At 57.0% G+C, this 132,544-nt stretch overlaps 10 protein-coding genes across 24 annotated transcripts in view; 5 read left to right on the top strand and 5 right to left on the bottom strand.

Annotated features, from left to right (window-relative positions):
• LOC138731747 (mucosa-associated lymphoid tissue lymphoma translocation protein 1-like) overlaps positions 1-527 on the bottom strand; it is a 9,035-nt gene extending 8,508 nt beyond the window's left edge. For all 6 annotated transcript variants that reach the window (XR_011339192.1, XM_069877876.1, XM_069877877.1 and 3 more), the window contains exon 1: positions 345-527. The gene's annotated coding sequence lies outside the window, so the exon portion shown is untranslated. The remainder of the gene's footprint in view (positions 1-344) is intronic.
• A 16,100-nt stretch (positions 528-16,627) lies between these two features.
• On the bottom strand, positions 16,628-18,661 carry MRPL54 (mitochondrial ribosomal protein L54). The gene is made up of 3 exons (XM_069877889.1): positions 18,580-18,661; positions 18,053-18,209; positions 16,628-16,864 (listed from the first exon to the last, which is right to left on the bottom strand). The coding sequence occupies exons 1-3, from the start codon at positions 18,653-18,655 to the stop codon at positions 16,732-16,734; spliced, it is 366 nt and encodes a 121-aa protein (XP_069733990.1). The 5' UTR covers positions 18,656-18,661; the 3' UTR covers positions 16,628-16,731.
• Positions 18,662-18,959: 298 nt separating this feature from the next.
• Positions 18,960-24,940, top strand: APBA3 (amyloid beta precursor protein binding family A member 3). Its single transcript, XM_069877888.1, has 10 exons — positions 18,960-19,515; positions 19,921-19,960; positions 20,399-20,544; positions 20,702-20,788; positions 21,341-21,499; positions 21,659-21,838; positions 22,292-22,504; positions 22,776-22,895; positions 23,695-23,835; positions 23,969-24,940. Exons 1-10 carry the CDS (start codon positions 18,976-18,978, stop codon positions 24,038-24,040), a joined length of 1,698 nt encoding a protein of 565 aa, XP_069733989.1. The 5' UTR covers positions 18,960-18,975; the 3' UTR covers positions 24,041-24,940.
• Positions 24,941-25,165: 225 nt separating this feature from the next.
• TJP3 (tight junction protein 3) lies at positions 25,166-37,234 on the bottom strand. Its single transcript, XM_069877927.1, has 21 exons — positions 36,971-37,234; positions 36,489-36,591; positions 32,588-32,776; positions 32,379-32,503; positions 32,069-32,171; positions 31,444-31,897; positions 31,041-31,144; positions 29,926-30,088; positions 29,746-29,836; positions 29,484-29,548; positions 29,240-29,318; positions 28,945-29,101; positions 28,507-28,615; positions 27,852-28,071; positions 27,346-27,542; positions 27,047-27,142; positions 26,675-26,745; positions 26,250-26,561; positions 25,914-26,138; positions 25,639-25,682; positions 25,166-25,490 (listed from the first exon to the last, which is right to left on the bottom strand). Exons 1-21 carry the CDS (start codon positions 37,186-37,188, stop codon positions 25,391-25,393), a joined length of 3,225 nt encoding a protein of 1,074 aa, XP_069734028.1. The 5' UTR covers positions 37,189-37,234; the 3' UTR covers positions 25,166-25,390.
• Positions 37,235-38,906: 1,672 nt separating this feature from the next.
• Positions 38,907-92,502, top strand: PIP5K1C (phosphatidylinositol-4-phosphate 5-kinase type 1 gamma). Of its 9 annotated transcripts, none has more exons than XM_069877901.1 (20): positions 38,907-39,062; positions 64,228-64,259; positions 67,521-67,607; positions 67,956-68,086; positions 68,705-68,822; positions 71,155-71,307; positions 74,227-74,526; positions 75,022-75,227; positions 76,372-76,455; positions 77,519-77,567; positions 79,094-79,178; positions 79,482-79,643; positions 79,803-79,832; positions 80,607-80,745; positions 81,039-81,071; positions 83,442-83,546; positions 83,821-83,953; positions 85,671-85,745; positions 88,047-88,130; positions 88,538-92,502. In XM_069877901.1, exons 1-20 carry the CDS (start codon positions 38,963-38,965, stop codon positions 88,538-88,540), a joined length of 2,109 nt encoding a protein of 702 aa, XP_069734002.1. In that variant the 5' UTR covers positions 38,907-38,962; the 3' UTR covers positions 88,541-92,502. The 9 variants fall into 9 exon arrangements, 8 of the variants coding, with proteins under 8 accessions (XP_069734002.1, XP_069734003.1, XP_069734004.1 ...); XM_069877909.1 differs by lacking the exon at positions 38,907-39,062 and adding an exon at positions 57,246-57,354; XM_069877902.1 differs by lacking the exon at positions 79,803-79,832.
• A 509-nt stretch (positions 92,503-93,011) lies between these two features.
• Positions 93,012-98,150, top strand: CACTIN (cactin, spliceosome C complex subunit). 2 transcript variants are annotated; one of them, XM_069877897.1, is made up of 10 exons: positions 93,012-93,118; positions 93,577-94,063; positions 94,611-94,706; positions 95,158-95,303; positions 95,390-95,552; positions 95,672-95,789; positions 96,040-96,232; positions 96,534-96,656; positions 96,823-97,088; positions 97,471-98,150. In XM_069877897.1, the coding sequence occupies exons 1-10, from the start codon at positions 93,030-93,032 to the stop codon at positions 97,959-97,961; spliced, it is 2,172 nt and encodes a 723-aa protein (XP_069733998.1). In that variant the 5' UTR covers positions 93,012-93,029; the 3' UTR covers positions 97,962-98,150. The 2 variants fall into 2 exon arrangements, with proteins under 2 accessions (XP_069733998.1, XP_069733997.1); XM_069877896.1 differs by having other exon boundaries at positions 96,799-97,088.
• Positions 98,151-100,698: 2,548 nt separating this feature from the next.
• Positions 100,699-107,182, top strand: TBXA2R (thromboxane A2 receptor). The gene is made up of 4 exons (XM_069877846.1): positions 100,699-100,788; positions 102,917-103,094; positions 105,444-106,343; positions 106,673-107,182. Exons 3-4 carry the CDS (start codon positions 105,537-105,539, stop codon positions 106,940-106,942), a joined length of 1,077 nt encoding a protein of 358 aa, XP_069733947.1. The 5' UTR covers positions 100,699-100,788; positions 102,917-103,094; positions 105,444-105,536; the 3' UTR covers positions 106,943-107,182.
• Positions 107,183-107,323: 141 nt separating this feature from the next.
• On the bottom strand, positions 107,324-110,412 carry GIPC3 (GIPC PDZ domain containing family member 3). The gene is made up of 6 exons (XM_069877899.1): positions 109,971-110,412; positions 109,363-109,548; positions 108,896-109,076; positions 108,421-108,533; positions 108,120-108,201; positions 107,324-107,570 (listed from the first exon to the last, which is right to left on the bottom strand). The coding sequence occupies exons 1-6, from the start codon at positions 110,226-110,228 to the stop codon at positions 107,422-107,424; spliced, it is 969 nt and encodes a 322-aa protein (XP_069734000.1). The 5' UTR covers positions 110,229-110,412; the 3' UTR covers positions 107,324-107,421.
• A 153-nt stretch (positions 110,413-110,565) lies between these two features.
• On the bottom strand, positions 110,566-116,472 carry HMG20B (high mobility group 20B). Its single transcript, XM_069877900.1, has 9 exons — positions 116,281-116,472; positions 114,097-114,202; positions 113,652-113,855; positions 113,339-113,459; positions 113,173-113,225; positions 112,824-112,899; positions 112,332-112,547; positions 111,765-111,897; positions 110,566-111,571 (listed from the first exon to the last, which is right to left on the bottom strand). The coding sequence occupies exons 1-9, from the start codon at positions 116,316-116,318 to the stop codon at positions 111,559-111,561; spliced, it is 960 nt and encodes a 319-aa protein (XP_069734001.1). The 5' UTR covers positions 116,319-116,472; the 3' UTR covers positions 110,566-111,558.
• Positions 116,473-117,900: 1,428 nt separating this feature from the next.
• On the top strand, positions 117,901-128,410 carry MFSD12 (major facilitator superfamily domain containing 12). Its single transcript, XM_069877752.1, has 10 exons — positions 117,901-118,183; positions 122,821-123,031; positions 123,881-124,004; positions 124,726-124,920; positions 125,531-125,623; positions 125,727-125,819; positions 126,498-126,668; positions 126,936-127,030; positions 127,409-127,539; positions 128,220-128,410. The coding sequence occupies exons 1-10, from the start codon at positions 117,901-117,903 to the stop codon at positions 128,309-128,311; spliced, it is 1,488 nt and encodes a 495-aa protein (XP_069733853.1). The 3' UTR covers positions 128,312-128,410.
• Positions 128,411-132,544: the final 4,134 nt, after the last annotated feature.

Here is a 132,544-nt window from a genome sequence, read left to right as displayed (position 1 = left end):
CATAGAGAATGGGGCCCATCACAGAGGCTCTCCTTCCAGCAGAGCCCCTGTGGGGCTCCAGCCCCCTTGCTGTCACCAGGACCTGGGTGGTGGCTCTGGAGACAGCATGTGCCCTTGCCACACCACCACGAGGAGCCCACGGAGGGGCTAGGGGAGGGGACATGGGGGTCCTGGGGCTGGGACACACCTCAGCTTCCGTTTACACCAGCAAAGGCTTTGCCAGTGAGGGGCACGTGGCAGGAATCACCCTGGACAGAGGCAGCACCCAGGAACAGGTTCCCACCCACCCCAGGCTGACACTGGACCCCAGGACCAAGCCACACGCAGCCGCTGGGGACACTCACCTGAGCAGGGTGGCTCGCAGATGGAGGACAGGGACTCAGGCGCCCCCTCTGCTCAGCTGCAGCTGCTCTTGGAGGGGCTGGAGGTGCTGGGGGGCGAGGGGAGGAGAAGCTGCAGGAGGGACATGTGGGGACAGGTCACTCACCGCAGGATACGGCCCAGCCTGAGCCCCGTCAGCACGCTGAGCCCCGTGCAGAGGAAATGAGGGTTCAACCCAACACGTCCCCAGGCCCCCCCCGTGTCACGACATGGCACTTCTGCTTTCCTCCGCAGTTTCCTGTGCCGTGCAGCGCGGGCGCTGCAGATGCCAAGCTGGCCACCCCATAGCATCCTGGCATCCAACCCTGGGCCCTGCCATAGGCCATGGAGATCTGGGCACACTGGTGGCCTGGTAGTGGTCCTGTCACCCCTTCCCCGCTGCAGGAGGACCTTACAGGCAGCTATTTTGTCCTTGTAGCCCATCTCAAGGTCAGGAAGGAGCTGCAGGGCAGCAAATCCGGGACAGAGATAAACCTCGGGGGCGGGGGCACCTCTCAGTCAGGGGATCCCAAGGCAAGGGTGGGACTGAGGCCCAGGGGAAGCTGCTGGTCTCTCCCAGGCTGGAGCAGGACGACGATACGTGGACAAGGGGCAGCAACGACCCTTTGCTGTGCGGAAGACCCTGCCACCACCATACAGCCGGCCAGGCTGGGGCCCCTGTGCCCCGGCAGCCGATGCTCCCTGCTGCCAGAAGAGGAAGCGAGTGCAGCTCAGGGGTGGCACAGCAAGGGGCCACCGCGTTTCCCTCACAGCACCCACTGCCCTTGTGACCCCACCAGAGCCCATCTGCCTCCTCCCACCCCAGGGAGCTCAGGCTGCTCAGAAACAGCAGCCCCCAGGCACACAGAGGGGCCCTTGCAGTCACTGACCACCCGCACCAGCCATTTCCCCACAGCGAGAGCCAGGAACAGAACCCATTGCAGGGCACAGGCAAATGGGTGCTGATCTTCTGTTTCCACATAATCACAGAAAGATTTGGGTGGGAAGGGACCTTTCAAGGTCATCTCTTCTGACCCCCATGCATTGAGCAGGCACATCTGTAACTAAGTCATTCTGCTCAGAGCCCAATCCAATCTGGACTTGAACACCTCCAGTGGTGGGGCTTCCATCACCACACAGGGAAACCTGGGGAAGTGTTTAACAACACTCAGTAAACAGTTGCCTACTTATCTCTTGTCTGAATCTCCTCTCTTCCAGTACAAAACTGCTGCCGCTTTTCCTGTCACTCCAGGTCCTGACCAACAGTTTCAAGAGGGAAGAGGCAGCACCAGAGGTCTCGGCCAGGGGGAAAGCACAGGGCTCTGGCAGAGAGAGCTGGGACAGGAGGAGAGATTGAGGCTGGGGCAGGGATCCAGTGGACTGGGGGGCAATGGTTGACAAGGGAGTAGTTTTAGCTCCACCTCATGAGGCCACTCCAGCAGCCGGGCCAGCCGGCTGTCTCTAACAGGGTTACCAAGCTCTTCTGTCTCCAGGGCCCAGATCTGCAGCCAGTGCACAACTCCAAGAACACCAAAACCAAGCAGTTCCAGGTCTTTATTCTCCTCTTCCCCTCCCCAACAACTCTCTCCACTCTTACCTACACAAACATACCAACGGGCACTCTCTTGCGAATGGCCTCTTGGTTCCCAGCAGAGCAGCTCTGGAAGCGCCCCACGCTCCCTCCCAAACAGAGCAGTTTCTCCTGGGGGACGGCAGCGCACTCACACCCCAGCCTCGAGCGCCAGAGCCCTGCTCTGCGGCTCAGCACTGTGGGCCCTTGCCCAGCTGCATCCTCCAGCAGGGGATGACCATCTCAGGGTACTCAGTGTCCTCCGCTGCAGAGGAAGGACAGAGAGCAGCACAGCACGACCAACAGAAGGCAGCAGCTTCTCGGACTGGGCTGAGCAACTGGTGCTGCACCCAGCAAGAGCCTTGACACCCACCTGGGAGGGAGGAAGGGAAGGGGAGAGATCTGCTGCTCCAGGGCAGACCGAAACCCCAACCCCGGGGCTGACCAGCAGCAGAACCGCTGGGAAAAGCTGTTCCCAGAGGGGAAAGCTCTGGAGGCCAGAGCCGTGGGGCAGAGGAATTTCTCCCTCATGCACACAAGCACATGGGGTGTGAGAAACTCTCCCTTGAGGGAAGCGAGCCTGTGTGTCTCTTGACAAGGCATCAGATGCTCTCTGGATTCTTTCTCAAGGCTCAAGATGTCAGATCTGCTTTTTGCTTTGGAGAGGCCCCACACAGCAACAGAACCCACAGCTCCCAGGATGCTCAGGAGCGCTGGAGAGGAGAGCAAACAAGCAGAGATCCACTCAGTGTGTTGGCTCTGGACAACCAGGACCGGGTGCTGCCACTCACCAGCATTAGACATGTCTGAGACCTCTGGGAGGAAAGAGCAACAATTCCATCAGGCTCCCAGCCCACCTCGTGGACGGCGTTCAAAGCAGTCTCCAACCCCAACCTGGCCCAGTTCCCACTTCACCTCAAGAGCGCCAAGAGGCCTCTCTCGATTGATGCAAACCCTTATCAGTGCCCCCTGGCAGCCAAGAGGGAACCGTGCCCTGGGCTGCATCCAGCACGGCATCGCCCGCCGGCCGAGGGAGGGGATTGTCCTGCTCCCTCCACACTGGGGCAACCCCAACTTGAGTGCAGGGGGCAGGTTCGGGCACCACACGATAAAAATGTTTAAATCCACTGGAGAGCGTCCAGAGGAGGGCACGGAGGTGGGGAAGGGTTTAGAGGGGAAGAATGTGAGGAGTGGCTCAAGTCTCCTGGTCCAGTTGGCCTGGAGAAGAGCAGAGGGAGGGGAGACCTCATGGAGGTCTGCAACTTCCTCAGCTCAGCACTTTGAGCTAAGAGGATGATCTGGGACAGGCTGGTGACAGCTGACCTCTGCCATGTGGCCTTGACAGCACAAGCGCTTCTATCACCCTAGCTCAGCCCTGTCCTGCTGGGATTTGTAAAGCACCTTCCCGCTCCATTGGGCCCTGAACTCCTTCCATTGGTGCTAATGAAGAAGGAACAAGCACACGAGGGTTTGGGTTTCACTTAACCACACAATGATTTGAGTTGGAAGGGACCTTCAAAGATCATCCAGTCCAGCCTCCCTGCCATGGACAGGGACACCTCCCACTGGATCAAGATACTCAAAGCCCCGTCCGACCTGGCCTTGGACCCCTCCAGGGATGGGGCTTCTGCCACCACTCTGGGCAACCTGGGCCAGAGTCTCCCCACCCTCAGCAGAAAGGAATTCTTCCTCAGAGCTCATCTGAATCTCCCCTCCTTCAGCTGAAAAACGTCGCCCCTTTTCCTGTCACTACAGGCCCCGCTGTCTGTCACTGGGGAAGAGATTAAACCATACTGGTCCCAGTGGTCCCATACTGGGACACCACTCCATAGGGGTTTCCATGGTGCCCTGAGGGGGACTCTGAACTCTGGTGGGAACCGTTGCTCCCCGACCAGAGCTGTCGTTGGGTGCAGAACCCTGGGAGCCCCAACATTGGTCCTGGGCAAAGCTCAAACAGAAACGGCCAGTGCAGCAACTGCCAAAACAGTCGGGGCTCAGCGAAGCAGCAGAGCACAGCCGATCCCCGTCCTGCCAGCCCTGGGCACCCACGTTGTGGTCCCAGGGCTCTCCAAGACTGTCCAAAGCTTCTGGACCTGTTCCTGTACCCTTCAAAGTTCTCTGTGTGAGGCAAGGACTGACCCCAACCCCGCACCCAGGGACACCCTGGGGCAAATGCACAGCCCTTCCTCCCCTGCCCCTCTCCCTCCTCCTCCTCAGGTCCCTCTCCTGCTCTGCAAAGGGATCTGAACAGGCTGGACCGCTGGGCTGAGACCAATGGCATGAGGTTTAACAAGGCCAAATGCCGGGTCCTGCACTTGGGGCACAACAACCCTGTGCAGTGCTACAGACTAGAAGTCTGTCTAGAAAGCTGCCTGGAGGAGAGGGACTCCTGGGTGTGTTGGTTGACAACCGACTGAATATGAGCCAGCAGTGTGCCCAGGTGGCCAAGAAGGCCAATGGCATCTTGGCTTGGATCAGAAATGGCGTGACCAGCAGGTCCAGGGAGGTTCTTCTCCCTCTGTACTCGGCACTGCTGAGACCGCTCCTGGAATCCTGTGTTCAGTTCTGGGCCCCTCACCATAAGAAGGATGTTGAGGCTCTGGAACGAGTCCAGAGAAGGGCAACAAAGCTGGTGAAGGGGCTGGAGAACAGGCCTTATGAGGAGCGGCTGAGAGAGCTGGGGTTGTTTAGCCTGGAGAAGAGGAGGCTGAGGGGTGACCTCATTGCTCTCTACAACTACCTGAAAGGAGGTTGTAGAGAGGAGGGTGCTGGCCTCTTCTTCCAAGTGACAGGGGACAGGACAAGAGGGAATGGCCTCAAGCTCCGCCAGGGGAGGTTTAGGCTAGACGTGAGGAAAAAATTCTTTACAGAAAGGGTCATTGGGCACTGGCAGAGGCTGCCCAGGGAGGTGGTTGAGTCACCTTCCCTGGAGGTGTTTAAGGCACGGGTGGATGAGGTGCTGAGGGATATGGTTTAGTGTTTGATAGGAACGGTTGGACTCGATGATCCGGTGGGTCTCTTCCAACCTGGTTATTCTGTGATTCTGTGATTCTGTGAACCTACGGAGCCAGAGCAACGGGTGAGTCCAGCAAGGGCAGCGAGGAGCCGGGGGCAGGGACAAGGGGGTGCAGGAGAATGGGGGGCCAGGCACGGACCGGGGTGGGGTTACAGGGATGATGGGCGTGGATCAGGGCTCACAGAGGTGATGAGCACGGACCGGGGCGGGGGCTGCGGAGGGGCTGGCATGGACCAGGAGGTACAGGGGTGCCCGGCATGGATCGTGGAAGGACTACAGAGGGGACTTGGATGGACGTGGGGGCTATGGTGGGAGCGGGCATGGACTGGGGGGGCACTGTGGAGGGGCCAGGGACGGATCAGCCGGGCTATAGGCGGCCCGGGCGTGGATCGGGGACCGTGGGGGCGCTGGGCACGGACCGGGTGGCTATCGGAGTGCTGGACACGGACCGGGGGTGCTACTGAGGCCCTAGGAACGGACCGGGGGGACCACGGGGGTGCTGCACGGATCGGGGGACCGCAGAGGCGGATCGGAGGGGGCTACGAGGCTACCTGGCACGGACCGGGGGGGGCTACGGAGGGAGCGAGCACGGATGGGGGAGCTCTAAGAGGAGCGGGTGCTGACCGGGGGGCCTACGGGGAGGCCAGGCACGGGCCTGGGGAGGCTACGGAGGGGAGGACACGGCCCGAGGGGGGACTGTGGAGCTGCCGGGCCCGGATCGGGGGCGACGGGGCGAGCCCCGGGCCTGCACTCACGGGGCGCGAACCGCAGCCACCCCGGCCCCGGCCATGCTGCGGCGCGCGGTGATGACGTACGACGGGACCACGTGACGCGGCGCAGGACCACGTGCTAGGGGAGGCGGTGCCGTCACGTGACACGGGGACGGGCACCGCGGCGGGCTGGGGGGGGATCACGTGACGCTGCGCGAGACGGCGGGCGGTATAAAAGGCCGAGTGGCGGGGCGGGTCCCTCAGAGCGGCGGGCGGGCGGGCTGGGGTGTGTTGGTGTGTTCGGTTGTTTTGGAACAGAGACCTGGTTTAGGTCAGGAAAGAGCCTGAAGGAAGTCTCCAGACGTGGTTGGGTAACTCGAAAAAGCCCACAGCACAACATTCTTTGAGGATTTACAGGCTTCTTTGTTTAAAACTAGTAAATATACCCACTGCTGCTGCAAGGTGTTGCGCCTTTTGTAGAAGGGCATCCAGTTCAGTGCTGAATTGTAAAATAAAAATATTGTCTTTGCCTCAAAGACTTTGTCCTTCTCAGTGTTTTCCCAGTGAAAGATGTTTCTCACCTGACGCTGTCTTGTGTTAATGATCTGTGCTGAGCAGATGTGTCGTCTTGAATCATCTCTGATGGAATTATTCCTCCAAGCATCTAGTGCTGCTACAAAGGCTGCTTGCTTTCTGAAACTCCAAATGAGTCTTAGAGAGTTTATGTGTTGGTCTTTTTGGTATCGACCCAGGCCTTGCTCTTGGGCAGGAACAGGAAAGCCCCTCTGGGTTTTGGGTTTTGCCCTTTGTGCGGGGTTCGCTGGCTTTGGGGAGAGGGTCTGGCTCCTCTGCCTCTTCCTTGCTGCCTGCTGGAGAAGGGGCAGCTCCCTGCAGGGCACTTTGCGGCGTTTTGGTGTGTTTGAGGGCTTTGGAGCAGTAACTTTGGGCCTGGTTGCTGGGTGCTCGGCCCAAACTGAAGGGATGAGCCATCTCCTGCTGTAATTCTGCCTCGGAGCTGTTCTGTGAGCAGAATTCTGCATGTGCTCCGGCCACAGGATTTTCCATAATACCCTTGGGAAATGTTTTGAAGCTCATCCCAGGTGAGGCATGGGTTGGCTTTGTCTCCCCCTCAGTGAGTGCCCCTGAGAACTGGCCGATGCTCCTCATTACAGGCCATCGTGCCTCCCTCCTGCCATGGGCTGGGGACAGGATGGATGGAGGAGCCCAGAGACAAGGCTGCCTTGTCTGGGAGGATTCACTCTTGGCTGTGGCCACCGAGAGGGTGAGAAATAGCTGTGAAGCTCAAACGTGGAGACCTCTTCTTCATCGTCTTTGCTGTCCCCACTCTGTGCTGAATCCAAGGGCTTTACTAGGCCTCTTTATGAGGAAAACAAATTGCCTTTATTCACATAAGCACTGAAAAGCAGACTGGAGCGGTTTTAGACCTGCTTTGTAGCACAGATACCAAGAGGTGGTAGAAAGCAACTTGTGGGTTTTGCCCTTAGGGGTTACTAGAAGCTGAGAGAGCAAGAGTGCTTGTGCCATCAGGGAATTGCTGCAGTATGAGTTTGCTTATGGGCGTGCAAGAGGTGTGTGTGCGCATGGGGCGGAGGTAAGACTGCACACGGGGCTTTATTTTCATTTTTCTGCTGCTGTACTGCACTTCTCTCCAGATGCTCCATCAGAAGCATCTTTGGGAGGAGCTGGGAGCCCCGTTGGGTGCTTTTGCCATTGCCAAGGGTGGGCAGGTTGCAGGATGAAGCCAGACTGCTGTGAGAAGAGCTTTTGGGTGAATGGGTATTAATTAGTTTTAGAGACAAATAATGAGGAATGCAAAATACTATTCTAAGCTTCATCTTGGCTGAGGAAAGGAAGGAAATGAGGCCCTGGAGGCTAATGAAATGATTTCACTGATGTTGTTGTGGGGCAATAAGGCTGAAGTCAGAGTGCTTTTGACTCGTACTCAGCGGAGGTCACAGGCTTCCGCATCTAATCCCTTCTTGGGGCACTGGCTCGGAGGCTTTACGAGGCTGAGCCTCGGGCGAGCTTCCCACCAGCCCCTGGGAAAGGGTGTGAGAGCGGAGCACGAAGGCCCCGGGGGTTGCCAGCTCTCTGCCCTTGGCAGAGATGGCACCCGCTGAGCTCTGCCCGTCCTCGCTAACTGCCACGGCTTCCCCTTGAGTTTGGAACACTCGTTACAGCCTCAAAGGGTTTAGAGGGGAGGTGGTATAGGGAGTGACTGCAGTTACTTGGTCTCCTCAGCCTGGACACGAGGAGACTGAGGGGAGATTATCACACTCTGCAGGTGCTTCAGCTGGACAGGGCTGCTTCCCCAGGGAAAGGGGAGCCCTCTCCTGCCCCCGCCTGCTCTGCTGGGGCTGGGGCTTGGCTCTGGGAGGGCTCTGTTCCCTTTGGGGCTTGTGGGCTTGGATTTGGGGCTCCATGGGGTTTGGTTTTGCCCTTCTTGGGCACTGTTTTCATGTGCCCCCTGTGCCCCCTCCCTCTCCCACACAGACAGGGAGCAGTTGTGGAGAAACAAGTTTTAATGGGAAAAACAAAGAGAAACAGTCCTATCAAGGCTACTTGAACCTCCCCTCCCTCAAAACTCAACCTGCTGTCCTCCCCAACCCTACTCCCCTTCTCCATCTCACCCCTGCCCTTTCTCTAATCCCACCCTTCCACCCCTTCCCCCTCTCCCAGTGCTCTGCGCTTGCTGGGTGGTGATGGCGAGGGGCTCCTCTCTCTTTGCCCCCCGCCGCTCAAGCGCAGGATGCTGGGGTGGCAGAAAGACCATCTCGGCCTCCTGCCATGGGTCTTGGGGCCCCAAACTCCTGGCGAACTCCTCCAGGCCCAGGATGGCATCTGCAGTCTCTGGGATGCTGTAGTCTGGGGAGAGCAGCTCCTCAGGCAGTGCCAGGGAGGAGAAGGGGCACGGGGGGAAGGCGACAGCAGTGCCCCCAGGTTGTTCTTTGGTGGGGCTGCTGCTGGCCACGGTCTTGATCTCCCCCACCTCCTCCACAAAACAGTCGAAATACTTGAGGGCCTCTTCGAGGGGCACCTCCTCAGGCAGTTGAGAGGGGCTGGAGGTGACATCGCTGCCTGGGGAGATGCCATTCTCCAAAGAGGCCTCTGCGCTGGAGCTGGCTGCACTGCTGGTGTTGATGGCCTGGGGCTGCTCTTTGATGTTCTTCTGGCTACGGCTGGAGACTACAGATGCCACTGGTTGGGCCTGGGCCACCGTCATCATCATCGGTGGCTTCTCCTTGGCGCATGTCAGGAGTTTGGGGTCTTAGCAGGGGCTTGTCCCTGGGGCTGGGATGGTCAGGGTGGTCCTACTGCCCCAGGGAACCAACAGGACCATGTGCTGTGAAGCCATCCCGGGCCCTCCAAGAGATATTGTCACTGGAGGTGGGATGGTGATGGGCTGCTGGCTGCTCTGGAGATGGGCGTCCAAAGAGCAGCCATCTGGAGTGACCTGCAGCCCTGTGGGGGTGAGAGGGAGTCATGCTAGACTGGGGGAACCTCCAGAGGTACCCACCGTGCTCGTCCCCATCACCCACATCCTCCAGCTCTGCACCAGCCACATGGGGAGTTTGTGGTGGGGCCTTCCCTGCAGGGTGAGCTCCGTTGCTGGAGGCAGTGGGGTTGCAAATCGGGGAGGGGATTGGCTTCCAGGAGGTGACACGGGAGAGATGACCCCAAGGAACTGGGATTCTCTGGCCCTGGGATTTCCTGGGCACACGTCACGTGGGCGAGGGCAGGGATGCGGGTCATGGGCTGCCACCTCTGCTGTGGAAGCCAAGGAGTTGTGGAGCCCACATTGCAGCTGCCTGAGCTGGACAGTTTTCACGATCTGTCCCACTAGGACCTCCTTTCTGGGGCAGCCTTGGATGCAAGTGCTCTCCTCCCCTGCAGAAGCAAGTGCAGGACCAGTATGGAGAGAGACCCAGGCAGCTCCTGGTGGACACCAGCCTCCTCTTCCCTGTGCACCTGCCCTTCGCTGCCTCCCCCCTGCACCTGGATGAGCTGCGCATCCCCGATACCCTTGATCTGCCCTTCCTTGTCAGCCTCTGCTCAGCAAACAGGTGAGCACCTTGATGCTTCAGCAAAGAGCCTCCTCTCAGCCCTATCTGTAGGAATTTGCCTTGTGTTTCGGCAGGAAGGTGAAGCTGGTCGGTACAGGTCCCAGAAGCAGCTCACTGGTGGAAAGAAAGAAAAGAAGAAAGATAAACCAAAAGTCAAGGAGCGGTTTGTGCTCAGCACAACAGAGGCACTGGACCCAGTGGCTGCATAGCCCTGTGGCTCGGCTGCGATGCTGACTGCACTCAGATGAGTTCAAGAAGCCTTTACCCTCCTGAAGAGAGAAGGTTCCTGCACAAAACCATCTCAGGTGCTGAGCTTTAACCCTGACCCACAGCCCTCAAGAGCCTCCAGCTGTGGGTAGTGCCCTCCTTGCTGGGGGGTCACTGAGAATCGAAGGCAAAATGGGGCCCTAAGGTTGGTGAGCTGAACCCCAGCCTCCCTGCTGCCAAGGTCGTGCCTAAAGCCAACACCAGCCTTAGGGAAGTTCCTCCCCAGCTCTCCCTGTGCTTGTGCAAAGCCAAAACCCTGTTCAGGCCAAAAAGGACTCAGGTCAGAGCCTAAAATGCTCTCAGCCAGTTCTAGCGCCATCACATTTATCCCAGCTTCAGGCTTCAACTGTTTCTTAGCACGTTGGAACTCACACCGTATTTTCCGTGCAGGATCATTTTCTTTGCAGGCAAGGGGGATGCTGGTTCCATACAGCATCACTACACCTTTCCCTAAGCCATGTCAGAAAGAGAGAGAGGATCCCAGCAGGGCACAGAACTGCAAAGCAAGAGCCTGAATCTACAGCACAAAGAGCACTCTCAGAGATCTCTACTTCTGGCGGCATCTCCTTTCAACAGGCTTTAATCAATAAACCCAAACTGCTTTATGATCTTGTGTCTATCAATGTCTGTCTTGTGACACAGGGAAGACCACGGGTTACAAAGTTTTGTGCAGCCTAAAGTCAGCCTTGAAAAAGGGCATTTCAAAATGCTGATCCAAACTTGATGGCCTTGGATCACGATTTTAAGCAGTTGATGACAGTGCTAAGAAAAGGGCTGAGGATCAGCACGCCCAGAGCAGGCTCTAGCCACGCTCTCTCTTTGCTGCTCTCTCTTTTGAGGGGAAGACAGCAGCTGCCTGCTCCAGCTCGCATTTCAGCTGCCTTGGAGCTTGTGAAATCATTTCAAGGCGCTGCTTGAGGACTTGTAGGTGTGCGGAAGAACAGTTTCCTACACGTTGTTGCATCAACTCAGAAACTGGATCATGAAAACTGGGCTCAGCATCCGCATGGGGGTGGCAGGATGGGACTGGCGGGGCAGAGCACGGAGGGAGCCGATGCTGAAAGCCCAAGATATCCCAGCGTTGTGCTTTCCTCTCTCCTGGGATGAACAGCGTGTCAGGAAAGAGGGCAGCTAATTGTGGATTGGCAGCAGGTACCAGATCCCTTGCTGAAGCAGATCCAGGGATTGAGAGAGCTCTTGAGAGCAGCTTCAAGCTCACTTAAAACTTCAAAGGGAAGCACTGGTGAACCCTGGCTGGGTCCTTAGAAGCCCTTAAACTGATGGGAAAGAGCCATTGTTTGCCCTTCGGAGGATGCCTGCAAGGCACAGTGACTTTTGGGGCTCTGCAATGATTCTCCCTAGCTGTGCTGTGTGTGAGCCACCTGCTCTGTTACAGAGGCTGCACCTAGAGTTGGGGAGAAGGTCGGCTCTGAAATGGGGGCCCCTTTCATTAGGGACCATGTGCTCCTCGAGCCTCTTGGCTTGGATGAGGTGGCTGGGGAGCTAAAGTAGGCTCAGCAGCCTGGGGACCTTGGGATGTATCCATGGGGAGCAGCCTCTGTCATAGAATCCTGGACCAGTTTGGGTTGGAGGGGACCTCAAAGACCATCCAGTTCCACCCCTTCCAGGGCAGGGACACCTCCCACTGGATCAGCTTCCTCCAAGCCCCATCCAACCTGGCCTTGAACCCCTCCAGGGATGAGACAGCCCCCGCTGCTCTGGGCAACCTGGGCCAGGGCCTCCCCACCCTCATCCTGAAGAAATTCTTCCTATTGTCTGATCTAAATCTTTCATCTTCCAATTTAAAGCTGTTCCTCGTCAACCCTATCATCCAGGTCCTTATTAAAATCCCCTCCCCAGCCTTCCTGCAGCCCCTTTCAGTCCTAGAAGCTGCTCTAAGGTCTCCCTGGAGCCTTTTCCAGGCTGAACAACCCCAACTCCATAAGCCTGTCCTCGTACCAGAGGTGCTCCAGCCCTTGGATCAACTTTGTGGCCTCCTCTGCACTTGCTCCAGCAGTTCCATGTCCTTCTTCTGTTGCTTTGCAGCTTCACGGAGTCGGGCCAGTCCCTGGGCTGGACTGAACCAGCCATCTCGGAGGTGTCACCAGCCCCAGCTGGGACACAGCCAGGGAGCAGTGTAGTGGCTGTTTGAGGCACGCTGCGAGGTCTCTGGCTCCTTACGATGAGTTTTCTCTCTGCCTTAGTTGCTGCAATGCTGGAGAGTGAGCCCAGCCAGGGCTTGTCCTCCTCCTGCCCTCCTGGCCACCGCCGCTCCTCATCAACTCCTGCCCACCCCCTGCCTGAGGGGCCGCAGCAGCTGAGCTCCTTCCAGGCAGCGCTGGAGCGCTATGGGCTGTTCCCCAGCGGGGGCCACCAGGCTCTGCGCCAGCTCCTCTTCCTCATCAGCGGCACCACCCTCAACTACCTGCTGCTGAGGAAGGACACGTGCTCCTGGAGCCGTGGCATCCGGCTCAGGTGGGTCCCCGAGCAGGACAAGGGGAGCTGGGCTACGAGCTGTGCCCTCCCCCTGACCTGGTTCCCCTTGGCAGGGACAACATCAGCCGCTTGGAGCAGTGGCTGCGCGCAGGGTGGCTCTCTAGAACTGCCTGAAAGGAGGTTGTGGAGAGGAGGGAGCTGGGCTCTTCTCCCAAGTGACAGGGTACAGGACGAGAGGGAATGGCCTCAAGCTCCACCAGGGGAGGTTCAGGCTGGACATAAGGAAAACATTTTTCACAGAAAGGGTCATTGAGCAGTGGCAGAGGTTGCCCAGGGAGGGCATAGAGTCCCCTTCCCTGGAGGGGTTTAAAGACGGGTGGATGAGGTGCTCAGGGACATGGTTTAGTGATTGATGGGAATGGTTGGACTCAATGATCCAGTGAATCTTTACCAACCTAGTGTTTCTATGATTCTACTGTCCTCCCCTGCAGAAGCAAGTGCAGGACCAGTATGGAGAGAGACCCAGGCAGCTCCTGGTGGACACCAGCCTCCTCTTCCCTGTGCACCTGCCCTTCGCTGCCTCTCCCCTGCACCTGGATGAGCTGCGCATCCCCGATACCCTCGATCTGACCTTCCTTGTCGGCCTCTGAGCCAAAGTCCAGGCCTGGGCCACAGCCAGTGCTCGACGGAGGGATGTCTGAACCTTCTGAGGTGGGAGAAGGCCATGAAGGTGGGGATGCAGCGCTCGGTGTGTGCTGTACTGCTGAGAGGTTCGCTTGTGGAATGAACCCGAGATGCCTCGGCTGTGGCACAGCCGGGCCCGTGGCAGCCCTGAGCTGGGGCTTTGGCCACTTTTTAAGGATTTTGCAGTTAATAAAAGCCTTTGCAGATAACTTGAGAGTTGAGGGCTCTCTGGGGTGGATGTGCCGTGTGCAAGGTGGGTGAGGGAGCTCAAGGACCATCACTGGGATGTTCCTTGGGGCTATTGCTAGTCCGAGGCTGCTTCCCCGGGGACAGGGGAGCCCCCTCCTGCCCCTGCCTGCTCTGCTGGGGATGGGGCTCGGCTCTGGGATGGCTCCGTTCCCTTTGGACCTTGTGGGGTGGGATTTGGGGCTCCATGGGGTTTGGTTTTGCACCTCTTGGGCACTGTTTTCATGTGCTCCCTGTGCCCCCTCCCTCTCCCACACAGACACGGAGCAGTTGTGGAGAAACAACTTTTAATGGGAAAAACAATAGGAAACAGTCCTATCAAAGCTACTTGAACTTCACCCCCAACTCCCTCCCTCAAAGCTCACCCTTCCATCCTCCCTAACCCTACTCTCCTTCTCCATCCCACCCCTTCCCTCTCTCTAATCCCATTCTTCCACCTCTTCCCACTCTTCCACCTCTTCCCACTCTGCCACTTCTTCCCCTTCTCCCAGTGCCCTGCACTTGCTGGGTGGTGATGACGAGGGGCTCTTCCCTCTCTTTTGCCCCCGCCGCTCAAACACTGAGCACTGGGATGGATCAAGGTCCATCTCTGCCTCCTCCCACGGGTCTTGGGGCTCCAAACTCCTGACATATTCCATGAGGCTCCTAACAGGAGGTGAAAAGGGAGAGATGACCCCGAGGAACTGGGATTCTCTGGCCCTGGGATTTCCTGGGCACACGTCACGCGGGCGAGGGCAGGGACGCTTGGCCCAGCTCGCTGCCCCCTGTGCCATCGCTGCTTGGGGACAGGGCTGGTGGGGACGCTGCAGGTGTGGAAGGTGCTGGGGGCCAGGGCAGACAGGGGAGCTCTACCTGCTGGTGGGGCCTGCAGGTCCTGGGCTGCCACCTCTGCTGGGGGAGCCAAGGAGCTGTGGAGCTGGCATTACAGCTGCCTGAGCTGGACAGCTTTCAGGGTCTGTCCCACAAGGACCTGCTTTCTGGGGCAGCCTTGGATGGGAGTCCTGGGGTTGTTTAGCCTGGAGAAGAGGAGGCTGAGGGGAGACCTTATTGCTCTCTACAACTACCTGAGAGGAGGTTGTGGGGAGGAGAGAGCTGGTCTCTTCTCCCAAGTGACAGGGGACAGGACAACGGGGAATGTCCTCAAGCTCTGCCGGGGGGGGGTCAGGCTGGACTTCAGGAGAAAATATTTCACAGGAAGGGTCTTTAGGCACTTGAACAGGCAGCCCAGGGAGGTGGTTGAGTCACCTTCCCTGGAGGTGTTTAAAAGATGGGTGGATGAGGCGCTGAGGGACATGGTTTAGTGATTGATAGGAATGGTTGGACTTGATGATTCAGTCGGTCCTTTCTAACCTAGTGTTTTTGATTCAGTGATCACTGTCAGTGCCCATATCCCCATGAAAGACGATGCCCTCCCAGCCTGGGACATCTATCTGAGCATCACTGTCCCCACTGAAGAGGACACCCTGCCAGCCTGGGACACCTCCATCAGCACAATAGCCACATGGAAGAGGACGCCCCAAAAGCTGTTGACATCTCCGTCAGCCCCAGGACAACAGCCTCCCAGCCTTTCCCATCCATTTGCCAGGGACAGAGGCAGCCCCTCCCAACACGGCTGTGCCCATGGAGGTGACACAATCCCAGCCGGGGACATCTCAGTCACCATGGATGTCCCGATGGAAGAAGACCCCCTTGCAGCCCTGGACAACTCTGTGGACACTGATGTGCCCACAGAATAGGACACGCTCCCAGACATTAACGTCCCTCTGGGCACTGACGTCCCCGTGGATGAGGGCAGCCTCCCAGGCCATTAGATCCCCCGACTCAGGGATGTCACCCCCGGCCACTCTGCTGCCCTCCAGGTCCAATGCATCAGGGACCCCATGGGGACTCCAGCCAGGAAGACGGTGTCCTCTCAGCAGGGGCTGCTGGAGAAGGCTGGGAGGCGCTTGGCTCTCTCCATGGGGGCAGTGGGGATCCACCAGCACCGTCCTGGCAGCGTCCCCATGCCCAGGGCCCTGATGACACCGGGGCTCCCTCTCCAGCACCACAGCAGCTGACTCTGCCCTCCAAGAAGGTGCTAGTGGGGACTGCACTGTCCCCAACACCTCCACAGGCACCCTGAGCAGGGAGCACTCCAAGGCCACCAGGACGGATCCCCAGGCTCCCTGGCAGGATGCAGGGACAGCCCTGCCAGCCCCCAGGGCAGCGGGTCCCAGCGAGAGCCCGGCTGGGAAAGGGAGGGAAGAACCAGCGACAGGGGTCATGGCCAGAAGCCGGGGGCAAGCGCAGGGCTCTGGCAGGCAGGGCTGGGGCCAGGATCCAGAGGTTTGGGAGTGGTATTGTTTGTTTGTGGTGTGGGATGGGTGTTGGCAAAATGGAGCTCTCTGCAGCAAAACACCCTGCCTGGGGAAGTGCCTTTGCATTTTAAGCCAAGTGCTCATAAAATGCAGAATGGTTTCGGCTGCAAAGCAGTGATGGGGCTTTTAAAGGTCATCCAGCTCCAAAGCTGTGGTCACGGACACTTTCCACCTGACCAGGTTGCTCAGATACCCATCCAACCTTGCCTTGAACACCTCCAGAGATAGGGCAATCACAGGTTCTCTAGACAACCTATGCCACAGCCTCTGCACTCAGCAGAAAAGGATTCTTTGTTATAGCTTAGCTGAATCTTCCCTCTTTTCATGGAAAACCGCTGCCCCTTTTCCTGCCCCTTCAGGCCCTTCTTAGAAGTCCCTCTATGTCTTTTTTATCAGCCCCCTTGAAGTATGGAAAGGCTGCATTTAGGCCTGCCCAGAGCCTTTTCTTCTCCAGGCTGAACAACCCCAACTCTCTCAACCTTTCTCCAGAGCAGAGCTGTTCCACCCTCACAGCATTTCTGTGGCCATCTCTGGACCGGCTCCAGCAGCTCCAGCTCCTTCCTGAGCTGAAGGTTCCAGAGCTGGACACAGGGCTCCAGGTGGGCTCTCCCCAGAGCGGAGCAGAGGGGCAGGATCCCCTCCCTCGCCCTGCTGGCCTCGCTGCTGGGGACGCAGCCCAGGAGACGCTTTCTGCGCTGCCAGCGCACATTGCCGGCTCACGACCAGCTTCTCATCCTCCAGCACCCCAAGTCCTTTTCTTCATCCTTTCCTCCCCCAATTTGTTTTGGTAAATACATTGAGGATTTGTGGCCTTGTTGCTTCAGCCCCTGGCACAATGCAGGAACTGCACTGAGCTGGCCAATGGCCCAGGTTTGGCACAACCTCCGTAACAGATATTGGCTTCATCACAGTTTTATTGCCAGTCTACAGCAAGAAGAGACCAAAAGCAGGAGCTGGGCCTAGCATTTGGGCCACGCCGATGCCCTGAGCTCTGCAGCACCTAGAGCTTCTTGCCCTTCTTTAGCCTGTTGCGACGCCACGTGTCGTACTTCCGCAGGCGCCTCCAGTACTCAATTGAGTCGGGGTCAAGCTCTTCCAGCTTCTTGGGGGGGCCAAGGTGCATCTTGAAGAGCCTGGAGGTGAACACAGAGGAGGTTAGGCTGTAGCAAGGAGCGCAAGACGACAAGAACAGGTCACAGTGATGGAAGTGCGTGACTAGTGACTAGTGACTTGAAGCTGCTAAAGAGGACTACTGCTTTGCTGAGTCGTGGGGTGGAGGGGAGCGAGATGAAGGTAGCCACTCCACATCAGGGGCCACATCAAAGCCCATGTGTGCAGTAAGACATGAGGGAGAATAAGCTAGTGGTTATGCCACCAGTTTGCCTATCAGGATGACCAAACTGGCCCCTGGTCACACCCTCCCACACATCAAAGCAAGTATGCACATAAAGCAGAGTTACACCATAGCTGCAGAACAAAGAATCAGAGGTCATCCTGAAAGCAGAAGTATTAATAAGATTTATGAACAGAAACCAATATGTGTTGTACTTGGGTGACTCATGCATCTGGAAATAGCAGGTTTTGTGTGTTAGAAATGGCTTGATGTATGATCCTGGAGTTTTTTGTATCCCTACACATTGGTGGAGGTTGCACCAGCATGGGGGTCGAAGCAACCCACTGTGTCCCTTACCAGCGTGGCTGCTGACAAGAGGTAAAGAAGATAAGGAGCTGGACCGACTGATACCCCAGGTGCTATCACTCCAGAATGGACAGTAAGAGGATGAGAGGAGCCGGTCATAATTAGAGCTCCTTCTCAGCTGGTCTGAGATCCCCACTGACATCAGCATAACATCGTGGATCCAGTCCACAGAGCATCTGCAAAACTTCACCTGCAGCAACCTCGTGGAAACATCTAAAACAACTTTATCACTCATCTCCAGATAGGTCGTACAGTTCACCACAAACCCTTATATGTGTCAGTATTGGTCTAGACTTAAGCTTATACTCTGGACTTAGAATTGTAACATTATAGGTGATAAATAACTGTTTCAGTGCAGTTCTGTGTCCTACTCTATCTCCTTTGGGGTGTGACAACTGGGGGGTGCGGATCGCTCACCCACCACATCCAAGGAGCAACCTGCTCTCCTCCCGTGGCCCTAGGGGAAGGTGCCCGGGCTGCAGCGCGGCAGCGTGCCTCCTCCCACAACAGATCCCCGTCCCTCCGGCACTCGTCTGTGGCTCTGGGACAGCAGCTCTGCAGGGACAGGCACCCTGGGAGGGCCCTGCTTCCGTGCATGGCTGGGGAGCGAGGCAGAACCTACCAGTCAGGGTACTCGGAGTCCGGCTTCAGGGCCACCTCCGGGCCCTCCTTGAAGTAGTTAACCCCCATGGCGTGGGTGGCGAGCATGGTGGGGTCCGTGCACACCTCCGGTGCTGCCACGCCCTCCTTTGGCATGACCTTGCCCTTGGATTTCAGAGCTGCGGGAACAGGGACAGGGTCAGGGATGCGGTGGGGACAGCAGTGCGGGCAGGGACTCGGCCCCGGTATGGGATAGGGATGAGGAATGGGACAGGGGCACAGGGATGAGCGACAAGGGGTGGGACAGGGGAACAGGACAAGGACAGGGAACGAGTGCAGGGCAGCGAGATAGAAATGAGGGACAGGGATGACAGACAAGGACAGCGACAAGGGGCAGGGCAAGAGCACAGGGACGGGGGATGAGAGGGGCAGGATAAGGAGAGGGGCCGGGGCCAGGACAGTGGGACCGGGTGTAGGCTGGGGCCTGGAGACAGCGGGGAGGCCGGTGACGAGGAGGGGGCGGGAGAGCAGGGACTGCGCCGCACTCACCCGGTTTCTTGGCGTATCCGCGGGCCGGGCCGGGCAGCGCCGCCCTCGCCGCCCGCAGCAGCGCCCGCGCGGCCATGGCGGGCGGGACCGGAAGCGGGACTGGAGACGGGGCCGGAAGCGGGGCTGGGGCGGGACCGGAAGCGGCGGCTCCGCCCCGCCCCCGGGCCGGGCCGTACGTGGAGCGCGGGCTGGGGCCGCGGGGACCCGGCGGGCGGGGAGCGGGGGGCGGTGGCGCCCGCGCCGGCCGAGATGGACACCGGGACGGGGACGGCAGGGATGGAGCTGGGAGGGGGCGCGGGGCAGGAGGGGCCGAGGCAACGAGGGGGTACGGGGCCGGAGGAGCTGGGAGCGGCGGGGATGGAGCTGGGAGGGGGTACGGGGCCGGGGGCACCGGGGATGGAGCTGGAGGAGCCGGGGCCGGGTGAGCCCCGGGAGATGGACGTCCTGCTGTCGCGGCTCCGTTCCCTCGGCCCCGCGGGGCAGCCCCGGTGCCCGGCCGCCTGCCCGCCCTGCCCGCTGCATGTGGCCACGCGCCGAGGCCTGCGCAGCTCCCCCTGCTGCACCCGCCGCCCCGCCGGCTCCCGGCCCTGTCACGGGCTGCTCTTCGCCGACACCGACCGCGAGGCCCTGCTGAGCCTCCTGCGCGGCGAGGGCGCGATGTCCGAGCCTGGCACCGAGGCGCCCCTCGAGCCTGGCACCGAGATGCCCCTCGCCCGCTCCCTGGAGATGCCGCAGGCTCGGGAGGAACCGGCCGCTCCGGGAAGCCCGCGGAACTCGGAGGAAGGACCTGCTGGTGGCTGGGATGATGGAGAGGCGCTCTGCAAAGCCGACTCGGCCCACAAGGACAGCCAAGAAGGTTCCCCAGAGCCAGCCCGGCTGTCCGTGCTTCCCTCTCCAGCCCCAGATGCCAAGCAGCTGCCCCAAGGCAACAGGACTGTGAGTGCTCAGCAGCCAGGACGTGTCCCTTGTCTCCACACCCTCGTGGGCATGGGACTTTGGGTGGTTGTGAGGGGAGCCAGGGTGCCTGTTCTTGGGGACTTGTGCTGCCAGGGCGCCCAGATAAGACCCCTCAGTGGTGGCTTTGACTCCTGCTGCCCTGAGTGCTGGGGGATGTTTGCACGGCTGTTGGGTCCATGCGTGCCCTGGAGAAGAGACTGGGCCCCAGGGCCCTGCGCCCACCTCCCTCTTCATCCCCAGGGCCCTGGGCTCACCCTCCTCTTCATCCCCAGGGCCTGCACTGTCCCTGTCCTGGAAATCCAGTTGCGTCCTGGCTGCTGGGCCAGTAGACTGAATCCCTGGGATCGCAGCCAGGGCCTCACCTGCTCTCTCATTGCTTTGCAGAACAGGGAACCACCATCCTCCTGCGTGGCCTTCAAAGATGGTGAGTTGCTTCTGTGCTGAAAGAACAAAAACACTGAGGAATTCCGGCCAGCTGCCTCCAAGCCTAGATGCGGGGTGGTCAGGGGTCCCAGCCAGGGAGAGAGAGAGAGCGCCTTGCTCTGCACCCCGGCAGGTGGCAACGTGGCTGCAGACTCCATGTGGCTTATTTGATTCCAGCTTGCCTTTCACTGTTTCGTGGATTGGGGCCCCCTGATGCCCAGGCTTGGGAAGGGAGAAAGAGGGATGCCAGGGTGTGCCCAGGGGAAGAGAGAAGCAGTCCTGGGGTCAGAGTTGGTGCCCTGGTGATGGCAGGAGCCCATCTTCCAAGCTGAGCTGCTTTGCCATGTGTAGGAACGCAGCTAAGGGGCAGTAGGAGTCGGTTACTCCTGTTTTCAGAGGTGGGGGACCAGCCCCTGCTGAGCCCCTCCCCATGCCTCAGTTCCAGGCCCTTGTGACCCGGAGGATCTGCTGGATGGTGTGATTTTTGGGGCAAAGTACCTAGGCTCCACACAGCTGGTTTCGGAGAGGAACCCCCCAACTCGTGTCCGCATGGCGCAGGCGCAGGAGGCGGTGGACAGGATCAAGGTGCAGTGGGGTAGGGGGACATGACTGCTGCCAGCCTGGCCCCTCGTGGGTGTGGGGCAGCGCTCAGGACCTGGCTGGAGGTGTCCAGGTTGGGGGGCAGGGACCCAGAGCAGTCCTGGCAGCAGCAGTGACCTCTCTGGGGTGCTTCATTCTGCAGGCTCCGGAGGGGGAGTCCCAGCCCATGACAGAGGTGGATCTGTTTGTGTCCACACAGAGGATCAAGGTGCTCACGGCTGACACTCAGGTGAGCAGGGAACGGGAGCACCCATATGCCTCTGGGGCTGCTGAAACCTTCCTGTTTGGCCTTGGGATCGCTGCTTCACATCTGCCTGGTGGAGTCGTGCCGAGGGATGGTCCACGGGCGAGGACACATTCAGGAGGAGATGTCCCTCCGCAGCCATCTCACACAGACACGTTGTGTCCTGGGCTGTCACAGGAGGCTCCTCATGTGAACTGCGCCTTGCAGGAGCTGCTGGGTTCCCAAACCAAACTCCAGGGAAGCTGGGCTTGAAACTTCTCTAGTTCTTTGCCTCAGGAATACTTTCTACTTTATAGTAAGAGTGAAGAGCTGTCCCCTGGCTGCACCCAGAGACATGGATGAATCCTTGATTGAAGGTTTTTAGTGTAGCCATGATTTCTGCCTGGTGTGTGTCAGGCGTTTGAGCTGCACCCTGGCATGGTGGCATTTAAACCCAAACTTTTCTTGCTTGTGGCAGTGCTGGCTGCCTCACAGGCTGCTTGTGGGACCCATTGGGCTGGGAAGGGCTGAACAACTCTGCCCTATTGCCCTTGCCAGGAGGCCATGATGGATCATTCCCTCCAGACCATCTCCTACATCGCGGACATCGGCTCCCTCGTGGTGCTCATGGCGCGCCGGAAGCTGCCTCAGTGTTTGGAGGGGGTCGAAGAGAAGCGGCTCTACAAGATGATCTGCCACGTCTTCCACTCGACTGACGTGAGGCAACATGCGAGTCCCTCGGGAGGGATGCCCCAGAGCTCCAGGGCACAGCACCTGTGCTGGGCATCGCAGGGCACTGGCAGCTGTTGGTTCCAGCCTGGTCATGAGGCCACTGGCCCTGAGCCACGGGCACCAATAGCCCCTCTCTTCCCCCAGGCCCAGGTCATCGCTCAGGCTATCGGGCAGGCGTTTGGGGTGGCCTACCAGCGCTTCCTGGAGGCCAACAGCATTGACCCAAGCGAGCTGAGCCCTCGCCAGTACAGCCGTGCCCTTGAGGACCAGGAGCAGTACAATGCAGAGCTGACTCACTTCTCCCGGCAGGAGAACTGCAAGGATGTAAGAGCTGCTTTGGAGGGGTGGGAGGGCTGCTTTGGAGCTGCTCCCTGAGGAGCTGTAGCCCCATCCCAGCTGGCTGTGAGCCCAGGACTCCTGTGCTGGCTGGGACACATGGCCCATCTTTTCTTAGTAAAAATACAAGAGGATTGAGTGGCTGAGTAAATTTTTCAACAAAAATCTTTTGGGGACCTGACCCTTTCTGTTCAGCTTAAGAACAAAACTAAAGGGGACAAGGGAGTAAAACCAGTCACAGCTGATATGAATATTTCAGATGTAGATTACATAGATCTCCTATTCCAGGGGAGGTTTAGACTGGATATGGGAAATATTACTTCACTGAAAGGGTTGTGAAGCACTGGCAGAGGCTGCCCAGGATGGCGTCACCATCCCTGGAGGTGTTTAAAAGACACCCTGTGACTCTGGTGACTGTGACCTGTCTGTGCCCCCCACCAGGTCTGCATCCAGAAGCAGAAGGGAGAGATCCTGGGCATCGCCATCGTGGAGTCGGGCTGGGGCTCCATCCTGCCCACAGTGGTCATCGCCAATCTGATGCACGGGGGCCCAGCAGAGCGGTCGGGAGAGCTGAGCATCGGGGACCGCCTCATGTCCGTCAATGGGACGAGCCTGGTGGGGCTGCCCCTCACCACCTGCCAGAGCATCATCCGGGTGAGCCAGGGCTGTGCCTTTTCCATCTTCCACCTCCCAGGCACGAAGGAGTGGAAAGCAAGGACAGTGTAGTCTCAGGCACGGAGTGGGATGTCTTGGACTGAATGTACAAGTTCTTCTCCCTGAATTTGAGCATAGGCCGTATTCCTGTGTCCCACAGTTTCCCCACTGAAACAGGTTACTCGTCCTGTGAGCAACACAGCTGTGTTACCCCTTTCAGCCACCCTGAATAGCTCTGCAAAGTCTGACAAAGCCCCATCCCATCTTCCAGGAGCTGAAGCACCAGACAGAAGTGACGCTGAACATCGTGCACTGTCCCCCTGTCACTACGGCTGTCATACGGCGTCCCGACTCCAAGTACCAGCTGGGCTTCTGTGTTGAGAACGGTGTGGTGAGTGTCCAAGGGGATGGGCGCAGGGTGAGCTGAGGGGTTCAGCTGCCCATCTGGCAGAGGGACACATGGTTTGGGCCGTGCCCACATGGATGAGCCCACAGCTCCAGTGCTCCTTGTGCTTGCCAGGGCTGAGGCTCCACCAGGCTCCACTGTGCCACAGCAAAAGGCCCTTCAGAGCTCTCCTGCAGTGCGTCAGCAGTTGCTCTGTCACCCTGGTGCTCCTTAGCTGTTTGCTTTCAGAGTGGTGGTTTCTTCCTGGCTTTCTTGGCATGACCTTAGTGACATTTGTTGCTGCCCCAGTGCCCCAGCCACTCCCTGCTCTAGGCTCCACCGTGGCTGCGTTGGAAAGGCAGGGACATGCATTTCCAGGACCAGGGGGAGTTGATGGGGTGGGTGGGCAGTGGAGGGGGTGACATGGCTGTATTACATGTGACCCGATGCTCCCAACAGTACTGGGAATGCAGTTACCCCTGGCGCACAGGAGATGCTGTCCCAACTCAGCCCAGGCCTGATGGGAGCGCAATGGTTCCAGGGGCGGACACGGGGAGCTGAGCTCTCAATCAGCTGAGGGAACAAAACTCTGCGGGCTGCCCTTGCCCCACACATCGCTCCAGCAGCAGCAGTGGGAAGGGGACATCCCTGCCCTCACTGCACACCCGTGGGCTGGAGGAGGCAGCACCCCTGTCAGGAGCTCTTGCCAGGAGCCCACACAGCTGAGAGGCTTTGGGGTGGTGGTTCTGCATGGCACTGGGCTGTGGATGCAACTCGGATCTTACCAGCACTCCCTGCTCCCCAGATCTGCAGCCTGATGCGTGGGGGCATCGCAGAGAGAGGCGGTATCCGCGTGGGGCACCGCATCATCGAGATCAACGGGCAGAGTGTGGTGGCAACGCCGCACGATAAGATCATCCAGCTGCTCACACAGGCAGTCAGTGAGGTGAGCGGGCCTGGTCCTGCCTGTGCCGTGGGGCAGCTGCGCCGCACACAGAGCAGGCTGGGCTCAGTTTTGCGCCAGCACCCTCCAGCCTGTGGTCCGGCCTCTCTGGGCTGACCTGTGTGTCCCTGCCTAGGTTCACATCAAGACCATGCCGGCCTCAACGTACCGCCTGCTGACCGGGCAGGAGCAGCCCCTCTTCCTCTGAGCTGCTGGCCCAGCCCAACTGTTGCTGCACGTGCCCAGGGCCAGGCAGGAGCGAGCCCGAGGAGCCACAAGCTCTGCCTCCTGTCCCAGCGCCCTTGTCGGAACCCTCTGGTCTCCAGCGGGGCCTAATCCTGCGCCTCGATGGTTTTACTCAGGACACAGAGGGAGACTGTGGAGGCCCAATACCCAGCTTGAGCAGTGTCAGGGCCTATGGTGCTGCAGTTTGGGCACCTCCTGCCCCTCCATTCACCCCTCCGTGCCTGCACGCTGCCTGTCTCACTACTTCCCAGGGTTGCTCACCTGGGCCTGGTGGTGGCAGGAGGAGAGGGGACCCTGTGTGAAAGGTCACTCCATCCCCTCACTCACTACAGACAGTGCTTTTACACACAGTTACGGTGCCTTTCCCCACATGGGGATGGTGCTGGAAGCACAGCTCCAGCACAGCCCAGAGCAGTGCTGAGCCCACACAACCTGGATGCGTGCTGGCACTGCGAGGGAGACCCATCAGCTGCCAGACTCGGCTTTAAGGGCAGCAGCACTCCTGGCACATGCTCCTCTTCCCCAGCTTTGCTAGGGGCTTGTGGGAGTGCAAACAAGCCTCCCCGTCACCCCTGCTGCAGTGAGCTGGGAAACGACTGCTGCCTTTCCCTGGTGCTGCCTTAAACTGTTCTGCACCCACAGCCCCAGGTGCCGAGGCGTGGGGTTGCAAGCCCTCAGGCTGTCCCTGCAGTGAAAGGGAACGCATCCCGGGGAGCCTGGGGTCTGAGCCAAAGGGACCAGCCCTGCTGAGGTGCCTTTCTATGACTGGGGCTCTGGGCCCTGCGGCTGAGGCAGCGCTGACCTGAGTCTGCCTGTGTGCTTGGTTAATATAAAAATAAAAAGGTTTGGGAAATGTGAGAAACTGTTTTGAGGAGCCCTGACTGGGCTGTCCCAGGGGAGGCTCAGCCCTGACGGATGCACCCCGAGCCAGCTGTGGGGCCAGATGTTGGTACAACCCAAGCCTGATCCTACACTGATGCCTCTAGGGCAGGCAGGGTGCCCAGCTGCAAGGAGCCTGTGTCCTAGAAAGGCCTGGACCCTGCACGCTGCCACCCAGCATGCAGGGAAACAGCCCATCCTGATCAAAACATCCATTTTTATTCCAGCAGCAGAGGCTACAGCCAAAAGGGGGAAGGAAGCACTCAGTGGTGCTGGGTGGTGAGTGGTACAACATGATTAGGCCCACCCCAGCCTGGCCACAGGGCACTGTGGCACTGCTAGGCTTGTCACATGGACCCGGTGACATGGGCCTGTGGCAGCAGGGCTGGCCCCAGGGCCCAGATGCCCAGTGGGACAGAGGCCAGTGGTACCACTACACGTCTGTAGCTGGGCCCCACTCATAGCCTTCATCCTGGTCAGAGTCATCCCTGGCACGTGTGAACCTCTTCCTCACTGCGTCGTGCTCATACTCCCTAGGGGACAGAAGCCATGGTGATGCCTCTGTCACCTGGTAGGGACAAGCGGCAGAGCCAGGCTGGGCAGGGTCAGCACCCAGGACTTTCTAGCCCTTCCCCAGCTGCTCCTTCACGCCGCCCCACCCCGGCCCTGGTGCATGGGTACCTGATGCTGTTGTAGCGCTGACCCTGCTGCTGCTGCTCAGTCACCTGTGAAAGAGCAGAGAGGTAAGGGGGTCACAGGTGGAGGCAGGATTTGTGCCCCAGCCTGGTGCGCCCCACGGGGAACCTGCACTGGGCACAGATGCACAACTGGAGCCGGCAGCAGCCAGACGTGACTCCTGCCTGTGCTGCAGGTGATAGAAATTAGCCCCCCTGACTGGGCACTATGCCCTCCCAAGCCTGCCCCACCAGCCCCTCGTAGCAGTGAGGGTCACTCACCTGCTCGCTCAGGCCATGGTCTGGGGATATCTGCACTGGCTCGGAGGAGCGGGCCAGCCCGGGCTGGTCGTAGGCATCCTCCACCTCGCCGTCGGTGTAGGTGCCCGCCTCACCGTCCGTGTCGTCGTAGTCGCTGTTGGCGTGACTGTCACAGGTCAGGTAGCCAGAGGCTGCTGCACTTGGCGGGTTCAGCAGGTCCAGACTTTCCTCTTGTGCCACATCTGTCTGCGGGGTGGGGATGACAGAGCCCTGGAACCACGGGCGCGTGGCCCTGTCGCCTGGCCGGCTGCAGCCCCAGCAGACTGAACCCCACCACAGGGACCCCACGCACCATACCTGCTCCACCGCCGTCCAGATGGGCTGGCTCTGCTGTGTCCTGATGATGTCTTTGATTGCCTCGTACCAGGTGTTGCCACTGCCACTGAGGCTGATGGTGGCAGTGAAGAGGTGGCTGCAGTACTTCTTCATCTTGCTGGCCTGGTTGTAGAGGCGACGGGAGCTCTTCCTGGAGTCAGGCGCCAGCCACTGGCGCATTGCCTTGATGCCCTGCCGGCTCTCAGGCTCACAGAACACCACCACGGGGTAGTACTGCACGTAGTTGAGGCGCTCGACGGCTGAGGGCGTGATGTCTAACAAGGCGTGCTTGTTCTGGGGCAGGGCACGGCCATCAGCCTCATTGGGGACAAGGACGGAGGCCAGGGGTACCCCCCGGCCCTGCCCCCCTCCACCCCGACTCCAAGGACGTGCAAAGGGTATCTCACCTTTTCTGCGATCTGCCGCACTGAATCCAACTTGATGACCTTGGATGATGCTCCATCGCGGGGCACGCTCGCTGCAGGACACAGGGATGTAGCATTAGGGGGCCGGGGGAGATGCGGCATCTCCAGCAGCCCAGGCTGGGCCTGGCTGTGCCCAGCTCCACGGCTGTGTCCCACACAGCAGAGGCACATCTGGGGCCTGGCTGGTACCACAATGCATGAGCAGAGGGTGAATGAGTCCAAGAAGGGGTTGGGGAGCCACAGGAAGGGGGCAATGCAGCTGGGTCGGGACGGAGTTGCAGGGAAACCTCCCACAAGTTCTGGACACTGAGGGTCCAGTTCCCACCAATTTCCCACCAGCGTGGGGGCACTTACGGGCAATCTCAAATAGCTCAGGCAGCTCTGTGCTCAGCTTCTGCATGGCAATGTCTGCGATGGGGCCTAGGATCACCACCGGCCGCTTGAAGCTGGCTGTGAGGAAAAGACAGACTGCTCACGGAGGCCAGAGCTTGCAGCTCCCAGGTGCCCAGCCCTGCTCCTCAAGGTGCCCGTGGGCCTGGGACTCACCCCACTCCTGCCAGTAGAGCGGAGCCCACTTGCACCCACAGCGGAGCAGCCCCAGGGCCAACATCCCCTGGGTGGGGCTGTGCGATGGGGACAGCCCTGGTGCCCACCTTCCTTCAGGACCACCCGCTCATAGGGGGGGTAGCGGCCCTGCTTTGTGAGTGCAGACAGGTCCTCTCGACTCTTCCGCAGCATCTTCTTGGCTCCCCGCAGGCCTCGCAGCTTCCAAAACTCAGCCCGTGCCCCAGAGGCATTGGCACTGGACGTGGCTTTCAGCACCGACTCCAGGCTGGCGATCTGCTCAGCCCTGGGAGGAGAAAGGGCTCAGGACCTGAAGCCTCCGGATTTACCTCCAGCGTTGTCTCTCTCTTTGCCTCTTTGTCTCTCTCTCTACCGCAGATGAGGCTGTGGTAGCCTCTTCCTTCTGGCACCTTGGACAACCAGAGCACCAACTGCCCCATCACCCCATAGAATGGATTTCACCAGCTCTGCTTCCCACCACTTTCCACCAGCACTTGCCCTGCCTCTTACTGGGCCCGCCATCCCTATCCCTGTCTCACTAGAGAGCCATGCCCCAGCTCTGCTTATCTTGGGCCGTTCCTGGCCCCATCCCTACCTGCTCCGGTTGGGAATGACGCCCTTGTCCTGCTCCTGCAGGTCCCTGCCCATGCGCACGGCCAGCCAGTTCCCCAGCTTGCCCCGGTACATGGTGTCAAGCACGTGGAAGACATTCCCACGGACAAAGCTGAGTCCCGACGGTGTGTCCTTCTCGAAGTCAAAGTGTGTCCGGATGTAGAATGAGTCACCCACATTGGATGAGATCATCTTCCTGTAAACTGGAGCCCAAGGTGAGAGGGAACATCAGGGGAAGAAGTGGCTGAAGAAGAAGATGCTGGAGAGGAAGGTGCTGGAGGGACCTGGGGAGGAGCTGGGCTGGCTGGGAGCCTCCACAGTAGCCCTCGCTGCTAAGGAGGGTGTTGGGGACACCTTTTCCTCCATGATGCTTTCAGGCTTGCTGGGAAGAGCAGGACCTGACCCTGCAGCACACATTGGCTGCTCCAGGCTGAGCCACGGTGCCAGAAAGACCCTGTGCTCCAGGATGGTGAGGCACAAATAGGGACAGGATGGTCTGGTACCCTCCCATCACTTCTCTGGAGGAGGAGGGGGTTGCAGGGAAGAAGGACCACACTGAGGGGGCAGGAAGGGCCACAGCAAGTCCAATAGCTCTGACGGAAAGGCACAAGCCCAGCATGAGTCTAGTCATCACTCACTGTCCTGCTTGCTCTGGATCCACAGTGTGATGTCCTCGCCTGGCGGCAGGCTCATAAGATACTCCACGGCCTCCTCACGGGTCAGGTTCTGGAAACTGGTGTCATTCACCTTCCATGGAAAATCACTTGGACACGGCCCTGCTGCCAGGACAGCAGGCGCAGGTTCCCACAGAGGTCCCAAGATGGGCAGTGCCCCAGGCAGAGTGAGAGAGGCCACAGGTCCTTCTTGCCCACACGCCCATCCCAACCTCTAGGAGGCCCATTCAGGGTCTGGGCCAGCCGGGTGGTGCCTGGACCCCACTCAGAGTCAGCATGGTTCCAGAGACAGTGCTCGCAGAGCCAGCCCAATAGGTTCAGGCCATGGGCATCAGCACTGACCAAAACCAGTGCCCAGCAGGAGAAATCCAAGCCCCTGGGGCAACCCCCAGCTCTGAGTACCTGCAGGATCTGGTCCCCTTCCCGGACACCCTGGCTGTCAGCCGGGCTCCCCTCCTGCACGCTCGACACAAAGATGCCCACGTCATTCCCGCCGGCCAGCCGCAGCCCGATGTTCTTGCCCTTCACAAAGCTCACGATTCTGGAGTCAGCACTGTACCTGCCAGGGGGAAACCACAAACGGCCTGAGAGTGACGTGCTGGGGACAGCACAAGGGGTCACCAGCCTTGTGACACCAACCCTGTGCTGGAGCAGCTGCCCATCTCCTCCCCTTCCCCACCACCTCTCGCAGCCGTACCCATTGTTGTGGGCAGCGTGGGCACCAGCGCTAGCATGGGGGCTCTGGCAGCCGTCCTCCTCCATGGCTTCCAGAAGGGCTGCAGGGAAGCAGGGCTGGTCCAGGAGACGGCAGTGGCCGGGGCAGCCGAGGCACAGGGTGATGTGTCACGGCTTTGCCAGGGAGTTTGGACAGTGTAGACACACAGGAGCCTGGAGGCCACCCAGTGCCCACAGCTCCCCTGGCCTGATGTGAGCTCACTCACCAGGGCCCTGAGCATCGTCCACCATCGTGTCGGCTGCAGGGTCCCTATTCAATCGTCTCCTCTCCCTGGAACAAAGTTGGGGCAGGATTTAAGCAGGCACTGGATGGGCACGGACAGCAGGAACAGTGGCAAAAGCTGGGATTAAATGGCAGAACCACTTCCCTTTTGAAGTGGCCCCAGGATGGAGGAGAAGCAGACAAGCAGAGAACCCAGGGGAGTCTGAGGGCAGAAGAGGGGCTTGTGGGGACAGAGCAGGGCTTACAGTGGTGGATTCATCCTGGCAGCAGCTGGAGGCTGAGGGGTGGTCTCAGGGGAGGGTGGATGGGACAACTCGGAGTCAATATCGGAGATATCTGCAGGAACAGGAGAGAATATGCACTACTGACCATCCAGCCCCTGTGCTGTGTGTTTGGCTCCTGGCCCCATCACCACATCCCCTCACCTTCCATCCGGGAGCTGCTGCTCTGGCTGTCCTCTATGTCAGCAATGTTGACCAGGAACTGCCGGTGGTCCCGGAGGACAAGCAAGGTCAGGGTCCCCTCTGTCTTCTCGATGAGCTGCTGGGTGTCAGCCAGGGACATGTCCTCACTGGCCACCCCGTTGATCTGGAGGGGGCAGAGCGGGAGGCCTCAGGGTGCTTGCTCCTGGGAAAGCGGCCCCCAGGGAAGTTCCACTCAAACCAGACGCTCTGACTGCCACCTTCCCAGACCCCTCCCAGCCCCTCCAGCCTGGCCCCAGTTCCCACGGCTTTGCCTATCCTGGCCAAGTCCCTGTTCCTGGCTGCCTCCCCATGGGGCCTCCTCCTGCACAGAGGAAACAAATTAGAATGGCTAAATTAACTCCCAGCTTTGGCTGCTGGCATCCCTGATGAGGAGCTGTAAACGCTGCCCAAAGTTCAGTTTGATTTTTTGCTGTCATCCACACACTGGACAGGACTGGGCAGTCAGCCCACAAGCAGACCAAGGAGCTCTGATCTCCCTGAGGTGCAGCAGCTTTTCCCACCACATTGCTGGGATGAAATCCCTCCCATTTTCCCCAGAGTCGCTTTGGCCCCCATTCCCAGCAGCCATGGGGCTGCCTGGCCTATGTGTGCAAATGCAGCATCTCCCTTCCTCTCTTTTCTCCTCCCCACGTACTCCTAACATCGTTTCATCTGATGTATCCCAAACACCTGAGCTCCTTGGGCTGACTGCCCCCAGCCAGGGATACACACACACACACAGTAGGAGACCAAGCACTGCAGGGACAGTGGGGCAGACACGATCCCACTGCGGCAGCTGGACAAGCCACCGGCCATGGTTGAAGGCTGCGAGGCTGCCTCAACCAGCCAGCCCTGGCATCGTGGGGCGCCAGTACCCAAGAGCCCATGGGGGCCCTGGTGAGCCAGCGCAAGGTGCAGGCACCAGACGGAGCTGCCTCCAGCCAAGCTGCCATCCTCTGCAGGCAGCGAGAAGCACACTCTTTGTCCCCTGTGGTGACACCAGCCAGGGACAAGGTCCCCGAACAGGGGGAGATGAGATCCTGAGTAAACACTGTGCACCCCATGGGTCCCTGTACCTTCAGGATGAGGTCTCCTTCCTGCAAGGAGCTGCCCTTTGCCGCCAGCCCATTATCCACTATGTGCTTGATGAAGAGCTGACTTCCCAGCTTCAGGCCATACTCTGCATCAGAAAGAGCCCATGGCAGTGCTGGAGCCAGGCAAAGGACCCCTGTGAGGTCCCCTCTCACTGCCATCCCCACAAGCCCACCCTAGTTCCCCCTGGAGTACAGCCAAGACCCAAAGCTGAGCTCTGCAACCTAGGACCGAGGCCGGGTGGGTTTGGTGCACCCAGCATAGCACTCACTGCCCCCTCATCACATGCCAGACCCTGGCACCAACCCTGCCATCACCTCCTCCCCAGCGAGATGCACAGCCACAAGGTGACGAGACCCAGGGACAGTGGGAGCAGGAGGGCCTCACCTTCATTCTGCTTCTGCTTCACCAAGACTGACGTAATGGGCTTCATCGGCACATTCTGACGTGGCAACCGCTTAAAGCCTGACACCAGGGCCAGCCCGTTGGTGTCATATTCATGCCCAAAGCCACTGGTGGAGTGATGCTGGCTGTAGCCCTTCTGATCAGAGCTGCTGCCAGGGCTCTGCCTCCAGTGGCTGCTGTCCTGGCTTCGCCTCCGGCTCCGGCATACTGGCTTGTGGAGGCGGCGGTCATCACGGTGGTGGCCAGAGCTCCTCTCACTGGATGAGTCCCCATCGTAGCCCTGGCTGTGATCCAGGTCATCCCGGGAGCGGCGCAGGGCTGGATCTGCACCATGTGACCCATAGTCCTCATCCGAGTCATAGGGACGGGCTGCAACGGGGGACCCAGGGCTGCTCTTGCTCACAGGGAGGTGGACTGTCTTCTGTCTTTTCAGTGTCTGCAGGGAGAAAGAGAGAAGAGGAAGATGGTGGTGCAGCCACCTCTGCCAGGAGAAGTTTCTACAGCAATTCCCAAGCCCCAGGGTGTGTAGGGCAGGGAAGCCAGGATGGGGACAGGGCATAGTGCACTCCTGTGCGCTGGCCCCCATCCCGCCACAGGCTACACTCACAATGTTGGCAATCTTGCCACAGGTTTTAAGTGTTTGGATGGCGAAGGAGGATGAGACGTTCTCCATGGAAAGGCCGTTCACCATCACAATGTGATCCTTCCTCCTGGGAGGGAAAAAGCAGCCGTGGCTCTGCCCCAGGAGCAGCCCCCAGCCGGGGACCTGGCAGGGTGCTAGGGGCAGTGTTGCCCCAGGGGGACCCACCCCAGCTGGGCAAGGTGGCAGCGGTGGTGGCCCTGCCCCAGCAGGAGCAATTCACTGCGCTTCTAAACCCTGGTGGCAGCAAGCATGCCCCACATCTCCATGCACTCACTGGAGTTGGCCCACTGCTGGTCCCCCGGACACCACATCGGAAACGACCACTGCTGTGTTCCCGGTGACCTTGTTGGGACGGTCCCGGCCTCCAGAGATAGCGAAGCCAAAGCCCCACTGAGGGTCCTAGGGGAAACAGGCAGAGAGGGGTCAGGCAGAGCTGGCCCCACAGCACCGTCCTGTCCCACAGCCACCCTGGGCCACACTCACTTTGCTCAGCGTCACCGTGTGCTGCTCCCAGATCACCATCTCCTCCATGGTGGCCACACGCCAACGCAAGCGAGGGTGGGCGACTGCAGCAGCTGGCCTGGGTGGCAGCCCCTGCCCAGCGGCCAGGAGCGCAGGCCGGCTCTGACTCCTCTTTGCAGCCGCTGGCCCCTTCCTCAATCCCACTTCAGGCTGCAACGAAGAGCAGAAGCAAAGCTGAGCTGCAGGCATCAGGGACCACAAGGGTGCAGGGGATAGTGCCCAGCCAGGGGCACCAGGGTTTGAGGCTGCGTTGCACCCTGGCAAACGCTGTGAGGGAGCTGGCTCCAAAACCCAGAGCTGCCTCCCTGCAGCATGAGATTCCCCCCTCGGGAGGTCCATCTCCACACGCTTGGATGTGTGTCTGTGGAAGGGCAGTTTTTATGCAGGGCAAGCAGGTCAGGCCACATCTCCATGGCTGGAAGCACTGCCCACACTGTCCTCACAGTCCGGCTCCAATCCCTCCTCCCTTGAGCTGGCAGACCCCAGATGGGATGGTGCTGTGGTGGCCTCCAACCCCTCTGCTCTGGCACAACGGCAGAACAGGCAGCTCTAGTAGCCACTTTGGGAGAACTGGCAACTGAGTTTTCCTCAAATCCAAAGTTTTCCACCTAGGACAGACAAGTGTGACTGATGGAGAGATGTCCTGTCCGCACTGAAATACCTGGGATGCGCCCTCCACCAGCTCCTGTCTCCCTGGAGGAACTGTTGGCATGAACCCAGAGATAAGCAGGATTCCTACATGGGGTGGTAGATAGTGGGCCCAGAGCCTCCTGTGACTTCCCGTGGGGTGGGACAGGAAGGAGCCAGGTTCACCTATGCCATTGCATATGCCAAGGAAACGCCAATGAGGCTGGTGAAAACATCTGCCCTTATACTCAGCATTGGAGAGGCCACGCTTCAAATCCTGGGTTCAGTTTTGGGCCCCTCACTACAAGGACATTGATGGGCTGGAGTGTGTCCAGAGAAGGGAATGGAGCTGGGGAAGGGGCTGGAGAACAAGTCCTGTGAGGAGCAGCTGAGCGATTTGGGGTTGTTTAGGCTGGAGAAAAGGAGGTTGAGGGGACCCTTATCACTGCCTACAACTGCCTGAAAGGAGGTTGTGGTAAGGCAGGTTTTGGTCTCTTCTCCCAAGTAGCAGGTGATAGGACAACAGGAAATGGCCTCAAGCTTCACCAGGGCAAGTTCAGATTGAACATTAGGAAATACTTCTTCACCAAAAGGGTTTCCAAGCACTGGAACGGCTAGCTGCCCAAGGAGGTGGTTGAGTCACAATCCCTGGAGGGGTTTAAAAGATGGGCAGATGAGGTGCTCAGGGATCTGGTTTAGCAATGGACAGGTATGGTTGGGCTTGATGATCTCAAAGGTATTTTCAACCCAGTGATTCTATAATTCTATGATTCCAGGGCAATGGGGATGGGAAAGCCAACAGCCCAGTGTGACGACAATGCCACCACCACCACCAGGTCCTCACCCCTCTGAGTAGCGCAGGGACCAGGACAGACCCGCACGCATTGCCTGCACATGGCAGCTCTGAGCCCATGGCCAGAAGGAGGAGAAACACCCCATGCCCAGCCACTCTGTCCCCAGCCGGCATGTTCCACTCCTGCTCCTGGCACCCCCGGGCTGCCAGCACCATCCTGCTCCTACCCATGGCATGGCCATGGCACAGGGATGGCACAGCCTATCACAGGCTCAGTGGCCACGGCCGTGCTGGCACTGTCAGCTCTGGTGCCTTTGTGCCACCATCAAGGTGTGGCAACAGCTCAGCTGGCAGAGATCTCTCCAGTGCCAAATGGCCAACAGCAGAGACGTGGGCATCATCTCTTAGCACTGACTGGTCAACAGCTCTGCTGTGGCAGATCTCCTGGGGGTCTGGGTGGCCAACGGCTCTGCTGTGGCCACGCTGGTCCTGCTGCCTGAGTGGCCCCATGGTGCCTGATGCTCAAGGGCCGTGCCAGCTCCCCAGCACAGCTCAGCCACCCTCAAGCCCGGCTGCATGAGCACCACGGGAAGCTCAAAGTCTCCACAGCCCCTTAGGGAATCAGCCTTGCAGCAGCTTCATCAGAACCAGGGCAACCGGACCCAAGTGCTGATGGCCCGCGGACAGTGCTGAGCAGGGATCCTGTGGGGACTCTGGGGCCAGCAGTGGGCAGCTGGCCTGGGGCAAGTACAGCTCACCCCCCTCGTGGGACCTTTCCATGGAGCTCCAGCTGGAGCTGCACCAAAGCAGCCAGCAGGGGCCCCAAAACGGGACCAGGCTCACAGCAGCCCTGGGCAGGGCAGTGTAATCATTCACCTGGGGTTCTGATAGAGCTCTGTCCGCCAGGCTGCACACCAGTGAGCACACAGGGCAGAGTCCAGATTTTCACTCTGTATCACAAGCACTGAAACCAGCCCATGCACCTGCTCGCCACTCACGAGCTCTCACCTCCAGGTGTGGCTGGGGCTGAGCAGGGCCCTGCTGTGGTGGCACCTAAGGTCCTGTCCCGGTGCTCGTCCGACCTGCACCAAACAGGAGACCCAAGCACAGTGGTGGCAGCTTCCTGGCGGATCAGTGAGCTGAACTGGCAGGTCCTGTCTCACCCATGTCACCAGTGTCAGCCAGTCAGTGTTTGCAGCCCCTCTGGACACGTGTGGGTGACATGGTGTGGGTCTTAGGCCCATGGGACCCTCATCGCAGGGCAGCCAGGGCATCCCCCTCCCCAGAGGCACAGCTGATCCACTGTGCCAGAGCCGACCCTGCGGCCACTCAACACAGCCCCTCAACGGCCCCAGCCACTCCCGCTGCTGTCCCATCACCAGGGCACACAAATCAGCCACACACCCGTGTCCCCCCGCAGCTGTGGCTCTCCATGGGCAGTGACAGCCTGGGGTTGGGGGAACAGCATGGGTATGGCAGCAGCTCCTGTCTCACCAGCCAACACAGGCAGCACTCGAAGTGCCACCAAGCCCCAGTCCTGTCCCCTGTCTCCCTGGCGCAGGGCCTGGCCAAACCAAAGGCCGAGGCTGGCAGCCGGAGGAGCCGGCTCAGCCGGTTTCCGACAGAAACCAGCCCGCACCCGCAATGCCCCTGCTGGGAGAGGCAGTATCTGGGCTGAGCTGACCATGGCCCAGCACCGGCCACCAGCAGCACAGGGAGCTCACACAGCCCACTGTGCCCCATGGCTGGCATCTCCCATGGGGTTTTATGCCAAATGATGAAGCCCAGGCTGCACCGGGACAGCTCATCCCACTGCAAGGTCCCTGATTCTGGGCTGTGCCTGGCTCCAGGTGACACCACCGACAGTGGCCACCATGAGGACAGCAATAGATGAGGAGGTTATTTATCAGAAAGTGACGCACCCTGCCCACACCAGCCTTGCCCCACAGCCATCCCCACCATCCATAACCTGTTTCCCAACCCTGCCGCCAATGGGGTTCCTCAATCTGTGACCCCAAAGCCCTTCCAGGATCAGCGAGGTGCCCACTCTCAGCCAGTGCTGCAGAACTGCTCATCCCTTGCCTGCTCCTGGCTGTGCAGGACCAGAGTCCCAGCTTACCCCAAAAGTTCCTCGAACCCAACCCCACCCACATAACTATGGGCTGATCCTGACCCCCCACCTCTGGGAAAAGAAGCTCTAGAGGATCTGACCCAGCTGAGGTATCGGATGGAGGCACCACCTCCAGCCTTTGGGGTGCAGAGCTGAAACTGCAGGGTCCCAGGATCCCCAAACCCCCGTGTATCTCCCAGTCACCAGGGTAGGACTCCAGGAGGGTCACCAGGTCCTGGAGGCACCCAGAGAGGGACAGAGCATGGCTGGGTCCCTGTCTCCATCGGGGAAGTGGGGCTGGCAGATCCTGGGGGACAGGGTTAGGCACTCACCGAGCCTCCTCGGATCTGACCAGGAAGGAGCTGAGCTCCCGGGCTGGTGGCAGTGGTGTCACTCCAGGGTGTCTTGCGTAACCCTTTGTGTGCCAGATGCTGCCTGCAGGTGGGAAAGAGAAGGAAGGGCTTTCTGAGGCAGCTCCACAGAAAAACAGGAATGACGGAGGAGAGGCTGTCCCCGCTGTCCCCCACGGTGCTGGTGGCACGGCCATATCCCAGCCCTGGGAGGGGCAGCTCACGGGGTTCGCACGGGCAGTGACCGGGGATCAGGTCGCCCCAGCCCTCTCCAAGCCAGTGGGAGGGCTCTGCGTTGGACCCCAAACCCTCCCTGCTGAGTCCCTGCAGGGAGCAAAGGGCTTCACCCAGTGCCCCAGGAGGGGACAGGGCCGGTGCCCAGCCCGGGGCTCCCGGTCCGGGCGGGCTGTGGGAGAACAGGTGACCCTGCCGCCCCCGTCTCCTCTTCTCTCCTCTGCTCCCACCTGGGGCGCAGCCCCACGCCGCTCCTCCTCCCGCGGGATCGCTTTGCTGGAGCGACAGAAATCAGCTCCACGCCTCGGCTCTTCTTCCAGGATACTGCTTCCCACCGGGGCCGGTATCGACGCGGCAGGCGAAGACCCCAGCTCCGCGGGGCAGCGAGGGGGGACCAGCTCCTCCGGACCCCGCCGGCCAGCAGCCGCCACCCCGGAGCCGGAGCCATGGGGCCGCCGCTTTCCCCCCGGTCCTCCCGTCAGCATCAAGCGGCCCCGTCCCGCCGAAGCCCCCGTGAGCCCGAGGAGGAGAAGGGGCAGCCGTGCGGTCCCGGCCGCAGCCTCCCTGCCTCTGCGGGGACACCGGCTGCTCTCCGGCCCCGGCCGGGAGCCCCTCGGGCGAGGGGACGGACTCGCCGCCCAGCAGCCTCATCGCGGCCACCGGCACCGGCCCGGGCGGGGCGGCCACGCCGAGCCGGTTTCACGGCTGGGGCTGACTCTGCCCGCGACACGTTCGCCCCCCGGGGCCACGGGGCCGGCGCGGGGGAACCGGTGCGGCCGGCCCGGGCTGACCCGCAGCCCGAGGCGTCTCCAGCGCCACAGCCGGGAGGGGGGAACTCTCGAAGGGACCGGACTGGCGGCATTGGCTGCTGCCGGCAAAGAACCGGGGGCGGGGGGTGTGAATCGGTGCCCGGCACCGGGAGGGGCCGACAGAGGGCGGCGCCAGGGGCGGGCGGTGCTGGACTCCCAGGTTCCAGACTGCTGTCCCCGAGGTGCTGGAGACATGGGGTCTCGGGGCAGTCCGTGCCCGTTCCACGGTGCCTCCCCTCCCATCCACCGAAGAATCACAGAATCACTAGGTTAGAAAAGACCCACTGGATCATCGAGTCCAACCATTCCTATCAATCACTAAACCCTGCCCCTCAGCACCTCATCCACCCGTCCTTTAAACACCTCCAGGGAAGCCTGTTCCAGTGCCCAGTGACTCTTTCCGTGAAATTTTTTTTCCTGATATCCAGCCTAAACCTCCCCGGTGGAGCTTGAGGCCATTCCCTCTCGTCCTGTCCCCTGTCACTGGGGAGAAGAGCCCAGCACCCTCCTCTCCACAACCTCCTTTCAGGTAGTTGGAGAGAGCAATAAGGTCTTCCATCAGCCTCCTACTTTCAAGGCTAAACAAACCCAGCTCTCTCAGCCGTTCCTCATAAGACTTTTTGTCCAGCTCCTTCCCCAGCTTCGTTGCTCTTCTCTGGACTCGCTCCAGAGCCTCAACATCCTTCTTGTGGCTAGGGGCCAGAACTGAACACAGTATTCGAGGAGCGGTCTCACCAGTGCCGAGTCCAGAGGGAGAAGAACCTCCCTGGACCTGCTGGTCACGCCGTATTTGATCCAAGCCAAGATGCCATTGGCCTTCTTGGCCACTGCTGGCTCATGTTCAGTCACTGTCAACCAACACCTCCAGGTCCCTCTCCTCCAGGCAGCTTTCTAGACAGACTTCTCCTAGTCTGTAGGACTGCATAGGGTTGTTGTGCCCCAAGTGCAGGACCCGGCATTTGGCCTTGTCAAACCTCCTGCCATTGGACTCAGCTCACGGATCCAGCCTGTTCAGATCCCTTTGGAGCCTCCCTGCCCTCCAGCAGATCCACACTTCCACCCAGCTTAGTGTGATCCGCAAACTTGCTAAGGGTGCACTCAATGCCTTCATCCAGGTCATTGACAAAGACACTGATACAGACAAAGGCATTGATGAAGACATAGGCCCCATCCCTTCCCCACTCCCGCAGCCCTCCAGCCGCGACCGGTGCCCCCGGAAGCGGAGGGGACTTCCGGCGCCGACACGGCCACTTCCGCCCGGCGCGGGGCTTGCCCGGCCGCGGTCCCGCCCCTGCTGCTCCCAGGCTGCTCCGCGGCGCCGGGGCCGGGCGGAGCGCGGCGGCAGCGGGCTAGTCCTGCGCCGCCTGCTCTACGCCGCCTGCTCTGCCCGGCCTGCTCTGCCCGGCGGCCGCCATGGAGCTGGAGGTGCCCGAGGAGGCGGAGGGCTCTGCCGCGGCGGGCGCCGGTGCCATCACCCCCGAGGCTGGCGGGGGGGGACTGGACACGGCAGGAGGTAACGGCTCCGAGCACTGGGCGGCAGCCTGGGCCTCGGGCCCCCCCCCCGCGAGGCGCCGTCTCTGAGGCGCCGCTCCCGCCCCGGGGCCCCGCGCTGTGCCCGTGTCCTGTCTGCCCCCCGCGGGCCTGCAGTGACTTGGCCCAAGTGTGCCCCCCACCGAGGGATCGCAGTGGTCCCTCCCGCCCTGGCCCCTGCCTGCTGTCCCCGTGTCCCTGTCCTGTTCCCCCGCCAGCCCGTAGTGGTTTAGCCCAGGTGTCTCTCTCCCCGGAGTCTCAGTGGTCTCTCCCGCCCGGGCCCCCCGCCGTCCCTGGGGGGGTGCTCGGGATGGTTCAGTCCTGCCGCTCCCTCCCCGGGCCCCGCGTGGTCCCGTCCGTCCGCTCCTCCCCGCCCGGATGGTTCCGTCCCCCGGGGGTCCCCGGTCGGAGGTGGTGGGGGGTGTCCGGTCCCTCCCCGCCCGCCCCGCCGGTGCTCGTGGGGCCGCTCCCGCTGGGGTCCCTGAGGCCGCCCTGGCCTCTCCCCGGCACCGTGGGCTGCGGTGGCCGCCGTGCGCCCTGGCACCCCGGTACCGGATTCCCCCGGGGTGCGGGGGTCCCGGTCCCGCCGGGATCCTGGGGCGCAGGGTGGGGCGCGGGGACCGCTGCCTCCCCTCGGCTGCTCGGTGATTTCTAGTTCGTGAACGGCCTCGCAGTCGGTGGCGCTGCCCGTGCACTCGCGCTGGGTCGGGTCCCGCGGGGGTTCCGGGGCGCTCGGTGCCGGCGGGAGGCAGCGAGTGGTCGGCAGCATCGCCTCGGCCTCGGGCCGGGAGCAGCCAGACCCAGCGGTGCCAGCGGGAGCTGTGATCGCTGCCAAGGGGCCCTGTGCAGCTGGGGGCTGGATGTAACCTGGGGGTTTGGTAAATGCTGAGATTTAGGCAAGTGCCTGGCTGTCCTCTGTGTTGGTTGATGCCACCAGGGAAGTGGGGAGGCTGTCTGCGTGCAGCTCGCCTTTCCCAGGCTGTCCCCACACACAGGTGGCAGGTCCGCCTGCCACTTGGACCTCTTTCGTCAGGAGCGTTCTCCTGGCCCTGTGTTGTGGGTGGTGGGCTTCCAGCTTGAACCATCGAGAGGGTCTCCCTCTCGCTCCCTTGCCGATGATCGATTAAAATATTGTTTATCCTTCTGATAGGGGCATCCTGATCCAGTGGAAAGTGTCCCTGCCCATGGCAGGGGGGTTGGAACTGGATGGGCTTTGATGTCCCTTTCAACTCATTCCATGATTCCCTGTTCTCTCTCTGGTTTTGGGGAGGTAGTGGTTGCTGCTTAGGATGAGACAAGGTGCCTGCAGGGGCTGTTGCTCTGGAGGGGCTGAGACAAGAAGCATGTGGTTTGTTCCCCCTTTAAGTATGTCTGAATTCACAAACCTGTGGGCTGTCTTACCTTACGCTGAGAGTAAAAAAGATGAAACAGAGCCAGAAACCTCATCGATGCTTTGATTTTTCGAGTCATGTTGCTAACTCCTGTCTTGGATAGTGTCCAAGTTGTGTCACTCGGCCTCAACCGTGCTTGTAATGGGAGCTCCCAGGAGGGCTGGGACAATGAGCACGATGGCTAACGGGTGTTTTTGGGAAGAGAACAAAACCTCAGGGGTCTGGAGGTGCCCGAGGTGGCCTGGTCGAACCCATGCTTCGGGTGGGCTGTGCTGCATGTCATGGGTCAGGGCTGCCAGAGTGCATTCGTGTGCTCCACGCTGCAGCAGATGGACTTGCCACACACTGGAGCCACGTGCCCGAGAGCAGAGACACTTGTGCTGAATGCTGTCCCATCTCATTGCCTGTTTCAAAGCTGATGGTGACAAATCCAGTGCAGCGTGCACAGTGCTGATGCCTTCACCGCTGCTGGGAGCAGTGGTGAGGGGTGCAGTGCTTGTGACCCGCCAGTGCAGGTGCCTTGTGCTGCTCACCTTAATGCTCGTGCTGATGCTGAAGGGCTAACAGTGTAGCCAAAATTTGCCCCCCCTCCCCCCCCTGCTCTGCTGGAGAGTGCAGCCTTGTGCTGCACCTTTATTGGACAAATGTGGTGGGATTAATCCAGACCTGGGTCAGTCAGCATCAGCCTTCTCCGAGTGCTCAGGAAATATTGAGGGGGAGCTGGTGAGTCTGGTAACAGAGGTAAAACGAGATGGAGCAGAGGGGCTGAAAGGCAGAGAAACCACAAGGTGACTGAAAGCACGGAGAATTTAAAGGAGAGTTTGGAAGTCTCATAATATGCTTTGTGGGAGAAAACCTCATTTAGTGCCAGCATCTGGGCTCATACACAAACATGCCAGCCCAGCACATCCTTTTCCAAGAATCTGGCTGTGAGGCTTTAAAATGTTTTCTAACTGCCGTGGTTGAAAAGGGGAGTTTCAAAATCTGACGGATGTAAATGTCTGCTGTGTCTCTTCCCTGAATCTGTGCCCTCCTGCCCTGGGGAGGGGCTGCAGGGAGTGGAAGGTACTGCTTGCTGGTTTTGGTGCTGGTGGCAGAGCAGTCAGCAGGAGTGGAGGCATGGTGTGAGCACCAGGATTGTTCAGGTTGGGGTGCCCTGACCCCAGAAACAGCTGGATGGGTGAGAAAAGGCCACCCATCCTTCTGCCTGGGTGCAGCCTGAAGACAGCAGGTCTGGAAGCCTCCGCTTATCCAAGGGCGCTCAGGTGATTATAGAGCTGTTGGTACAGAGCCGGTCCTTGACATCTCTTTGCAAAGGTGGAAATGCTCTGCCTGATGGGGAAGCAGAGGCCAAGAAGATGATCCAAGGGCTGGAGCACCTCCCATACAAGGACAGGCTGGGAGAGTTAGTGTTATTCAGCCTGGAGAAAAGAAGGCCCCAGGGAGACTGTAGAGCAGCTTCCAGTACAGAAAGGGGCCCCAGGAAAGCTGGGGAGGAGCTCTTTATCAGGGAAGGCAGGGACAGGACGAAGGGGAATGGCTTGAAGCTGAAAGTGCTGAAATTGAGATGAGAACTTAGGAAGAAATGTTTTGCTTTGAGGGTGGGGAGGCCCTGGCCCAATTTGTCCAGAGCAGTGGTGGCTGCCCCATCCCTGGAGGTGTTCAAGGCCAGATTGGATGGGGCTTGGAGCAACCTGATCCAGTGGGAGGTGTCGCTTCCCATGGCAAGGGTTGAAACTGGATGGGCTTTGAGGTCCCTTCCAACCCAAACCATCCCATGATTTACACTTTTTTGCAGCTCCATTACATGGATTGCAGCCTACCCATCATTTATGGTTTAGAGTCTGGGCAGAAGCCTCTAATGTGTTTTCCAGGGTTGAACTCCTCTGCGTTTGGGAGCTGAAATGATTTCACAAGTACTTATGCTGTTGTTCAACACTTGTCTCCATGTACCTGGAGCTGGAAACAGCCCAGTGGTGGTCCCGGCCACGGGCAGCAGAGCTGAGTGTGCTGCATGCTGCAGCACCTTGCAGGCTGTCCACAAACAGCACTGGGAAAGCGTTGGTTGTCGCAGACAAGGTATCACAGTTCTTCCCTCTTTGCAGTGATAACTTTGAAGTGACTTTTGAAGGGTTGCTGGAAGCACTTTTTTTCAGTGAGCAGATTAGAGATAAGGGAAGAATTCCAGCCCGTGGGGCACGAGCAGTTCAATCCATACCAACGTGATGGAGAGGGAAAATGGAGAGAGCTTATCAGCTTGAGGAAAAATCAAATGTAAACATCATCCCCAGCATGATGATGGTTCACAGCTCAGTTGGATGTCACATGTCCCTTTCCCGTGAAAAGGTGCTAGCGAGGATGATGGCAGAGGGAGTCAGCTGGGCAAAACAGGACCAAAACAACCCGCGCCTTGAACTTTTGGGCCCTGCGGTTCCTTCACAGTCAATACGTCACAGCTTAGCTGCGGGGAAGGCAGAAGGCAATGAAAATAGAATTCAGGCTGCTCCGGCAAATTAATTGCTCCTTAAGATGTGAAACGGCTGGAAACAAATTGAGAAGCTAGAATTGCGGGGCCTGCGAGCTGCGGAGGGCAGGGAACCCTGGGCGCTACCCAAAGGGTGCTGAGTCCCCTGCATCGGTGTCAGGCCAGGCTGGAGAACGAAGCCCCCAGAACCCAGGGCGAAGAATGATTAAGCTAATTTTCATTAACTAGCATTTGGCTGTGACCTGTATGTAGCAGCTTGTTACGCCACTGCTGGATCTGCGGCTGGCAGAGCTGCTGCAGCTGAGTCCCACTTGGGCTCTCCAGAAACAGTCCTCAGGGAACAGCCTGAGTGAAGTCAATCTGAGCAGTGATAATTCGGGAACGATTATTAAAGTGATTTGCTTATGTGACCATTATGGTCTGTCACAGATACACAATGTTATTAAATATTGTTTTCCCATATAAGGTGGCAGCAGCCTGAAAAGCAGCAGCAGGAATTCCAGTGCTTCATGGACACATCTTTCACTCGCAGCCCGTCATGTCTGTCACAGTGGTACAGAACGCTGACAGAGGCTTGGGGAGCCCTTCTTGTGGTGTGCTGCTTAGAGCTTTGCCATGTTTAATTATTTCTGTGTATCTTTTCAGTCTGCCAAGTGCATTCCTTACAGTAGGATTAATCTGTAGAGGCCTGCCAGGTGCCTCGTTCCTGACACGGATGCAGCGCCCATGTGCTCAGCACAAGATCTCTTCCCATCTGTGCATTTGGGAACTGCAGGCGTTATGTGGGTAAATTAACTTGCGACTCACAAGTTGGAAAACGTTGCACGTTACCATGTTGGGGAATGTCAGAAGTGGAGCTGGGGTGGGAAGTTTTTGCTGGCTCTCATGCTGGGGTCTGGCTGTGTTTGGGTGGCAGTGACCTTCAGTCACGTGCTCCGCTCCCACAGCAGCACTGGGACAGAGCCGCAGATGTTCCCTCTCAGAGCCTGGCTGTAGGAAAGCAGGAGCCAAGGTGGGTCCTGGCCTCCCAGCTGGTCTGATCCCATGGCTGTGCCCACCCTGATCTGCCCTGGAGCCTGCGGTGCTGGGCGAGCCATTGGGAGCAGCCAGTATCGGGACAGGCTGCCGGCTTTGAGCCATGCTCTTGAGACCCCGGGAAGCTGAAAGCAGAGGACTTGACACCTCTTTTCTTGAAGATGCATGTGCAGGGAGAGGGGTGACTGCACGTGTGAACTCAGAAATAGCAGTGCAACTAGGTCTAGGTGACTTTTTTTGTTTCCCATTCTGTCTTTCCAGGCCTCTGACCAAAATTTCTGATAGTGCCCTTTAAATTTAGTTTGTTTAATAATCTGGCTGACAGTGTTGTGAACCTTCAGCTGTCTCCCAAGCTGTTGCCTTCCAGGCCTGCAAGCTGGGTCGCCTTGTGCCTAGGAACAGAATTTCCCAGTCACATCAGACTGGGTGCCTGTGACCGCATCCGTGGGGCTGGGCTGGAGCTGATTTTGAAGAGTTATGTATTTGTGTGGTGTGAGTCCCCACGGGGTGGCCACTATCAGGGCAGGACCTCTGTGCCATGTTTCGCCATTCCTGATCCTGTCAGTGCCTGGAGCAGGAATTCAAATTAGCAAAGCACTGACATTTTCTGTAAGTCTTTGGCAAATGCAGAATTTCTGGCATGAGCACCATCTCTGCATTTGCTGCCTACGGGTGCTGCACCACTCCATGTTCGCCCAACAGACAAGTGCAAGCACTTGTGTTTTCCTCCAGTGAGGAGGATACTGTAAGGAAAACGTGTGCTGTGCGCCTGCTTGCGCAGCACTGCCCAGCTGCTCCACCGCATGGATACATCCAAAGCAGTGGGGCCAGCAGGTCAAGGGAGGGGATTCTGGCCCTCTCCTCTGCTCTGGTGAGACCCCACCTGGAGAATCCACTTCCCTGCTGGTCCCACTTCTCTTCTCCTGATGCCGCCCAGGAGGCAGTTCATACTTTTTAAACAGAATTAGGGAAGCATGGTTGTTTTGCTGTATTCAAAGAAAGCTGGAAAAGAAGCAGAGGGGCCAACTCATAGGGTGAGAGACTCGCAGCCTCTGCCCAGAGCTACTGACGATGAAACAAGTCATGGTTAGCAGTGACCAGTGGCATCAGACATACCGTGAGCGCCGGGGCAACCAAACACATCGAAGACTCCCAGTTTCCTCTCCACTGCAGGCTGGACTGTGACTCAGCCGGGTTATTCACCACAAGCCAGTGCAGAAACCCACACTTAATCTGGGGAAGCCACAAGAACACGTGATGGGAGAAGACGACACTTAATTAGGGGTTGACAGCATCTTCTGCTTAAGTATGTGGGTGAGAAGAGACAAAGTGTCAGAAAAGCTGCTCTGATCACTTCTAGCTTTTTTAATTACAGAAAGCATTTCCCAGCAAGTCCTAAGGTTAACTCTGCTACCAGCAACACTGGAAAACAAACAGGTGCCAGGTTGTTTAGGGACAGAGTGTTTCTAGGAGCTACCCAAAGGAGGAAAATCACCAGCATTCCCATATTATCACTGGCTCTTGTGGGGCTGCTTGAAGGGTTGGAACTGATTGGGCTTTAAGGTCCCTTCTGACCCAAAACATTCTATGATTCTATGAAATACGTACAACTTGACAGTGTGTAATTTGAAAGGTTCTCTTAAATATTTACTGTAACAGAGAAACAGGCTGGAATACTTGATATTTGAAGAACAGCAGCATTATTTTGTAGCGTGGAGCTTGTGTGTTCTGTATAGTAGCACCTCTGGCAATGATGGTTGGAAGGGCAGTCCCTCTGCATAATTGCACGGCTTTGCACATTAGATCTAGAATTGCAGAAAATGAGCCTCACAATGTCTGGTCACTGTGGGTACGGTTTGCATTCAGCACAAGGAGCATAAAACACTTTGCAGACTCGTTGAGGGGCACAGTGCTCATAGCCTCTGTATTTAGAAGAATCTGCATGTTCTATTTGCAGAGATTGGTATTGGAGAGGGTGGGAAAGGCTTCCTGGGAGAAGAGAGAAGTTGGAGACCAGCACTTTGCTTCTCTGGCATCTATACCACTGCAGGATTGTCCATTGTGTTTAGAAAAGAAGGGTCTCCACTCTGGTAGCATGCCTGTACTGGCTTCTTCTGCTCAAGGTGCTTGTGGATCCAGCAGAAGAATCGGGGTCACAGCCAGGTTTTGTCACAAGACTGACCAGCCGATCTGCTCCCACTTCTGCAAAGGCCTGGAGCTTAGCTGAGCATGGGAACACTGCGTGCAACAGGCTCGCGTCTTTGTTCTGTGTGAAACTGCTCTATCTCCTGAACTGGGAGGAATTAGCGGATTATAAAACAAGGGCAGCTTTGCCTTGTTTGCAGTCATTAAACCATAGCAGCACTGCTGGGACGATGCCGTCACTGACGTGGGCTGGTGGGGAGCTTGGTACCAGCCAAACTCCAAGTAGCTCAAACACTGTTGTTGGTTTTACTGCATGACATCAAATCTCTTCCAGCCAGGGAATGGTGTTCAATGCAGCTTCCACCTTGCGCTTCAACTGTTGCTGTTAAGACTTCACTGCTCTGCGCTCTGGGTTTGCAGTGGTCGCACTGGTGCCTGCGGTGGCTGTTGCTGGGCAATGCTCTCACATGGGGTTTGTCGGCTCCTGCAGAGTTAGTTCTCTCTGCTCTGGGGAGCTGTGTAGCTAGAGTAGTTAATAACTCCACATTTAAACTTGGTGATGCTTTGATGAAGCTCTGTCAAGCTACTGGCTCTTCACATTCAGATTCTCCCTGCTCCTGTATCACGGTAGAGACCTCCTGATTTCTTCTCCAGAAGATCTCGGAGCACTTTGACCTCAGCTGGCACTGAGCTCCTGGAGGAAAGGCAGAGGAAGGGGAGCACTGGGCTGGGAGCCAGGCAGGTCCCTGCTATTTTACTGAACTCAGTAATCCAGAGTAATTCCTCATCTGTTCCATGTTTTTTTCCATAGGAGACAAAGTGATCTGCAGCTTTTGAGGTCAGGTGGCTGAGCTCACACAGTCATTTGGCAGGGCTGGAGTTGAAAGTCCCTAACATAGGACACATCACGATGCTGCCCTTCAAAGTGGGTGTCTCCAACATCTCAGACTGTGCTGGTGGCCATGTTACAATTCTGCAAGAGTAGAATTAGTCAAGGTTATTTTGTCCTTATATTTGTGGCCTGGCAAAATGTTGTTTAAACTACTGGTTGTACTTTTCTTTTATTCCCATTGGAGTTTGCCGTTCTCTGTTGCTGCTTCCTACTCTATCACCCCAAGCGAGTTAAGGTCCAGATCTCCAGTGGCTGAGATGGCCACTGAGACCAGGGAAGCACAGCCTGATGGTGCTGGGGACTGACGTGAAAACTTCCCATGATCTCTATTGAAAGAGCATCATTTGCAAAGTCAAATACAAAACTGTGAGGTTGAGTTTGATGCACGAACTTTCTTCCTGCCTCTCTGGTAAGTCTGGATGCTCTCCACCTGTGTGTGCCAGTGGTGTGGATGGTGTCTTGCTCAGCCCCATGTGGGGCAGGAAAGGCCTTATAGTGTACCTGAAGGGGCTACAGGAAAACTGGGGAGGGATTTTGTACAAGGGCATGGAGTTATAGGATGAGGGGGTATGACTTTAAATTGGAAAGGGGAAGATTTAGATTAGACATTAGGAAGAAATTCTTCATGAGGAGGGTGAAGAGGCCCTGGCCCAGGTTGCCCAGAGAAGTGGTGGCTGCCCCATCCCTGGAGATGTTTAAGGCCAGGTTGGATGGGGCTTTGAGGAACCGGATCCAATGGGAGGTGTCCCTGCCCTTGGCAGGAGGTGGAGCTGGATGGGCTTTGAGGTCCCTTCCAACCCAAACCATTCTCTGATTCTATGATTCTGTGATAAGGATGGGGAGGAGTGAGGTGGGTAAAAGGAAAGCGATGCTACCTTTTTTAAAGCAGGAGTAATGTAGGTCATCTTAATCTGCTCTCCCTCCTCCCCTTCCTGCAGGGTGGGAGAGTCCCAGCCATGTGTGCTGGAGGGTGACAGTGAGGTGGGCCAGCCTTCGTTTTGCTGCTTCTCTGCCTCTGGAGCATTTGGGAGTCTCTGCAGGCTTTTCCACTGGTTTATTATCTACCAGAACAAAAAACCCCAACTCTCTCTATCCAGCAGTCGAGCAGAGCAGTGTTGTTTCTGCGCATGAAATGAATGGCTGTAAGGTGTTCCAAGTTATTTTTTAGGGCGGAATTCCTGATTTGTGGGTGGAACTGATTCTATTCAACGGGTGAGTTAACAGCAGCCTCCTGAGCTCTTGGGTGTTTGCTTGAGTTTTCTCCCATTGGAATCGTCAGCAGTGCAGTTGCAGTGCTGCTTCAGTTATTGTGTGGCTACCTGCATAAAAACCTTTCTGATGGGAGTCCTTTCACCTCCAGTGATCAGAGTTCGGTTCAGAAGGGCTGCATATGGATTTTCATTTCTCATTCGTGTCATGATGGTCTCTTTGCACAAATCTGAGCAACCAGAGCGTTGGGAGCGATGTTGGTTGGCACAGCAATACAGCTCACAGGGAGTTTGGAGCACTGGAGAAATATTTTTATGTAATTGGCAAATTTTGAGAGATTTTGTGAACTCTTCCCAAAGCTCAAGATGGATTCCCAAAGCTCCTGGAAGCCCACGGCTGCTGTGCCACAAAACGGCTGATCCTTCCAACCTGCACATCAGTGATGGACGCACCAACAGCTGCTGGGATGGGACATGGCTGGGTTTCTGCACCTTCAGCTCAGATTTGTCACCACTTTGTCCAAGGTGGATCAGCTTCTGGCCACCAGCCAAGTGTCCTTGCTGATATATGTGGATTTTACTCAAGATCCTGAAAATTTGGGGGATTGAAGAAAAACCTCCAGGCTTGGCTTAAGGTCTAGAAGCACAAGTTTCCATTTTATAAAGGAAAATGAAGGTGATTCACTGGAGTTTCCCATTGCTACCAGATGGGCAGCCTGGTTTCTTTCTGCAGGATGCCTGCCTCTCATCTAAGCATGGCAGTAGAACCAAAGTTCGTGCTGGCTTTCATAGAACCATGGATTGGTTTGTGTTGGAAGGGACCTCAAAGCCCATCCAGCTTCACACCCTGCCCTGGGCAGGGAGAGCTCCCACTGGATCTGGTTGCTCCGAGCCCCATCAAACGTGGTCTTGAACACCTCCAGGGATGGGGAAGCCACCACTTCCCTGGGCAACCTGGGCCAGGACTTCCCCACCCTCGCTGGGACAACGTTTCTTCCTAAGATCTCACCTCAATCTCCCCACTTTCAGCTGAAAACTATTCCACCTTGTCCTATCCCTGCACTGCCTGATGAAGAGCCCCTCCCCAGCTTTCCTGGAGCCCCTTTCCATGCTGGAAGGCTTCATGACACTGGTGGTGGCTATCGTGCTGGTTCCCATGTGGAGAGGGAAGACTCAAACGCAGTGCAGCAGTATGGGGTCTTTGCTGACTGCTCTATAAGACAGGCAGAATCTGCCGGTGTCTTAATGCTCACTTGTCGTGTTTGGTGCGTTCTGTGACCTGGGCAGTAACGCAGGCAGAATCTTCCCAAAGTTTCTGGTGTGGGCAGGATGCAGCATCTGATTTCAAAGATGCTGCAGCAGTTTCTATTCTGTAGTCTCTCTGTGCATCTGATGAAACAAATTTTGTGGATTTTTCAAGGCAAAGTTGTCCATGACTGCGTTTTTCAAGGGAGGCAGCTGGCTAAAATCATTGTCTGGCTGAGTGCTTTTCCCTGAATGTGTGCCTGATGGCCCTTCAGGCAGGCGGGCGCTACATTTAGATGCTGATGGGAACTTGTTTCTCTCTGATTTCTTGATTTCCCAGTTTGTGTCCATGCCACTGGTTCCGCAGCACGTGCATCCCCATGCCAAAGAAGGGGTGATGAATCAGCAGTCCCATGCACTGCCGAGAGGGCAGATGTAGTACCTGAAGCCTGTTGTCTTCTCTCTAAATGTCACTTTTAAATGAGTGTTGTCTTTCAAATGCCAGTCTTCCTTTCTGTACGTGTTCAGTGCTGCTCTGCCATCTGTCTGAGTGCGTTGTGGTGGGGGCAGCGCACAAACCAACGCTGAATTTGCTGGCAGGAACACAAACTATGGAGATGCAAAACAGTCCCTAGCCTCAAAGCTGGAACCAAGACAGCAGAAATTTATCCCATCTTGAAGCTGTACCTGTCAGGGTGAAACACTGCACTCTGCAATCACGGGGCGAGCGCTTGCCGAGGAGGAATCCGAAAGTGAGGCTGAGCTGTTCAGTTTGGCCTGCCAAGCAGGGATTGTTTATGGGTTTCAGCAGCACATGTTGTGGGATCATTTTGGTGTTGGTGAGGACTGTTCAGTGATCAGAGCTGGAATCTGTCTGGCTCACAATCGCCTTTGCTTCACTAACGCTAACTTACAGGATAATTGTGGTTTCCAGGGAACGCACCTTGTGCTGTGTTTTGTAGCTTTTGATGTGCAGAGTGGGGTGGTTTTAATTCCAGGACACTTCCTCCCAACCCAGCATTTCTTCAGGCTTAAATGTTGATGGGACAGAACTGATGACAGAGTCTTTCTTCACCTGAGTCTCAGAGGGCTGATTGTTTGTTTTCGTTTCTCTATTAAGAAGGAGTCACTAGTGGATTAACTATCTAGGACGCTCTTGAGAAAGAGGCTTCTGGACTGGTAATGCCAGAAAACGCTTACTAAAGAAAATGAGAAACTGAAGGAGCGAACATCCTGAAACTGCTCGTTGCTGCCGTGGCTTCTGCACAGACTGACCTTGTGTAGGTCCTGTGTGTCATTGCAACCTGTGCTGCTGCTGCCTTGCAGAGAGCCTCATAACATCTTCATCAAGGTCAAATGCTCCCTCAGTCAGTTTGCAGATTACACCAAACTGGGTGGGAGTGTGGATCTGCTCAAGGGGAGGAAGGCTCTGCAGAGGGACATGGACAGGCTGGGTCCACGGGCTGCGACTAATGGTGTGAGGTTCAACAAGGCCAAGTGCTGGTTCCTGCGCTTAGGTCACAACCCTATGCAATGCTCCAAGCTTGGGGAAGAGCGGCTGGAAAGCTGCCCAGTGGGAAAGGACCTGGGGATGCTGGTTGATAGTGGCTGAACATGAGACAGCATCCTGGCTTTGATCTGCCATGGTGTGGCTATCAGGAGCAGAGAAGTCCTCCCTCCCCTGTACTCAGCATTGATGAGGCCATACCTCAAATCCTGGATTCAGTTTTGGGCCCCTCACTACAAGAAGGCCATTGAGGGGCTGGAGCGAGTCCAGAGAAAGGGGAACAGAGCTGTGGAAGGGGAGGGACAATGAGGATTGTGAGAGGTGGCTGAGAGGAACTGGGGTTGTTTAGGCTGTAGAAAAAGAGGCTGAGGGGAGACCTCATCACTGTCTACAACTGCCTGAAAGGAAATTTTGGTGAGGTGGGTGTAGGTCTCTTTCCCCAAGTCACAAGTGATGGGACAAGAGGAAATGGCCTCAAGTTGTGCTAGGGCAGGCCCAGACTGGATATTAGGAAAAAATTCTTTACTGATGGAATGATGAAGCACTGGCAGAGGCTGCCCAGGTGGAATCTCCAACCCTGGAGGGGTTCAAAACCCATTTGGCCATGGCACCTCAAAACATGATTCAGTAGGCACAGTGGGGTTAGGCTGACAGTTGGACTGGATGATCTCAGGGGTCTTTTCCAATTTGAACGATTCTATGATTCTTTACTTTCTTTTAAATTAAAGTCTTGGCAAACAGAGAGACCCTGTGAGATGATGCTGTGTCATTCCAAAATGTTCTTCGGCTGTAGCTTTCTGTGCTTCATGAATGTCTCTCACTGAAGTGAGGCTGCTCCAAACCCTGCTGCCCAGGAGCTGGGGGGCTCTGGAAAGCTGGGAAAAGAGGTGACCCAACTTGCTTCCCTTCACCTATTAACAGTCTGCTGTCAGACACAGCCTAGACACCGCAGAATCCCTTCAGAAAGACCTTGACCACCTGATGTCCCATGCAAGAGCAGGATACAAAGGGTAAGAGCTGCACAGCTCAGCAGTGACTGGTCTCTGTTCCTTGGAATCCCAGAGAGTGGTGCTGCTTGTGGAGGAGCTCGAGGCTGAACTGGGCATGAACGTGTGGGCATGAATGTGTGTGGCAGCCTCAGGGAAAATAGTACCAGCAATCCACAGGGTGCTCAACGCCTGGGCTGTGGGTAGCCAGTGCCACAGTGTGGCCTGTAGAGCCCACGAGCTCTTTTGGATTTTGCTCTTTGTTCTTTTGCATCTTTAGTTGGAACACATACCTCTACAGAGTCTGGAGCAGAGCTTGTTCCCAAGTGTGTAAATCAATGGCCATAGCTGCACCTGGAGAAATAGCAGAAATAAATGCCTGGCTCAGCCTCCAAGTGAGAATCCTGCAGCCTGGACTGGAGAAGCTGCTTTACTGACCTCGCTTTTGAGCAAGTGGCACATCAGTGCCATAAGGAGCGTGTCCGTTTGCCTGGATTGGAGGGGACTGTCCATCCTTGCACAGCCGGCCCCTCTGCTCTGCTCTGGGGAGAGTCCACCTGCGTCCAGTTCTGGAGGGACATGGATCTATTGGAGTGAGTCCACTATTGGAGTGAGTCCAGAGGAGGCCACAGAGATGATCTGAGGGCTGGGGCACCTCCTATATGGGAACAGGCTGAGACAGCTGTTCAGCCGGGAGAAGAGAAAGCTCCGAGGAGACTTTAGAGCAGCTTCTAGTACTGAAAGGGGCTCCAGGAAAGCTGAGGACAGACATTTTAGCAAGGCATGTTGTGAAAGGACAAGGAGGAATGGTTTTAAACTGAGGGAGGGTGGATTTAAACTGGATATAAGGAAAAATTTTTTTTATCCTGAGGGTGGTGAGACTGGCTTAGGTTGCCCAGGGAAGTGGTGGAAGCCCCATCCCTGGAGGTGTTCAAGGTCAGGTTGGATGGGGCTCTGAGCAACCAGATCTGGGTAAAGATGTCCCTGCTCCTGCAAGAGTGTTGGACCAGATGACCTGTAAAGGTCCCTCAGCACCCAAAGCATTCTATGATTCTGCTCTCAACTGTGTAATGCAGCTGAAACATCTGCGTAGCCCAGCACAAACACCAGGTTCTCTCTTCCCAACAGCTCTGCCAGTCTCACCTTTCTGTATTTCCTACAAAGAGCTCTAGAAATGTTTTTAACAATTTAGTTATTTTTTAGGTAGCTTAATTTTAGCTGGTAGTCGAGTCACTACTTCCACACTGACGCCAGGATCCCAGGGAAGGAAGAGGCTACTCGCTGAAACTTTGAGTTACGGGTTTTGGCAGCATGCTTCATCTTTTGAGCTTGTTCTGCCATAGCTTGTTTTGTTCCATCTGTTCAGGTGCCTTTCTTAGAGCAGAGCAGGAGCACCCGACTGAAACGTTCTAGTCAGAGAAAGCAGTAGAGGCTTCAACTAAGCTAGTGGGAAAGAAGGTGGTGGTGAGCAATAATTTAAATGTAGTCGTAACCTTCCACCCCTCCCGCCTTGCAGCAGCTCTGGAGGTCCTTCTTCATCTTCATGACACTGATATGTGGCCTGTGTAAGGCTGCTCTAGGGGACGTCTTCTCCGAGCCATGATCAAGGAGAGGACTGGGGGCTTGGAACCCTTCCTGGGAACCAACCCCCTCGTCTTTGGGGCTGAGGGGAACTGTTGGCATGTCCAGGAAGGGGTGGGATCCACCTGGAGGAAAGGATCTGCAGTAGCTGGGATGGATGAGGGAGAGTTTGCTTCTAAAGAGCTGGCTTGCCCTTGCTGCACATGCTGTAGGGTTCAGACGGGTAGTGGAAAGTCCATGTTGCCTGTGCGGGAAGAGGATGCAGGTGGCAGGGTGCTGCGGCAAGAGCAGAGGATGTGCTGGTGGGATGCAGCAAAACACCAGCCAGATCTGGCCTGCTGCCACATGTGAGTTGAGGCAGTGAATTCTGAATGGGGCCAAGAAATCTCCAATAGCTTTTTGTGCAATGAGCTCTGAGACACGTGTGCAGCATAAGAGCTTGAATTTCTGGTGGTTATGACATCAGGAGCTTAGGTGTATTTAGAAGTCAATCTCTCAAACAGAGACGTGTCGCTGGTTGGCTTTTCCTGTCACGTTGCCTTTAACTGCATGTTTCTAGGGGACTTGCTCAGCCTTATTGCCCCCTCTGAACTGCATTGAGGCCCTGCTCTTTGGGGGGCTGCGTCACAAACCTAAACTTGGAAAACAGATCCAGAAGTTCACCCTGATGCTTTTGCCTTGACGTGTGTTTTTGGAACAGAAGTTACACCTGTCCCCCACCTTCTCTCCTCCCAGGCCTTGTCCTCAGCATTGCGATGTGTATGTATGTGTGTGTAGTGCAGTGCTGTCAGCAGCATCCACAGCACCTGGAAGGGTTCCATGGAGGAAAATTCACCGAAGCTTGTAGGAGCAGCCTAGCAAAAGGACTTTATACCCAGTGACGCATGTTGTACGCGACCCGGGTCTGAAATCCCCTTTCAAGTCTTCACTGTTTGAGCACGCCCAGAAAATCTCTGTCAAGCGACATTAGCAGGAGTGGAATTAAATCTTAGAGGATTTAGCCGAGCGGCTTTGGCTACGGAGTAAATCAGGAAATACCCCATTCGTTAAAAATCCAGGTGCATCTTCGGGATGGCTTGTGGGGGGATGCAGATACAACAACTGTTTTCCCTTTGGAGTTTGCTGTAGTTTGGAATGTTGAGCTCCCATGGCTTTAAAGCTGGGCTTGCTATATATCCTGGAATGTGGGAGGCAGTTATGCAGATTCCTTCACCTGCTGTGACTGCAATAACTGGACTTCAGCACACCTTTTAGGAGGTCAGGAACTGGAGCATTTGGGGAAGCGGATATCTTTTTTGAGTAGTATTCTTCTATTTTAATGTGGTTTAGTCTGAGACTCATTCTTGACGGTAAATAAGCAAGGGCAGTGAGCCCTTTCTTGTAACTTCTTTAGGGAGACACTTTTAAATGGTGGAACCGATAAACATCCTGACCCATCCCTCCTGGATCAGAGGTGCTGACTTTGTTCAGCTGTAGAACCCTCTTTGAGAGAGGGCTGACGTATAAAATAAGGGAGTAGTTTGTCACTGTCTCACATAGCTTGCACTCTGCTGCTCTCTGTATCTGTGCTTCTCCTACCAGCAGCTGGAATGCTGTCTTTGACTTGCCACTGCAGTCCTGGACAGGCTGGGATCCTTTGGTGCCGTACCCAGAGAAGCAGAACTGTAAAGGGAACCAGCCTGAGGTATGAAGGCATCCTCCTGCTCTTGAGTTAAATGGGTTTTGCCATCTCAGGAACAATATCCTGGGCTCTTTATCAGCTAGAGAAGTTTTGGGATTGGTCACAGTGAAGTTTTCCCTTTTCCAGCCACTAATACCTTGTACAAGCTTGGTACCAGCCTTGCAGGTATCCTCGTGGAGATGGCAAGTTGCAAAGGGAGCTCAGGAAGGTTGGGTAGTTGAGAAGAATCTCCAGCAGCACCAATCCAGACCTGCCAGGGCAACGCTGAGGTCTGGCATTGTGCCTGGCACAATTAAACCACTGAGCCATGGTTCATGGCAAATCCTGCGGGTTTGAGGCAGGATAACAACTCTGGCAAGCTATGTGTGACCTCGGAGTAGTCAGCTCATGCTTCTCCCGCTTTATGTCCAACACTTGGAGAATCATAGAATCGTGGAATGGTTTGGGCTGGAAGGGATCTCAAAGCCCATCCAGTTCCACTCCCCCAGCCATGGGCAGGGACACCTCCCACTGGATCAGGTTGCTCAAAGCCCCATCCAACCTGACCTTGGAAACCTCCAGGGATGGGGCAGCCACCACTGCTCTGGCCAACCTGAACCAGGGCCTCTCCACCCTCACAGGAAAACATTTCTTCCATAGATCACTTCTCAATCTCCCCTGTTTCACCTTGAAACCGTTCTTCCTCATCCTATCCCTGCATTCCCTGACCAAGAGCCCCTCCTCAGCTTTCCTGGGGACCCTTTCAGTACTGGAAGGTCACTAGAAGGTCTCCCTGGGGCCTTCTCTTCTCCAGGCTGAACAACCTCATCTCTCTCAGCCTGTCCTCCTTATGGGAGGTGCTACATCCCTTGGATCATATGCATGACCTCTGGCCTCACTCTAACAAAATGGCATGGTGGAGGATGCAGCTGAGCATCCTTTCCCTGCACAGAGGTAGGACACTGCACAAGCTAAAAGCACCAAATCCTGCTCCTAGGCAGGACCCTGCAGGCAGGGAAGTGGCAGTGATCGGAAAGCAAAGGAGGGAAGTGAATTCTGGACCAAGGTTTCGCAAAGCTGTCTTGCGCTTCTCTGATATGGGGTCGGGAAACTGCTCTCTGGGGCCTCATGACAGCTGAGAACTCCATCTGAACACACAAACAGAATTCCAAGGGCTGCCTGGGGTCATGCGCTACCTTCAGGTTCCTGATGTTTTTGCAGCGCAGCTGGAAAGGCAACATGAGGTTCTGTTCTTGCTGCTGAACTGCAGCTCTCCCAGCAGGCACGAGATGCTCTGGAGAGCAACATTGGTGGGTTGGGACCCTCCACAGGGGCTGGGCAACTTGTCCTACCGCTGAGCAATGGCAAGGGGCAACTGGATGTTTCTCTGGCTCTTGTGGATGATTGTGAGGAACGTGACTTCAAAGTCCTTTAGCCTTTTCTGGCCTCCCTCTAAACTGGTGTTGTGGTGTAGAGCCACTGGGCCTGGACGCTGTCACAGGTGCTGAGAGCTGGCTCTGTCCTGGAGAGGTGATGCTTCCTGCTGTGATGTTTGCTGTCTCTAATTAATCCTAATCAATCTTGCTATGAATGCTGGTAGACAGGTTTGGATTTGGAGGCTGTAATAAAGACAGAAGCCAGAGGCCAGGAAGAGGCCGGCATCCCTCATGCCACCGCCAGGGTCCCTGACCTTGGGACTGTCTCTCCTTTCTGAAGCAACTCTGGACGTGCCGGGGAGCGTGTGTTGTTCCACTCCGCAATCCTCCTGTGACCAGCAGCGTGGCCGGGAGCAGGGACACTGTGTTCAGATAAGGCTGCACCTTCCCCATCTAGCAGATGTTTGCCTGCACATCCCGCTGGATTGCATAACAAGGGCTGGATGTGGAGCTGAGCGGCTGCAGCCTTTTCCGCTGCTGGGTGTCAGCTATTGTGTGCTACTCTTGATGAGGTTTTTGTTTGGCGTTTTTGTCAGCTGTGTCACACGGTTCAGGCAAGATGCTCTAAAATTGTCCTTTCTTTTTCTCCATGCAGCTGATCTGAGACAAGAAAACAAATCAGTTCTTTGGAAATTTCATTTCCCTGGTCTTGTCCTGCTCATTCCTTGCTGTAATTGAGCATCTGTGCTGTAAGCGGTTTTCTGGTGAGTTGTCAGGGAAATGCTTTAGCATGGTGTGTCCTGGCTCAGCAGTATGGCTCCGAGGAGCACTGCACCCTGGATGCGGTCCCGCACCTGCAGCTGAGGGAGGAAGGCGTTAACTACCCGCCTTCAGCTTCTGCCCTGCCTCCTGAGCTGGGATAAATGGGTTTATTTCTGAGGCAGAAAGAGTTTCTGCATAACAACAGAAATCAGCCAAGCTGGCAGATGCCTTTCCTGCAGAATCATCCCCTTGCAGGGAGTGGTGACCTCCTTGAGCTAGGTTTGGAGTGGCTCTGGCTGGGCTGTGTGACCCCAGGCTGGAATGGCCTCATCCCTATGGAGCGCTGGTAGCAAGCGCTGCTTGGGTCTGGGCTTCAAAACCCTCAAGCAGGAACCTGGGGAGAGTGGCAGGGGCAGGACCCTGGGAGGGGGGACTGGTGGGGATGTCCTGAGCTGTCCATCTGGGGCCAAGGGAAGAGCTCTGGATGGAAACAGCTGGGGTGGAAAGGAAGGAGCGAGTGGTGCCCCTGGCCTCGGCCTGCCTAGCTGGTACATTAAGCTCTCTTCCTTAATTTGCACAAGGCATGCTGTTCCTTTCCCTAACGAGTTTATGCTCAAATAAACCAGACAAAGGGCATGGGAAAAAGTGCAGCACGTGGAGTTAGTATAGCAGATCATGGCTTGCAGATGCTGTCTTCGCTCCCCAGCATGGAGGTTGTTCTTTTGTGTCTGAAATGGCCAAACGAGTCATGGAGCTGGCGTGGGTGGCAAGCGGGGGCTGAGGACAGGGAGGAGCACAGGGCAGCCGAGGTGGGATTAAATAGGATTACTTATCCCTGGCTGCTCCTGAGAGTCCAATTTGAATCCTGCCCAGTGGTGCGAGCAGTTCTGTCTGTCTGCAGGGAACTGCTGGACTCTTGATGGTGATGGACATGTCCTGGGGAGCCCCTGTGCCATGATTGCCCCTAGGGATGGGGTGAGCCTGGCCTGAGCTCTGGGCTGGATGGAGCTGACTGAGAGCAAGAGAGAGTGTTCAGGCTGTTTGTGTTCAGCCAGCACGAGTTTTGTGTCTGTGATCCCAAAAAACATTCAGTCAACAAGTGCTCCCTGAAAAAATGGGTGCATTTTTCAATCAAAGCTACGCAGATTCTTTGTAACAGGGAGGGCAACGGATCTGGGGAATGGGCTGGAGCACAGGGGGTCTGGGAGAGGTTGAGGGAACTGGGGCTGTTCAGTCTGGAAAAGAGGAGACAGGGGAGACCTCATCACTCTCTGTTGCTTCCTGAAAGGAGGTTTTGGTGAGGTGGGTGCTGGGCTCTTCTGCCAAGTAATGAGTGATAGGACAAGAGGAAATGGCCTCAAGTTGTGCCAAAGGAGGGTTAGAGTGGATATTGTGGAAAAAAAACTTCACGGAAAGGGTTGTTAGACACTGTCAGAGGCTGCCCAGAATAATGTTTGAGTCACCATCCCTGCAGGGATTTACAAGGGTTGTGGCACTTAGGGACGTGGTTCAGTGGTGGAGTTGGCAGAGTTAGGTTAATGATTGGACTCATTGATCTTAAGCGTCTTTTTCAACCTAAGTGATTCTATGATTCTGTGGTTCTATGGAGCTGTGTGTAGCTCAGCACTCGGCATAGGTGTCCTTACGGTCAGAGATGTCCCTACGGTCTGGAGTCTCCATCCCTGGAGGTGTTAAAAACTTGCATATGTGGCGCTTGGGCATCTAGTTTAATAGGCACGGTGGGGCTGGGTTAGCAGTTGGACTGGGTGAGCTTAGAGATCTTTTCCAGCCTCAATGATTCCATGATTCTAAGCAGAATATATCTCTGGTTGGTTTGTTTTTGTATTCTTGCTAGAAGCTGTCCCAGGGCAGAAGCAGCTACGTGTGCCGGAGGGGCAGAGCCACCAGCTTCAGCTCTTCCTGCTGCGAGAGGCACTGCATTTAAGGGGGAAACCCCCAACCTTTTGATTGTAGTATTGTGGCTATCTGGATGTCTCTCATCCTGATCAAATTGTGTTATTTTATGGGAAGGAAATGTATTTGATGGTCTGAAGTAGGTCATCCTGGATGCCTGGGAAGGGCAGGTTGTAAATAGCAGCCTTCTCCAGGAGGGTGCTGAGAGTCTGGTCTCTGCTCCCTGCTGTGTCTCCTCCTCTCTAATGATGGCCCTGGGCTGCTGGTCCTGCCTGCTGGGAGCAGAAGCAGCACATTTTGAGGGCAAGAAGGAATTCAGAAGTTGCCTTCTGTCTTTCCCTTTCAGTATGGCCTGATGCTCATGCCAGCTCTCAGGAGGCCCCAGATGGCTGCCTGCGCTGGTTCAGGTGCTGCCTCTCCACTGAGCTGTGTTTTCTGGCATCCATTCCAAATTAGAATCGTAGAATCATGGAATAGTTTGGGTTGGAAGGGGCCTTAAAGCCCATCCAGTTCCAACCCTCCTGCTATGGCCAGGGACACCTCCACTGGATCAGGTTGCTCAAAGCCCCATCCAAACTGCCTGTGAACACCCCCTGGGATGGGGGAGCCACAACCTGGTCCCCAGCCTGATCATGAAGAATTTCTTCCTAACATCTAATCTAAATCTTCCTCCTTCCAACTTAGAGCCATTCCGTCTCATCCTGTCGCTCCATACCTTTGTAAAATGTACCTTCTCTGCTTTCCTGGAGCCCTTTTCAGTACTGGAACTTGCTCTAAGGTCTACCTGGGGCCTTCTGTTCTCCAGACTGAACAACCCCAACTCTCTCAGCCTCTCCCTGCCTTAATTTTCCTTTCCTTTTTATCAGCAGTCCTGTACAGGAAGCACCAGCTGCCTGTCTCGATGGATGCATTTCATTTCCAGCCTTTCTCTCTGTGTTCTGGCTGCAACACATCTGCTACACGAGTAGAGCCTTTAACTTTCATGGCTCGTGCCTCTTTAAGATGCTTTTGCGCATCATGCGTTGACCACATGGGGCTGTGTTTGGAGGGGTCTGATTGAACAATAAATCTTAGCGTCCTGCTTGCAGTCCTTGCCTCCTCTTACCGTCCCAGTGGGTTGCTCAGGTGCACCGTGTTGTCTTGTTCTCAGTTGAATAAGTGTAAAATCGGATCCAGCCCCACTCCAGGGTGCGTGTCCCCGCAGCTCTCCAGCCACAGCGCTGAGTTTGTGTTAAATCTTGGTTCTGCAAAGGCTGCTGTCAAGGGGTGGTTGGATTGATGATCTCAAAGGTCCTCTCCAAACAAACAATTCAATGATTCTAACTCAGTGATTCAAAAGCAAAGAACAAATAAATTAAAAAATAAAATAAAATAAAAAACCAGCAAATCCAAACTGCTAGCCCAGCACTTTTACAGAGCTCTGCTTTGAGAACCAGGCCTGTTTGATTGCGATTGTTCCCGCCTAGGTGAGCGAGTGCAAACAGCGAGTCTCATGCATTGCATTTTTGGAGGGGTCGGGTTGGTGCAGCTCCAGCCAAAGAGATTATGTGGGGGTTCTATTCTAAAGTGTTTTTCATCAGTCACATTGTGTGGAGCCTGGTAAGCACTTTAATAAAGTTAAGCTTTTATCAAATATGCAGCACAGTCTGACTGGAGGACAGCCTGAGAGAGCTGGGGTTGTCCAGCCTGGAGAGGAGAAGGCTCCGGGGAGACCTTGAGAGCAGCTTCCAGTACTGGAAGGGCCTCCAGGAAAGCTGGGGAGGGCCTCTTAATCACGGCTAGGATTAGGGGGAATGGTTTGTAGCTGCAAGAGGAGAGATTGGGATGAGATATTGGGGAGAAGTGTTTTCCTGTGAGGGTGGGGAGGCCCTGGCCCAGGTTGCCCAGAGTAGTGGTGGCTGCTCCATCCCTGGAAGTGTTCAAGGCCAGGTTGGATGGGGCTTGGAGCCCCTGATCCGGTGGGAGGTGTCCCTGCCCGTGGCAGGGTATTGGAACTGGATGGGCTTTGAGGTCCCTTCCAGCCCAAACCATTCCACGATTCTATGAAATCAGAGCTGAGAACTGCTGAATGCTGTAACTGGAGCGTTCGTTTCTGAGGCTGTGAAGGAGGTCAGGCATTGGGATAGGGTCAACTCTAAACTGTTCATAGATGAGAAGAGGAACTGAAGGCAGCAGGTCAAGCGTGCATAAAACACTACAAAACTGAGGCACAAGCTGGAGACAGGGCAGGAGGCTGTGGTTGCATCCTGGGGATCCTCTTCCAGAGCTGCCCATCGTGTTTCTACATGTACCCTTGCTAAGCTGCACCAAATAGGATAAGAATCATTTCAATTAGCTTGTGAAGTGTTGAAACTTCTTGCATCCGAGCTCCCGTTCCCACAAACCCTTGTGCTGTCTCTCATGGCTGCAAAACCCCTGAAGCCAGAGTTAAATCATTTCTCGCCAGGCCATCTGTCAGCGTGTTTGAGGTGAGTGCAACCGAGTGCCACAAGTAGCCAGGGGAAGAGAGGTTTTTTTCATTTTCTGCCTAGACAAGTTGATTTTATAAAGCTGATTTTGGGCCAAGGGAGGTTGGTTTTGCTGGTGATGCTCTTGTCCACCTGAAGCATCTTTTCTCTTGGAGATGAGCAGTTCCTCGCCTCTGGTCCCTTTCCTTCTCCCAGGCGGTTGGTGTTGATTCCACATTTGGTACGTGTACAGCAGCAGACACTTAGAAGCTGGGAATGAAAGCGGCTTGTGGTAATTATCACAAAATTAAAGATAATCTCCTGCTCTGGAATTGTGACAAAGTGCAGAAGAGAGATTGGTGCAGTAGGAGAGCAGTTGCAGCCGTGGCAGGGAGAGTGTAGTCTGCTGTCCGAGGGCTCTCTGGGCTGCGTTCTGTTCCCAGGAATTTCCAGTGCTCAGCCTGGAGCAGTGTTCACCCCTTGGGGTTCCTCTGCGGTCACTGAATTGCTGCTCCAGCTCATGCCCTCAACCTTTGGGAGCCAAGTGCTCCCTCGGTGCCGTATCCCCTGCTCCCACAGCCATCGCAGCGCTGTTTGTGGAATGACCATAAGATTGCACTGTCTTGGGCCAAATAATGGATTTTTCAGCACAAACACTGATGCGGAGCTAGCAGTGTCTTGGGAGCGGCATGCCAGCACGGACCTACAGAGCCAGAGGGAGAGATGGGGTTTCGTCAGACAACAGACAGGCTGAGGGTTGTGAACTCTGGTGGGTGATGGAGGGAAGACACTCTGTGCTAGCAAGGGGTCCTTGCTCTGCTTGCCTCCTGCTCTCCTGTTTGAGATGGGATTGCATGATGCAGCTTGCATGGAGGGAATGGGATTTCAGACCTTGAAGTCCTGAGATTCTGTTCCTGATGTGAATCTTGGGCATCCGAGAGCATAATTTAAAACAAAACAAGAAGTGAATCTTCCCATGCTGCTTCTGCCAGGCTGTGGGGCTCAGGGGCTGCATTGCAGCCAGTTCCAGTGTCCTGTTGACTAGACCCATTTTGCATCAGGGCATCCTCACTTTGCTGAGACCAGACAGTGAGATAACCTCAGCACTTCTGGTTGAGAGTGATTTCATTTCCTGTGCCCACCAATGGGGTTTGTTGGTGTTTCTTGGTTTTTTTTTGCTTCCTAGTGCCTGCAGTATTTCCTGAAATGTAATCCCTGCTTATACTCCAGGAGCCTGAGCTGTTACCCCACTTACACCACCGTAGCTCCCCCTTGGTCAAATGGGGAAGTGCTGGGCTGGATCCTCTGGGGCTTTTCCTTCTCTCCCAGCAGGGCTGGACATCTCCTGCTCCTCTGGCAGAGGGGCCCCCTCCCTGGAGCATAGCTATCTCTTTTGAGTTACAGGATTTGAGCACTAGGAGGTGGTTGTGTGATCCGCCCATTGCCCACAAGTGGAGAAAAGCTGAGGGCTGGGAAGAGCCTTTCTTCTTCTCAGCCAAAGCTCTCAAGCTCTGCTCGATGGTGTCTTGTGAAATTAAGCCCTTTCTAAAGGCCTATGGGTTGCTTAACAATCTCCACTTGCAGGAACTCTGCAGACAGGCTCGGGAGCGCAGGCTCGTACCTGGAAGCAGGTGGCCTTGGGTTCGCATTGTGTGCAGATAGGGGTCTCTCCCCATGCCTGGGTTCTGCACGCTGAGGTAGCCCAGGAGGCTGGGGAGCTGCCCTGTGCTGCTGGGATGGGGGAGAGCTGCTCCTCTGAAGCAGCTTTTGATCTGTGTTCATAGCAGCTTTCCAGAGGCAGCGGGGCTGGAGCATGTGGTCCCATGCATGAGGCTCTAGGCAGGGCAGCCAACATCTCACGAGGCCAACAGCAGAGGAGCCTGTTCTCACAGTTGCCTAAAAATAAGGAGCTCCTTGCAAACTTAGGCTTGTACTAGGGAATGGAAAGGTGGCCCTGTGTCAGAGGAGGGGTCGGGCCCCTGTTTTCAGCTCTGCGGATGTGCCTGAAACCTTTAGGCGAAATCCTGATTTCTCGTCATTCGCTGCAATGGTGGTGATTTCTCCCAGAGGCAGTGGTAGAGATAAATGATGCATTCATTTCTGTGCTATATTTGGACATCAGATTCTATAAATAGACTCGATTATCAATACAGTTTGTCAAGTGCCTTCTGAGCGGCTCAGAAGCAGCTTCATGAATGTCTCTGGACAATGTACAGACCCGACTCCCTAGTGCAGCGTGAGCTTGATCCTTGTGGTGCAAAGGGGTTTATGAGAACTGTCTCTGCTGAAGCCTGTATGAACCATTAATGCTTGGAAAAATGGGGCGTATGTGCTTCTGAATACAAAACTGTTTGGGTGACCCCTGTAACTTAGGACTCCTGTGCTGGGAAAACTGAAAACAGAGCAAAGTCAGGTGCTCAGAAAGGCATTCCCACTTGCTTGAAAAAGCAATTTTCTCAGTGGGTTTTTCCTGCTGTCCCTGCTGTTACTGATGCTCTTCCCTTCTCTCCTCAGGTGTGGCATCGAAGAAGGCAGCCGTCACCGAGGTGAGATTTGTAAAGCTGGCCTTGAAATCTCTTATTGAGAAATGAGAGCACAGAGCTCTAGCAGAAATCTCTTCCTGACTTTTTTTGAGCAAAGCATCTTGGCTTGTATCAGAAACGGCGTGACCAGCAGGTCCAGGGAGGTTCTTCTCCCTCTGTACTCGGCGCTGGTGAGACCGCTCCTCGAATCCTGGGGTCAGTTCTGGGCCCCTCCCCACAAGAAGGATGTTGAGGCTCTGGAGCGAGTCCAGAGAAGAGCAACGAAGCTGGTGAGGGGACTGGAGAACAGGCCTTATGAGGAGCGGCTGAGAGAGCTGGGAGTGTTTAGCCTGGAGAAGAGGAGGCTGAGGGGAGACCTCATTGCTCTCTACAACTACCTGAAAGGAGGTTGTAGAGAGGAGGGTGCTGGCCTCTTCTCCCAAGTGACGGGGGACAGGACAAGAGGGAATGGCCTCAAGCTCTGCCAGGGGAGGTTTAGGCTGGACATTAGGAAAAAATTCTTCACGGAAAGTGTCATTGGGCACTGCAGAGGCTGCCCAGGGAGGTGATTGATTCACCTTCCCTGGAGGTGTTTAAGGCACGGGTGGACGAGGTGCTGAGGGACATGGTTTAGTGTTTGATAGGAATGGTTGGACTCGATGATCCAGTGGGTCTCTTCCAACCTGGTTATTCTATGATTCTATGATTCAAAGCTGGATTTCAGAATACATTGAAAAGTACTGAAAATCTGCTATCTGTTATTAGGGAGAAAGAAAATCAGTGGCAGGTCCCTGGAGTCCCTGGGTGGCATCACAGTTACAGAGGGGATGTGAAGGGATTATGTGCACCACATGGCCAGTTCTAGTGGCATGATGCATATCTGTATGTGGCTGAGGGCACCTCTTCCTTGCCAGAACCTGAAGGTGATAAATGGAGAATCCATGTGCTGGGTGTCACCAGGGCGCTGTGTTTGGTCTCACCCTCTCCTGGGAACGAGTCCAGGTGGCAGCAATTTGTGAAGACAAAATGGGAACATTTCAAGGGATTGGTCTTCTCTCACACATAATCCAGGTCGCAGGTTGCTGAATCACTGTTACCTTCTGGAGCAAAACTCCTCACAGTTGGCAGCAGGGAACCCGGTAGGAGGATCTGTGCCTGAAAGCTGTTCCTGCAGCCCATGCTTTTGGTGTAGGGCACTGTGTTCAAATGATGTTTGTTTGATCATATTTTCTGACATAGCCCTTGACACTGCTGGCCTGGGATGAGCAGCGTTTTTATACATGAGGAGTAGAATCCTTGCATCAGACTCCCAGGAATGTGAGTAGGAAGCTTAACTTCTGTGGAAGTTGATTGCTTTGTTCAATGCACAAATAGCATCATTTTCTTTTGCCCTGGAAGCATGGTCATAGGTAGAGGAAGAGATTGTGGAAGACTGCTGTTGCTGCACTTCATCTGATGGCAGCCACTTAATCAATACCTGTGTCTGTTAATCGTTTTGAGAGGATGATGTGGAGCCACGTGGCGAGGCACGACTGTACAGCTTGAGCTTGCGTGTAATAGGATCCAGCTTGTCGGCTGGAAGCTGCAAGGGAAGGATAAGCTGAGCTGCTAATCATGGCTGTGTGGAGAAGGAGGGCTCGGCTGCAAGCCTGGCCATGCTGAGTGTTTAGAATGGAGTGAGAAATAAGATTTTTGAAGGAGAAATCAAACTGCCCCTTAGAACCAGGAGTACAAGCACTTTGACCAGAAATAGCTGCAAGCTCCTGATTAAAAGCTGAAGCACAAAGAACTTCTGTAGTCAGAGCAGCATTGTACGTTGTCTGCTGCAGACATCAGTTCTGAGAGATGAGTCTGTGCAGCACTCGAGAGAGACAGTGATAAAATGCTGTCACTTGGGAAGTGACCTTGGCTCTCTGCACGCTGCTTAAAGGAACATCCAAAGCCTGGCTGTTCTCTGCTGTAACAACACCCCAAATGCCGCTGTTGGCTTGTTCCACGAGCTGGTTTCCACACTCCGCTGGGCTAGCGGGAGAGCTGGGGAGAAGGTGAGGTGTTAACCTAGGGTGGAGTATGGAGGCCTTGCACTTGAGCTGTGTTGAACTCCACAAAACACAGTTGTATTGGCTTGTTCAAGGGTGCAGCCATGAGTCTCTCCTTCCTGGATTAGCAAGAAGAGACCCAGGCAGGCTCAGAGGAAGAAGAGGAGGAAGTGGGGTGAGAGTGAGTTTGTTCTCACTCTGAAATGCTGGCAGTCCCATAGCATTCCTATAAACTTTTTGTGAAAACTTAGGAAGAGCTGTTATTGCCATTCACCCAGGGTGAGCTTGTTCTTTGAATTGTAAACAAATGGTCTTGCTTAAATGGATTATCTCCACCTGAGCGCAGAAGTGGGGCTGTGCTGTCCCTGTTCCCTGTCCCTTGTTTCTCCAGTTAAGTGCAAGGTACCAATGTTGACACTTGAAGACATGGGGTTTTTAAGAATAAACTTCTCTCTCTGTTTGATTTAATACAGCACTATTTTAAATCAATGAGGAACCACAGTCAAGCAACTCCTGTGAGGTTGTGACAGCCAGGGGGCAAGCAGATCTTTCCTGAATGCAGCATCTTCGAGGGCTCTGCCCAGTTGATGCTGAGGGTGACACATGAAGAGTTTGGATATTCACAGAATCACTAGGTTGGAAAAGACCCACAGGATCATTGAGTCCAACCATTCCCATCAATCACTAAACCATGCCCCTCAGCACCTCATCCACCCGTCCTTTAAACACCTCCAGGGAAGGTGACTCAACCACCTCCCTGGGCAGCCTGTTCCAGTGCCCAGTGACCCTTTCCATGAAAAACATTTTCCTGATGTCAAGCCTGAACCTTCCCTGGCAGAGCTTGAGGCCATTCCCTCTCATCCTGTCACCTGTCACTTGGGAGAAGAGCCCAGCACCCTCCTCTGTAAAACCTCCTTTCAGGTAGCTATAGAGAGCAATAAGGTCTCCCCTTAGCCTTCTCTAGGCTAAACAACCCCAGCTTTCTCAGCCGCTTCTCCTAAGACTTGTTCTCTAGCCTTCGAACTCTTCTTGTCTGGAGGGATGGGTGTATAATCCAGTCAGCCTTAGTCAAAGCTTTCAGGTGTCTGTTAAACTGATTGCACTCTGCAGGTATTCTCCAGTGGTGGGAAGCAACCCCTCTGTCCACTACAGCTGTGAGAGCAGGGTGGTTTCTGCGCTGCTCTGCCTGTTCTTGTCGGCTGGGTCAGCTGCAGCTCTGGGCTTTAGCTGTGCTCTGTCGTTGCAGGGACCATCGCTTCCAGGACAGCCTGGCCAAGGAAAGAAGATCGGCCATCGTGGCGTCGATGCTTCTGGTGAAACCACCTACAAAAAGGTCTGGGTTTTCGGAGTGGGGGCTGGCAGCTGTGGGTGGGTGTCGGGCTGAGAGGCTGGGGCCTGAGGTCAGCAGCAGCACAGCCAAGCTCTCCTGGCTCGCTTTGTTTGTAGCTGCCAATCTGATTTAGATTTTATGCAGCACCCTTGTACTGTATAATCTTGCAAATGGCAAACCTTCTGGAAGCCTTAATCCATCTCCCCCGCAGGGGGCTGAACTTGTTTAGCAGCACATGGTGCCTGAGGTGACCCTACAGAAGCCATAGACACAACTGTGTTGTAATATAGGCGATGCTACCGTGATAATCTGCTGGGAAGTGCTTGCTGACAGCTCCTTTCTTTCTGCCAGACCACCTCATCCACTCTGAAGGGGGCCATCCAGCTTGGGATTGGATATACGGTTGGCAATCTGAGCTCCAAGCCAGAGAGAGATGTCCTGATGCAGGACTTCTACGTGGTGGAGAGCATTTTTTTCCCAAGGTAAAGGAGACAGGGAAAACAGAACAAATGGTTGAGTTATTCCTTTTCCTTTCACTGATTTTTCAAGAGAGCTTATATCTGTCTTTAGATCAGAGTTAGATGCCCTGAATGTTTTAAATATCCATCTATTCCATCCAAACATCACAGTGGGAAGCATTAGATTCTGCAGTATGCTGGCTTGCAAGGAAGTGCAGTGTAAGATGCAGTACTGTGAGCTTGAGTTTGTGAGCCCTTCTGCATGCCTCTCTTTCAACCTGTCCATATTGAATTTCTTCCACAAAATTATACCATGAAAGATGAAAGAAACTCATTCTGGTAGCTCTTTAACTCTGTGAATAAACAAAGCTCATCAAAGTTCTGTTCTTCTGTGTAAATACATTCAGCTTGGCAAGTTGTTGTTCATTGTGCTCTTTGGAAATAGATTTTGGCAGTTAATTTAAAACCTGTTTTGCTGTTCTTCTGCTACAAAAGGAAGATATTTTTGTTTTTGTTGTTGTTCCTAACATATCTTTTTGCAAGGCTCAGTTCATCTAAGTATACAGTAGCCTTGATGTGATTGTACGTATCTGCTGAAGGGTCGTACTGAGGCCCTGCTGATGTCACGTCTGTTCTATGCAGTGAAGGCAGTAATCTCACCCCTGCTCACCACTACGCTGACTTCAGGTTCAAGACCTATGCACCAGTGGCTTTTCGGTATTTCCGAGAACTCTTTGGGATTCGTCCAGATGATTACTTGGTACGGATATATTTTTGGATTTCTCTGTCTCTCCTTTATCGAGATAGGCCAGAATAACACTGGGCAATTGACCCTAAATCAAGGCTGTCAACAATTCTTGTTGAAAAGGGACAGAAAAGAATTGAGGAATGGAGATGATCCAATGGCTGGAGCACTTCCCCTACAAGGACAGGCTGAGAGAGCTGGGGTTGTTCAGCCTGGAGAAGAGAAGGTTCTGGGGAGACCTTAGAGCAGGTTCCAGTACAGAAAGGGGCCCCAGGAAAGCTGAGGAGGAGCTCTTGATCAGGGAAGGCAGGGACAGGATGAAGGGGAATGATTTGAAGCTGAAAGTAGTGAAATTGAGATGAGACGTTAGGGAGAAATGTTTTGCTTTGAGGGTGGGGAGGCCCTGGCCCAGGTTGCCCAGAGCAGTGGTGGCTGCCCCATCCCTGGAGGTGTTCAAGGCCAGGCTGGATGGGGCTTTGAGGAACCTGATCCAATGGGAGGTGTCCCTGCCCGTGGTGATGGGGTGGAACTGGATGGGCTTTGAGGTCCCTTCCAACCCAAATTATTCCATGATTCTATGAACCATTCTGATCCCAGCAAGGAGTGGGAACAGGCTGTGGATTTAGGGTGTCTGTTCAGTTTTGGAGGGAATTTAGTGACAACCACAGCACAACCAGCACCACTCAGTCCAAGACTTTGTTTGCTAAGAGGTAGCTGCCTGCTTCCACTGGAGGGAAAGGAACTGATCTGCATACAGCATGTGCTGTGTAAGCTGTGCTATGGGGTTCCCTCTCCGTTGCTTGTGACAATAACTTACTGTGTTTACAAGCGAAAGGAGCTGTGTTCTGCTGGGTGCAATCCTGTAATGTCCCCTGGGGCTAAGAGGACAAAGATCAGAATTCTTCCTTGTATACTCACTCAAGAACTGTGTGAGTGTAGTTATTTTAATCATCTTACAAAGACAGAATAAAACACAAGTTGTTCTTGTGCTCGGAAAGCTCCTCAGAGCTGGAAAGGCTGGTTTTTAAATACCCAATAGTACAGGCTGTTGGGGCTTGGAGTACACTGGGGCTGAATTTTTTCCCTTGCACGTGTGTGACGTCCTGCTCTTTATGAAAGTAGAACTTGCTGAACTGGGGAAGGGGACACATCCAAATGGGCACATGCCCTCCACCTTTAGAGCCCTATTCTTTCACTGTAGATAGGCGTCCTGCTGCAATTCCTCCTGTGAGCAGGAACCTGTCTGAGCCATTGCAGTGTTTGGCAGTGTCTGTGGTCCCTGTCTGGGCCATCTGAGGTGATGCTGCCTGATTTGATGAGTGGTTCATAACTTGGGTGAGGCAAAAAGCCTGCCTCAGTTGCAAAGGTTACAGCTCTGATTTGTTGCTTCTGCTTCCCCGATTCTCTCTTGCCTGCCACAACAGCAAATGCCTTTAATTATGCATGGAATAATTAACTTGATCAAGTCTTGGATCATTAATCTGTACAGTGCTGAAAGCTGTTTTCAGCACGTAATGATGTGCATTCGATTTATTGCTCTGATTATCCCTCACCGACCCTACCTCCCCCTCCCCACCTTACGTCTCACTGGGGCAACTCTGATGTGGTGCTGCCCTGAGCCCACTCACCCATGCGGTTGTCCTGGGGTAGGTTCCTCACTGCAAAGGGCATGTGCATACTCATTCTTTCTTTGTTCCCTGCTGCTAGGCACGTCCTCATCTAGGGGCCTGCTTTTGCACGCTGATGTCTGGAAATGTCCTCCCAGCTCAGTCCTCATGCAGGGGCTCGTGCTGTGCTTGCGCAGCGCTGATCCCATTCTTCTTTATTGGACAGTTGGGGTAACACTTCTCATGTTCCTAGCAGGGTGCGGTGGTGAGATGTGGCTGTAAAAACCCTCTGTAAGGGGGAGCATGAGGCCAGAGGTGGGTCTGAGAACAGCCAGGGCAATGCATTCCCTCTAGTGCAGTGATGGGTGGTACCCTGAGCAGACTGTCCTGTCCCTTAAATCCCATCTTCCAGTCTGCACTCACAGTAATGTGCTGAAAGAAGCCTAAATGTGATACATGCAGAGTGGGAAAAGATGTCATTATGAAGCTTGGATGTTGCTGAAAGCAGATTATTAGCTTGATTCTGAGCAGCTGGGGTGCTCTGAACTGTAATTTCAGCCTCTAATTGTAAATTGTCCATGAGCTTTCCTGCTTAGACCCAACCCATAATGCAGATAGTTCTGACTTAAGCTTTGCAACCCCTTCATCTTTCAGGGAGACAACAAGCTGGGGAAGGTCCTCAGAGGCGTGGAACTCGATGTGCATTGAGTAATAATCTTTTTTTTTCTTTTCCTCCCTAGTATTCATTGTGTAACGAACCTCTGATAGAGCTGTCAAACCCTGGTGCCAGTGGCTCTCTCTTCTATGTCACCAGCGACGATGAATTCATCATAAAAACTGTGATGCACAAGGAGGCTGAATTCCTACAGAAGCTCCTTCCTGGCTACTACATGGTGCGTTATCGCCCAGTGTCTTAGACCCAAACAGAGTTTGTCCTGGCAGCTTTTATGTCCAGAGCTTTGCTTAGGGCGTGTCCTCCGCGTGGGTTTCTTCTGGCCTGCCCATATTGTACAGACAAACCTAACTGTGTCACAAAGCTAATCCCAGAGCCCCCATCCTGCCAGTTATGTGCCAGCTCTGTGGGTAAACTTGAGGCAGATAATTGTGCCATGGCTTGTAGGCATGTTCTGGCCTGAAAATGGTTTCCCAGTGTGTGTTTCTGGATGTTGTTTTTCCAGCAATAGTTTGTTCTCTCAGGACTGTGCATCTGCCTGGCCTGGCTTTGAGGCTGGCTGTTGATTGCAATAATTCAACCACCTTGGGTTTGTGGGGAAACGGCTGCTGTCCCTGGGTATCTCCTGCATCTGTGGTTTAACAGAGTTACTCTGAAGGCAGTTGCTGGTTATCCTGTCTCCCACTGGCTGCAGTACCAAGCTACAGACTCCTGTGGTGTCAGCCAGTTCTGCACATCCAGTCTGCTGCAGGTAGTTGGTGCTTAAATCTCATAGAATCATAGAATCATAGAATAACCAGGTTGGAAGAGACCCACCGGATCATAGAGTCCAACCATTCCTATCAAACACTAAACCATGCCACTTAGCACCTCGTCCACCTGTGCCTTAAACACCTCCAGGGAAGGTGACTCAACCACCACCCTGGGCAGCCTCTGCCAGTGCCCAATGACCCTTTCTGTGAAAAATTTTTTCCTAATGTCCAGCCTAAATCTCCCCTGGTGGAGCTTGAGGCCATTCCCTCTCATCCTGTCCTCCGTCACTTGGGAGAAGAGCCCAGCACCCTCCTCTCTACAACCTCCTTTCAGGTAGTTGTAGAGAGCAATGAGGTCTCCCCTCAGCCTCCTGTTCTCCAGGCTAGCAAGGAGATATCAAACCCAGAAGGTGTCATGTGGTGCAAGGTGTAAACCGTATCATCATAGAATGATGGGAGGAATCTTTTCACCAGGCTGGACAATCCCAATTCTCTCAGCCCGTCTTCCGATGCTGTTGCTTGTATCCCAGGAGCCATCTCCCTGCATAACAGTGGGGAAGGGTCCAGCTCTATAGATGAGGGCACTGAAATTCTGTTAGAGCCGGCCAGGGATCTGTATTTCCTGGAGACGCCAAGGAGAAGGTGGTGGCAAACAACGTTAATGCTGCCCCATCCATGTGCCTGTTGTGGTGGATTGGACTCATGTGATCAAGCACTGTTTTCAGGAAAATAATTGTTCAATATTTACTAGGGAAAATTTGCGAAAGAAGGACAGGGTGTGGGGTGTTTGTACATAACTGAAAGCCAGCATTCTTGGATAGGAGGAGCTTTCTTGGAAAGTGTTACCTGTTGCTTAATGTAAGGAGTAAATCAGGTAGAGGGGGCAAATGGATGTGGAGTTGCACTGTTGTCCTGGATTCTGCAGTTGTCCTGGCTTAGCAATCAGTGCAGTGAATCAAACACAGCTTAGCTGTCTGGGGCAGTTATGTGTGACCTGTTGTAGCATTCTTGTGTTTGTGGGTTACTGTGGTGCTGACATGTGGCCTCTGCTGTTCTCGGGAAACCCACCCAGTGTAAAAGAAAGACATTGAGGGGCTGGAGCGCGTCTGGAGAAGGGGAAAAAAGCTGGGGGAGGAGATGGAGAGCAAGGGTTATGAGAGACAGCTGAGGGTACTGGGGTTGTTTAGTCTGGGGAAAAGGAGGCTGAGGGGAGACCTCATCACTGTCTACAGCTGCTTGAAAGGAGGTTTTGGTGAGGTGGGTGCTCATCTCTTCTCCCAAGTAACAAGTGATAGAAATGGCATCAAGTTGCGCCAGGGGAGGTTTAGAGTGCATATATAGCAAAAACTACTTCTCGAAAAGGGTTGTTCAGCACTTGCAGAGGCTGCCCAGGGAAGTGGTCAAGTCCCCATCCCTGGAGGGATTTAAAAGATGGGCGGATAATGTGTTCAGAGATCTGGTTTAGTAGTGGACGAGTATGGTTGGATTCTGTGATCTCAAAGGTCTTTTCCAAACAAATTATTTGATGATTCTGTGAAAGGAGTCTGTGGACAGGATGCAAAGTGGTTTCACCCTGAGTTACTTGGAAGCCTTCTTGTGTTCGGTCTCGTCTGCCTCTGTTCTTTTTATTCTGCACTGTGTTGAAGAGCACACTCAGAGAGGGCTCACCCATGTGCCCGGTGAGGTGACGAGGGGCATGAAATAATACAGCTGTGGTTCTGCTGTCTGTCAGAACCTGTCAGGGCTGAACTTTCTTTCCTATTGTGCAGGGTTGTTGTTTCCTTCCCAAATTTTCCCAAAGCTGAACAAGCAAATCACGCCTGTCATGTTGTTCCTAATAATATCGCTGCCTAAAAAAAGGACATGACAGTAGAGCAGGGTATCCATGCTCGTAGGCCAACTAGGTTTTGTACAGCTTCTCTGGAAAAGGAAGGGTTTTTTTTTCAAAACCCCCACATCCCTGGTTTATTCTGGGCCATAGAACAGCTCTTGATTTCTGACACTTTTGAAGAGATGAAGAGAGGTGTTATTTTTAAACTTGAAGTTCCCACTTATTGTGTTTGTTTCTCTTCCAGTTTGGTTTCCCATTTTAGCTGCTGTTGATGGGGAAAGCGGGGAATTTCCGGACTTGGTTGTTTGCCCAGGGTGTGCTGTACATCCCATTCCCTGTATTCAAGGCATAGTGGTGTTTTCAAGTCCTCAAGCCACTGGAATGCAAGGGTTGGTCAAACGTGTCAAGTGCACTCTCATGTAAAGTTCAGAAACTCTTGGTGAAGTAACTCTGGTCCGACTACTCCAAAATCTATTGACATGTGTTGTGTTGAACACAGCAAGATTCTTGTGCTGAAGTGACCATTCCCTGTGCTTTTTTTCCAACTCTACTGCAGAACCTGAACCAGAACCCACGGACACTGCTGCCCAAGTTTTATGGACTGTACTGTGTGCAATCTGGGGGCAAAAACATCCGCGTAGTCGTGATGAACAACATTCTGCCTCGCGTGGTGAAAATGCACCTGAAATTTGACCTGAAAGGCTCAACCTACAAACGCCGGGCATCTAAGAAGGAGAAAGAGAAATCCAGCCCTACGTACAAGGATCTAGACTTTATACAGGACATGCCCGAGGGCCTGATGCTGGATGCAGACACTTTCAGTGCACTGGTGAAAACGTTGCAACGAGACTGTCTGGTAAGGAGGAGGGAGCTGAAGGAGGGGTTTAATGAAGATCTGGGGCTCTTAAACATGAGGAAGAGCAAGTGATTGAGAACCTTGCTCATCTGCTAACCCCAAAGCAGTATAAATCCATCCTTTTGCTGTTTTCCTTGAAAGCAAAGCAGTAGAGTTGGATCTCATGGCAGCCTCTGAGGACTAAGGCTGCTTTCCTTTGCCTGGTACAGCAAGTTGTGGCAGCCTGCTCGCCTTGTAGCTGGGCTCTTGGCACTGAACATGTTTTTGGTGTATGGTGTGCGTGGATACTTGGTACATCAGTGGTATTTGCAAGCCTTCAGCTGCTTGGGTTGATTGTAGAATGGGCAAACTATGTGATCCAGTCCAGAGATGACTGTTGGTTGAGAAACATTCAAGCTCCGGCAAAGGAATTGTTAGGGAGAATGTGGGTGGGCTGTATTTGAGCTGATGGCCTGATATTTTGTCTTTGTTCTTCAACTCATTACTAACCTGTAGGTGCTGGAAAGTTTTAAAATCATGGACTACAGCCTCCTGCTTGGGGTTCATAACATAGACCAGCAGGAAAGGGAGCGGCAGTCCGAGGGAGCCCACAGCACATCGGATGAGAAGCGTCCTGTGGGGCAGAAGGCACTTTACTCTACGGCCATGGAATCCATCCAGGGTGGGGCTACCCGGGGAGAGTCCATAGACACAGATGACACGTAGGTGAAAACCTGGTTCTCTTGCGCTGCTGGGAGGGACAGGGGAGGAGGTTGGAGTAGTGAATTCCTAACTGAGGCCCTGCTGGAGCAAGCATCTCTCGTGGGGGTTATGGTACTGCTGCCAGCGTGGGGTGAAAGGGGGAAGCTAGGATGGGAAATGTTTCTGTAAGATTCCTGCCTCATAGCAGCCTCTTCTCAGGCCAGTCTGAAGGCTGTCAGCTCCTGTAATAGCCTCTAAACATCCACACATGCTCTGGGGAGGAGAAACTAGCTCAGTTCTAGCTCAGCATCCAGATACTGCAGTGGAAGTAGAGATCAGCCTGTCCCTAGGAACTTTGTTCTCCATCTTTGGAATCCCTGACTGTACCCTGAGGCCATCCCAGTGCAGTTAACAAAGAGCATTGTAGCCTAGTGCTGGAGTAACTGATGGAGCTGCGGGCTGGAGGTTGCTCCAAACTTGTGCTATGCTGTGCCTCATCAGTGGCTCTGGGGCTGCAGGTGACTCTTGCAGCTGTCGCTCTGGCTCTGGGGCCTGAGCTTGCTAACGAACGTGGAGTTTGCTGTTTGTTGCTGTCTGAAACCAGCTGCTCCAGTCCTGATGGTAAATGAGTCACAGTGGAGCCAGGACAACACTTTAGTGTTTCCATTCTTTCAAGTAGCACCGTTCTTTACAGTGCCCTGCCTGACACCTGCATGCTTTTGTTGTGTGCTGGTGCAAGTGGTTGCTACACCTATGGCAGGACTGAGTCAGTGTGGACGGGACTGTAAATGCCTTCCTTAAAGGTTTGCTGCCCTGAGAGGCAGACGCACACACTGACCTGATAAATAATCTGGTCCCCAGAATAAAATGTCCTGTAGCTTAGAAAAAACAATGTGGTGCTTTCTAGCCCCGGCAGAATTGTTGCTACGTGGTCCTGTCTGGGTAGCTGGCATTTGGCGATCTAGGCAAGCAGAATCCCGGGAACACCCTGGGCCAGCAGGTGACCGCGCATGGTTGCCCACCAGGTGATGCAGTAGGTTTTGTGTTGTGTCTCACCACCACATCACAGCCCTCTGCTCGGCACTGCTGCCGTTCCCCAGGCCTCGGGGTGTCAGACCTGCTCTTCAGGAGGCTGCACTCACTGAGCTTTTGTTTTACCTGCAGGATGGGAGGAATCCCTGCAGTGAATGGCAAAGGAGAGCGTCTCCTGCTACACGTGGGAATAATAGATATCCTTCAGTCATACAGGTGGGTAACTCTGCAGTCGTCTGTCCTTTCAGTGTGTTGAGGTGCCGATGGCATTTTGGCTTGTATCAGAAACAGCATGGCCAGCAGCACAAGGCGGGTGATTGTGCCCCTGTACTCAGCACTGGTGAAGCCGCACCTTTAATCCTGGATTCAGTTCTGCGCCCCTCACTACAAGAAGGGCAGTGAGGGCCTGGAGCAAGTCCAGAGGAGGGGAACAGAGGTGGAGAAGGGTCTGGAGAACAAGTCCTTTGAGGAGCAGCTGAGTGGAACTGGGGTTGTTTAGCCTGGAGAAGAGGAGGCTGAGGAGAGACCTCATCACTGTCTACAAGTGCCTGAAAGGAGGTTGTGATGAAGTGGGTGTTGTTCTCTTCCCTCAGGTAAAAAGTGATGGGACAAGATGGAATAACCTCCTCAAGTTGTACCAGGGGAGGTTTAGATTAGACAATAGGAAAAAATTCTTCACGAAAAGGGTTGTCAAGCACTGGAACAGGTGGAGTCCCCATCTCTGGAGGGGATGAGATGCTCAGGGATCTGATTTAGTAGTGGACAGGGGTGGTTGTACTAGATCTTACAGGTTTTTTCCAACCAAACAATTTTTTGATTCTATGGCATCTGTTTTAATACTGAATGAAAGCAGCAAGATTTTCTCCTGGAGTGTTTGATAACAAGTAAGAAGGCTGCCTAACGCTGTCTGGCAATGCATGCTGGGGGCTGTGGATTTTTATCCTGTCCTTGGTGATACAGAGCCATTTTTCTGAGATCTAATGAATTGCTCATAAAGAGGTTTCTCTGTGCCTAGGATGGGCAACGCATTTCCAGGGATGGAAGGTGATTGTCTGCTCCTCCTTCCCTGTGGGGTTCCCAGGGAGTCCTGGCCTGACTGCAGAGGCATCAGTATGGTCAGCCGACCTCTGTTGGCTGGGGGAAAGCTACCCTGTGACTGAAGGAGGGATCATTAGCAGCTCAGTGAGCAGTCCTGTGTGGTTTATGAAAGGTGGATTAGACATGCAGTACGTGCTTGAATCTCCCTTTCTTTTTCTTTCTGCTTCTTCCCTGGAATTAGGTTCATCAAGAAGCTCGAACATACCTGGAAGGCCCTTGTCCATGACGGGGTGAGTGCCTCTACAAAGGCAGGAATTGTCAAGGCCTTGACAAGATCACCTGCCTTGGCTTCATTTATGCTAGTTAGTGCTGATTACCTTGCTATTTATAGTGCTCGAACTGGCACATTGAAGCTGATGAAAGGAATAGTTCTTGCCTCTTGTGCCTCCACACCGATGCAGAGCCACTTATTCCCAGTCAGATTTCCGCTCTCACTCACCTCCTCGCATGCTTAGTGCCTACTACTGGATCTCCTTCCCTGTTGCATCTGTCATTTCCCTTCTTCCTGTGATACTAAGAGCTGTACGCACAGGCATTCGGGTATGTGTCGGAGCTCTGCATACGCTCTGCTTAGTGATTGACTCCATTTCCACTTCAGTAAGCGATCTGTTAATAAATCCCTTCCCTTGTTTCCCTGCTGCCTTTTCTCCTAAAGCAGTCAGGTGCGTGTTTGCGGAAGAGCAACCTTGATATGGAAATGAGTTTTCAGCATTGTGTATCCTAGCATCTCTTAAATAATACGGCAAAGGAGATGTGTCCAAGTCATAGTAGCTCAGTCGAACATCAGGAGACAGCTTCAGTTTTACTATTCTAAACAAAAAGTGCAGGTGTTTCTCCTCCTCTGCTCTGTTCTCGTGAGACCCCCCTGGAGTCCTGTGTCCAGTTCTGGAATCCTCAACATAAAAAGGATGTGGAACTGTTGAACGGGTCCAGAGGAGGCCATGGAGATGGTCTGAAGGCTGGAGCCCCTCTGCCATCAGGACAGGCTGAGAGAGCGTGGGTTTCAGCCTGGAGAAGAGAAGGCTGCAGGGAGACCTTAGCGCAGCTTCCAGTACCGAAAGGCGCTCTAGGAAAGCTGGGGAGGGACTTTTTACAAGGGCACGGAGTGACAGGACAAGGGGGTATGGGTTTAAATTTGAAGGGGGAAGACTTACATTAGACAATAGGAAGAAATTCTTCATAAATGAGGGTGGTGAGGCCCTGGCCCCAGTAGCCCAGAGAAGTCATGGCTGCCTTGTCCCTGGAGGTGTTCAAGGCCAGGTTGGATGGGGATTTTAAGCAACCTGATCCAGTGGGAGGCATAGGGGTGAAACTAGATGAGCTTTGAGGTTCCTTGCAACCCAAACCATTCCACGATTCTATAATTTGAAGTGTATGGAGAGCCTTGACTGAATTGTGGTGCCCATGTTGTGTGCAGAGGGTCCAGCTGTGCCTTGAACATCAAGCGGCAAAGCCAGGAGAAGTTTCATGTGTGTGATCAGGCCAATATTTGAAAAATCCAGGAAGTCTACAAAGGAATAAAATCACCAAAATCCATAATAAAATTACAGCATGAATATAATTAAATGCAATCAAATCAAAGGCGATGCTTCGGGCTTATTTATAGCATTAATCAGATCATTTCTGTTAAGCCTTTCCATTTTAAGGCTCCATCAGTGCTAAGTGTTGGAATGAAAAAAAGACTGCGCTGATTGTTAGAGAAATTCTGCCTTGAGAGAGAATTTTGAAATGAAGTGATCTCTTCTTGCCTTTGTAGGACACGGTGTCAGTGCACAGACCCAGCTTCTACGCAGAGAGATTCTTCAAATTCATGACCAACACGGTGTTTCGAAAGAATTCCTGTAAGTACCTTGAGCTGTGAAGGAAGCCTTATCGCAGTCCTGCTGCTCCAGTCCAGCTTCTGGGACAGGACCACTGTAACATGGAGGAAAGCAGGGGAACGGCAGAGCCCTGGGGTTGTCACGGTATGCTTTGAGCTGCTCAGCTCCCACCTAGGAGCAATCCCTGCAGCCTGACCTAGGCTCAGTCCTTTGGAGATGGCACTTGCAGAGCCTGTGAGTGTCTCTGTGGGTGTGCATGTGTCTCTCCCTGTGAAGGGAAAGTGCCTTTGGTGTGACAGGAGTCTCTTCCATCTTGTCCCCCAGCTCTGAAGTCATCTCCCTCAAAGAAAGGGCGCAGTGCCTTGCTGGCTGTCAAGACAGCCGGTCCAACAGCCGCGTTTTCAGCCAGCCAGCTTCCCTCCGAAAAGGATGAAACGCAGTACGACCTTCGTGCGGCCAGGAGCTACCCCACACTTGACGACGAAGGTGATGGTCTCATTTGGTGGCTGATGGCCGTGTGATTACCCTTTCTTTCCTAGCAGTTCCTTAGGATCCTCCCCTGTTCTCGTCAAGTTCCCCACTGTGCACCAAACACGTCTTCCTTGAGGAATAGCTCTTCATTGCATGTCTTGCTGTGCTTTGCAGGTGCTAAACTTAACCAGGACAGGGGAGAAGGTAAGAGTATGTTGTTTTGTGACAACACCTACAGTTGTTTGATCAGGGGAGCAACATTTCTGCATCAAAGAAGACCAAACCCCTTCGCATCACTGTGTAGTTCTGCAGTAAAAAAGGTCACTGTGTAGCTGCTGCAGGGCAGCTTCTGCTAACTGGCAGTGGCCCTCAGAGCCCAAAAGGGATCAGAAAGTTGTATTTTCCACCTCTCTTTAAAAAAGAGGAGGGCTGGGAACTGCAGGACTCTAGTGATAGTGTTTGAGCATTTGTTATGGAGCAAGATCTTGCCACTGAAAAAATGACGAATGGCTTGGTTCTCTGCTGCCTTTTTGTCACTTCCATCTGGGCTGTATTTACAGATGAGTGGTGATGGACAGGCTTCTCAAGTGCATACATGCTAGATTTCTACCCATGCAAAGCAGTGAACACTCGATTCATCTCTTAATTCACTTGGTGATCTCTGGTGATCCAAGCTTTTAATCCAGCTTTGGGTACCAGTGAGATGTCTCCATTCGCATTACGTTTCCTGTAGCTGCTGTCTTATCATGCTGGAAATGGTGCTTTCTGGATCTCTCATGAGGATTCTTTGGGAGAAGCTGTTGCATTCATGAACCCAGCTGAACTTCTGGCCTGTTTGTGGTTTTAAGTGATCGGTCCCAGTGAGGGTGTGCGGGTTGATGATGAAACAGCCTCACACAGGGCTGTTTTGGGGAAGGTGTTTGACTTACTCATCTCTTTCTTCCTTCATCTCTCCTGCCCTCCACTCTGGGCCAGCAGGCAGGCCAGACCTGCTACCCTGCACACCTCCTTCCTTTGAAGAAGCAACAACGGCCTCCATAGCCACGACACTGTCTTCAACGTCTCTCTCTGTTCCCGAGCGATCCCCTTCGGAGACCTCTGAGCAGCCCAGGTACAGGTGAGGACAGCACTCATCGCCTGCTCCCACTGGAGTGAAGTGACTGCCGTTCCTCCTCATGCTACAGATCTCAACAGGCTGCCTTATGCTCTGGAATGCTAATGACCGATTTTAATTAAATCTCTCCTGGGAGCAAGCAGACACAGCTTTGATGGGATTAATTATTGCTGGGAGAAGTGTCAGCTGTTAAGTAGAACATCTCCCTCATGGGGTGGGGTGTTAGATTTGGGGGCAGCGTAGGATTTCTGTCTTAAATGCTACTAAAACTCTGCTTTTCTGGTTTCTTTCTGCAGGAGGTGCACACACTCCTCGGGGCAGGATGGCAGGTGAGAAATAGGTCTTAGCTCTTCTTGCGCAGCTGCAGAGACCTCATGATTGTCCCTGTGCAAAGTATTTTGGAGCAATGAATGTGAATTTCATCAGCCTAAGATTTTAGCATGGTCCTGTGCAGGATGATGAGGTTCTTTCTCCAACTGAATGATCCCCATTTCTTACACAGAATTTTCCTTACAAGCAGATCTCTCAGTGCCTTGCAAGGAATCTGACATCTTACCCCCGTTACTTGATGGAAAAAGGGACAACTGAGTTGTCCAAATTTACCCACCCAACCAGCACCAGAATCCAGGTCCCTCTCTGGGTAAGCAAACCTTAACAGCAGGAACTTTCCTCTGCCCACCACCCTGGTGTGGTGGGTGGCAATATGGGAGAGGACTTTGACTTCGGGAGCACCATTAGTCCCCAGAGAAGCAGCATCCAATATTTTCAGGAATTCAGGTACTTTGAGGGTTTTTCCCCTCCTTTGGTGATAGGTGGCTCAGAGCCAAGGGTGAGGTAGGACAAGAATCCCCTGCTGCATAGGGATGTCTGGATTTAGAGGCTTGTGTTGGGTAATTATCTTGTATGTTTTTGTACTGGTGAAAATGACCCTGTTGCCTCTGTCAGTGGGATTTGCACGAGGCCCCTGCATTCATTGCTGACCTTGCCCTGGCTTTCCAGGACATCTTCTAAGCAGAGTAGGTGCAGACTCTGAAACTCTAATCAGAGACTCGGTGTTGGGCTGTGCCATAGCCAGCGGAGCTGCTGGGCAGGCTGGTGTCCTCTCTCACTGCAGTGTTTGGTGCTTCAGAGGAAGACAAAGACTTTTGGAAAATGAGGGTTTGCACCATCTTGTTCCTACCTTTTAGTGAATTGCTGAGCTTCAGATCACAGACACTGTGAAAAAAAATACTTCCCATGGTATTTCTTAATGAAAATACCCCTGGATGCTGCGTGTGACTGAATTGATAAATTCCTGTCACTGGAGGGTGAGGACCTGCTTGCTGTTGATCTGCAGCATCTGATGAAGGGTCCACGATCTGTGAAGCACCTAACCTCTTGCAGAATGCATTGTCTGAAGCTGTGGAAAGTGGGAGACTCCAAGTCAGGCATCAGTGGTGGGACCCCTCTAGCAAAACTCACTTGTGTTACTCCCAACTCCCCAGGTCCCTGATGGAGGGAGCTGCTGCAGGATGGGACTGCTCGCCCAGGAGTAGGTCAGGTGAATGGAAAGACTGTCCCTGGACTATACAGGGACTTTAGTGTCTTGGTTTGAAGGAGATCTGCCTGTCACAGATTTGCCATAGCTGCAACCATCCCACCCAAGTGCGGCTGCCTGTGCTGGTTTTTGCCTGGTTTTCCATTCCTGGTGCCTTTGCTTGCCCTTTGCAGGGGAGCAGGGACCTGGGTGTTTGTGGAGTGCTCTGTGATCTCCTGGTGTAGGCCAGAACAAGAACAAAGTTATTGAAGTGTGAATTTACATTCCTGAGATGAAATGAAAAAGACATTAGCCAATTCGCTCAAGAATGTGTCACACCTGTGATTATTCTCATCTGTGGCGGGATTCCCTCCTGCTTTCCGAGATCCACCTCTGTGAGGAGGAGAGGAGTGAGATGCCTGGCAGTGGGCTGGGCAGGAGTGCCACCTGCTGGCTCTGGCTCTGGGCCAGGGACAGCACAAAGCGGGACAGTACTGCTAATGAACCCCGGAGCTCATCCCTTCCCTGAGACCCTGCCCTTGGTTTGGCAAGTGCCTACCCCTCCTTCCCCTGAGAATGATGGAGTCAGCCCCACTGGCACAAGCAATTACTTTAATCGCACAAGGTATTAAATGAAGACTGTCAGAAACAGGTCCTGAGCGTGCTGATAAATCCAGTGTGAACCCTGGAGCATGCTTGAACAGCTTCAGTGCACTGGGAGTCTCAGAAGAGGTCAGAAGCTTTGGCTCTTGTGCAGCTGATAGATCACGCCGAGCTTCTTCTGGATGCAGGTTTTCCCCAGAGGCCAGCTCTCCTCTTTCCTCTCCTACTCCCTTTGATGCTGCCCATCTTTCTTGCATCACTGGCTAATTAATTCCTTTCCTCTTGTCCTCTTTTCCCTGCTTGTTAATCTTGAGCACTGTGATCTGACAGAACTGATTCTTTTTCCTGGGAGTTTTGGTTTTCCAAATCCTCAGTCCAGGGAGGTCTGATGGCTCCATCTGAGCTGAAATCAACAGCTCAGTCTGTGCCAGGAGCTCGGTGTCATGAGGGCTGGGGCAGAGCAGCTTAGCTCACTCCAGTGGGAGGCTGCAGTGTGAGAGGCTGAGCTGACCTAGAATTGAGGACTGTGCATAACTAGTGCCCAACTGAGCCTTTGGACTTGTCTCTCTTCAATTTCCAGGTCACACGAGGAGGCGCGGGTTGAGGAGGAGCTTCAGCAGATCTGTGTCGAGCTGGAGCCCAAGTGTGATGTTGAGATCATAGCTCCTGAAGAAGAAGACAAAGAGTGGGTGTTTCAGAGCGCTAGGCAGCTTTGCAAATCCCTACCCGGTGTTATTTGGTCTGTGGCAACTTACGTTGGAGGCTTTGTAGGGTACCAGCTTTCCGGGAGGGACAGTTGCTTCCCTAGATGTGTTCATGTGCTACATGAAGTGTAGTGCTGTTACTGATCTTTCTGGGTGCAACAACTGAGCATCTTCTGCTTCTCTGTAATAAATCAGCCTTGCTTGCTCCTTTTCTGATTGCGGTAGGTATACTTTGTCATTTCTTTCCCCCTCCAGAGAGGCAGCTTCTTCAGCCTGTGCCATTGTAACGTCCACAGCTACAATCGAGGTGGAGACGGCCAGCCAGGCCTCGGAACCAGCCAGCCAGGCCTCGGATGAAGATGACGTGCCAGTCACAGACATATACTTTGTAAGATCCCTTCTCTGCCTGGCGCGCTAGGGGTGTGATGGGAAAGGCTGGATGAGGCTGTACCAGCCTAGATGTCGGGCGGCTGGGTCTGCCCCCTGTCTTCCTGTTGCGCACCTTGAGATCTTAACACTGGGTGGGTTTTTGGATGCAGACAACTGGATTAAGCCTTGGAGCGCTCATAGCAGCATCTAGCAGGGCTCAAATGGGTGGCATTGCTGCTGTGGATGTTGCTGTAGGTGTGCTGCTCTGCTTCCAAGCACAAGTGCTGAAGGGCTTATCGAGGCCAATGTGTTCACTCCTGGGAGAAGCCAAGGTAAATGTAGGTGCAACCAAGGTTCTTCCTTCCTCAGCCAGAGAGCCCAGCTGCTTTCCCGAACACAAACATGCCGCAGTGGCCTAGAGCCAGAAAGGGGGTGGAGCTGACCTCAGACCCTGCTGAACTCTGGCTTTTCCTTTTCCTGCAGGCAGATGCGTTAGTTGATGCAGTGGAAATCTAGTGCTGAGATGAGGGAGTAAGTGAGGTGGTTGCTGGTTGGCAGCAGAGTGTGGTGGAGCCTGGCGCTGTGTTCCTCAGTCAGCTCTCAACGTCTGAGCAGCTTCTGCAGACCAGAGCAGTTTTCAACAAGATGTCCCTGCCCCGGGGGTTCCCAGAGCAGAGCTGAGGGGCTGACCCCAGAAAGCTGCATGCCTGGGCACTGGAACCTTCTCATTAAAAGAGGTGCCCAGTTCCTCCCTGCTCAAGCTCATTGCTGTTGGTTCTGTGGCGATGGAGATGAGCTGAGCCCTTGTGATGAGCTCCTTCAGGCTAACCTAAAAATGGCAACATTTGCCTTTCCCTGTGCTTGCGTGACTCTGCTGCAGAGCTGCTCACTCCTTGCCAAGTCATTCCGACACTTATGTGAGCTGTGGAAGGAATCAGCTCCATTTTAAAAGCTTGTCTGTTTGGGTTTTGATGCATGTTGTTCGAAATGCAAACAGCTCCCTCTAACACTGGCTGCTCTTTCTTCGCCTGTGGATGGCAGCTGTGTGCAAGCTGCCTGCAGATTACAGCCTGCTCCACGGGCGAGTGTCTTCTAGTGACGGTCAGCTCCTCTTCTTTCTTGTCCCTGGGCACGTGGCCTGCCCCAGCTTGAGGGGCAACTCTCTGTCCGGAGGAAACCATCTGCGTGCAGTGTGTGCTCACAGAGCCTGCCTGACTACTCATCAGCATTTCATACTTCATCTGAGTCCTTGGGTTTTGCATTAAACGTGTGTCGTGTGCTGTGGAGTGTTTGTTGCTGCTGGGATGAAGGGAAAAGCTGCTTTGGGTTCCCACAGGCACTCTCCTTGGAAAAACCACTTGAGCTGGAGCTCAGGTGAGGCTGCACCAGAGTACAGAGGGGCTTGACCCACAGCTGCTCGCTTGCAGGAGTGCGCCAAGGGCAACGGTTCGATGCTGTCTGCAGAAGATAATTTGTCAAGTCCTTGGGGACTGTGATCTGATCTCAGGAAGTCTCCAAGCACTTTATCCTCCTGTTCACCCACGGGGGAATAAAAGTACAGAGATTGTGGCGGGGCATGGGTGTTGCTCTTCCCACGCATGGCTTTCCTGCCCGCTTATCTGTTCAGGCCTGGAGTTGCCCAACCCCTTGTTTTTTGCTTTCATCCTCTCCTTCATATCATCCTTTGTTTTTTCCTCTGTTTCCTTTCTCACTTCACTTGCCCTGGGGCCATCCAGTTCACAGATGGGAGGTACTGGATTTACTCGCCCCGCCAGCGCAGACTCCGAACCACTTCGAATTCCTCTGGGATTGTAAGTGACCATGCTAGCGTGTAAGGGAGCAGAGCTGCAGCTTTGAAACACTGGGGCCACCACTCCATTACCCTTGGATGCTGTGGCTCTGTGTTGTGTGGCCGTTAGGAACCAGCCTCACAGAAACTGGGAAAGCACATGGAAATTGCACAAATGGGATCTCCCTCTAGGGTCTTGCAGAAGCACATGCTCTGCCCTGCTTCTCTGCAAGCTGGGGACACAGCTTCTGCCATAGAGCTGCAGCATTGCCCAGCCTTTGCAGGCACACCTGCAAGCACCAGCCCTGGCCTGAGGCCCCTGAGCCTTTGGAGGTGACCAGTAGACTGGTGCCCTTGGCCTGGGAAGCCAGATGGGGTTCCCAAGAGACCATTAAGGTGTTTTGGAGCTGCTAAAACTCCAGTTGCAAACAGAACCTTCTAGGCTTGTAGCTGGCCATCTTTCTGGTAGCTGGGATGGTGAGCAGCTTGTAAAGCCAAATGAGTTAGGAGTTGCTGCTGAGTTAGGGATGGTTTCTACTCTCCAGCCCTTCTCAGCATCACTGATGTGCTCTCTCCTCAATGCAGATTTTCCATAGGCAGTGAGGGTTTTCCTTTCCTTCTCAAAAGACATGGGGAGACAGTTGAGCATTTAGGGGCTGAATCCAGAGCTCAGGCTGCTCTAGCTTTTTTAGTATTTCCCTTCTCAGGCTTTGGGAAGGCTTTGTTCTCAGAGGTAACGGCAGCCCTGTCAGAGCCTCAGCACTGTCTGAGCCTCAGCATTAACATTTGTACAGTATGGTCCTCCCAGCGTCTGCCTTTTTGGTACCAGGCAGGAGAGCACTGGAGAGGGTATCGGGCAGGGCACATGGGGAAGCAGGGACAGGAACATGCTGATGGCATGAGGAAAGTGCTGCACCTACACGGGCAAACAAACAAGCCCTCCTGGCAGTTCTGCCTGCCTTCTCAGCTGGGTTCAGCTGCCCCAGCACAGGGAGGGTTAATACAAGCACCAGATGCTCCTTTATCTCCCTGCTGGGTTTGCAGCCCAGCGGCTCCCTGCAAGCATCTGAACTCCTAAAAGGGTCTGAATGAGTCTGGCTGGAGCATGCGGTTCAGTCAGGATGGATGAAAAACAGGATGTGGGGCAAGCTTTATGCAGCCTTGAGCTTTCCTGCACTTCTAGCAGAGATCTGTAAGAAGCTCCAGGCAAGGGCTTCTCTTCCCTCCTTCTTCCCAGTGGTCTCTGCTAATGCAGCTGCAATTATTGATGTGGTTCAGCATGTAGAGCCCAGTGCTTCAAAGCTCCTCTGGCTTCTTATAGTTCCTTGTACATCGTAGACTGTTGCACTTGGTTTCTAGGCTGGGACGCCCCCAGAACCCAGTTCCATTTCTCTTCCTTTGCAAACCCCAGGCTGAGTCAGCGGGGGCGGCTTGCTCTCTCTGGGAGCACCTCTAGAGCCAAAAGAGCCTGTTTGCAGTGGAAGTGGGTCCCCCAGGGAACACTGGAAGCAGACACCAGCCCTGCCTGAGTTTCTGTCTGCTGCGTGAGTGGCAGAAGCATGGTTTGTCACACCAGTGTCCAGTGCTGTGACAACTGGCTCCCACAACACACATGCCCCTTCCCTCTCATTCTGTCCAAGATCCAGTTGTGTTTTTGCCTCCTTTGTCGTACGTGTTCCCATCACCCCACTGTCTCCAAAGCTGTCAGTGATGATGGTTTCCTTTCGGTCGCCACCATCCACCATGGTCCCACCCGCCCATCGACTCCCTTGCTTGGCCTGCAGGGAAGGGGGATGGCACAGCAAACCAGATCAGGTGTCACTGTGTAAAAGCTCTCCTGGACACCAGGGATGCCAGCTTGTAGCACTCGCAGGGCTCCAGAAGCAGGAGGTTGAGAGCTAGGAGTGGGTTGCAGGAGCCAAGAGCTCTGTCACTGCCCCAAGGTGAGTCACTTCCCAAATTTCTTGCTTTCTCTGGAGACGGGGTGATACTCTGGCAGGGAGCTGAGGGTTCCCTGGCATCTCAAAAGCTCTAGAAATATGTCCCTGCAATAGGAGAGGTTGTGTCATCCCCGCTGCACCTGGAGCAGGGTCCAGGGTCCCGGCTGGTAGGAAGTAGGCATGTACTGAGGATGAGGAAGGCTCCTCTACTGAGAGCTGGCACTGAGCTTGGTTCTCTACCTCCAGGTGGACAGCTGTTCTTACTGTTATTGTTTCCTACTCTTTTTATTTTCTCCTTTTATTTTTTACTCTTCTCTCCTTTGCTCCCTGCTCTGCTGCTGCTCTCCTTGCATTCTCCCCGCCGTCTCTGGCCACTCTGGCAGCCGACAGACGAGAGGAGTTGGGTTTACTCCCCGCTCCACTATAGCGCTCAGCTCCACTCTGTCTCCGATGAGGAGAGCGATACAGTAAGTGTACAAGAAATGTGTGCTGGGGGCCCGGTGGGTCGAGGTCGTTGCATTCTCTCTGTAAGGTCAGCTCGCAGTGGGAGCCGCTGTGGCCTCTGCGCAGCGTGGGGCTCTTGCATGGCTGTGGCAGAGCCCTGCTGCATCTTGGAGCAGCTCTGTGGCAGCAGGCAAGATCTGCACCGGCAGAGACCCAGTCTGCTCAGCAAGGGTTGTGCCTTGTTCCAAATCATTGGGTGCAGTGAAAGCTTTGGGGAGCTGCAGTTCTCCAGTGGTGTTGTCACTACTGGAGGATGCAAAACCTTCTCTCTTCACACTGGTTTGGATTCTGGGGAGTTGTCTGGGCTCAGGCCTGACTGAATGCAGCGCGGGCACTCAGGTCTTGACTCTCTTTTCTTTGCCTCTTGCAGTAATCTCTATGCAGACACAGAAGCCCCAGAGAGCAGCAATTCCCTCTGCAGGTCGATGTGTTCCCTCTTTGTTGATGCAGCCGTTCCAGTGGGATGGGGAAGAGCTTGCTGACACCAGTATTGCTGCACTGCAGGACCCCGGGCACTGCATTTCAGAATGGAGCAAAACTATAACCATGTATTTCTACTTCTCCCAGATGTGGGCAGCAAAGAACCCACCCGCTCACCTGCAGCTCCCAACGGAGACATCCAGCTGGGTGTAGAGAATCCTAGGTAGTAACACAGTGTTTTCCAGACGTGCACTACCGTAGCTACCTGTCCATGTGTGATACTGTGAACCTTTTTAATTTTTTACTCATGTATTTATTTCTTTTATCTTTGCACAGAGACAGCACAAATGTGCTTTTTTAAACATTTAGTTTACTGCACTTTTCTTTTTTCTTTTTTTTTTGGTCATATCTTTGTGCATCAGAAAGGAGCGTGAGCCCTCACTGGAAAATTGGTAGGAGCACATTGCTGGGGAGGGCAGGGAGCGGAGTGGCTTCGCTCGAGGCAGCAGCGTGGTCTAACCAGCTGATGGAGTCGGGAGGTTTAAGGCTGTCCAGACTCTGCCACGGTTTTGCCCTGTGACCTAAGGCAAGTCACGTAACCACTCTGTGCCTCGGTTTTCCCCTGTGCTGATGGGTGTGCAGGACCCACTTCTGTTAAAGCACTTAAACCCTGGGATGAAAGGTGCTATGTAAATGCAATGTATTAAAGGCCATTGACTAGAATTGCTCCCATGTCACAGTAGTCCAAAGTAGCCATGCCAATTTACTTGCATTCCAAACTCGCTAGTGACTTCTCTTGATCTGTAACACTGTGCGAGGGAAGCAAATGATTCCTGGCAACGGCGACGTGGTCACCTCGGCCCTCCTCCAGATGTCGCAGTGTGTTCTGCCTTCACCATGTGCTGCTCTGCTGCATCACCCCATCACTCCGTGCTTGGAGTCCACGCTTCGTCTTTTACCAGCTGCCGCACCACACCTGCTTTGGACACAGGCACGGACAGATGAGAACTGTGCACCTCCAGGGACCAGCTGCGCCGGAGTGCGAGTTCCCTGCTCTGCCCAGGCCCAGACATGGTTCCTCCAGACACCGCAACCTGCTGAAGTCACTTAGCACCTCGCATGCTCATGGGTGCATCTGACTGCCCAGTCCTCGGGGGTCACGAACATTGGGTTCGCATGTATCCTCCCGTACCTCAGGGTGGTCAGGGAGGTGTGAGCACGTCTGTACACACTGGAGGCTGACATGGAAGCCTGGCACTTGCTCCCACCTGCGCCGGGCGGTGGTGTGTTCATGGACTCTATTGGACAAAAAGCTGCGTGACTGGGATGTCTCCTGTGGTAACGTCTGCTGTTGGAAATTGCTGGTTTGGGTGTCTGAGTTTGCTTTGTGAGGGCTGCAGGCGTTAGGTGAGAGGGTTTGGTGTCACGGAGTAGTCTTCAAGCTACGCTCAGCCCACTGTCGACAGGACATGGGCCATAGCATTGTCTTGAACTTTAGCTATCCCATCCTCATCTTCCAAAGAGGAGAAAGGAAATCCTTTAGGCCAGAACCAACCTGGTCTTATCCATGTGCTTTATAAGCCTCATGTGAAAAAGAGGATCAGAATCTCTTTATTCTCATTACAATTCAGACTGTCCTTGGGATCCCTTGTAGAGGAGTGGGAGGACCCTTCTCTTGGGGCTCAGTCCCCCTAGTCTGTCTTCACAGTGGCACTTAGGAGGAGTGATTTCAGGTCCCAGAAGGTAACTGGTCTGGTGGGAAGCTCTTCCGCTCTGCAACGTGCTGAGCTTGGTGGGGTTCTGGATGAATTGACTTTTTTTTCTTGCCCAGAATTGTGGGGCCCAGACTTCCCCCACTGCCTGCTGAGGGCTGTAGAGTGAACTGCTCCCAAGAGCACGAGCTGGGGATCTCACAAGCTGCTGCCATTAGGGTGTGTCCATGTATTTACCAAATAACCAAAAGTCTTTCAAGAAACCATCCTCTTTCAGTCATTGCTTCACCCAACCAGCAGCCTCGCTCCAGGGCAGCGCCAGCACAGGCTGGGGAGCGGCTCTGATCCCCCCCCATCTGCCAGTCCCACCCAGCTCGCGGGCTGCCTGGGCAGCACAACAGGGACTGTGTGGTTGGCAGAGGGGAGACAGGAGCAGTGCCATACTTACAGCCGAACCTGCCTCTGGTGAGGGGCAAGAGGCTTCCAACTGCTATAAATGCAGCCTTTGTTTTTTTCCTCTAGAAGAAGAGATCAGAGGGAGCCACATCCTCTTCTGCGTCTTCACATGTTGCCCTTGGGTGCTGTGCTGGAGGAACGCAGCTTTGGGGAGGATCCTGGGCTTTTGGGCTCAGGCTTTCTCAGCCGAGGCCCAGCTGCATGCACTAGTTCCACCTTGGCTGGTGGGCTCAGCCTCATCGGACTGAAGATGGTTTAGGCATCACTGATGGAGACGTTGTTCTTCCCCTCATTTGGGGGGTCTCTAAAGCTGCTTAGCCTCTGTGCAGTGAGTATCCAAGCCCCACATTCACAGAGTATCCTAGGGAGTGAACCTTGCGAGCTGAAGCTATGCTTGGTCCCAACAGATGTGGGCAAACCCAGACCTTGTGCAACATGTTCATTCTAGCCATTGTCATTCCTTAAGTGTTTGGGCTTCTTGAGACAATCTTTGTGCAGTTCCATAAAACTGAACCTTTCAGAGCAAGCAGGTCAGGACACAGAGGGTTGATGTGCAAGAGGATGGGCAAAGGGGCTTATAGCAACCTTTGTCAGTGTGAGGAGCCTTCATTTGGGGCAATGCTGACCTGAAACAGAAGCTGCCCCATTCCAGGCTTGCTGCTGGGTCACCTGCTGCCTGGTGAGCTCTGAGCTGGAGAAGTGCTCATCCTCTGTTCCCAGGGAGGTCAGGAGGACCTTGGAGTTGGAGTTTGCTCTCGGCTCTCTGCCCTGTGCTGCAGTGTGGGCACAGCCAGGAGTGCTGGAGCATTTCCCAAGTGCTGTCAATGCCTTTGGAGGATACAGGGTCAGAGGAAGGCAGGACTTGCCGCAGGAAAGAGCCCTTTTCTGGGGAAAGAGAACCCTCATCCCTCCTTGGTCTGACTGTCCTTCCAGCTCGTCTGGGACATGTTTCCTGGACATCTTCTGTCAGGGCTGCCCCTGCTGTAACCCCAGCTCTTGCCATCCTTAAGAGGAGGCACCGTGTTTCTTTTACTCCTATGAGGTGTGAGCAGAGCACCCCTGCATGACAGTGGGTTCCGGGGTAGCTCTGTGTCACCGCTGTCCTCCATCCCCAGCTCATCTCTGGACATGGCCCAGTGCTGAGGCTGCTGAGCTGAGGGCTCTGGCCTGACACTGGGTGGCTGCTGCCGCCAGGAAGGGCTTGGCAAGAGGACACTGGCATCTCCACTTGCCCTCCAGCTCCCAGGCAGGTGCAGAGCCGAGGCGTGGGGCAGAGCCAGGGCTGGCACAGAGCGTGGGGCGCTTCTGTGAGGGATGCAGCCTTTGCCTGTGGCTGCCCCTGCGGCAAGCAGCTCCGCTCTGTGCGTGAAAGTTGGGTGCTGGGACGTGTTTCAGGGAAACTGGAGCGCTCATAGATGTGGGCACAGGGCTGGTCTGGGCTGCGTCACCGGGCCCCACTGCCGTTTCCAGTTCCTAGCTGGTTCCTTCGGAAGAGGCCAAGGCAAAGGTGCTGGCTGGGTGCCCCAGATGCCAGTCCGTACCCGCCCTGCTGTGTGTCTGGGGGTGCTGCTCCCTGGTACCGGTGTGCGTGAGGCGCCGGGCTGTGTTCTCGGGGCTCTGCTGCGGGGGCTCCGGTGCGCGCGGGGCAGCGGGACGCGGGGCTCTGCTCTCGGGGTCCCGGGAACCGCGCACGGTGCTGTCTGTCCTCGGCTCTGTCATAAAGCAACCCTGGTCTGTGCTGTGATCACACTGCCTCTGCCTCCTCTCTGCCGCCACCGCGACGAGGCCGAACGGGGGCGCGGGGCGGGGCCTCGGCGAGCAAGCCCCGCCCACCGCACAGGCCCCACCCACCGCCCCGGGCCGCACCCGGGCCCCGCCCACCGCGTCAAGGCCCCGCCCATCCCCAGGCGACACCGCGCCCACCGCAGGGCGCTTCTCCTCGCCGGAACCCCGCCCAACCGGTCCGTCCTTGCCATCCGGCAGCCCCAGCCCCTCCAGGCCCCGTTCCCGCCAGCCGCGCCCCCGTCAGGCCCCGCCCGCCGCCCGGCTCCGTTCACCCGCTCCCTCGGCCCCGCCTACTTCCGGGCCTTGCTCCACCCCCGGGGCCCCCCGCTCAGGCACTGCCCGCCAACGGGGTCCTCTCGGCGGGGCTGCCCGGCTTTTTGCCTGCGCGCTGCTGCCGCCGCCGCGGGGCTCAGCGCGGGCAGGCGGTCGCTCGGGCAGCCCTGCGCGCGGGGCGGTGCCGGAGGCTTCCGGGTGGGGCCGCAGCCGCCCATGGGGTCGGGGTCGCGGTCGCCGCGCCGGCGCCGGGAGCGCTCCGGTAGCCGGGAGGAGCGGCGGCGGCGGCGGGAGCCCAGCTCAGGGTGAGAGACGGGGCCGTAGGAGGAGGTGGAGCGGGACCGGGAGCAGCTGGGCCGCATCTGAGGGGCGGGGCCCGGCAGGCGGGAACCCGGGGTGCGGGAGAACCGGGGGTGTGGGGTATGGGATCCAGCCGGGACCGGGGGAGGGCGGCCGGGCCAGGGCAGGCCCCTCTCCCGGTGCCCAGGTGGCGCCCCTTCCAGCCGAGCTCAGCCGCTCGGGGCCGGGGGTGGGTGGGTCACCCGGGTGGGTTGCAAATCTGTGTCGGTGACGGAGAACCGGCCCGTTCAGGGCAGCGAGTGTCTCCGTGACGGCGCCTTCGGGCTCGCCGGGAGCTCTGCCCGCTCTGGGTCGGTTCTCGGCGCACCGGCAGGGACAGGGACCCGCATTCTGGAGCGCTCGTTGTCCACCACAAGGCCTGTAACTGCCTCCCAGCTGCAATGTGACTTTCCTCCCACCCCAGCTCTGACTCTGACGATGAGAGACAGAAATGGAAGAAAAAGAAAAGCAAAAGCAGGGACCAGCATCGTAAAAACCAGAAGAAACACCGCTCACGGTCCCGGGGTTCCTCTGCCTCCAGCTCGGAGCGTGAGCGGGTCAAGAGGAGAGCACGGAGCAGAGAGCGACGGAGGAAGAGAGATGGCTCTAAGTCTTCTGTGTCCTCTGTCAGCTCTCCCTCCCCTCCGCGCTCCCGGGGCAGGGAGGAGTCGGGGCAGCAGTTGAGCCTCCAAGAGCGCTTGAGGCTGAAGGAGGAGAAGAAGAAGCAGGCTGCCCTTATGAAGGCCTTGGAGACACCCGAGGAGAAACGGGCTCGCCGGCTGGCTAAGAAAGAGGCCAAGGAGAGAAAGAAGCGGGAGAAGATGGGGTGGGGAGAGGAGTACATGGGTTACACCAACACCGACAATCCCTTTGGGGACAACAACCTGCTGGGCACCTTCATCTGGAGCAAGGTGAGCTCTGATCAGTGCCTGTGGGATGTTGGGGGCTGCTTGAAGGAGGTCATGCCCCTGTGGCCACCACAGAACAGGACAGCAGTATCGAGGGGGACGGCTTCGCTTGAGGTGGGATCCTCTGTAACTCTGAAAGCAGCCATATGAGAGCAAAGCATTCGCCTAATGCAGCCACTGTGTATTTCTGATAAACTCAGTGGGGTTTTGCCCCCTTTCTTCTGAAGGCCAAGGTTTGTAGATAGAGGTGTGGGGTGAGGAAGTGGTCAGGGTGCAGGCAAGGGCCCCAGAACTGCTTGGAGCTGCAAACTGAGTGCTGGGCAATGTTTACTGGTGCACTGACACTCATCAGACTCGGTGGCCTCCTTGGGCTGAAACTGCGTGTCACTAAGGTGCTTCAGGAGGAGGATTTGAGGGATTTGGGGTCCTTTGACAGGATCAGAACTTGTCGGGGCAGTGGAAGTGGGTGAGTGTGATGGCATTTTCTGTTTGGTGAGGGGGCTGTAGGGATCGCTGGATTTCACAGCTGCCCTTGGCCACTCTGTTTCAGGCACTGGAAAAGAAAGGGATCAGCCACCTGGATGAGAAAGACCTGAAGGAGAGGAACAAGCGAATCCAGGAGGACAATCGCCTGGAGCTGCAGAAGGTGGGGTCAGATGTTCCCTCCCTCCCACCATCTGACAGAGAACACTATAAACATCCCAGTTCTCCCAGCCGTTCACCTGGAAGTCCTCTTGTTCTTCTCACTAGGGGTGTCCATGGGTTGTAGAATCAGGGGGAATAGTTACTGATTTCTGCTGTTCCACGGTGAAAAGAGTTCTCCTGGGATTGAGTCCACCTCTGGGGGTGCAGAGGAGGACAAGTGACAGATCATGGCACTGAGACACTTGGTTGTGCCCATGTCCCCTGTCCTCCCAAGGCTGGACCCAGCCCTACTGACCAACACCAGCTCTCCTTCCCCTCCTGGCTCCCCAGGAGCCTCGGGCCAGTCGCAGGAGCTGAGGCAGCTGAGTGGGGTTAGGGCTGTGTCCTCGAATGGATGTCCTGCGTGGGTGCCTCTCCCACAGTGGCCGCATGTCTCACTCCAACCCGAGCAGGTGAAGCAGCTGCGCCTGGAGCGGGAGCGGGAGAAGGCAATGCGGGAGCAGGAGCTGGAGATGCTGCAGCGGGAGAAAGAGGCAGAGCACTTCAAAACCTGGGAGGAGCAGGAGGACAACTTCCACCTGCAGCAGGCTAAGCTGCGGTAGGTGTGAGGCTTCCCAGGAGCAGGCCTGCCCCCGGGTGTAGAGGATGGCAATCTCTGCTCACTGCCCCTCTCCTCTTGCCCAGATCTAAGATCCGCATTCGGGACGGGAGGGCAAAACCCATTGATCTTCTGGCCAAGTACATCAGCGCGGAGGATGATGACCTGGCTGTGGAGATGCATGAGCCCTACACCTTCCTGAATGGCCTGACTGTCTCTGATATGGAGGATCTGGTGGAGGACATCCAGGTGCCAGCTCTGCCATCCCTGCACCACGCGTGGCAGCTCAAGGCTTCCGCCCTCAGCACTGCCTCCCTGCCCGTGGTGTGGAGCAGGTGCCTGATGTCCTGCTTGTCTCCTGCCTGCAGGTTTATATGGAGCTGGAGCAAGGGAAGAACGTGGACTTCTGGAGGGACATGACCATTATCACGGAGGATGAGATAGCCAAGCTCCGCAAACTGGAGGCTTCTGGGAAAGGAGGACCAGGTAAGTGGGAGGACAGAGCCTGGTGTGGGTGTTAAGGGGAGTGTGAGCAGTGGGTAAAGCAGGGCATAGGGTCTGCTGCATGCACTCAGGCTCAGGGGTGCTCTGGGATCTGCTGGGTGGAGGCTGTGGATCTGGCAGCCATTCCCTGCTGGAGTCCAGCCTCCCGCTTCAGGGTGCAGTTCAGAAGGGCCTGGGTGAAAGCAGGCTCAGTGCTCGGAGTCTGACTGTCTGCTCTCACCCATCTGCTCAGGGGAGCGTCGGGATGGCGTCAACGCCTCCGTCAGCTCAGATGTGCAGTCTGTGTTCAAGGGGAAGACGTACAACCAGCTGCAGGTGCTGTACCAAGGCATTGAAAGCAAGATCCGGGCAGGAGGACCCAACCTTGACATCGGGTACTGGGAGAGCCTGTTGCAGCAGCTGAAAGCTTACATGGCTCGGGCCAGGTGAGAGCGGGGCCTGGATCTGGCTGTGGAAGGGGCAGCACAAACCCCACCAGTCAGCAGTGCAGAAATCCAGTATCGGTGGCAGTAGGGGTTTTATCTTTTCTGAAATGGTTGGTTCTCCCAAGACAGGAGGAGGGCTGAACACTAAGGTGCTCAGGACACTGAACTTACAGGGTCATTGAGCCCAAAACTGTACAAAACCCAACAGATTTCTAGCTGGTGTGGTGGATGTCACAGGTCTGGGCAGCATGGCCATGAGGTGGTTCTACTAGGTGGGACCTGACGGCTCATCTTTCCACAGGCTACGGGAGCGGCACCAGGATGTGCTGCGCCAGAAGCTGTACAAGTTGAAGCAGGAGCAAGGCGTGGAGAGCGAACCGCTCTTCCCTATCATCAAACAGGAGCCGGCCTCCCCCAGTGACAGGTACGCAGCCCTTTCCTGGGGGAGCACAGCCATCGAGCCTCTCCCAGGGGGCACCCGGCACGGAAAATGCAGCCTCGTGTTCCTGCCCTTCCATAGCCAGACCTCAGGTGAGCAGCGAACAAGGGTACCATCCCCGTCCCAGTTCTCTCTTCTCTCTTTCCTGCAGGCTGGATCCAGAGGAGAGCCTTGTGCAGCCAGGGCCGTCCTCAGAGCCAGAGGCTGAGCAGGATGCGGAGGCCAAAGGAGAGGCTGAAGGGGAAGCCGTACTCATGGAGGAGGACTTGATCCAGCAGAGCCTGGATGACTATGATGCGGGGAAATACAGCCCCCGGCTGCTGGGCCCCAATGAGCTGCCCTTCGATGCCCACGTGCTGGAGGCCGAGGAGGACACGCACCGGCTACTGCTCTTGCGTCAGCAGCTCCAGGTCACAGGTAGGAGCCGCAGCAAGCAGGGCTGGAGCAGGATCCTGCCCTCAGGAAAGGGGGAGTCGGAGCTGGAGTGGGAGCATGCACCTGGCAGAGGGCTGCCCCGGGCACTGGGGCTGTTGTGACCTGGTCGAGAACAGGGAGGTGGGGCTCCGACCACTGAATGGGTACCTGCATTGCATCCTTCCCCCTCTTCTAGCCACACCACCAAACTGTTTAGGCTGTGGGCAAGTGGAAAGAGTGTTCTGGATGAGTTTTCCAGCACAACTCACCCCAGTGCCCACATGGAGTCTGCTGAGCAGCATGAGCAGCTCTATGTCCGGCTCCGCATCCCCTGCTCCTTTCCTCTGCATGCCCAGGAGCAGCATCCCACCTCTCCTTCCTACAGGTGATGCCAATGAGAGCACCGATGACATCTTCTTCCGCAAGGCCAAGGAGGGCATGGGTGCAGATGAGGCGCAGTTCAGTGTGGAGATGCCTCTGACGGGCAAGGCCTATCTCTGGGCTGACAAGTACCGACCCCGCAAACCCCGCTTCTTCAACCGTGTGCACACGGGCTTCGAGTGGAACAAGTACAACCAGACTCATTATGACTTTGACAACCCGCCCCCCAAGATCGTACAGGGCTACAAGTTCAACATCTTCTACCCTGACCTCATTGACAAGCGCTCAACGCCCGAGTACTTCCTTGAGGCCTGCCAGGACAACAAGGACTTTGCCATCCTGCGTTTCCACGCCGGGCCACCCTACGAGGACATAGCATTCAAGATTGTCAACCGGGAGTGGGAGTATTCCCACCGCCATGGCTTCCGCTGCCAGTTTGCCAATGGGATCTTCCAGCTCTGGTTCCACTTCAAGCGTTACCGTTACCGCAGATGAAGGGCTGCTCAGCTCCCTTCTGCATCCCTGGAACAGGAAGGGGGTAGGGAATTCTCATCCCACATCCTCAGCGTGGTTCCACAGCTCTCCCCAAGGCCTGGCCCAGCACGGGGCCTGTTCCTGAGGGTTTTCTGTTTCCTTGCTTTTATTCTGAGGGACACTGAGACAAATAAATACAAATAAATAGGAGTTGTTTACACCGTGGCCTCCTGTGTGGACACCCCATGCTCTGTGGTGTCACAGGGCCCTCCGCATTGTCACCAGATGGTACCACGCTGGGTCAGTGCTGGGATCTGGGTAGCTCTGGAGGTGCCAGCACAGCGCTCGGTCCCTCCCTACCAATGTGCCATCACCTCTGTGCTCCCCTTGCCTCTTCCAGCCCCAGGGTGCCCCCTCCTTGCTCCCAGCACCCCAGCCAGACCTGTCCAGCCTGGATGCTCTGCAGCCGCGGTGCCCTTTTCTCCCCCTCCCTGGGTGTCCCTGGGCCACAGTCCTTGGTGCGCCCGTTGCCCTCCCCCCGCCCCCAGTTCTGTAAGTTCTCAGCCTTGGATCCAGCTTTTACAGCGTGGGAGCACTGCCACCTCTCTCGACCCTGGCTGAGGGATGGAAGGGTTCAGTGGCTGTGAGGCGCCTGCCTCTGGCAGGAGGAGGCACGGGTTTGGACGGGAAATCTCCTTACAGGGAAAAATCCGGTTGCCGGGGCCCATGGTCCCTCCCACCCGGTGCCTGAGGAGCTCTGGCTTCCTTGGAGCAGGGGCAGCTGCACTCTAGCCCCCTGCCCTGCAGTGGGGATCCCCGAGGGCCTCGGGTGATGCTCAGCGGGTTTGGGGCATCTGGGGGAGCGGTTCTGCCACCTGTGCCTGCAGGTACCAGCTGTTGGGTGCAGCCACGCGTGTCTGCGATTGCTCCACGTGTCCCCTTCCCCGTGGCTCTCTGACCTTCGGGGGTCCCTGGCCTGCGCTGGAGCAGCCAGGAGGCAATGCTGCTGCCTGAGTGATGCCAGTAGTGCAACCTCCAGGAAATCTGCATCTTGGCCATGAACCATCGCAGCAGGGTGGTTTCCTCCTCGCTGCATCCTGCCCCCCGTTCAGCCCCAAGGTCAAGGGGCCGGGGGCGCCCTGGCAGAGCTGGCCCTGTTTTGGGGCTCCCTGTCCCACAGCTGCCGCTTCCCCCGGGGCTGGGGGGGGGCCGCCCCGTCCTGCTGCTCCGTACTGCGGGCAGGATCCGGCCTTGCAGATGCCATGGCAGCTCCTGCTCCGGAGGCTCCCACGCTCACCAGGACTCAACTGCCGTGAGATGGGGAGACCCCAACCACCTCGGCCCCCACCCCGCTGGCGTGCTGGGGCCATTGGATGCACCAGGACACGTACCCTGGACTCTCCTTCCTGTGGGTTATTTAAAGCCATGAGCAGCAGGGGGGTCAGAGCCTGAGTTCCGCGCAGGAAGCATCTGAAGCCCTGGACAGAGGCGGCTTTGGAGGAAATGGGAAAAAAACATCCAAAGCTGGTGGCTGGGCACCCTCCCTGCTTGACTGCCTGGCAGAGAGGCCCTGCTGCAGCCCCTCTCTCTCTTGGGCACACACGGGGTCCCCTGTAACATCCCACTGTGACCACAGCCTGGACACCGTTCCCATCCCCTCCTTTTTCCCACTCCCCTGACTTGGAGCCCTGGGCAGAGCCACTGACGGGGCATGAGAACCCTGCGAGCTGCTGCAGCCGGGCGCCCACCACAGCTGAGCTAGGCGCTGGATCCGCCTGGAGCCAGGACGTGGTTTTCCAGGTCTGGCTCTTCTCCACATCTCCTCTATGTTTTAGGGGGAGCTGCTTCCATGGCGGCAGCTTGGCTGGGGTTGCGCCAGGGCGGTGGTAGGTGATGCCTTTGTGCCCACGTCCTCTGCGAGCGCGGCTGCCCCGCATCCCGGGGTGGCGGCAGGGTCAGCACACCCAGCTGGTATCTGGACACGGCAGGTGGTGGCTGAGCTGGGTTCTGCTCGCAGCGGGGCCCCTGCTGCCCCGGGCACACTCTCCCCTGGCTCAAGCCGGTCGTCACCCTCCTCCATGCTCTCACTGGGAAAGCTTTGCCCCACGCCGTGGGGGGATGGTGCCTACAGCTCCGCAGGGCCAAGGGGGTGGCAAGAAAATCTCCCGCTTGGGCCTCAGTGTCACCCACCCGCTCGCACGCCCCAGCCTCGCCAGCCTTGGTGGGATGCTGGACGCCCGGGATGTGTCACCCGTGGGCTGAGAAACGCCCAGTGCTCTGGAGCTGGATGGAGACGGGCTCTTCCCTCCCCTGCGGAGTGACAACCAGAGGCCGTCGTGGCTCCCAGGTCTCAGGACAGTGCCCGAGCCCGACTGGCCTGGCAGCACAGTGACCGAGCAGTCGGGCTGCGAGAACCCGCAGCGTGTGACCCCCCGGGCAGTGTCCAGCCGTGTCCCCACGGCCGCGGGGGCACCCAGGGACCCTGATGGGGGGGGGGGCAGCCGCTCGCCTCAGCCCCCTCCTCCCTACCCCCAGGTCCCTACCGCGGGGGACAGCGGGGATGTGACCCCCAGGCTGGGGGGCGAGGTTCCAGCGCAGCAGCGTCCATGTGGGTCCCACTGGGACAGGGGGTGGCGGGACTGATCCCCCCCGGCCCGCTCCGGACGCAGGAATCCAGCTCGGGTAAACAAATGAGTAACTGGGATAAGAGCCCAGCCCCGCTAAATACAGCCGGGGCGGCGGGGAGGGTGTCTGAGCGCAGCGCCTCCGCGCAGCCCCCGGGTCCAGGTGAGGCTGCGGAACGTGAACCCTCACCCGCCGTGGCCGCTGCCCCCTCCGAGGGCTCCGGGTGAGGGGGCGGGGGGGATGGGAGCGGGGCTGCATCTGGACCCCGGTTTGGGGGTGCGGAGCGGGATGGGGCACGGGGAACCCGGCCCTTCCCTTCCCCGAGCCCGGACTGAGGGGAGCCCAGCGGGGATGAGCCGGGCGGGGCGGGGCGGGGCGGGCCGAGCCGAGCCGAGCCGAGCCGGGCCGAGCCGAGCCGAGCCGAGCCGAGCCGAGCCGAGCCGAGCCGGGCCGGGCCGAGCCGAGCCGAGCCGAGCTGTCGGTGCCCCCGCAGCAGCGAGGTGGGTCCCGGGGCGGCGAGGGGCGCACGGCCGGGGGGTGGGTGTGAGGGGGAAGGGGAGCGGAGGGTGTGAGGAGGACAAAGGGCCCACGAGGCTGCGATGCACGGGGAGAGGGGACCGACAAAGAGCCCGCAGAGCTGGGAAGGGGCGGTAAGGGCTGCCCCGGTTCGCCCCCAAACCCCACGAGCTGCGCGGCATTTGGGGCGCGGGGGACGCGACGTCTGTGTGTCCCAGGGGCTGTCTGTCTGTCCCCCCGAGCTGTCTGTCCCCCCGAGCTGTCTGTCCCCCCCGGGGCTGGCTGGCTGTCCCCCCAGGCTGTCTGTCCCCCCGGGCTGTCTGTCCCCCCAGGGGGGTGTATGTCTGTCCCACCGGGCTGTCTGTCCGTTCCCCCCGAGCTGTCTGTCCCCCCGAGCTATCTGTCTGTCCCCCCCGGGGGCTGTCTGTCTGTCCCCCCCGGGGGCTGTCTGTCTTCCCCCCGGCAGCTGTCTGTTTGTCCCCCCCGAGCTGTCTGTCCCCCCGGGGGCTGGCTGTCTGTCCCCCCGAGCTGTCTGTCTGTCCCCCCCGGGGCTGTCTGTCTGTCACCCCGGGCTGTCTTCCCCCCGGCAGCTGTCTGTTTGTCCCCCCCGAGCTGTCTGTCCCCCGGGGGCTGGCTGTCTGTCCCCCCGGGGGCTGTCTGTGTGTCCCCCCGAGCTGTCTGTCCCCCCCGGGGGGTGTATGTCTGTCGCACCGGGCTGTCTGTCTGTCCGGGGCTAGCCGGGACCAGCCCTGCTCCTGTGTCACTGCTGCCCACCAGCATCCTGCATCCTCCAGGCTGGGCTGTCCCCCCTCTCTCCCAGCTCCACATCCCTTTGATGGTGGCTGTCGCACTTCCCACTCCGGCTTGGCCTTGAGCTGATGAGAGGAAACAGTCTCAAGTTGAGCCAGGGGAGGTTTAGGTTGGGTATCAGGAATAATTTCTTTACTGAGTGGTGAAGCACGGACTGCCCAGGGCTGTGGTGGAGTCGCCATCCCTGAAGGGGTTTAAAAAGTGTGTAGATGCCTCTGGGACATGGTTTAGTAGGGGTGATGGTGCTGGGCTGATGATTGGACTGGAAGCGCTTTGAGGTCTTTTCCAACTTCAACAATTCTAGAATTCTATGATCTGAGCCCCAGCCTGAGGGCGGGTGGAGGTGGGGCCACATCCATTCCTGGTAGGAACAGACATGCCCCACGGTGTCCCACGGGACCACCTGTGCAAGGGACATCAGAGAGGAAGAAGAGACTCTGCAGAGAAAATCCTTGTCCTTCCAGGACAAAGTGGGATGGGGCAGTCCCCGGAGAGGGACAGTAAACGAAGTGGAGGGACTGGGCACATGAGAGAAAAGTGCAAATGCCCCACAGCATCTTCTGCACAGCTGCCCTGGGTGGCAGAGCCCAGTCTGAGGGGCACTTGGGGTGCAAGGGATGGAGTCACTGCTGCCCTGTTTGGGGTCCCTTTGCAGGCATGTGTTGCCCAGCAAACCTTCCTTCCCAGTCCCTCATCCGACCAGCCCTGCCCAAGGAAGCCAAGCGCTGGGGTGGGAGCTACCCTGATAAGGAGCAGCCACCCGTCCTCCCCATTAGCCTCTCGCCTTTCCCTTGCAAACCTCGGATGTGGCCAGGGCAGGAAGCGATGCCTGGTGGAGGCAGGGGAGCCTGCAGTGCATCCGCGGCACAAAACCAACCCACGGGCTTGCACGGTGCCAAGAACCCCATTAGCGCCCGCACCCTTCCCCACCACTGCTGCCAGCGCCTCAGCCTCCAGCAGCTCCTCGCAAGCAGCTCCTCGCAACTGGGATTTTAACCCAGCACCCTTTTTGTTTTCACTCACAGCCAAACCCTTGTGGGATTGCCCGTGGAGAGGGTTTTGCTGGATCCAAACTGAAGCCCGTGGGGACAGGCACTGCGCTCGAGGTCTCTCCTCTGCAGGACCTGCTGTCCCCACACATCCTCCTGCGGTGGCCGCCCGCGATGAGGGGACACAGCGAGTGAGGAGCCCCTACATGAACCTGTAAGTGACTCGGGTTTGCTGTGGCCCACGCAGGGCTTGGCTCATTCCCAACTGCTGCTAAATGGCCCGTCTTTAATATTTGATTCCTTTTAAGTGCTGCATGGTTCCCAGCAGCTGAGGCAGTGCTGTGCAGGGCCCCGAGCCCACCCCAGCATTAGCAGCCAGTCCTGGGCAGAGCCCCTGCCATCCCTGCCGGTAGCGAGCGGTGGGTGAGGGTCCGTGTGGTTTTGTGCCAGGAGAGGAGGACAGGGAGGGAACATGGGTGATAGGGGGGCTTGGGGGGGTGTGGAGCTGCCAGGGCTGGTGCATCCTCGCCAAGCCGTGGTGCCACAGCTTCTGGTTGCCGTGGAGAGGCACTGCCACACTGAGCCAGTCAGTATCCCCTGGCATCCCATGGCCATGTGGGCAGCCCCGTGGGCTCCTGATCCCCAGCCATGCTGGTGAGAGCACTGGGAACACCCTGGGGGTTGTGGTGTGACCCCAAGAGCATAAGCAGATGCATGGGAGGGGACAATGAGCAGTACCCCTGAGCCATGGCACCCACATGCCATCGCTGTGGGGCAGGAGGGGAATTTGCCACCTCCCCGGGAGAGGAATCTCAGGGGACGCAGGAAAGGTTTCTTGGGGATCCAGAACTGTCACACCAAGGCCTGGCCACACGTCTCAAGGGGACTGTCACCTTTGGGGTTGCCACTGCCGTCCCTCAGGGATTGGAGAAAGCAAACAGTGGCGAGTTTTCGCTCTTGTCTCATGGAAAAAGGCACAGCTGTCCTCACGCTGTGAATCACCACCACACTCTGCCAGCTGCCCATACCAGGGCGGGGACCAGGACGGGGATGTGCTCCCACTGCCACCCCCGGGCACTTCGCCTCTCCCCAGGAGCCATGGGGCCAATGGTGCAGCCGGTGACGGGGCCAATGGTGCAGCCGGTGACGGGGCCAAGGGCAGGGGTGCTGCTGTGCCGGATGGGTGCCAGCACCCTCATCTCTGCAGCCCGCCTGGATGCAGCCTTGGAGGAGAATGTTGCAATGCCTGGCCCCTTCCCAGCCTTGCTCTGGGCTGTGGGATCGGCGTGTGCCGGGGGTGTGCGCAGCAGCTCCCAGCCCTGCGGCCGCCCTCGCACCAGGGGCCGGAAAGGGGGTGGCGAGTGGGGGCTGCCAGGCTGCGGGATGTGGTGCGCAGCTTGTCTGGCTCATGGGGACATGGAGCAGGGCCAGATGCAGGACCAGCGGCAAGGTTTGGTGCCAATCGGTGCTGGCTCGAGATTTGACTTAGGCATGGGGGTGCAGGTGACAGTGCCACCCTGCATGAGGGAAAGACAGGGGTCCCAGGACCCCCAGCAGGATCTCTGCGGAAGCAGTGGGTCAGGGTACAACTGGGCATCCTATGGGGGCCACCAAGCCAGGGGCGATGGCAACCAGTGGTGTGGGGATGGGGTAGGTGGGGTGACAAAGACATCCACAGCCTGGAGAAATGGGACACAGGAGAGGAGGGGTCTGATCCCTGTGGGATCCAGTCCCCAAAGGGCTTTGTCCCAACAGCCACCATGCCTCTGCCCCAGCCCACAGCATCTGGTTTGCAGCCAGGACTACTTAGCGGTGGAGGCAGCAGCCCTGGGGCTTCCCAGATGCTGAATGCTCCCTGGCACCGGATTGCTGCTGTGGCATCACCCGGCCTGCCCCACCCACAGCCGTCCTCATGCACCCTGCCACAGCCACCATCCTGGTGACAAACTCTGGGCTCCAGCTGCGGTAGGACTGGGGGAACAGAATGGGGATGTCACACACAGCCGCATGTCCCACAGCTCTGGGTCAACCATGGTGCTGGCATCAGGGGCTGCAGTGCACACAGCCCCAGGCATGGCCACCTCACCCTGTGTGAGTTCCCTCCCGCCCTGTGGGAATGGGGCTTCTCCTCGAGTCGGGGCTACGGAGAGAAAGGCGCTGGGATGAGGAGAGGTGGGTCAGGATTGGACCCTGGTGCAGCTGCCCTGTGCCCACACGCCCCGTCCTTCAGTGCGGCCCCACGGCTGCAGCGGAGGGCAGATGTCCCTGAGCTCAGCTGCCAGTGCCACACTTCTCCAAACACCCACCAAGCCAGATTGCAGCCTCGTGGCAACAGCACCATGTGGCTTGCAGCCGGGGACGGTTAATCCCGGCCAGCTGTGGTGCTGAGGCCCTCCACGCCTCCTGCTACTGCACCCGGCGCGGTGCCAGCCTGGCACACGCTGCAGTGCTGATGTGTCCCCTCCAGAGCCTGAGGGAGGCCCATGTTTGCAGAGTTGTGGTGGATGATGGGTGGATTTGGCCATGGGGGACTGGCTGTAAACCCTCCTCCTTGTTCCCACAGGGCAAGGTGGGATTGGTGCTGGCACCAGCAGGGTCACACGCCATGGAGCTGAGCCAGGAGGGCGCCTGAAGCCACTAGAAGGAGTAGGGGGACATGGAACCTCCCAATGGCAGTACAGCCGACTGGTCGGACACATGCTTTGGGGCTTTCAACGCCAGTGACGGACGCAGCAATGCACAGAACCGCATTGCCTCGCCCTGGTTCTCCACTGCCTTCGGCCTCATCGGCCTCTGCTCCAATCTCTTTGCCCTCTGTGTCCTGATCAGCTCTTCCCGCAAGCTGTCCAGCCGGACCCGCTCCTCCTTCCTTGTCTTCCTCTGCGGGTTGGTAGTCACGGACTTCATGGGGCTGCTGGTGACAGCCTCAGTCATCATCCCGTACCACTTCATCAAATTCGCCTGGACTGAGGTGGACCCCGGCTGCCACCTTTGCAACTTCCTTGGCTTCTCAATGGTCTTCTTCGGGCAGTGCCCGCTGCTGCTGGGGGCCACTATGGCTGGCGAGAGGTTCTTTGGCATCAACCACCCCTTCTCCCGCTCCACCAGCATCTCCAAGCGCCGTGCCTGGTCCATCGTGGGGCTGGTGTGGGGCTTCTCCTGCATGCTGGGGCTGCTGCCAGTGCTGGGGCTGGGGCAGTACACGTTGCAGTACCCCGGCTCCTGGTGCTTCCTCACCCTCCTGCCCGACACCGGCAATGTCATCTTCTGCCTGCTCTTTGCCCTAATGGGCATCTTCTCCGTGCTGCTCTCCTTCATCTTCAACACAGTCAGCGTGGTGACCCTCTGCCGTGTCTATCATGACCGGGAGTCAGTGCAGCGGCGCCGGGACAGCGAGGTGGAGATGATGGTGCAGCTCGTGGGCATCATGATCATTGCCACAATCTGCTGGATGCCCCTCCTGGTGAGGACCTGGATCTTGGTGTGTGCCCCATGCACCAACTGTTGAGGTCCACATCCTCAATGTCTCCCCCGCCCTGTGCCATGTTCCTCCTGGTGACGGTCTGGGTGTTCCCCTACCACCACTCTGCCCCCTGAGTTGACACCTGGGTGATGGGCTGTGGGGCTCAGCACCACTCACAGTCAGAGCAGGTGCATCAAAACAGCCTGGGACCCCTCTCCAACAGGCTTGATGCCCATCCTGGCCCCTCATTGCCTCCCCCACCGTGGAGCTGCTCATGGCCTCTGTGTGCGCCCCACCACTGACGCCTTGTCCCCTTCCCCCCTGCACAGATCTTCATCGTCCAGACGGTCCTGCAGCAGCTGCAGGCTGATGGCCAGATCCAGATGCTGCCCACGAAGACCCAGGAGATGCTGCTCATCTACATCCGCATGGTGACCTGGAACCAGATCCTGGACCCCTGGGTCTACATCCTCTTCCGCCGGGCCGTGCTGCAGCGTGTCTACCCCAGCCTGCGCCCCCGGCCCTCCATCATCTCCCTCTACCCTGTCCTCAACCCCTCCCTGCGCCGCAAGTTCACTGCCAGCTCTGTCCTGCAGTAGTGATCCAGGGTCGGGCACGCGGTGGGGGGGACATCCGCACCCCCAGGATAATTCATCTTCCCCCTTACCCGCATCCATGGGCTCTCCCCACAACCCCAAGTCCAGTACTTGAGTGGATTGGCAGGGGGCACAGAGCTGCTCCCCCATCCCCATTTGAGCACCCATCCCCCCCCCCCCCCCCAATAAAATGCAGCTTGTGCAGCTCCCCGTGCCCACCTGGGGGCCCAGCTCTGGCGGCAGCCACAACACCAGCCCTTGTCCTCCAGTCTCCACTTTAATGGCCTGCGTCCGCCTCCTGCCACAACTCGGGGAGCACAAGAGGGTGGGTTGGGGTTGGGGTTGGTGCTGGGTACCCTGCTGTCCCCCCCAGCCTAAATGCAGCTCAGGAAGGGCAGGATGGGACCCCCCCAGGCACCCTCCCCCTCGGGTGGGGTCAGGGGGTGGGGAGGGCATGGGGGCGAGAGGCCACTGCCCCCCAGCTACTCCTGCCCGCGGGGCTGGCCGACGGCCGCCCACACCTCGGCCACAAACTCCTGGGGAAAGGCAAACTCGCCCAGCACCGAGTCCAAGTCACAGGCGAGCTGAGCTACGCTGGGGCTCTCCTTCGCTGCTGCCACCATCGTTGAGGCTGAGGAGGAGAAGAGAGAGGGTCAGCAAGGATCAGAGAATCATGGAATGGTTTGGGTTAGAACGGACCTCAAAGCCCATCCAGTTCCACCCTGTCATGAGCAGGGACACCTCCCACTGGATCAAGGTGCTCAAAATCTCATCCAACCCTGTCTCGAGCACCTGCAGGGATGGGGCAGCCACTACTGCTCTGGGCAACATGAGGCCCCTGCTCTGGGCCAGGGCCTCCCCACCCTCACTAGGAAACATTTCTCCCAAAGAGCTCATCTCAGTCTCCCCTCTTTCAGCTTAAAACCCTTCCCCCTTGTCCTTTTCCTGCACTCCCTGATCAAGAGCCCTCCCCAGCTTTCCTGGAGCTCCTTTCAGTCCTGGAACCTGCTCTAAGGTCTCTCTGGAGCCTTCTCTTCAGACTGAACAACCCCAACTCTCTCAGTCTTTCTCCATAGCGGAGCTGTTCCCAGCCCTCAGATCATTGCTGTGACCTCCTCTGGACTCTCTTTAACAGCTCCGTATCTGTGCTGAGGACTTCAGAACTGGACACTCGGCTCACCCAGCTCGCTGTCGCGGATGCCCATGTAGCTCTCCAGCAGGTCATCCACCCTGTGGGCAGCTTCCTCCTCGAAGGGGCTGGGCTGGGGGCGAGAGGCTCAGTGCGTGGGTGCCAGGGGGTGGGGGCACAGCCCAGGGACCCCCTGCTCCCACTGAGCTGGGCCCATGGGTGCAGCACGTGTGGGCCCCAAGCCGTGCACCTGGTGGGGTGCAGTGCAGGGTTCACCCAGGGCATGGGGATGCTCTTCCCCACGCCTAAAGCAGCGTACGGCTCAGGGTGGGAGCTCTGGGGGGGGTCTTACCCCCTCCTCCAGCGTGGCTGGGCCCTGCGCCCGCAACCGCAGTGTTTCCTTCCCGCTGGCCACTCTGCCCTCGCTGGGGGACTTGGTGCTCCGCGTCCTCTGGCCGATCATGTCTGCACCCCAGGATGGGGGATGAGGAGGTGGTGAAGGTGCAGGCAGAGCCTGGCACCTCCTGCCCCTCGCCCGGCCGCCGCTCAGCCCCAACCCACACGTGTCACAGCAGCCGGGGGTCACGGCAGGGTGGACTGTGCCTAGGGAGAGCGAGCTCACACACTTAAGGGGCGTCCATAGGCACGAGGTGGGGTGCACGAGGTGATAGCGTGACCAGGACAGTGCACACATAGCAGTGGGGCTGCCCCTTCGGAGCACAAGGGGGTGCCCCCCAGGAGTGCCCGGGCTGCACACAGGGGTGGTGGGTCTGGAGGGACACAGGGATGGGCTCCTCCCAGGGTGATAGCCTCCCACCACGACTCACCAAAAGCCTTTTTGGGCTGTACCAGGCGGAGGGTGAAGGGCTGAGCCCTGGGCAACTCCCGCAGCATCCGGGCCACCTCGTAGTGCCGGCAGCCCACAATGGTTTGGTCATTGATGGCCTCGATGCTGTCGCCCACACACACAGTCTGAAGGCGGTTGATGATGCTCCCCTCCTTGATTCTCTGAGGATCACGGCGGGGGACAGGGACACACAGCAAACAGGTGGCACCATGGGAAGGACAGGCAAATGCAGCCCCCATCCCACACCACACAGAAGCACCTGGTCCCACATCCTCTAGCAACTGGATCAAACAGGGCGCCCCCCCCGCCAAATACACCACAGCAGGAGAGCCCCCCAGGGCCAGGGGGACCCAGCAAAGGCACAGGAGGTGTCAGGGAAGGAGGAGGGTCCCAGGGATGCCACCCTGCAGGGGTACAGCCCCAGCACAGCCCCATAGAGGGGTTCACCTTGATGAAAGCGTAGCCAGCCCCATTGTCTGTGATGGTGAGGCCAAGCGCATCCTCCGTCTTGGTCACCTCCACCTCCTTTGTCTCACCCCGGACATGGGCGAAGATGAAGTCCTCCAGGCCAATCTGTCCCCCCAGCAGCTTCTGCATGTCTACTTTGTGTGTGTTGAGCGTGCAAAAGAGGATCTGTCCCAGGGAATCCCAGCATCAGGGGCTGAGGATGCCCTGGCAGTGCAGGAACAAACCAAGGACAGATCCAGCCAGGTCTGGGTGCTGCTAGAGCAGAGGGAGCCAGGGGCACCCAGCTTGGTCATCCCTGTGCACCCTTCCCTAAGCTGCAGGCTACATGGCAGCTGGCAACAGCCAGGGAACAGGCAGCCTTGGCTCCCTGCCCACATATGGGGTGGGGGAAACTGAGGCACAGAGCCACCCAACTACTACCCAAAAGGAGAGCGGACAGACCCAAGACTAAAATGCTCTTTAACAGGTGATTTTGGGGGCTGCATTTGCAGGCAGCTGAGGACCCACAGGAGGGCTGACCATAGATGGTGCCGTGGGCTTGGTGTCCCTCACTTTGAGTGCAACCCCCATCCCCACCATCTCCTCACCTCAGTGGGCGAGATGCTGAAGACCTCAGCGATTTTGGCGTAGAGCTCCTTGACGTTGGTGAAGCCCTCGATGCGCCCCGTGGGGCTGCCGTGGGCCAACTGGGTGTGGAAAACCAGCCGCGGGCGGGCACGGGGTGGCCGAGGGGCTGGGGTGCCCTCAGTAGCAGCTGGCTCAGGGGTCCCCAGATCCTGCCTCACGCCGTTCTCCATGGGGCTGCCCTCCTGGGCCTGCCTGCTGCACCTGCCCGCCCGTCGCATCCTGCTGCTGGCACTGCTGAATTATAGATGGGAGCCAGCTCCCGGCTGGGCTGTAAGGCGAGCCCTGGGCCTGGGAACCCGATCCCGCTGTGCAGGTCACCCAACCTTGGATCAGGTAAGCTCTGTCACCTAGCAAGGGCCCTGGCCAGGCTGGAGGAGGTGGCAGAGAGCAGGTGGCACAGAGGCAGCTCCACTGCACCCTCCCCTGCTGTGGCTGGGAGCTGCGGCAGTGAGCTCCGAGCCAGCACCCTTGCTCCACACCCAAAAGTGCCCAGGATTAGGGCCAGGAGCAGCTCTGAAGTCACCTCTGAGCATGAAGACACGGAGTCCAGGCTGGTTGTTTCTCCAACATTTATTTGCTCCCATCTCCATCCCAAAGCCAAGCAGCCACCAGGAGATGGCAACCAGGAGATTAATCTACAGAGCATGGACCTCACAGGTGAGAGACAGGCGATTGCGCACCAGCCCTGGGTTAAGCCCAGGGCCTGATCAATGTAGTGCTAGTAAGAAAATAAGACACTCTAATTACAGTCTGAGATTAGTGACAGGCAGGGCCGGGGATGGCCGACCCCAGCACCACACAGCCAGTACACAGCTGGCCTCGATGGTCCCACAATGCAGGACAGGCTCTGGCAGAAAGCCCCAAAAGACTGGGCACTGCCCCAACCATCATCCCCCAGGGCGGGGATGGGGTCGGTCCCTGCTCCCCCTCGGGCAGGAAGACTTTCTGCCTTCACGGCTGCCTGGTCCCGGAGGCACAAGGGAATGAGGTGACAGGCAGGGTGACGTGTGCAGGGTTGAAGGCACCCAGAGGTGGAAGCAGGAAGATGACAACGAGAGGAAGGAAGCCTGTCATCTTGCCTGCTGCAGGATGGGGGACAAGAGTCTCCAGGGGCAGATCCAGGGGCCAGGGCACCTGGCTGCCTTCCTCCCATTGCAGCCTGGCTCACAGCAGCCCCTGGGTCAACCTGGAAAAGGCTGATTGACTCCAGGCTAGCAACCCACAGGCACCTCATTTACCACCAGGCAGCCTGAGGGGCGGCTCAGGTCAGCAAGACGAGAGGGTGGGGGGACGCTCGTGCCCACCGCTGACCACCACGCCCAGCACCGCTCAGGCTGGGGGCTCTCAATCCTGTCACCACTTGGTCCCCAGAAGCTCGAGGTCTTCAGAGATGGTGCAGGCTGGGTGTGCCATCTCTCTTCTCCAGCAAGGTGCATGGGGTGGAGGTGGAAGCAGCTGGACCACCAACAGAGACTGTCTCTTGCGCGAGCTCCAAGAGACAGGCCTGTGGTCTGGCCACCTCCAAGCTCCGGGAAGGACTGGTCCTCTTCACAAGTGTTCACTGAAGAGGGAGAAATGCAAGGCTGAATTACCGGGGTTGGCTTCTCTCTCCCACGACCACCTGGAGCAGCTTGAAGTCCACCTTCCCAGCTCAGCTCCTGTCACATCCCTGCCCTCGGCTGACCCAGAGGCCCCAGGGCTCACCGGGACATGAGGGCCCCAGGCGCCAGCTCTGGCCAGCCCTGCCAGCTCACCTGGCTATCCGGGATAGGATCTCCTTGATGCGTACCACCAGTTTCTCATGCTGCAGCGGGTTGCTCTCAATGGCGCTGTGCAGCTTGGCCATGTAGAAGTCCAGAGTGCTCAGTGTGGGGGTCTCCCCAGTGCCTGTGGGGCAGCAGCCCAGTGAGCACAGACAGCAGGGCCTCATCCAGCCCTGCCCAGCCTGCTGGTGACTGAGAAGGGACCCTGAACACAAGTGCCATCTCCTGCAGCAGCAGAGAGCCTGGCGCCAACACAAGCCCAGGAACACAAGGGTTTGGGCCAATCACTGTCTGGCAGGTACAGCTGCAGCCACAGCCCAGGAGGACAGCGCCCAGCCTGTCTGACGCTATCACAGGGGAGCCAACTGGCTGTCACAGACCTGGTCTCCTTGGAGAGCCCCCCACGAGTGGTCTAGTAATCTGCCCCATCAGCAGCTGAGCTTTTATCACTACCCCACTGATGTCCCCACTTGTACCACACGCAACCTAACGGTGTCCCCTCTACACAGCCACCAGATCCCAGCAGCCAGCTGGTTCCCACAGTTGCCCTGAACTCACCAGGGATGGGGAGGGAGGCGAAGCTGGCAGTGAGGGCCTGCCGCACGGACTGGAGCTGCTGCTGCAAGGCCAGGGTCTGCCTCTCCTCCTGGGCCAGCTCCTGTTCCAGCTTCTCCTTGGCACAGTTCATGCTTTCTGTGTGTTTCTGCAGGATGGCATTCTGCTCCTCAAACTCAGTGTTCATCTTCCGCAGGCGCCGCAGCTCAGCCTCACGGGCTGCCAGGATCACACAGTGTCAGGATGGATGGCCACTCTCTTACAAACCCAATTTCTTCCCCAGCCACAACTCTTTCCAAGAGGCACAGTACTGCCAACCCCTGGGCTCCAGACAGGATTTGGTCCCTCTGTCCATGGACCTCCCCCAGCCTGTATCTCACATCCACCCATCGTTCTGTCTGGCAGGATTCCAGCTGCCCCAGCAGTGACATCACTTGCTGCAGCCAACTCTCACGCAAGATACTGCAGCCCCTGCCCCACAGCCCAGCCCCTCACCTTTGTTTTGGTCCAAGAACTCCTCTGTGAAGATGGGCACATCAAAGGTGGAGAAGGTATCGCTGCACTCGCCAGCCTGGGGATGGGAGGGGACAGATTGGGCAGGGCTGAGCCCACCAGAGGGGATCCCATCTCCTTGGGGCTGGGCAGACAGAAGGCACAGGGACAGAGCAAGGGGACAGCTGTGCTCTGCCTCCTGCCAGGCTCTGCTTCAACAGGAAGCTGGCGCCCTGAAGTACAACCCATGCCCTTGCCCAGGCTGGCAGCCAGTCTGGTCCCCACAGGCCAAACCCAGCACGGCCACGTGCCTCGATGTCCCCACATGTGGATGAACCCACTGGGGCCTTACCTTGTGCAAGTGCCCGTTCAGCAGGGTGTTCACGGCCACAGAGCCTGCATCCTCTGGAAATGGAGAAGGAGGTTACCCTGGGAGCCAGCTCAGCACCCTGAAAGGCTCTGGCAGCGCTCAGCAAGATCCTGCAGCGATGCCAGCAGCCCCCGCTCCCACAACCCACCTTTCTTGATCTTCTTCTCCTGGATCTTCTCTGTGCACATCTTGTAGGCCTCCGATTGCTGGTATTCCCGTAGCTCCTTCATGTACTGCTGCTTCTCCCGCTCCGCTTCATCCAGATACCGCTACAGTCACAGAGGATCCTCAGTCTGGCCCAGCGCCAGGCTCCCCACCACTCAAGGTCCAGCTTCACCACCCCACCAGTACTGGGACAAGTTCCCTTTGTGGAGCTGCAGCCAGCGGTGAGCACAGGGCTTTGGGGTGCAGGCTCCGGAGCGCTGCCCAGTCCCGGGGAGGCCTCTCCTGACCACCAGTACCTGTTTCTCCGAAAGCTGCAGCTTGCTCCACTCAGCCCCCAGCATTTTGGTGATCTCCGGGAAGGGCAGATCAGGATGCTGCGTGCGGATCTGCTCACGCCGCTCATTCAGGAAACGCACGTAGCCCGTCACAGGGGCTTTGGGGCCATTGGGAAGGATCTTCTTCCTCTTCTTGCCCTTGGGCCAGCCCCTCTTCTTCACCGGCTGTCACCCAGTGAAGGGAAAATGACAACACAGCATAGATCAGAGCACGTGATGCCATCACAGAGGCAGGATACAGCCTGCAGACCTGTCTGGGGCTCCTGTCCCTCAAGGGAAGGTTCCTTGGGCTGCAGCTGCAGCCAGGGGCTCACCTGGGCCACTCAAGGGTGAGCAGAGGGACAGCCCCAGGCTGGGCACACAGACCCGGGACCAGGAAAGGAGGGATGCAGACACCAGAGCTCACCTCCTCCTCGCTGTGTGGCTTCTCACCGCTTGTCCGTGTCGACTCTCCTTTCTCCTGCTTGATGGCCACCAGGAAGTTCCCATGCTGAGCTTTGCCTGTGGCATGTCTGCAGGCAGAAAGAACCCATCAGTAAACCCCTGGGACTGATGGCAATACAACCCCTGGCAGGGAGGCCTTGTGCTCACCACATTCCCCAGCTCCCGTCCCCCCAAACAGCCCTCAAATCTACCACCAGCCCTGGAGTCCCTGTTCCCCTGTGAGGGGAGGCCACGCTTGAGTGATGGGGCTCAAGTAGAGCCTAGCATCAGGTGAGCAGGGCAGTCCTGGGCAAACAAAAGCTGCCCCAAATCCAATGATGGCCTTGGAATCTTTCAGCCACATTTGCATAGGAACTGCCAATGCTGTTCTTGTAGGCAGTGAGTCTAACTCCTGCATGCCACCAGGGCTTGGGTGCACACCTTGGCGAGGAGTCCCAAGCAGCACAAACCAGCTGATCCCTCTCTGCAAGGGATGAGGAGCTGCGTGGGTTTGGATCCTGGCTCCAGGGGCACCTCCTGGAAGCATCACCCACACCCAGTGCAAACGCTGCCAGGGATAAGGAGAACCCTCAAGGCAGAGGATGAGGGCAGGGAGCTGGCGCCAGCTCGACCCACTCCAGCCACAACTGCTCCATCAGGTTCCTGCTGCCTGTGCTGCCTGCAAGACGCATGGAGCCACCTCCAAAATACACCGAGCAGCTCTAATGCAGGCTGACAGCCCCAGCTTCCACTCTACAACTTGCTGCCTCATCTCTACAGAGCAGCATCTGCTTTCACCAAAGCACACGGGTCCAGCACCCGGGTCAGCAGAGCTTCCCTGTCCCGGCTGAACACACACAGCACCCCCAAGGAGCATCACCTTAGGGGGTCCCCAAGCCTCCCTGGCCCCTTCTCCACTGGCTCTGTCCCACAGCAGAACCCCTGTCCTGCTTACACCCTTTGGTTCCCATGCAGCCCCGGCTCCATTGAAGAATGCCTGCCAGCAGAGCACGGTCAGGTCGCCTGTGTGGAGGGAGCCATGAAGAGCTCAAGCGTTGCAGCAAACAGCACTCACTTGGGATTCGTCGAAGTCACAAGACATGGTAACCAGCACAGGACCAAGCACAAGCCCCGATAAATAAAAGAAAACACCACCGTGCATCAAAAGCCAGATCGATCCCAACCCGCTTGGGATGAACCCCAGAGCTCCTCTCGCCCGTTTGTCACATCAAATACCTGGTGTAAATTCAAACCTGCTCAGAAAACCCAACCTACTGCCAGGTAATCACCCATATAAGCCAACTCTGTGATTAATTTTCCAGGGCCCTCTCCGTATGCTCTACGCATGCTGCACTGATCGCTGCAGATGGAGCAGTGCCCAGCATGAGCTCTTCCCTTCAGGATCTGTGCCTGACCACCTGTCCTACATCCACACATGCACACAAATTCCCATAGGAAGGTCTGAGATCATCTCTTCTTCCATCTTCTAGAGGAAAAAACCCATCCCCGAGGCTCTGCAGGGGCACAGCCAGCCTTGGCCTTCCCATATCAGCTCTAACAGAAACACTCCCGGTGAAGTCACATAGCGTAATCACACCCAGTCACTGTGGCCAGGAACACGCTAACCAGACACTGGTTCTCTGCCTCCCTCCTCCGCAATCTGGATTCCTCGCGTGCCTAAGAATGCTTTAAAAAGTCAAGTTATTTCAGGCAAGATTCCTCATCTTATCTGAGCCTCCCTCAGCCAGTTCGCTCTGGCATCCGCCTCCCTGCACCTCGGAGCGTTTGCCAGGAGCTGCCATGGCCCCACACGCTCGGTCAATGCCAGCTCTGGACAGCACGCTATTCTTCCCACAGGAATTGACCTCACCAGATGCTTCTTCTACACTACATCTCACTTTGCCCTGTGCTAATTAGCCAGGCTCATGCAAGCATGAGCTAAAGGAGCTAGCGAGTGAGGGAAGCACAGTGCAGCTCACAGCAGGGGGCAAGGGGTGTCCTCAAAAACACAGGAGACCCCCAAGGCAAGGCTGGCAACCCCACAGCAAGGAGACAAGGGCCCAGAGCAGCATGCAGGAAGGGAACTGGGGCCACCCAAATGCACAGAAGACCCCAAGGTGAGGCCAGCTGCCCCGCAGAGCCGAGGGGCACAGAGTGCAGCACTTACAGCATGGCAGCCGGCAGCTGCCTGGCGCTATGGGCCATGGGTCCACTCCGTAGCTGTACTCCGCTCAAGTTGGCTCTGTGGGACAGGGACGGAACTGGCACCCGCGCCCAGCCGGCCGGGTGATGCTTAGCAAGACCTAAAACCCCTGGCGAGGGCCTCCCTGAGGGGGCACCCTGGGCCCCGACTGCTACCCCTTCCCTGGCTGGATGCCCAGGACCCCCAAACCCTCCTCCCCACACCAACCCCTGTCGCTTCCCCACGCCCACGCCCTCTGCCCCCCCCCCCCCCCGTGCTCCTAGGCGCCCCCCAAGGCCCCCTTCACCCTCCCTAGCCAGACAACCCGGTCCCCACGGAGCCACCACCCCGCGCCCCCAGCGCTCCCGGACACACCCCCTCCCTCCCCGAGCCACTCTCGGCCCCGACCCGCACATCCGCGCCCCCCCCCTCGGCTCCCGGCCCCCCCGCACCCCCGGCTCCCTGCCCGCCCCCACACGGACCCGCCGCCCCCCGCCCGGCCGCTCTTCCCGCTCTGGCCCCGCCCCGCTGCGGTGACGTCACTGAGCTCCCGCCCCTCCCCATTGGCCGCCGCCGCGCGCCGCGGGGCGTCAGCCCGCCGCCGATTGGCTGGCCTCACTAACGTCACTGGGGTCGCCGAGAGGAAGGGGCGGGGCCGGCGCGCGCGGGGCTGGCGCACACCGCAGGCTGCTCGCCAATCAGCGATCGGCGTGCTGGACGGGGAGGCGGGGCGGGCGGCGCCTTCAAGCGGCAATGGCACGGCTAGGGTGGGGCCCGCAGCGACCGCCCGAGGGGGAGCCCCAGCGCCCACTCTTAGGGTCCCAGTCACCCCCACGCCGTTCCGGGTGACCCTAGTACTGACTGCACTGCCCCAGTACCGCTCGTACTGGTTCTGGTGACCCCAGTACCTACTGAAGAGGAGGCCCCGGTGTCTCCAGTACCCCCATAGTGCTCCCAGTTACCCCACTATTCATCTCATTACTCCAGTAGTCGCCCCAGAGTCCCGGTGATCCCAGTTCCCTCCACACTGGTTCCAGTGCCCGCCACCAGGAGCCCCGGCGACCCCCGGGCGCGGGAGCGTGAAGGCCCTTGGGCACCGCTCGGAGCACCCTCCCGGGGCTCGGGGGCTCGGAGCATCCTCGGGGGGCTCGGGAGGCTCGGAGCATCCTCGGGGGGCTCGGAGCATCTTCCCGGGGCTCGGAGCATCCTCCCTGGGCTCGGGAGGCTCGGAGCATCCTCGGGGGGCTCGGAGCATCTTCCCGGGGCTCGGGGGGCTCGGAGCATCTTCCCGGGGCTCGGAGCATCCTCCCTGGGCTCAGGGGTGCAGAGCCTCTCGGGAGGAGCTCAGAGCGTCCTTCCCGGGCTCGGAGCACCCTCCTTGGGTTCGGGGGGCTCGGAGCATCCTCCCTGGGCTCAGGGGTGCAGAGCCCCTCGGGAGGAGCTCAGAGCGTCCTTCCCGGGCTCGGAGCACCCTCCTTGGGTTCGGGGGGCTCGCAGCATCCCCCGCGCGGGCGGCGCTGGCCCCGCCGAGGGGGCGGGCGCGGGGGCGGGGCCGGGGCCGGGGCCGGTCGGCCGCGCCGCTCGGGGGCCGCGGGTCGGTGCGGGATGGCGGAGCGGCGGGGCGGCGGGGAGGCGGCGGAGCTGCCGCTGCGGGCTCGGCTGAGCTTCGCGGCCGGGCATTTCCTGAACGACCTGTGCGCCTCGCTGTGGTTCACGTACCTGCTGCTCTACCTGCACGCCGTGCTGGGCTACGGGCACCGGCTGGCGGGGGCGCTGCTGCTGGCGGGGCAGGCGGCGGACGGGCTCTGCACGCCCCTGCTGGGCTACGAGACCGACCGCTCCGCCGGCTGCGGGCGCTACGGGCGCAGGAAATCCTGGCACCTGGCCGGTGGGTGCTGGCGCCGGGGGACCCGGGGGGCAGGAGCGGGGGGGAGGGCAGCCCCGCGTGGGAGCCGAACCAGGGAGTCTTTCTAGGGTGCCCTGGGGGAGATGGGGAGCCCCGAGGGAGCCTTTCTGGCGTGTAGGAGCGGCCCCGGCGTGCTTTCTGTGGTGTCCTGAGTGGACTGGAACGGCCCGGAGAAGCATTTCTGGGGTGTCCTGGGTTAGAAAACTGAGGGTGCCTTTCTAGGGTGCCCTGGGCAGAGATGGGTGGCCCCAGGGGAGTCTTTCTGGGCTGCAGGAGCAGCCCCTGGGGTGCCCTTCTGGGATGCCCTGAGCAGACAGGAATGGCCCAAGGGTGGTGTTTTTTGGGGTGCCCTGGGTGGAGACAAGTGGCCTCAGGGGAGCCTTTCTAGGGTGCAGGAGCAGCCCTGGAGTTACTTACTGGGGTGCTGCGGGCAGGGAATGGGGCCAACAGTACTTTTCCAGGGTGCTCTGGATGGAGGCAGCTGGACCCAGGGGGCCTTTAAGGGATGCCCTAGGTGGAGAAACTAAGGGTGACTTTCTGGGGCTCAGGAGCAGTCCCCGAGGTGCCTTTGTGGGATGCCCTGGGTGGAGATGGGTGGCCCAGGGGGAGCCTTTTGGGGTGGGGAACGGCCTGGAGTTCCTTACTGGGGTGCCCTGAGTGGACAGAGGTCCCTTTCTGGGTGCTCTGGCACGGGGAGAGCAGCCCTGGGGACACCTTTCTGGGATGCCCTGGGGATGCCCTGGATGGGGGGAACCAGGATGTCCCATGTGGAGGGAAACCGTGAAGATGCGGGGCTTTGGCGGAGACTTTCCGGGGTGGGGATCAGCTCCGGGGAAGCTTTCCTGGAATCCCCTGCCCATGGCAGTAAGAGCCACCCCCTTGGTGGAGAGAGGCAGCCACAGGGGTCAGCAGAATTGGGGATCCTGGGGTGCAAGGGAGCAGCCCCCGCTGTGGAAGGGGGTCTGTTCTGGGGGGTGTGCCAAGTGCCCTGTCTGGGGGACGCAGCCACAGGGCTGAGAGCGCAGCACCCTGAGGGGGATGGAAATGAGCCCGGGGTGCCCTGAAGGGGTTGCAGACCAAGGAGGTGCCTTTCTGGGGTGCCCCATAAGGAGGGGCAGCATCCCCATGGTGGTGAGGTGGGGACAGCAGTGTGCTTGGGCATCCCCCGGGCACCGATGGCTGAAACCACATGGGGAAGGGGGATCATGGTGTCCCCATCCTGTCTGGGCACTGTACCCATCCTGCTGGCCATGGCAGGGAGTGCCTGGGCGCTCAGAGCTCGGGGGTCCCTGTTGTCCCCTAGGCCACCTATGCTTGGGGGTCTGCGGGGTGTCCCTGTGTTTCGGTGGCATGGAGTTGGGGTCCAGCTGGTCGATGCTACAGCAAAAATGGAACCAACACTAAAACCTGAGCCCAGGGGTTTTACCTGGGAGCTGCTTGTGGCTGTCTCTGTGGGTGGCCCTGGGTCACGGGGCACTCAGCAGTGTCAAGACTGGGCACCCCCGTGCTGCATTCGCAGGGGACAGAAGCGGGCACCGGGTGAGTAAGGCACCCGTGGGGATGTGGAGGAGGCGCCGCCTGGGTATGAATTATTAACAGTCTTGTGTTGTGCCCTGGGGTCAAGAGATGGAGTGTGGGGGCTGGTGGGGACTCCTGTGTCTGGGTCCCTCTCTGTGGGGACAGTGTGACCTGGAGAAGGGTCCTGCTTAGTCCCCGCTGGGCTGGCAGAAGAAACAGGACAGCTGGTGAGAAGAAATGCCACTCGTCAGCCAGAGATAAAGACCCTCGGTGCTTCCTCCCCTGTAACAGCACCATAAAGCCCAAGCAGCAGCTCACCCAGAGTGGACCCGTGCAGGGAGTGGACGGTTGTAGTGTGGATGTTTTTATCTGAAATTATCTTGGCCAACCACTTGCAGCAGAACTGATAAGATGCCCGATAAGGTGGCTGCTCTCCCCGGAGTCCTGCTTGACAAGTCAGGGGGGTATTGTGGGGCCAGCTTCGTCCCCCACCCCAGCATCACCCCACATCTGTGCCCTAGATTTGGGGAAGTGGCTGGAGCTGTGCTTCCCCTCTGCCCTGGGCCGCTTAGCCCCAGCCTAGTGTGCAGTGAAGGGGAAGTCCTGAATCACATCTTGCAGAGGGGCTGAGCCACTCCAGCCCTGCCGGCTTCAGCAGCATGGATGGAGGCTGGGAACACAGGGGCTGGAGACTGGGAGCATGAATGGAGTTTGGGAGCATGGCTGGAGGCTGGCAGCACTGGTGGAGGCTGCGAGCTTAGGGCTTGAGGCTGGCAGCATGCATGGCGGCTGCATTTCCCTGGCGGGAGCATGGACTATTCTAGGAGGCTGTCACACTGCCTCCCTTGGCTGGCTGTGTTGTGACCCAGTGGGGCTGTCAAACCGATTGGAACCGGCTGTGCCGGTACCGCTCTGGCTTTTTCGGTCACGCTGCGGCAAGAGGCTTCTCGTGGGAGCGGGCGGCTTGTCTGATGGCAACCCGTGCTCAGATCAGAGGAGACGCTGTGAAACCGCAGCCTCAGGGGGAGCGCAGAGGGATGTGGGGACACCACGAGTTGCTATCGGTGGCATCTCCCCACCACGGCGCTGGGGTACCACTGCCGGTGCTCATGCCTGGGTCGCCCCACATGCCAGCCTGTCTGTCTGCTCCCTGGCTGTTTGGGGGCAATTTCTTGCCATAATTGGCTGAGAAGGGTGCATGGCGCTTTGCTGCCTGTCTGAGCCAGTCTGGCAGCACTGGCCCAAATCCCCTGCCTGGGGCATCCACAGCCTTGCATTCCCGTGATCCTGCCCCACAGCGCCCAGAGATGAAAGCCTGAACCTCTGCTGCCTGCCTGGGGTGCTGCAGGGATGGGCAGGGTGGTCTTGGGGGGCTCCCGTGACCCCACTTAGGAGACTGGGGTGTCCCCAGGACCGCTCTGGCTCACAGTGAAGACACTTGGCTTGGGTGGACCCAGGGATACGCGGGCATCAGGGTGCAGTGGACAGCCCCATGCTGGAGGAGCACAGCTCCATGGGGTGGCTGGTGGGGGGCACTGCCTGCCCCTGGGACCATGAGGAGGGGACAGGAGTCTCCTGTGCATGCGGTGGCTCGTGGGTGAATGTAGGGGCAGACAGGGAGGCCGCAGATCCTGCCCCAATGCTTCCCCGGGACACAGGCAAGTCCCTCGCAGCCCCTGGGGACTGCAGAGCCTGAGCTGGTAGGACCCTGGGACTGGGCAGGGGACGGAGCCTCCCCAGTCCTCTGGACAGAACTCAGTTAAACTGTCAGTCCTGTACCAGGAGACAAAGAAAACCTGGTCTGGTTTGAACCTTCTTGGACCCTTCCCGTACCAGTGGCTTGTGTGGGGCAGAGACACTGCGGGGTGCCCAGTGCACCCTGGTGCTCAGGGTACTCTGTCCTTTGGGGAGCTCCTGGAGCACCAGAGCTGGCTGTGACCTGGTGGTGTGCAGCACCCAGCATCCTGCCAGGGTCCTTGCTCTGCATGGGTCCAAGTTGGGCTGGAATTGTTGCTACCTGCCCTTGGCACAAGCAGAACCACTTTCTGCTGGCCCTGTGGCAGCTGGGAAGTGATGGAGAGGAGGAATTGCTGTTCACAATTGAGAGTAGAAATCACTTGTGAGGAGGAAGATCTTGCAAAGTCTCCTGGAGAGGGGACCTTGGGGACCTGGTAGAGTGGCTCCAGGTTCCTTCAGCTATAGAAACAGGATCCCATGACTCTTCGACAGTGTGCAGTGCAGCTGGGGACGCGCAGGACAGGGCACATAGCTATCTCCGCATCAGCACCTGGGGAGCAATGGAGCATCTCAGCAGATTTGCTCTGTAACCTTGTGAAAGGGAAGGGAGAAGCCAGCCTGTCCCTGCTTGCGCCACGCAGGCGTCCCCACGCTGTCACGCTGTGGCAGAGGGAGGAGCGTGGCTCTGGTGTCCCTGACTCAGCCAGGACCTTCCCGTGGCTTAGAGCCTGGCATGGGGGGGAAGATCTGCTCCTGTCTTCCCTGTTACACTGTGGGTGGCCTTGGCCCTCTCTGTCTTCTGCAAGCATGGAGGGAGCATGGCTGCCTGTGCTACCCCATGAGAGAAGGGATAAGGGGACAGACGGGCTGGCCTTGCACCCGCACTTGCACTCCTGGCCCTTGGGGTGCCTTATCACCCTTGGGCAAGCAGCAGGGCAGCGTGTGTCCTTGGGGCTGCTTATCTGCAAGCTGGAGATAGGAGGAGAAGCTCTTGGTGGCTATGTGTTGTGACAATGTGAGGGTCTGTCCTCTGGTGTTTTGAGGGGGACAGAATGGATGTGAGATGGTGCTGCGCTTTGTGCGGGGAACTCGACTGGGGAGAAGTGTGCTGATGTGTGTCTGGCTGGCTGGGTGTGAGAGGGAAGGACATCACCCTGTGCAGGACAGGGCGAGTGAAGGGCGGGGGCTCTTGTGTCTCACCCTGCTGAGGAAAGGGGCTCGCCTTCCTGCCCAGTCTTGAAGGGTAGGACCTGTCCTAGCAGCAGGCTGGCCATGTCTGTCTGGCTGTGTCTGAGCTGGCTGGGGCCATTGGGGTTCCAGGGAAACAGGGTTTGCAGCCTCTCACTGCTCTGCTCTCTTCTCAGGCACCACTTGTGTCCTCGTGTCCTTCCCTTTCATCTTCAGCCCCTGCCTGGGCTGCAAGGAGAACACACCGGAGTGGGCAGCCTTCATCTACTACCTCCCCTTCATCCTCATATTCCAGTTTGGCTGGGCAGCCACACAGATCTCCCACCTATCCCTCATCCCCGAGCTGGTATCCAGTGACCATGAGAAGGTGGAGCTCACAGCTTTCAGGTGAGCACGGCCAGACCTAAGTGTCCTCTGAGCCCGAGGAGGCAGCCCTGCCTGCACCAGGTCCCATCACTTGTGTGACCAGAGGTCCCCTGGGTGCCCTGAAGGCACACTTGAGCCCTTGGTATGGCAGGACCAGGGCCGAGCTGTGTGCGTGTCTTGTAAGACAAGTGGCACTGGTCTTGTGGAGTTGTGGCCCAAACCCTTTGGTTCCAGGAGGGAATGTCTTGATACCAGGAGTGTTGGTGACACAGCCTGCAGGGACTGGAGGGTGATGCTCACAGGGAAGGGATGGACCCCCCTGGGATGTCCCCAGGGAGAGCTGGGCATGGCCCAGGGCCAGGCTGGGCAGCGCACACAGCTCCATGCATGGAGCCCAGCTCAGTGCTGCTTCTCTGGCAGGATCAGGCTGTGGGATGCAATGTTTGTTGGATGGAGTGGGGCTTAGTTTTCTGCCCTAGGGGGAGAAAGTTCTTCTGACAGTAGACAGCAGGGATCACAGTGCAGATGGGCGGGGGAGGTGTGGGGCTGGAGTAACTCTGGGACCAAGGGGTCCGGCTCTGGGGGCACCAGATCAGGCAGCTTGGGTTGTCCTTGGGGCAGAGGTGAGCTATAACTGGAGGGTGGACAAGGGATCTTGGTTTCCTCCCAGTCATGCCCCAAAGCTTGGACTGGGCATGCTGGGTGGTGCACCAGTAAGGCCAGTACCTAGCCAGATACTGCATGCCTCAGCAATGACCCTGGGATGCAAAGCTGCCTGGCTTGGGGGACAGCCTTGGGTTGGGCTGTCCCCACCATGCCTGGAGCTGTGCTCATCCCTCCGCATCGCCCTGACGTGCTGTCTCCTCTCAGGTACGCCTTTACTGTCATGGCAAATATCACTGTTTATGGCCTGGCCTGGCTCCTGCTGAACTTCCAGGTGGACCAGCCTGACCACACAGAGCACCTCGGTGTCCAGGATGTCCCTGTATTTCGGGTAAGTGGCAGGACTGAGGGGCTGGGGTCCTTTCTTCCCTGCATGGGACATGGCTGACCTGTGGAGGTACTGGAGGCAGCACCTCGAATCCTGGGTTCGGTCTGGGACCCTCACAACAAGAAGGACACTGGGGGGCTGGAGCACGTCCAGAGAAGGGAAACGGACCTGGGGGAGGAGCTGGAGAACAAGTCCTGTGAGGAGTGGCTGGGGTTGTTCAGCCTGGAGAAAAGGAGGCACAGGGGAGACCTCATCACTGTCTACAACTAGGTGAAAGGAGGGTGTGGTGAGGTGGGTGCTGGGCTCTTCTCCCAAGTGACAGGTGATAGGATGAGAGGGAATGGCCTCAAGTTGCTCCAAGGGAGGTTTAGATTAGATATTAGGAAACATTTCTTCACCAAAAGGGTTGTCAAGCACTGGCAGAGGCTGCCCAGGGTGGTGGTTGAGGGATTTAAAAGATGGGCAGACGAGTTGCTCAGGGATCTGGTTTAGTAGTGGACAGGTACGGTTGGACTTGATGATCTCAAGTCTTTCCAAACTAGCAATTCTATGATTCTATGAAATAGCAGTGCCCTGAAATCTCAGCTGCTGCTCTGGGCAGGGGCCACATTGAGTTCTCCCTGGGTTTTTGGGAACCCCTCTTTATTCACCATACTGCTGGGGGGTGGATGATGGGCAGGCAAAGGCACTCCCCTGCTATGCTTACCCTCTCTGTCTCACCCAGGATCTGTCCCTCATTGTGGTGGGGGTCGGGGCTGTGTTCTCCCTCATCTTCCACCTGGGCACCAAGGAGAAGCCGTACACAGGCTCACTGCCCCAGTCGGAGGAGAACGTGGCCCTGTTGCAGAAGGAGCCTACGAGCCCCGCACACCCACTGCTGATCTGGAAGGACTGGCTGCTGGAGCCTGCCTTCTACCAGGTATGGCTGCAGGCAGGGCTCGTGGCACCCGTCCTGGGCCACTGCCCTGCCTGGGCGCTGCAGGCATCATCTGGCAGTGGGATGTGCCCCTGGTGCTAGTGGGGACGGAGAGCCTGTCTCCACGTCAGAGGGCCTGTCGCCTTCTCAGTGGGGATCTGACTGCTTATTCTTATAGGGATGACCTTATTGCTCTCTACAAGTACCTAAAAGGAGGTTGTGGTGAGGTGGGTGCTGGTCTCTTCAACCAAGTAACAAGTGATGGGATGAGAGGAAATGGCTTCAAGTTGCACCAAGGGAGGTTTAGATCGGATGTTAGGAAAAATTTCTTTACTGAAAGAGTGGTGAAGCATTGGAAGAGGCTGCCCAGAGCAGTGGTGGAGTCACCATCCCTGGAGGTGTTTGAAAAGCATGTAGATGTCATGTTCAGGACATGGTCTAGAGGGCATGTTGATAATGTGTTGATGGTCGGAATGGATGATCTTAGAGATCTTTCCCAACTTTAATGTTTCTATGAGTCTATGATCAGGGTTGGGTGTGGCAGGTGCCAGGCCATCCCTGCCTCCAGTTTGCACAGGCTGAGCAATGCTGCCCTGTCTCTGTCCACTCACAGGTCGCGGCGCTTTACATGTCCACCCGGCTCATTGTCAACTTGTCCCAGACCTACATCGCTATGTACCTGACCAACTCGCTGCTGCTGCCCAAGGTCGGTACAGGGCAGGTCCCTGCCCGTGTGTCAAAGTTGCATGAGCAGGGCTACTGTGCCAACAGTCCAGAACTCATCATCTCCCTATCCTCATCTCTTGCAGAAATACATTGCCACCATCCCGTTGGTGATGTACGTCAGTGGCTTCCTCTCCTCCTTCCTCATGAAGCCTGTGAATAAGTGGATAGGTCGAAATGTGAGTGTTTGGGGCCTGGTAAGGTTTGAGTTGGAACCAAGGAGAGGCCCAAGGGCCAGATCCTGACCACACAAGTGAGCAGAGCACTTGGCATGCCTGAGCCTGGCTGGAGACCAGGGACCGCATGTGCAGTGCCTGCAGATGATCCCGTGCTGCAGTGTGGGTCCGGCTGAGACAATGCAGGTGGTGGGTAGGGTGAGGGGGCATGGGCCTATCCTGCACATCTCTGAGCTCAGGGAAAACGATGCTGGTGCAAAGTCAATCCGTCCCGTGCAGCCCTGTCAGGACTGGGCGGACCCCATGGTGCCCATGAGAGGCAGAAGGGAGGGTTTGCCCCAGCCATGGCATGGGGGTCTACCCCACCAGCACTGCTGCAAGCACCGTTGTTCCCCAGTAAGCACCCACCTCTCCTGCTGGATTGACATCCCTATGCCCTGTGCAGGCACTCCAGTGCTCTTAGGCTGTGGCCAACGCTGTAAAACAGCCTGGACTATAACGCCCTTGCTCTTTGGGGGCTTCTTGTTTAAAAATAGCTGGAAGAGAGCCTGGGCTGTCCCCAGAAGGTCCTAGCAGGCTGCCATGCCCTCGCCACTCACCCCTGCCTTGCTGGGTGCCAGCTGAGCTGGGTCCTGAGCTCTCCCTTCTCCCTCTGCCTGTTCCTGTGCTGGCCTGGAGCAGCTGACCTACTTCGTGGGCATCCTGGTGGTCTTGGCCTTTGCCTCCTGGGTGACCCTGGCCAGGGAGATGGGAGCAGAGATCTACGGGGCGGCTGTGCTGCTTGGGGCTGGCTCTGCCACTATCCTTGTCACCTCCCTCTCCATGACAGCAGACCTCATTGGCACCAACACGGTACGTCTACTCCTCTCAGTTGGGAGGGACCAGGGTGGCACAGCAGGGCTCTGATCCTGCGGGCTGGGGCAGTCACTGGCGTGGGGTCACGGGGGATGGAGACCGCTGTGAGGGGTCCCTGCTGTGGGGCTGCAGACAGCCCTGTCCCCTGTGCCCAGCTCTGCTGTAATATGGGTTCTGCCCATGAGAGGGCACAAGGCTCTCGCTGCCTGCACAGCCGGGCTGGCCTCTGTGCAGTGGCTGATGAGGTTTCCTCTTCCTTTGCAGCACAGTAGTGCATTCGTCTATGGCGCCATGAGCTTCACGGACAAGATGGCCAACGGCCTGGCTGTGATGGCGATCCAGAACCTGCACCCGTGCCCGTAAGTGTCCTTGCAGGGTGGGAGACTTACCAGTAGCAGCTGCAGCCACATTGCTTGAAAGCCAGGTAGCAAATATCCCTGGCTCAGAGTGGGCGACATGGGTGGAAAACAGCTCTGATTTGTCTTAAACCCTTCCTGGACTTCTGTTCTGGCCCTGCACAAGGGCTGCATCTCTGGGATGCACAAAGGGTTGGGGATCTCAAGGTCCAGGGTGCTGCACTTTCCTTGTCCTGGGTCTTCTTCCATGTGTCCCAATCTGAATCAGTCGTGACAACGAGGACACCAGTGACCAGTGTCAGCAGCCCCAGAGCACTTGGGCAGCACAAGGATAGGCTTTGGTCCTGGCCACCCAGCCATGTACCTGCCTTCTCCCTGCAGGACTGAGCTCTGCTGCCCTGCCTGCATCAGCTTCTACCACTGGGTGATGGTGGTGGTCACGGGGGGCATTGCCATCGCCGCCATCGCATCTCTCTGCTGCATCATGGTCTGGCCCATCCGTGTCCGCTACCGTGAGTGGGACTGGGGACATTGCGGGGGGAGCGGGCATCTGGATGGGGGCCCTGGGAGCGCCGTGTCCTGTGCCAATCTGGGCTAAAGCAAAAGTGTATTTCCAGATGGCCCTGGCTGTGGGGAGGTGGCCAGAGCACTATCCCGGCACAGTGCCAAAGCAGGGTTGGCTGCAGGGACTCTTGGTGGCACAACCCACAAGGGGACCCTCATGGTAGGCAGGCAGGGACATGTCACCATCCTGCTCTGTTGTTTCTGGCCCAGGATCTGCGGGCTGCACCTGCTTGCTGTGCCCTCCTGGAGGGCGGGATCCACCCCTGCTTGGCCCTGCAATGACTGTTCTGACCCTGGCACCCTGTGGGTCACTGAGGGGTGGCAGGGGCTGCTCCACATGCTGGTAGCCAGAAGTAGGTAGGGGCAGGGGTTGGGAGTGGGAAACCTGGGCACCCGTGCTAGGCACCGGTGCTCAGCACCAGCTCAGGAGCCTGCTTCTGCCTCGCTGGGTGCCTGTGCCTCGCTCTGGGATGTGGGAGCAGGATCGCCATCCCTGTGCTGCCGTGGTCCGTCCTGCTAAGGCCCTGGAGCAAGTGGCAGGAGAGTCCAGAAGGTCCAGGCCACCATTTGGTGGGAACCCCAGCAGCTGCAATGGCTTCTAACCTGTCCCTTCACTCCCCTCCCACAGATGCCGTCTGCCTGCAGGGGATGAGCGGAGAGAAGTCCTATGGCGCAACAGAGAGCATGGAGGGGGAGAGTGGGAGCAGCACTGTCAACTGAGCAGGGCTCGTGTCCTCAGCTGCTGCCATGCTCTGCCAGAGGGTTCCCCGGCACAGGGATGGCACTGGGCTTGGGGGCAGCCCTGCCCTGTCCCCCATACTGGACTGGAGTCCCTGCACCCTGTGCCTGCCTGGGGACACATGAAGGCATCGCCTGGGCTCACACCAGTTTAACACTAGAAGCCCCAGGGCTGGGCTGGGGTTGGGCCATGCGCCTGGCCTTGGTTTTAATGCACCTTGTAAGGTCAGTATGTACAGACAGCACTTTTAATGGAGGAGAGGGAGCAGAGAAAAGGAAAAAAAAAAACCAAACAACAAAGCACTTCTCAGTGTGGGTCAAAGTTAATGGAGTTCAATCCAGCTGGAGGTCAGTCACAAGTCATGTCCCCACAGCAGAGTACTGGGTCTAGTCCTGTTCCATGTCTTTATCAGTGACCTGGATGAGGGGATTGAGTGCACCCTTAGCAAATTTGCAGATGACACTAAACTGGGAGGAAGTGTCTATCTGCTGCAGGGTAGGGAGGCTCTACAGAGATCTGAACAGGCTGGATTGATGAGCTGATGCCAATGGGATGAGGATTTACAAGGCCAAATGCGGAGTCCTGCACTTGGGACACACAAACCTCATGCAGCGTCAGGCTTGGGGAAGAGTGGCTGGAAAGCTGCCCTGTGGAAAACGACCTGGGAATGTTGGTCAACAGTGGCTGCATGTGAGCCAGCAGTGGGCCAGGTGGCCAAGAAGGACAATGGCATCTTGGCTTGTATCAGGGACAGCGTGGCCAGCAGGTCCAGGGAGGTGATTGTGCCCCTGTACTAGGCACTGGTGAGGCCTGGGTTCAGTTCTGGGCCCGTCAGTACAAGAAGGACATTGAGGGGCTGGAGCGCATCCAGAGAAGGGGAACAGAGCTGGGGAAGGGTCTGGAGGCCAAGTCCTGTGAGAAGTGGCTGAAGGAGATGTGGTTTACCCTGGAAAAAAGGAGCTGAGGGGAGACCTTGTCTCTTTTCTACAACTGCCTGAAAGGAGGTTGGGGTGAGGTGGGTGCTGGGCTCTTCCCCCAAGTGACAGCAACAGGACAAGAGGGAATGGCCTCAAGTTGCACCAGGGCAGGTTCAGATTGGATATTTGGAAAAAGTTCTTCCTGGGAAAGGTTGTCAAGCACTGGAAGAGATGTCTGGGGAGGTGTCTGTATCCCCGTCCCTGGAGGGATTTAGAAGACAGTCAGATGAGGTGCTTGGGGATCTGGTTTAGTAGTGGGCAGGGGTGGTTGTACTCAGTCTCAAATGTCTTTTCCAGCCTACTGATTCATAGAATCACTAGGTTGGAAAGGACACACTGGATCACAGAGTCCAACCATTCCTATCAATCACTAAATCATGCCCCTCTGCACCTCATCCACCCACCCTCTAAACCCCTCCAGGGATGGTGACTCAACCACCTCCCTGGGCAGCCTCTGCCAGTGCCCAATGACCCTTTCTGGGAAAATTTTTTTCCTGATGTCCAGCCTGAACCTCCCCTGGTGGAGCTTGAGGCCATTCCCTCTTGTCCTGTCCCCTGTCACTTGGGAGAAGAGGCCAGCACCCTCCTCTCCACAACCTCCTTTCAGGTAGTTGTAGAGAGCAATGGGGTCTCCCCTCAGCCTCCTCTTCTCCAGGCTAAACACCCCCAGCTCTCTCAGCTGTTCCTCATCAGGCCTGTTCTCCAGCCCCGTCACCAGCTTCGTTGCTCTTCTCTGGACTCGCTCCAGAGCCTCAACATCCTTCTTGTGGGGAGGGGCCCAGAACTGAACACAGGCTGCCCTCAACAACGATGGCGGCCGCGCCCGCAAACAAAATGGCGGGGCCGGGGCGAGGGGTTGGCTCCTGGGCAGCGAATGGCGAGCAGCCCCCGCCCCAGCACGGGGGGTCCGGGCCGCGGAAGGGGCGGTGGCCCCGCCTCGGCCCGTGTCCTCGCTGCTCCCAGCAACGTCCAGGGCATCCCCGCCCTCAGTGTGGAGAAATTCCTCCTCATGTCTAGTCTACATCTTCCCTTCTCAAATTTAGAGCAATTCCCCCAGTTGTGTCATTACGTGACTTTTCAAAATGTCTCTCCCCAGCTTTCTTGTAAGCCCCGTGCAGTTACTGGAAGGTCTGGACACTGAAAGATACTGAACATTGAAAGGTCTCCCTGGAGCCTTCTCTTCCCCAGGCAGAACAAACCAGATTCTCTCAGCCTGTACTTGTGTGGGTGGTGCTCTATCCCTCTGATCATAGAATCACAGAATCATAGAATAGTTTGGGTTGGAAAAGATGTAAAGATCAGCTAGTTCCAACGCCCCTGCCATGGGCAGGGACACCTCCCACTGGATCAGGCTGCCCAAGCTCCATCCATACTGGCCTGAACACCTCCAGGGATGGGGCAGCCACATTTCCCTGGGCAACCTGGGCCAGGGCCTCCCCACTCTCATGGTGAAGAAATTCTTCTTTATGTTTAGGAGCGCCCCGCCGCGCTCCGAGCCTGCTCCGCTCCAGGGATGTGGGGCTGGAGCTGGGATTGGGGGAGGAGAGCTGGGTCCTGGGATGGGGCTGGAGCTGGGATCTGAGGGGCTGGAGCTGGGATTAGGGGGAGAGGGCTGGGATTTGAGGTGTTGGAGCTGGGATGTGGGAGGACAGAGCTGGGTCCCTGAGGACGGGGCTGGGATTCAGGGGACAAGGCTGGGTCCAGGTGGATGGAGCTGCGATCAGGGTGGGGGTGCAGAGCTGAGTTCCTGAGGGCCCCATGGACTGCTGGCACAGCCTTAGCACAGAGCAAGGGCCTGAACTCACCCCAGTGCCCGCAGGGGACTCTCCCCACTGACCCCGAGCCCCGTGCAGCCCCGGCCCCGCAGGCAGCAGGTGATGCTGCGGGGTGGCCAGCTGAACCCCAGGGGCTACGCTCACAGGAGGATGCGGAGCATGTTGTGACCCACTGGGGGCTCCTTTGGGGGCTACAGGGCACCAGCTTGGGGCAGTGTGGGCAGGGGACGCTGGGCAGATAGGAGTGTTGGACAGGCAGGGGTCACTGGGCAGAATCACAGAATCACTAGGTTGGAAAAGACCCACTGGATCATCCAGCCCAACCATTCCTACCAATCACTAAACCATGGCCCTCAGCACCTCATCCACCCATCCTCTAAACACCTCCGGGGAAGGTGTCTCAACCACCTCCCTGGGCAGCCTGTTCCAGTGCCAAATTACCCTTTCTGGGAAATTTTTTTTCCTGATATCAAGCCTGAACCTTCTCTGATGGAGCTTGAGGCAATTCCCCCTTGTCCTGTGTCCTGTCCCCTGTCACTCGGGAGAAGAGCCCAGCTCCTTCCTCTCCACAACCTCCTTTCAGGGAGTTGGAGAGAGCAATGAGGTCTCCCCTCAGCCTCCTCTTCTCCAGGCTAAACACCCCCAGCTCTCTCAGCCGTTCCTCATAAGGCCTGTTCTCCAGCCCCCTCACCAGCTTCGTTGCTCTTCTCTGGACTCGTTCCAGAGCCTCAACATCCTTCTTGTGGTGAGGGGCCCAGAACTGAACACAGGATTCGAGGAGCGGTCTCCCCAGTGCCGAGTCCAGAGGGAGAAGAACCTCCCTGGACCTGCTGGCCACGCCGTTTCTGATCCAAGCCAAGATGCCATTGGCCTTCTTGGCCACCTGGGCCACTGCTGGCTCATGTTCAGTCGCTGTCAACCAACACACCCAGGTCCCTCTCCTCCAGGCATCTTTCCAGCCAGACTTCTCCTAGTCTGTAGCTGCTCAGGGTTGTTGTGCCCCAAGTGCAGGACCCGGCATTTGGCAAGTGGGAGACACTGGATGGGCAGGAGATCCTGGGCAGGAAGGAGGCGCTGGACAGACAGGGGGACACTGGGCATGAGCTCTGCCAGCCACAGCCCCACTCGGGGTGGTTTTTCTCCCCTCCCTGGTCGGGTCCTGCTCCCCGCGGGATGCGGGGGCTGCAGCCGCTTTGTGCCCCTTCCCACCCGTCGCGCTGCCCCGTGGGGGCTTCCCTTGCCGGGTGAACGGGGCTGGTGCCAGGGTCACCCCGAGGGGTCCCGAGAAGGGGGATACAGGGGCAGGGCGGCTCCCAGCCCCCTCCCAGAACCCTGCCCGCTCCCCTCTGGGAGGGGCTGCTCCCCCCGCAGCCCCCGGTTGCCCCGGGCTAGTATTCGCCCCGGCGCCTCCCTGCCAACCTGCAGCGGCCGCTCCGGCTCCGCCTGCCCGCGGGAGGAGGAG

Source organism: Phaenicophaeus curvirostris, chromosome 28, assembly GCF_032191515.1.
Source record: "Phaenicophaeus curvirostris isolate KB17595 chromosome 28, BPBGC_Pcur_1.0, whole genome shotgun sequence".
NCBI classification, from domain to species: Eukaryota; Metazoa; Chordata; class Aves; order Cuculiformes; family Cuculidae; genus Phaenicophaeus; species Phaenicophaeus curvirostris.
Note: the sequence above shows the minus strand (reverse complement) of the source record. Positions and strands in the feature narration are given on the sequence as shown.

What these genes read in the sequence shown, in the direction of transcription:
- MRPL54 (XM_069877889.1), bottom strand. Translation starts at nt 18,655, where the DNA reads ATGGCCGCGCGGGCGCTGCTGCGGGCGGCGAGGGCGGCGCTGCCCGGC. An exon ending in CGGATACGCCAAGAAACCGG is followed by an intron (nt 18,210 to 18,579) that starts GTGAGTGCGGCG and finishes CTGTTCCCGCAG; the next exon opens with CTCTGAAATCCAAGGGCAAG. An exon ending in GACTCCGAGTACCCTGACTG is followed by an intron (nt 16,865 to 18,052) that starts GTAGGTTCTGCC and finishes GTTCACCTCCAG; the next exon opens with GCTCTTCAAGATGCACCTTG.
- APBA3 (XM_069877888.1), top strand. Translation starts at nt 18,976, where the DNA reads ATGGAGCTGGAGGAGCCGGGGCCGGGTGAGCCCCGGGAGATGGACGTC. An exon ending in AGGCGGTGGACAGGATCAAG is followed by an intron (nt 20,545 to 20,701) that starts GTGCAGTGGGGT and finishes TTCATTCTGCAG; the next exon opens with GCTCCGGAGGGGGAGTCCCA. An exon ending in TCACACAGGCAGTCAGTGAG is followed by an intron (nt 23,836 to 23,968) that starts GTGAGCGGGCCT and finishes GTCCCTGCCTAG; the next exon opens with GTTCACATCAAGACCATGCC.
- TJP3 (XM_069877927.1), bottom strand. Translation starts at nt 37,188, where the DNA reads ATGGCTCCGGCTCCGGGGTGGCGGCTGCTGGCCGGCGGGGTCCGGAGG. An exon ending in GGACGATGCTCAGGGCCCTG is followed by an intron (nt 29,319 to 29,483) that starts GTGAGTGAGCTC and finishes GCTTCCCTGCAG; the next exon opens with CCCTTCTGGAAGCCATGGAG. An exon ending in TGCGGCAGATCGCAGAAAAG is followed by an intron (nt 26,562 to 26,674) that starts GTGAGATACCCT and finishes GCCCTGCCCCAG; the next exon opens with AACAAGCACGCCTTGTTAGA.
- PIP5K1C (XM_069877901.1), top strand. Translation starts at nt 38,963, where the DNA reads ATGGAGCTGGAGGTGCCCGAGGAGGCGGAGGGCTCTGCCGCGGCGGGC. An exon ending in CCCCACACTTGACGACGAAG is followed by an intron (nt 79,644 to 79,802) that starts GTGATGGTCTCA and finishes TGTGCTTTGCAG; the next exon opens with GTGCTAAACTTAACCAGGAC. An exon ending in CTTCGAATTCCTCTGGGATT is followed by an intron (nt 85,746 to 88,046) that starts GTAAGTGACCAT and finishes CCACTCTGGCAG; the next exon opens with CCGACAGACGAGAGGAGTTG.
- CACTIN (XM_069877896.1), top strand. Translation starts at nt 93,030, where the DNA reads ATGGGGTCGGGGTCGCGGTCGCCGCGCCGGCGCCGGGAGCGCTCCGGT. An exon ending in CTGCAGCAGGCTAAGCTGCG is followed by an intron (nt 95,304 to 95,389) that starts GTAGGTGTGAGG and finishes CCTCTTGCCCAG; the next exon opens with ATCTAAGATCCGCATTCGGG. An exon ending in TCAGCAGCTCCAGGTCACAG is followed by an intron (nt 97,089 to 97,470) that starts GTAGGAGCCGCA and finishes TCCTTCCTACAG; the next exon opens with GTGATGCCAATGAGAGCACC.
- TBXA2R (XM_069877846.1), top strand. Translation starts at nt 105,537, where the DNA reads ATGGAACCTCCCAATGGCAGTACAGCCGACTGGTCGGACACATGCTTT. An exon ending in TCTGCTGGATGCCCCTCCTG is followed by an intron (nt 106,344 to 106,672) that starts GTGAGGACCTGG and finishes CCCCCTGCACAG; the next exon opens with ATCTTCATCGTCCAGACGGT.
- GIPC3 (XM_069877899.1), bottom strand. Translation starts at nt 110,228, where the DNA reads ATGCGACGGGCGGGCAGGTGCAGCAGGCAGGCCCAGGAGGGCAGCCCC. An exon ending in TCAGCATCTCGCCCACTGAG is followed by an intron (nt 109,549 to 109,970) that starts GTGAGGAGATGG and finishes TCCCTGGGACAG; the next exon opens with ATCCTCTTTTGCACGCTCAA. An exon ending in ACAGCCCAAAAAGGCTTTTG is followed by an intron (nt 108,534 to 108,895) that starts GTGAGTCGTGGT and finishes CCTGGGGTGCAG; the next exon opens with ACATGATCGGCCAGAGGACG.
- HMG20B (XM_069877900.1), bottom strand. Translation starts at nt 116,318, where the DNA reads ATGGCCCATAGCGCCAGGCAGCTGCCGGCTGCCATGCT. An exon ending in AGCCACACAGCGAGGAGGAG is followed by an intron (nt 113,856 to 114,096) that starts GTGAGCTCTGGT and finishes ACTGGGTGACAG; the next exon opens with CCGGTGAAGAAGAGGGGCTG. An exon ending in GGAGAAGAAGATCAAGAAAG is followed by an intron (nt 113,226 to 113,338) that starts GTGGGTTGTGGG and finishes CTCCATTTCCAG; the next exon opens with AGGATGCAGGCTCTGTGGCC.
- MFSD12 (XM_069877752.1), top strand. Translation starts at nt 117,901, where the DNA reads ATGGCGGAGCGGCGGGGCGGCGGGGAGGCGGCGGAGCTGCCGCTGCGG. An exon ending in GAAATCCTGGCACCTGGCCG is followed by an intron (nt 118,184 to 122,820) that starts GTGGGTGCTGGC and finishes CTCTCTTCTCAG; the next exon opens with GCACCACTTGTGTCCTCGTG. An exon ending in ATAAGTGGATAGGTCGAAAT is followed by an intron (nt 125,820 to 126,497) that starts GTGAGTGTTTGG and finishes GGCCTGGAGCAG; the next exon opens with CTGACCTACTTCGTGGGCAT.